This window comes from Nannobrachium achirus, assembly GCF_963921795.1.
Source record: "Nannobrachium achirus genome assembly, chromosome: 7".
NCBI lineage: Eukaryota > Metazoa > Chordata > Actinopteri > Myctophiformes > Myctophidae > Nannobrachium > Nannobrachium achirus.
In genome coordinates this window covers 12,574,238-12,718,416 of record NC_137816.1, presented here as the reverse complement: position 1 = coordinate 12,718,416, position 144,179 = coordinate 12,574,238, and the positions used below count along the sequence as shown (strand labels likewise).

Sequence of the window (144,179 nt, the reverse complement as noted above, 5' to 3'; positions counted from 1 at the left end):
ACCCAACACAAGACCCTGAGAAACAGTTAACAGTTAATACTTAACATAGAATAGATGATATATTCAACCTTTCATACAAAACTCTGCACCTCGGCCAAAACAGAAGCAAGAGCAGAAAGCATCCGTTTTAGCTGTTCTCTATTGGTTGTTCCTATAGCAGCAGATAGCAGATTGACAGACGCCAACCAGGTCTGTTTTTTTGGTCAAAGTTGATGCCATGCCAAAGCCCAAGCGCGCCGCTCGCCCAGCAGTCTGCACTCGCCCCCATGTGTGCGACCTTGCCCTTAGGGCATCTTCCTGGTCTGTAGGCCTGTGTTCATTATTTAATGTTATTAAAGGAGTAGTTCGCCCCCAAAATGACTGTTTTTCTATTAAGAAACATGTGTGTGCCATGTCAACATGAATTTTAATGACATCCCCCATCAAACATTCTAAGATATTTTGATTGTCAGGACATTGTTATAATGATCATTAGATTCAAGCAATAACCTACCTATCTCCCTGACTCCCTCCCCAGTCAAAGTTCAGTGTTTTAATGAATGTAGAAATATGTGCAGGATGACATTTGTGCGAATTAGGTGACTTAATTTGATTGACCACGTTTAAAACACTATTTGATTTTAAAATAAAAATCCTTTCTCTCACACTTCTGCCAGTGTGCCAGTGATCAACCTCCCCTGTGCCAACAAGGTTGCCCACCCCTGCTGTATGGTAACCGTGATGTCATATCCCAAAGTGCTATCCCATCCCTCATATTTATTACATTTTGAGGCCTTACCCTCTTGAGCTTGGACTTATACTATACCTTCCATGTAGCTGCATGGTCACTTTGGCCGTCTTCTTATATTTCATTTGGTCGAATAGAAACAAGCCCAGTACGGCACCCTCTGCTGATGACTGGGCATCACCGCAGCTGTGTCCACCTCAACATGACTCAAGTCCAGGTCCTGAAGCAGCCTGCAGCCCGCTGTAGACACAAACACATGCATGCATGCATGCACGCACGCACGCGCACACACACACACACACACACACACACACACACACACACACACACACACACACACACACACACACACACACACACACACACACACACACACACACACACACACACACACACACACACACACACACACACAGAGTCACTGACAAACACATGCACATACACACACACACAGAGTCACTGACAAGAACATTCTACTGAGGAGCAGAAATTAAGAAGAGCCATCAGCTCTGAACTACCAAGTGAGTTTACATAGTTTACACAGTCATTATTATTGCATTCACTCATGGCTTATCCTCAACTTGATTGAAGGATAACAGTAAACATTAGTTTGTTGAATAATTAGACCACATGAATAACCTTTTAGATAATAAATTACAACCTACTGTTATTAAGAGAAGATGTTCTCTTATTCAGAGCCACAAGTAAAATGACAAATAAACTATAATGTCATAAACCAATGTACTAAAAATGACACAGCTGCTTCTTCTACATTCTGACTCTTGTCTTGCTTGACACTGCAGCTCTGATATTTTCATTGCAGGTGTCCCAGGACTCTGATTCCAGTCTAGGGTTCGAATGCACTGTGGTAAATCCAGTCTGCAATTATGCAGCCGACGTGTCCCGATCTTTTACCACTTTCAATCTGGTGTCCCTATTTTGGGCATGTCATTCAAAATTGCTACTTGTGATATTATAGAGCAGCTATTTTAGAATTTTCAATTTTTGATAATTATTGTATTGTTTTTTGTTTGGTTCTGCAGGTTGAGTGCAGTAGACTCACATTTTTAACACCTCTGACAGTTTTCCGGACACAGTGTTGTCAAAACCTGCTGCAGTCTTTGTCAGATGAGGACTGGAATCTTCTCCCTCCTTCTCATATACACACCCAACACAAGACCCTGAGAAACAGTTAACAGTTAATACTTAACATAGAATAGATGATATATTCAACCTTTCATACAAAACTCTGCACCTCGGCCAAAACAGAAGCAAGAGCAGAAAGCATCCGTTTTAGCTGTTCTCTATTGGTTGTTCCTATAGCAGCAGATAGCAGATTGACAGACGCCAACCAGGTCTGTTTTTTTGGTCAAAGTTGATGCCATGCCAAAGCCCAAGCGCGCCGCTCGCCCAGCAGTCTGCACTCGCCCCCATGTGTGCGACCTTGCCCTTAGGGCATCTTCCTGGTCTGTAGGCCTGTGTTCATTATTTAATGTTATTAAAGGAGTAGTTCGCCCCCAAAATGACTGTTTTTCTATTAATTAATCACGCCATGGAGACTTGAGTTCAATAATATTAGTTTGTATTTGTCGCATTCCTAAAAAAATTGATAATAGTAAATTTGCCCCCATTGATTCTGGATGGGGACCCAAATGCATTTGGGTCACCAAATGTCCCCATCCGGAATCAATAGGGGAACATTTATTGTAATCAAATGATTGTCTTGGCAACAAAAACCCCAAAATATTATTAAATTCAAGTCTCCATGGCGTGAGTAAAAGTAAAAGTCATTTTGGGGTGAACTACTCCTTTAATGCATCACGTGCCAAAGGCAAAACTCCATGTATGAACCTCATACTGGCCAAGAAAGTATTTCAGAATATGCTTCAGCCCTTATTGCCAACATCCAGGGTCATTAATGAACACCTTCCAAGTTCCTGTTTAAGAATCTAAGAATGTAACTATCAGACATTTGGCTGGAAAACTATAAAGTTCATTTCGTAAACTGAAAACATTACAGGGCAGCACAGAAGTAAGGTGAAGGGTAGAATGTTTTTTTGTGCTATGGTTTACCCATTTCCTGCTCCTCTATCCAGGTCTAACCCCTGAAAAGATACACAACTTCTAGAATTATTGAAAAATAACAGATCTACAAGCTCACAGCGCAGCACCGAATTCAGAGTGCATGTGTGTGCTTGCGTGCGTGCGTGCGTGCGTGTGTGTGTGCGTGCGTGTGTGTGCATGTCTTACCAGCAGACACCAAGTAAACAGCCATGAACAGGGTAAAATCATCAGGCTCCAGACCCAGAAAGCCCATGCCGAGCCCCCTCAGTGATGCTAGAAGTCTTCCTGTTGAGGAAGGTCACACTCCTCTCCTTGGCATCGACCAACGTGCAGAACCTCACCACGAGAACCTAGGGACGAGATGTGGATCAGATGTGGTTCAATGTGATCATTGATTTCATTTCCTTAAATCTCTGAAGACACACTGAGGGCTGGGACCCTCTTTTGAATGAATAAAATAACATGATTAAGAGAACATTTTTATAATTATTACATGATTTATCAACATCAATTAAAACAAGTACAATTTCGATTGACCAAGCTTGATATATCCGACTGAAAGCGACCTCGGGGAACAAGAGCTATACTAAAGCGAAGCCTGTAAGGTGTTCCAAGTGTGCGAGACAACACTTGAAAGCACTTGTTTTAGTGCTCCGGTACAGTGGTTCTCAACCCAAGGGGGTCCCCCAATTATTTTGGGGGGTCCCCAGATGATTAGCTTAATGTGAGACATTGTTTTCTCACTCAACAGTAAACAAACCAACATACAGTATAAATGTATGGAGGGTATCTGCACATTTCAAAAGTGATTCATTTAAGGACATTTAAGACCCTTTTAATAACTGCTGGTAAAATTTAAATTATTAAATATAAGAGGCAGAAATTGATGCAATTGTAAAAATAGCTGATCGACATGCTCACAACGCGGTGCGTGTTAAGCAAAATGTAATGTCTCAAGTCTTATAACTCCAAGTGCTCGTCAGGGTGGGGTGGGGGCTCCCAAGTTCAAATAAGATTATTTTGGGGGCTGCGGCCTGAAAAGGTTGAGAAGAGAACCACTGCCCTACTGTATGTTAAGAGAGGTCTCATACAGGATACCGGATGAAGTGACAAAACTGCAACTGGAACACCGGAACACTAGCAAATTGAGGCTCAAACCATTTTGTTGTGGGGTTCACCCTGCTGAGCAGTGCTGACTGAATGAAATTGGTATTCTGAGCTGAAAATGTGTTTCTAATGGTCTAGTCCAGGGTTCCCCAATAGGCGGCCCGCGGGCCATTTGCGGCCCGCTACTGTCTGGCCCCCACCAACCCCAGTAATAATGGTGGTATAAGAGCAGCAACAACACTAGTATATATATCGTCGTTGTTGGGTGGAAACCTTGTATGTCCAAAACCGTTCGTTTTGTATTTATCATTTAAAAAATGTACTAAACTAGTGAAAACAGCCGATCTACAAGCACATGTGCTTGTAGATCTGCTGTTTTCACTAGTTTTGTGCGACGATCTTGTATGATGAAGCAGGGCTTTGCTTTACCAAGAAACGTACACATTTGATACTTGGAGATACAAGGTTTCTGCCCGACAGTGACGATATCTGAACTGTTGCTGGAGTAGCAGAAACGCCACCGTCGCCCCCTGCAATGTTGTGGCCCTCTGCTTGAGGTACCCTAGACATAATTCGGACCTTGGAGAAAACTATTTGGGGAACCCTGGTCTAGTCTATAGCAATGATTACTATACAACAGAGCTTTAACGTTTTCACTTCATTTTCTCTCACAAAAACATAACTTACACCCCTCTAATGACAGGAATGACAGTCAAAGCATCAAATGACTATTGTTATTTCACTACCGTGTTGCCTTGAGTGTGAGGTCTCTGGCAGAGAGCTCCAGCAGAGTCAGGTCCAGGGTGGGAGCTCCACTGATGTAGTGGATTATGTCCAGTGGTCTCACACAGAGTCAGGTCCAGGGTGGGAGCTCCATTGGTGTAGTGGATTATGTCTAGTGGTCTCAGGCTGCCCTCTTCAGAGGCCACAGAACCAGGCTGGATGTCCTTCACAAACAACACTGCATACACACTGTCACCGCCACCGGCTAGCATCAAGCCTGAAGGAAAGGAGGGAGTTTTTTGTTTAGCATTTTTATCCGACAAGGATGTGATGAATTAGAATAACGGGACATTTGTTTTTGTCGCATTCCTAATCCAATAATTTGATGTCCAGCAATGGTTCCCTTTGGAGACAAAAAGAGTCTCATCAAATCATTGGCTTAGGTATGTGACAAAACAAAAATATCCATGAATCCATGTCTCCATTGGGTTAGTAATTGACAGGGAAACAAATAATTTAGTATAGTTCATGCATCATTCAGAGGTTGATGTCCCTTTTTCTTCTGTTTTTTTCTATGGATGTACAATTTGAGTTCTTAGCCAAGTAAAAACAGTTAGGACTAATAAAGACTTTTTAGACAAACTACTTTAAAGACATTCTGGTGAAGAAATATGGCACTACATACTGCATGATAGGGTCAGCTGACCAGCTCATTATAACTACCATAACGTAGTTAATAGTTATAAAGTGTCTAATTACAAAAAGACACTTTTAAACTGACCAAGACATTGCCTTATAGATCCGACCTTTAATTTAAGAGTTACCCAACATATTTACTCAACACTTTATCACTGTTGCAACTTGGAATGGAATAATGTAATACAACTCTGATTAGGCGGAAATATTTGCTGAAAATAAGTCTTATTTGACTGTGAGCTTGTAGATCGGCCATATTCTGCTATTGATTTGAGGTGTGTGGGTAGTTACAGTGCTAACTAAGGTCTGTCTTACTAAGTACAGGGGATCTAAGTTGTTAATGGGTAGCTTTATATTATAGCCTATGTCCTTTTATTGTAACTTGGGGTCCTATGTTGTCTCACCATGCAGAAGTCTGGCTTCAAGACTGTGATGATGTGTGATGATTCAACAGTCAGATCCTGAGAGAAGGTGGATGGCTGCTGGTGATGATAGCAGTGTGCAACCTCAGAAATAATTAGAATTTCAACCAGCACTGGTTAGTGGTACACACAGATAGAAAGTCCACCACTGATTCTAACCCTTTGACAACACTAGACCAGTGGTTCTCAACCTTTTAAGGCCACGACCCCCCAAATAATCATATTTTAACTTTATTGTCATTTTAGAAATGTGCATATACCCTCTATCTAAACACTTAAACTTTAGGTTGGTTTGTTTACTGTTGAGAGAGAAAACAATGTTGCAAATTGAGTTAATCATCCAAAAATAATTTGGGGATCCCCCTGGAGGTCCAGAATATACACAGGTTGAGAACCACTGAACTGTCTAGAACACCATCCACACACCTGTGCAAAGAACAACACCATATCTGCCAGCAATTGTGTAGCAGAAGTAGCAGTTATATCATTAGCATAGCACGTTTAGCATTAGCATCTGTTAGCATTTAACGAAAGTAACAACATAACATTAGCAAGCATTAGCAAAAGTAGCGGTTGACGTTAGATTAGCATTAGCATCTGTTAGCATGTTCGCCCTTCTTCAGCTCGGTGGTGGGCGTGTCACATATTCGCGTTGCTGATGTAACAAAACGGACGACGCCGTCGACGCGCACGCGACTCTGTGCACGGCTGCACGCGCGCCCGCTCATTGGACGCGGACGCGCGTCGTTTGAAGCAGCCAATGTGCGAGGATGGCGTCGGGTATAAATAAACGGCGTTTGCAACAGAGCGTCATTCAGTGCTGGAGCGTTGAGGAGACAAGTCGGACTACTTCACTGAATCATCACTAACTCACAACTAGCATAACAACTTTAATTGATTTCAACGATTCATCATCACTTCGGTGGAGTTGATCGTTATGGACAACATGGCTCCACTTGCAAAGCGTTCCTACATGGCTGCACTTGCAAAGTGTTCCTACATGGCCAACAACAACAAGGCGGCTAACAAGGGAAACAGACCACCACAACAACTGACCGTTGTCCACACCAGAATCCTCCCGGGGGTCAGAGACAGACTGAGGATGAGGCTGGCTGCACATTGCATCAGGACCCCGGCAGAACTGGCGAGGAGCAAACGGCCACAGTGGGAGCGGGAGCCAGCAGACACACCTGGGAGAAGAAAGAGGTTTGCCACCTGCGACGTTGACGCACTACGGTGCGAGACCGGCGATGACAACACCGCAAAGCTCCTGAAAGTGACCGTTGTTGCCCAGTCACAGCCGGACAGAGTGGAGGCCCCTCCTCGAGTCGCTCCCTTCACTGTTCCAGACATTGATGCAGGGGAGCAATGTTCTGAGTATGTGAAAGACATTTATGCACATCTAATGGACCTCGAGGTACAGCAGGCTGTGCGACGCGGGTATTTGAAGGGCAGCGACATCAAGCCCCACATGCGAGCTCTCCTAATCGGCTGGATGATCACGGTTAGTTCCAAATACCAGCTGCTCCAGGAGACGCTGTATCTGGCGGTTGCCATCTTCGACCGTTTCCTGCAAGTTACGCCGGTTCCACGAGAGATGCTCCAGCTTGTTGGTGCCACTGCCATGCTGCTGGCCTTGAAGCACGAGGAGATGGACCCACCACAGGTCCGGGACTTTGCTGACTTCACAGACGACACCTACACAGCCGCTCACATTAAACAGATGGAGCGGATCATGCTGAGATCCCTCAACTTTGACCTGGGACGCCCGCTGCCCGTGCACTTCCTCCGGAGAGCGTCCAAGGCTGCAGGCTCTACCGCGGAGACGTACATGCTGGCCAACTACCTGATGGAGCTGACTCTCTTCGACTACGACCTGGTTCACTACCGGCCGTCTGAGATCGCCGCCGCTTCCCTGTTCCTCTCCCAGCTGCTGCTGGATGGCCAGTCATGGACGCTTGCACAGCTGCACGACACCACCTATGACGAGGATCACCTAAAGCCGATCGTGCAACACCTCGCCAAGAATGTAGTGGCCGTCGACCAGGGGAAAGCAGAGCTGCAGGTGGTGAAGAAAAAGTACTCTCGGAATCCCAGACTGGGATCACGCGGGGTCTCACTCCTTCCTGAGCTGCAATCTCCTGTTGTGTTCAACCTGGCTCTTCCTCTGCTGGGGGACCTACAAATCTGCCCTCCAAGAAAGGCTAGAGTACACCACTGGTTGTAAGGCATTTAAAACGCCTTTTTATAAGAGACGTTTATTTTTAAACCCACCTAAACGTGGGCAGAGTTTATGGTCTGGATCCAAGAAATCTACTTGGTTGAAAGGATTCCCAAATAAACCATTTTCATTTTCACTGTTTCACTGTATACTGTTGTATTGTTTTCCCTGTGCATGCTCTAATTATGTAAATATCTTAATTAAATTATATTCATTGAATAAAACATTTTTTTTGTGTGATTAACAGCGTTAAAAGGTTTCCTCCCAGTCACAGTGCCACCTGCAGGCTATGCTCTTTGGTTGTCCCTTCTCTGATAGCTGTGGTTCACAAACGTTTTATATCATTAACGTTTTTAATAACGTTTTACAATCGACATGACTGAATAATTTTTGACATGCTTTAGGCTATTTGATAATTTTTAACCTTGAAATGGTGTGCTAAGTGCTTTGATAACTTGGCCAAGTCTTCTTCAGACCAAGTGTCACCCAATATAACTTAATTTTAAATATCCTTTATTAAATACACACATTATCTAAACGTAAAATGTGTCTGTAATTTGTATCCTCAAGGTTTAAGGTTTCTTTATTGTGAAGTATTGTGTGCAGTTTGCGGAGTGAACTTATTTTGTTAGACATTGTAGCAGCATTAATAGTTAACAGTTCAACAATGTATTCAGTAAATAGAACAGTTAGTTTGACCATTGCACTAGTGCTTCAGGTGATTAAGAGAAATCTTATCTCTTAGTATATGTCAAACTATTGTTATAAACAGTGTTAAATAAGGCAAGGTACACAAACACACACGTCATGGAGTTCAGGAAGAATTCTCCTTCTGAATTACACTGTGTTGTGGTCCATATTAATAACATAAAACCCACAATGAAACATGGAAATCACTGTGGAATACGTGTCATTCTCATAGCATAAATAAAAACAGACCAGATATCAAAACATGGAGAAATGAGTAAAATAGAAATATATATACATGATGCATGGTATAAGGTAAGTAGTTAAGAACAGTGGGAAGAGGCAGTAAAACAGCAGCAGTAATGTCATGACATAATATGTACATGGGTTAAGGAAAAAGAAATGCAGTTAAATGTAGCAAATGCAGTGGTTCTCAACCTTTTCAGGCCGCAACCCCCAAAGTACATTATTTTAACTGGGGACCCCACCCTGATGAGCATTCCGAGTTGAGGAATTACAATTTGTATAACACGGTTCTATTGTGAAAATAGCTTATCTACATGCTCACAATGCATGTTGCGAGACTGTACAATCTATTTTCACAATTTCTGCCTCTATAATATTTGACAATTTGGCCAATGTTTAATTTATCATTTTAGAGATATTAAAAGGTCATTAAATTGTCACTTTAGAAATGTGCATATACAACCTATAAAAACGTTATGTTGGTTTGTTTACCCTTGAGTGAGAAAACAATGTTTCACATTAATAATTTGGGGACTACCCCTGGGGGTCCCAACCCACAGGTTGAGAACCACTCTGCTATAGAGGAGTTCCACATGCACCCAATTCAACAAGCAATGCTGGAATAGAGTTGTTCCAAAAGCTCCACTGCAAACTCTAGGGCCTCTATGAATGAGGAATGATGCTGAAAAAACATGTTAGGTCTGTCAAAAGATGATATTTTCCCCTGGCCTCCAGATGGCAGCATCGTCCTTTCTTCTCCTTTCTGCTCACTTCCCAGTCCTGTTGCAGTACTGCAGACAGTTAGTAGGCTGGATCAGTCTGACCAAATGCTACAGATTAAAGTGGAGGCAGTCAACCTTCACGCATTGAAGAGAAAATGAGGGTCCACTTCACCTGACACAGCCATCATAGTCTGTGTCCTCTGCTGAGCCCTGCCGGTGACATCACACACGCAGTGAAACTCCCAAATTACTCTTAAGACAGTGGTTCTCAACCTGTGGGCCACATTATTTTGGGGGGTCCCCAGATGAATAACTTAATGTGCAACATTGTTTTCTCACTCAACAGTAAACAAACCAACATAAAGTATAAGTGTATATAGAGGCTATCTTCACATTTCTAAAGTGTCAATTTAAGGACTTTTTAATACCTCTAAATGAAAAATTAAACATTGTCAAATATTAAAGGCAGACAGTTTGAAAATATTTTAGCAATAGAACCGTGTTATACAAAATGTAATGCCCCAACTCTTACAAATCCAATTTCAAATATGATAATTTTGGGGGTCGTGGCCTGAAAAGGTTGAGAGCCACTGTTCTAGTGAACCAGCCCACATTTCCACCAGGTTTAAGCAGAAACATTGTAATGAAGGATATGTCATCAATAGTGAATATGAACTTAGCTTACAAAATGACACATTCAGGTAGGGATGACAAACCACACTTGCTTTTAACAAAGGAACCTGCAAAGAAACTTGAAAGGTGAAACATACACAAGGTAGATATTTCTTGATATCATGTTACAGATAATGATAGTTTGCCCAGTTCAATGAGCACATGTCTGGCTATGAACTGATATCAAATCCAGAGGGGTCCCTCTACCCCACTTTGAGAATAATTGCCGTAGTATTTACTCTCCTCATAACACATCAGAGGTAACATGCTCTTCAGCTCATGTTGTGCTGGCTGTGTGTGACATCCAGTCTCTCAGGCCTGGCTACTCAGTCCAGCAGCAAACTCCACCAGTGTACGAGTTGGCCTGCCTGACCTGCCTTTCCTCAGGTAGGGGATCTCATCTTTGTTGGACATGACCCCCAGCACTGTGACAAACTCTCTCAGGAAGGCAGCTGCTGTCCACGCACCACCAGACCTGATGAGATACAGATTCATATACTTAACACAATATATTGTTTTTATGTATATTTCCCCCCTGCCATCACAACTGCTTATCAGCGTGATATGGGTTAGTGATTTGTACTTCCTTATTTTACTCAAACACTTGAGGGCCTCTGCTACTATCTGACAGTGCTCAGGGTCAGTGTGTGTTGAGCTACAGTACGTACCGGCTGTAGCTGCCGATGTTATTGAGGTCGGCCAGTTGGCTGCGAGTCACCTGCTTGGTGTAGTGTTGGAACAAAGGCATCCGCCTGTCACCACATTGGCCTACACACACACAATGAAAAAGACAATCACAAACTCATACACACACATGACAAACTAGAAGCAGTGATCTTCCGAGCACAGGTCTATGCCAGGTCAGGAAGGTTGTTGTGGCCTCCTGGTGGCGCTATATTAGGCCAATGTTAAAAGGGTGCCATGTTTTCTTCAGCCTTTAACGGCAATTAGACGCTGCATGCATGATTTTATTCCAAAAATGTGGTGTGCAAAAGTCGACCTGCTGGTGGCGCTCTTAACAGACCAATATGAAAAAGGTGGCATTGTTCCATGACCTAGTGGGAATGTGCGTGCAAAGTTTCATCAGGATGGAATATGAAATATATGACAGATCTATCTGACTATACTAGAGACACTGTGTATTGATTTGTGTGATTTTTGGATAAAATCTTTCAAATATTTTTTTAAATTTGATATCAACAACAAAGCTTAGTAGCTGTCCCAGAAAGCTGTCCCACCTTGTTTTGAATCTATAGAGCCCTAACAGGCTCTGTGCATTAATGTAGTCATGGGTTTCTAGAAGATGGTTTCCTGTTGTGGTTCATCAGCTATTGGGAAATGAACCGTAACAGGAAACAGGTGCTGTATGCCACATTCTGGAAACCCAGGAAATACAGTTATGCACAGAGGCTAATATTTCCATGTGTCTCACCTGTTAGCGTAGAGGCGTTGACGATGGCACTGGGGTTGAAGGTGTGAGCATAACACAGAGCATCAGCCATCTAAATAACTTGATAACTTCAATGAAGTTGAAGATCACATAGCAATAATGCTTATTATTTAAGAAGAGCGCAGCTTCAGTCCTTGCCTTATTATGTAGTAGTTTTAGTAGTATGTAAAATGTCCATATGGTTATCCAAATATTCACTGTCTGTTTGTCGTTGATGAGGCACAACAAAAAAAGCAAACAGCAGCGGGTTTGTGCCATCAGTCTCACCGATAATGTTGACTGGCAGCTTGAGGGCTGCTGCCGTGACGATGGAGGCCCACACAGAGGATGGCTTCAGGGAGATTCCACCACTGAAAGGAAGAAGAAATCAATGTGAAAAATGACTGACTGTCAATAATAGAATAGTGTCTACATCTGGAAGAATCTATATTTTACACCCATATCCAAAGCCACATACAGTATGTCAGTCCTGTATGTCCATGTGCTTATCTGTAGGCCTGTGTTAATTGTTTCTTATTTACTGACCCAACCCGAGAATCCAGAGAAGCCATTGTTTCAGGCAGCCAGGCCCGAGAAACCCTAGAATTTATTATGCTTTGATCAATATAATACAATCAAAAGTCGGATCGAAGATCGGCTGTTTCTAAGTACTCCAGAGACAGTGCTTCTGGTTGGGACCGGAAACCGGAGACGGATATGCTTTTTGGGGGAGCGGGACAACAATGCAAAGGAGAGGTCACTCCAATGCATTGTTGCAGGCGAGTGCAGAAATGCTTGCATGGATTATCATGAGGTGTGATGTTTTCGAGAGCTGACCACAGCATACTCGCAGAAAGTAAGGAAATCGTGGCAGGCAACCCCCGATAAACGCTGCTTTTTTTAATGGGGGCATACTATAATCTATGATCCGCGGCTATTCGTGTGGCCAGGGCAGACACCAGTACATAATGCCTATCAAATACGCTACTTTGAAAGGTTCACGAGGGCAGACGCTATTCATATTTTTATGCCAGATGCCGTATACGTGCGTTACAGGTAGACCACAGCACTGACTGCTTATGCCCTATAAAAAAAAGGGGGGGGGGGGGGGCGAGAAAGATTTAGCTATACTACAGTATTTTTGTTATTTTGGGAAAATGTTTGCCTATAATGACAACCAAAATAGGAACGGCCAGGTTGAAAGTTGTTAACAGCGAGAATGAGTTTTCATTCCATTAACGGAATGGAGCAGGAATAGTCTTGAGAGCATGGAGTGGAAATGCTGAAACAAAATAATGTTTGTTTGATACTTCACTGCATCGTTGAAGCACAAAAAAAAAGGTGAGACACATTTTGGCCTGGAAAATAACGTTCCATTACTTTGCTGGTTTTCTCAACCTTATCAATATACTGTAACACTCAAGGAAATAATTAACAATATCCATAACCCAAACCAATTATCCAATGTTTCATGTTGATTAATGCTATATTTTCTTCAACATTTTTAATTTGCATTTCGAAACATAATATTGATGTTCAACTGTTAACACAAGATTAGATCCCTTTTGCCATTTAATGAATTCCTTTAAAACTAGCCATTGGTCATCAGTTAAAAAGAGCTTTAGATGATTTAACTGTAATTATTTTAAGGCAACATAATTATCAGTAATAGGCATAAACAACTAATTTATCACCTGTCCTTTTCACACCAGACAAAACAGAAACTGATCACTTACACATTCATTATATCATTGTTATAGGTAGCGTAACTGGTCGATAGTTGCATAACTTACCTCATGAATTCCTTTAGGAGTCTTCCAACTGCTTTAGGAGTTTCTCTGAGAAATCTAAACACAAAATCATTATTCTGAGGTAAGCTACATGTCAGTGTTTTGCTAACAATGACCGATAAGTGAACATGCAGTATATACAGTACCTTGAGGATCATGAATCAGGTGAATTGCACTGAAATTGAACACTTCTACTTTCTTCTTCTTCTTGTGTTTCTTTAAAAGGAATACATAATCATATGGTAAAATACAAGTATGTTTGTATAGGCAAACACTGAAAACAGAAACTGCCAAAGCTATGTTCAGACTGGCAGCCTACATCAGCTAAATAACACATGGAAACTGAATTCTGCTAATCAGCACGACGGGCAGGATGACAGATCATCTCCATCGGTTGTCTGAAAGGTTTTGTATGTAGGCTGAAGCCTACATACAAAACATTGCAGGGGTTGACACTAAGGTCTCAGAGGCACTTGCCCGTCAGGCAAGTTCATGTTCTACTTGCCCAAAGGCCCACTTACCCGAAAAGTAAATCGACCATTATAAAATGATGGGCAAGATTGTAATGACTGCTCAATTAAACACTTATTTCTTTACTTTCTGGGGCTGTGCAATAAAAAAAAATCATATCTCCAAATCTAAATACCAAATATCTACATAGCTACGATTGAATATGTCTGTGGTTTCAAACGTTATTTTATATGTTTTAAGTGTAGCAACATTAAAAACAGCATTATAGGTAAACAGTGCTCTTATTTTACATTCCACAGACCAGAAGACAGCCCTCTGGCCACGTTCAGGTCTTTAGACAGATATCTCGTGTTGTGTTTATAGACCGTTGCATCCCCTCTCAAATGAGCACTTGCCCGGTCGGGCAACCTGAAAGCACACTTCACCTGCCCGAAAGTTTTATTTACCTGCCGGGGGCAGGTGGGCAAGCCTTAGTGTCAAGGCCTGCATTGTATACTTTGTTGTAAAACAGAGTATAAATCTTGCATTACATAATATGCCTTAATTGTTACATTGTTACCACAGCAACCAATGCAGCTAGGGAAACGATATCTAAATACACAAATCTGATCTGTTCACTAGCAAATAACAGGGAGGACAGTCAGGCATAAAGACAGTCTGAACAAAGCCTAAGATGTGAGTCATGTCTCTGTGCTTTCTGAACATTTGGACACCTCTTGGACACACCTCTGATTGAAACAAATAGCATATATAGTGATATACGAGCCTGTACATGTATCATTTTTTAAGAACTACTGATTTAGAAGGCATTTGTTGAATTTGCCTCAGGTCTTAACTCATTGAGTGCCTATCCCGAATTAGTTCGGGATATATTATCGCATCCCAGAGTGCCTATCCCGAACTAGTTCGGGATATTAAAAAAAAAAAAAAAAAAATTGAAAAAAATTTTTTTGAATTTTTTTTGGACCCCATCAAATCTAGTGAACATGATTTCAATCGCGATTTTGCATGTTCCACCCCCATACAACCCCATCTAACATACAGGGCAGCCATGTTCGTTTACATAACATGTAAAACATAATGGCGATTATCTCAAGAATGCCTGAACGGATTTCCAATCTGATTTTTTTGTTTGAAAGCTGTGAACAAACTGCACAAATCCACTCCAATGCAATCCAGGATTGCATTGGATTTTTTAGAGCTCATTCTTCTCTGTTTTTTTCCCATGCATGAGGTGTGCAAGGTTTAATCATGGCTAAGTTGACGAAAATAAGGCTTCTAAAATGCTTGGTAGCCAATAGCTAACTTCAAGCTAACTTCATCCTCTTCCTGTACATGCACAAAGGAAAGTGTTCAGGCAAGTCATGGCTGCAGGGCTTCTGCATATACCAGCATATCTCTATGGGATTTTCTATGGCCACTGGGCGCCCTCTAGTGGTGACTAGGGTGGCACTAAATGAGTTAATAGAGGGCTAAATCATGACTCACAATACAAGACATACAGCTCACCACCAGTAAGACTCCCTAATCGGGAGATAAGCGACCGTTGGTCGCTTATCTCCTGTCACACTGCTGACATCAGTATGACATCACACCGTACACAAATTACCCTTATATAAGACCGGCATTATCTACCGACAGATTAGTAACAAGATGTCAAAATCATTGAAGGTTTACCCTACTAACCAACTGTTTACCATAGCAACCATGTTTTTTACCTTAGCAACCAACTGTTTACCCTAGCAACCAACTTTTTACCACAGCAACCATGTTTCTTTTACCCTAGCAATCAACTGTTTACCCTAGCAACCAATTGTTTACCATAGCAACCATGTTTTCTTACCCTAGCAACCAACTGTTTACCCTAGCAACCAACTGTTTACCATAGCAACCATGTTTTTTACAGGGCCTGGGATTGATGACATCAGAAATCTCCATATATGGGCATGAAAGGGATTTTGTTTCTGGAAATATGTCTGTGGGGTGCCACATTTGGAATAAAACACTTACATCACACATCTGGATATCCATACAGCCCATCTAGTTTGCCTGTGTCCATTTATGCCCATATATCTGATGACATTGGGACAATGATCTCCATATATGGGCATAAAACTTATGTTAATTAGTAAAGCCTGGGGATCTCCATATATGGGCATGAGGGGTACCCTAAAAGGGCATCATCTGGGAATAGCAAATATAGTTATCCTAGAAAGTGAAAATCTTACATCAAAGGCCATAACTACCTACCTACCACCATACTGCATTCCTCATTAAACTACCTACCAGTAAGATGCCTAAGGGAGAAAAGCAAAGGGCGAGGTTGCACCATTTCTTGGTCTTCTGGCCAGTGATGTATATCGGACCATTTAACCATATATGGAGACATCTGGTACCCAAAGATATTCACAGATATGGGCTTAATATTGATGACATAAGGGATCTCCATATATGGGCGTAAAAGGGATTTGGTTCCCCTGGCATCACAGGGATCTCCATATATGGGCATAAAATGGATTTGGTTACCCTGGCAACACGGGGATCTCCATATCTCCAAATATGGGCATAAAAGGGATTTGGTTCCCCTGGCATCACAGGGATCTCCATATATGGGCATAAAAGGGATTTGGTTCCCCTGACATTACAGTGATGTCAGTGGCTGGTTCTACAGAGGGGATCTCCATTTATGGGCATAAAAGGGAATGTATGTATGATGATGTCAGATATCATAGACGTCATAGGACTTTCACATAACGAATAACTGAGTAAGCATGTAAACCCGTAAAATCTATATTTGGGCATGGCTGATTTATGACCTCATCATGATGACACGAGCAAACACAGCTGAATTGTATAAATGATCAGTGCAGAAACCAACAGAAGTATTTGACCAAGACTCTTCGATTTAAACATCAACAAAGGTGTGATGTTTGTTGATGGTCACAAAACGTGACGTGACGGACGGACGGACGGACGGACGGACGGCCGGTGGAGGTTTTCATAGTAAACTGCTCCCTAACGGTCGCAATCACATCTGCTATAGGGTTACTGTCTCTCAGCATGGTGTACATGAAATTCTGCAAAGTCTGGAACATACGTATAAATATATATCAGTTATAAATGAATGCACACTCAAAGTACATGTAAATGTAATATTTAGAACCAGGGACCATGCACACAAGATCTTCAAGCCAGCCAGTATGATAAATGTATAACTACTGTTGTTAGTTTTAATTGTCAGCTTTCTTATTGTTGTTATTTCTGCTGCAATGTTGAGTGTGTGTGTGTGTGTGTGTGTGTGTGTGTGTGTGTGTGTGTGTGTGTGTGTGTGTGTGTGTGTGTGTTTACTTACCATTTTACTTTGTTGTTGTTGTTTTTTTCGCATTAATGTTTTTGATGTCTGATACAATGTGTGTGGAGGCAAAGAAAATAAATCATTAATGGACAAAAAAGAACATGGGAAACCGCACAATACAGTGGTCATTTTACCATTGGAAATAGCTATGTTTTAGCACATATATACGAGATGCGGGTCGGCAGCCAATAACATATAATTCTAGGGGTCCTTGACATGAAAAAGTTTGAGAACCACTAACAAAGAAACATGCTTGTTCAAAAACCTTAGAAGGATTTAGAAGACATAGACAAAAATATTCAAAGACTTGCACAAATTGTCACAATCTTTCAAAAATAGCAGATCTACAGAATGTAATATTCTTGGCAGAAGGGTTAATAAAAAATACTACTTTTATATCCAGGGTTCAGGGGGTTCTCTCACCTGTCTGAGAAGTTTGTTGTGACAGCGCAGCAGCTCAAAGAAGAGCTCCAGCAGGGCAGTGGGGTTCATCAGGTCCTTGTTCCGAAGGAGAATCAGCGCTTTGCAGAGGGTCTGACAGAGAAAGTGGGATACAGAAACATTAGAAATGGGGTCTGGGCACAGCCTTGTAAAATCTCCCCCCACCCGCACTGACCTGCAGTCATCACAATAAATAGTTGTGCACTTACATACATACAGGCTAGACCGAATGCCAACGCCATGTTACTTAATGGCGTTCACCTGGGCACAATAGTAGTTGAGAATTGGACGAAGAGGGGGTGAGCATGGGAGAGGACAATTTCTGTTCACTGATAGAAACGCGTCTTTAACATCCATATTTAGTTACCGTTATGCTGAGAACTGTTGTAATTAACGTCTGCAAGAATAAATGGTCAAATGCATGGATTGGAGTGGACCTGAATTCTTTGTGCGTGCGTGTCATACAGTGTCTTTTAAATTCCATGTTTAGCTCCTTGCGGCTGTGTAGAACTGCCTTTGTACTGCCGCAGGAATAAGTATAACCTGCATCATTCTCAACAGGACTTTAGAGGTTCCAATGCTGTTTTACACCTGCAATATACTGTACATAAAATTGTGGGTTAAACATGAACTTAAAGTATCATGATTCATGAATGATGGTTTATTTTGTGTTCATCTACAAAGTAAATATTTAGGCTACTCCTTCACATTTCAGTAGTAATTGCAGGGCTCTGTTACTTACATGACTAAGCCCTTTGACAAGAAATTCAAAGTTAATAACAGTGACAATTCTGATGCAAACATTGTAAAGGCTCTAGCTAGGGGCCCTATAGGCTCATGGGCCCCAAGGCCTGGTAGACTCGTGCAGTAATACAACATGGCCCTGAGTAGGGTGAACATTTGCAGAAAATAGTCGATCCACAAGCATTGCAACACGCGAGTTGTATATCGGCATTTTCTGCTAATTGATTTGGTGTAGAGGAGGGAAAAACAGAGCAACAAGTACAGTGCCAAATTAGGGCTGTCTTACTAAATACAGAGGATCTAATTTGTAGGGGGTCCTATGTTGTCTCACCATCCAGAAGTCATGCTCCAAGACTGTGTGATGATTCAACAGCAGTTCAGTCAGATCCTGAGGGAAGGTGGACAGCTGCTGCTGATAGCAGTGTGCAACCTGGGAAATAAAGGTGCATTACAATTTCTAAAACCACTGTAATGGTTGGTGTTACACATAACGGGACAGATAGAAAGTCCACCACACTGATTCACAACAGTTTGTAATTGAATAGAGCAGGGGTCTTCAACGTTTTCAGGCCAAGGACCCCTTTGTTGAGAGATGAAGCAGGGACCCCTACAACCTTATCATAGATTCATAGATAGTTTCATTGTTTGACAGCACAATCATTGGTGTATTTTGGATTCATGTCAATTTGTGTTTTCAGATATTTAACCACTTGAACCGTCAATACTTAATAAACTTGACCTTTCACTCTGTACTTAGTCTGCTTCTTTTCCCCCTCTACCAAACCTCTTGCTGAAAATAGCCAATCTATAACAGCTTGTAGATCTGCTATTTTTGGCTAATGTTCTCAGAATAGGGTTCAAGTGGTTAACACCTTCTAAGCCAAGGGGAGCCCCTTAATGTTAAAACCGTACTATATCGCACATCCCCCCAGGGACTCTCAGCCACGTCGTACATTCCCGGACTTTGTCTTTAAAACCGGAATAAAAGCTTTTGATCCGAAAATCGGCGATCGTCTAACCTTCCCTAGTCACCACTCGTGCACTGATAGCTCATGCAGACCGTGCATGAAGCAGAGGTGACGTCAGCGCCTCTCCTTCTCCAAGGCACCTTCCACCCATCCGTTTACTGTCTACACACTCGAGCTCCTCCTGCAGCCATGCTTGGGGCTATGCTAGCGAAACTTTTCAGTTCTGTTCTTCGGTCACACATGGACTATTTGCGGGGACATTTACGTGAAAGGATCGCGCACGCGAAACGCACGGGGACATCGACGATCGGCCAAAACCCCCATTCTATCCCAACGGAAATCGAGAAAATCATGGTGAGTTACTGGCCTGGGGGAAAAAAAAAAGAAAAAACAGCGGCGCTGTTCAAGATGGAGGGGCTGCGGGGTCATGTTTATAAACATAATATTATGTCTCAGATCACAATACAATAATAGAAATGTCACGGCTAATCTACCAACCACCATTCTATTTCGGACGTCAAGGTGTTAATATAAAAAAGGAGAAAAAAGGTTTCTATCACACACAGATTGGTTGACCCCCTGAAGTAACTCCGAGGAACCCCTAGGGGTCCAGGACCCCCTGTTGAAGAACCTTGGAATAGAGCCCAAAGTTTGACATGCAACACTATACCACTGATACCACTTTGATTCACGTTCTCTCTTGTACCCTAATATACAATGTTTATTTAACATAAGAGTAAACAAAGGGAACCACACACCTGTGCAAGGAACATAATCAGCTCTGACAGGACTTTATGGGCTTGTCTGGCTAGCATTGGACTGGTAATGTCGTAGCCCCTTACGTTTCTGAATTCCTCCATCAGATCATGCTATGGGACACCTCTGCCCTGGCATCTTCAATTGCATGGAATATTCTGACAGTTTGGCCCCTATGGAAGCCAAAACAGAAAGAAAGAAAAAAGTATATGGAAATACAGAGCCGAAGAGGGACAAAACTGAAGTGACCCCCCCCCCCTCTCAGGAAATGGGGGAGGGGTCTGAAAATGTGAACCCTGTCATTTTCTGATAGTTTGGTCCCCATAGAAGCCAAAACAGGCAAAACATATCTATTTTAGCAAAAAGAACCTATAGGAATACATAGCCGAATAGGGACATAACTGAAGTGACCCGCCCCCAGGAAATAAGGGAGGGGTCTGAAAATTTGAACCCCATTATTTTCTGATAGTTTGGTCCCTATAGAAGCCAAAACCGCCAACAAATCAATTTTAGCAAAAAGATCCTATGGGGAAATTGGGAATACATAGCCAAATAGGGCCAAAACTGAAGTGACCGCCCCCAGGAAATGAGGGAGGGGTCTGAATATTTGAACCCTGTTATTTTCTGATAGTTTGGCTCCTATAGAAGCCAAAACAGCAAACGAATCAATATTAGCCAAAAAAACCTATGGAAAATTGGGGATACATAGTCGAATAGGGCCAAAACTGAAGTGAACCGCCCCCAGGAAAGGAGGGAGGGGTCTGAAAATTTGAACCCCGTCATTTTATGATAGTTTGGACCCTATAGAACCAAGATCTGCAAAAAAATCTATTTTAGCACAAAAATCCTACGGGAGCTGTTTTTTGGACATAGCGTACAGTAATGCCAACTCCTACAATTCCAAGTGCTTGACAGAGTGGGGGGTCCCCAGTTGAAATATGATTATTTTGGGGGTCGCGGCCTGAAAAGGTTGAGAACCACTGCTGTAAAAGACAGATTTTCAATTTAAACTCCAAACAACAACAACAACAATAAAAGATCCTACGGTTCATTACTTCCATCCCAGTGATCCAGAAGTGACCCCAGTTTTGTGCTGGACACACTCCATTCATCTCTCCCTGCTCTCTCACTACGACGGGGACAGGTAAGAGAGAGAGAGAGTGTGTGTGCGTGTGTGCGCGTGTGTGTGTGTGTGTGTGTGTGCGTGTGTGTGTTCACATGAATATGTGTATGCTGCGACTGTGCATCCAGACCAGCTGAACTACATTTAGAGAGAGAGAGAGGGAACCAGCCCCCCTCCCCCTTCCTATGTACTTCCATGTGTGAACACGTGTCCACTTCCTTGTTGGACATCTCTCTGTCTGTCTGTCTCTCCATCTCCCCACCGTTACAGGGCCAAGTGGTCAGACCTGGAGAAGCTGCAGTCGCAGTCCGCACACTTGAAGGGTTTCCTGTAGTGTTGTGTCAGCTCGTCGCAGAGGGCAAGCTTCCACGTGCAGCTGTCCCAGGTGCATTTGTGTGGCTTCTCACCTAAGGGACAAATCGGACAACTTCAGATTTTAATCACTTCAACCATTGTTTTATGCTTTAGCTATTGAAAAATAGCAGCTCTACAAGCTCACACCAACCCTAAACCATGCCCCAATATGTGATTCTTGAAACGTGGCGCACACGAAACAGTTCTGAACTGCCTTCACTGAATGTGTGTGCCAATCCATGCTTCATTTTGTAGAAGTATCTTCTGAAGTTGCTATTGTATTCTATTGCTAGTCTAGACAATTAAAATACTCATATCTTGACATTATTACTGTACCTACAGTAACTGTAGGTATATTGACCATATGGCGCATAGCAGCAGTGTGTTAACACAGAGGAAGACACTTGTACACATGTAGCCGTCAGTAGTCATTTGAACCATTATGCACCTTGAATGCAGGGAAGAGGAAAGGTTGCAAGTGAGGAAACAAAGGGAAGCCCATAATATTATGTTATTCTTTTTTTGGCAGATCTGCACTGATCTCAATAATAGCCCCTATGGTATTATTCCCCTCTTGTGGACTGAAACTCAATTAGTGTATGGTAACATTCACCTCTTGTGGACAGTGACTCAGTAAGGACACAGTCACACTGAAGTTCTACCTATGCGGGCGGATTCTGCCATTGCTTTTCTAAGGGAACGGAGCACATTGTTGCCATTGGTGGATTTCTTCAAACAAAACGCTCCATCCCCATTAAAAAGCATTGGCAGAATCCACCCGCATAGGTAGAACTAGAAAGATGTAGTTGCGGTGAAGCGAGTCACTTTCCCCATTCAAGTCAATGGGGAAAATTAATGAACTAATACATTAATGGCCATATATGGAGATCGCTGTGTCAGTCCTTGTACCTTTTAAGCTCATATATGGAGATTGCAATTTTAAGCCCACATCTTCAAGATATGGGGCTCTTAGCAAAATGCACCACGTGTCAAGGAAGCCTGTCGATTACACACTAAATTTCATTGATTATTTTTTTGTCAAAACTATGTTATGGTTGTTGTTTTAATGGAGTTGGTACAACGTATGTTCAGGGGGAAGACTACGCCTTCAAATAAATGAGATGTTATTACATTCTCTCTTCTACTCGTCCCTATTCCCTTCTACCCAGGTGACACAAACTTATCTATCACCACAGTAACGGAGTCGACTCCTCCCTCAAATTATATGCCATGGTAACTGATCATAGCTCCACCCTTGCCATCCACAGTGGCACGGCTGCCATGGTAACTGATTCATGCTCCACTCATTGCCAATAAGGAGGTGTATTTAAACCTGCCAGTCTTTCCTGTCTCTCGTGCTTAGTACTTTGCATTAAGTACGCCACGTTACTTGCTTCAGTCACCCGCGCTCACGTACGATGCCGAGTCACCGACTGATTAAAAGTAATTAAGTAATTAAGTTATTAATTACGTACCGTGGACAGTCTCAGCCTGTTTCCTCCTTCAGTGCAACATCAGACAGAAGCCATAACTCCAGCCACGGCGTTCATTGTACTCCAGCGTCATATCTTGACTTCCAGCGTCGGTCGCGGCAAGTGAAATCAAACGCAACACGGTTCTACCGCATCTTCAGACTCCAACTCAAACCCCCGCTATTACCCGCGGCCGATTCTCGTCAGATATCCCCGGTTCATGCCGTCTCGCGGGCCGCGAGTCACGGCGTCGGATATCCCCGGTTCTGTACAACGCCACCATGGCTCAACCGCTCCACGTCTCGGGTACAGACTCCACACTATGATCAGAGAAGCATTTCTCTCCCTCCCGCTCCTCCATCCAAACCGGCACACAACACAGGACCCTCGCTGCACTTCCATGACGTCTCCCAGATCCAGAGCTGCCCTGCGCCGAGCCAGCGCAAAATACACAACTTCTGATATGACGCCTTTCCCAGGTCCAGAGCCGCCCTGCTCTGAGCCGCACCATCTGACTCCCAATTCCCAAGCAACAACACACAAGCTAAGTTACCTTCAACTTCCTGACTATCAAACTTTCCCCTCCTTCAGTCATAATAACCTACCATCCCATCATACTGCCCTGGTTGCTTGCATGTTACATGCTTACCCGATCATGCCTGATCAATTCTAAAGAGTACAACTGCGTCACCTTAATCGCATAATGTGGTGCTGTAAGGTTGGTGGGAGCAACCAGTAACTTGACATTTCATGCAAGGTTGGTGGGAGCAACCAGCAACCCGAAATTTCATTTCCCCCCAATTAATTTGTTCACCCTCCAGTCATTATTCTACTCAATCGCCCATTAATTTCCCACTTTTAAAGTCCTCCCTACAGTACTTCATTCATTTTCCTTGCCATTGAATTGCTAAACGTTTACCTATCTTGCCTCCTCTTACTGCCTCTTATTCATCTTCACAACCCACACATTTTGCTACAAGAATGTCCATCTAAGTTATGTCTTGACATAGCCATGCATGATACAGCATTATGGCAATATGTATCGCTTCAATAATTGCTCAAGTGCACCTAAATGCCATGAGCTTGTTACTATTAAATGACTGCCCACACCATCTCACTTGCTTCCTGTTGTAGGTCACCTCAGTGCATACTCATGCCCACCGTTTTAAGAACCTTCAGCTTTAATGAAGCTTGATGTTTTTCATTGACAAACTTCCATACATGACTATTTTTGCATGAATACAATAATTGCCAAGCTGATTCTATTTGGTGATAATGAAACAACCGACATAATAATCATTCAATCTTCCATTCCTTCCATTAATCTTTCCATCTGTCCTCCCATTATACATCCCTGTCTATCTCCCCATCATAGACCTATCCCGTCACCCATCTTTCTATCCTTCCTCCCGTTCAGTCCCTCATCTATGCCTACATTAAACCCTACCTATTGGGTGATCAATTCTTCTGTCCTATTTTAATGTGACTAAGATCGACTTCCCACAATTAAGTCTGGTTATTGACATTGTTAATCTGTGACTCGTGAGCCTTTAAAGTGTGCATGAGCAGGAACTTACAGCAGCACAATGTATTCTAAGTAATGTTTTTTGTGACAGACCTTAAAAGGCTACAATCAATAATTGTTAGTCACAAATTGTGACAATCATTACCATAACAATCATTTGGCCACATCATGCAGCCTTCCTATCCTCCCTCCATCTATTGTCTCATGCTAGCATTGATAATGCTACCAGTGTACAACCATGGCCGTGGTTACAGCCACCTTTCACGTTAAGCTACAGCTAACTGCCATCTCCTAACCACCTCGGTCCCAATCAGAGCAGACCAGGCTGTTTTCTAAATTTGAGCTTACCTTCGCCTTTTTGGCTGCTCCCCTCCCCTCCCCCTCCTTCCACCCCACTCTCCCCCTTCTCTCCCACTTCTTACCAAACCTTTACCTAGGTTTCCATCCCTGCTGCAAGCTTCACTGTCATTCCACCACCTGCACATCATCCAACCTCCCTCACACTGCTTTCTGTTTCCCTCCCAGGGACCACTAGTCAGCCAACGACAAAGTTGTCCAGGGACGACTAGCACCTTCTCCACCCGCTATGCAGATGCCTCCCCAACGGCCATGGGCTTGGAGTAACCCGCCACTCTTCTCCTCCCATCCCACCCTTGTGTCTCCAACCCCTTCCTCTCCTCTGCAGCCACAGTATAGGTGCCACCAAACTCTGCCCTTCCAACCCAGCAGCCATAGCAGCCACCATCACATGGCTTAAACCCCTACCCGGCAATGACAAGGCCTTCCACAGCTCCAGGGTTGTCGTGCAGTTAAAACCATCATGGCCGCCCCAAGAGTATCTGCTCCAATCCAGCACAGCTGGCACTGAAACAGCAGTAACAATCCCCATCACATGTCGGTGTCCGCAACTGAAACTTCAGAGGACACGTTGGCCTACACCAAGTTAAAATCCAGCTGGTCCCGTTCAGCCGTTACCCCCCCCCCCCTCCATCCATCATTCACTTCCCCTCCTCCCTCCCTCCCCCTCTCCTGCCCTCCAATGCCTCCCTCCCTCCCTCCTCCCTTCCTCCTTCCATGCCTCCTTCCCTCCCTCCCTCCCTTCCTCCTCCCTCCCTCCCTTCCTCCTTCTGTGCCTCCTTCCCTCCCTCCTTCCTCCTTCCATGCCTCCTTCCCTCCCTCCCTTCCTCCTCCCTCCCTCCCTTCCTCCTTCTGTGCATCCTTCCCTCCCTCCCTTCCTCCTTCCGTCCCTCCCTCCCTCCCTCCCTCCCTCCCTCCTCCCTTCCTCCTTCTGTGCCTCCTTCCCTCCCTCCCTCCTCCCTTCATCCTTCTGTGCCTCCTTCCCTCCCTTCCTCCTCCCTCCCTCAGACAGCACAACATGTCGCCCTCACAATGATATGAGTCTCCCTCATTTCCCTCAACCCAGCGCAGCTGCCTTCGCCCCAGAACTGGACCCATCACCTGAGGTTCCTCAAGCAGGCCTCGCCACACGGTTATCCGGACCTGTTCAAGTATCCGAAGATCAACAACCCAGCGAAGCCATTTGATTGCATGCCAGTTCAAATCTACCAGATCATCATCGCGGCTTCTTTTGGGCTCCTATATTGACCAGCCGCTCCGTTCTCATTCACAAAGATGACCAACCCACAAGATCCCTCCTTCTCAGCCCATCACATTCTTCACAGGACTCGTCCGGATTGTCAATAACAGTTCCATCATCCCTGGTCGTCGCCATGACTCTACCTCATCGACCTACCAACTTCACCAAATCCTCACCTCTACAGTCCAGCACTGCTGTTCCCGATCCCTGCTGATGCACTAACCTGCGCTGCAACTACTTCAACACTGAACAAGAGTGACTCACCACTTAATCTTCCTATTCCCAAGTCAATCTGCTTCCCAAGAGCCCAAATAACAAGTTTCTCTGTCCTCCTTGCCGTAAGCCTAGCACCTCCTTTAATGTGCCTATCTGCAACCTCAATCCCACAGTCAAATCTATATCTATTTATACCATCTTCGTCTACCAGACCCGACCCTATCAATTCCTCCACACTAGTATACTTGCTAAACACTTAAACAGACCAATTCTGCAGAACAATGCAATCCCTCTGTTAACTCCTACCTCAAACCCCTGGTCCATCACCTCCAAACCAGGCGCTCCTCTCACGCCTCTCCCTCTGACCCGTTATGTTCTACCGAAACCAGTTCTGTCTCCCTTCTCGCTTGGTTCATCTACCACCTCCAGAAAGTCCTGACTAGGCAAGATACTCTGCAGGTTACCCATTCAGAATCCGTGCTGTTCTACGGCGTCCAGAAGGCATGTCCAACTCCTTGCGAGCTGATTTGGTCACCACAAGCGTACTATAGTTACATTTAAAACTAATATCCTAAACCTCAGAAACACTCACGAAATCCTTGTCCGTTAATGTTCTAATCATCTTATGATTATGTTTTACTCTTTGGGGTCTCGGAGTGATGGCCAGTCCACGGACGACTGCCGATATGAACGCCATCGCTCTCAGATCCCAAGCCAAATACCCAGGGTCTTCACCCCCCTGGAACCTATGGTCATGCATCCATCGGGCTGCAGCCCACCGGCCTCGTCCCCACTCCTATCATCCCCCATCAGGGCTCCGCCCTACAGGCCTTCGGCCACACCCCTCCCCCATCAGGGCTATGCCCTACAGGCCTTCGGCCACACGCCCCTCACTCATTCGCGCCCCATCCGCACTTCCCTCCCTCGCCAACATCATCACCTCCCTTCCCTCACTCCCTTCAGCTCACATCCTCTTCATCGCCCCTTCATTCTCACTCCCCGTCCTCACTCCCTACATCCTCACCTCCCCCCTTCACTCTCGTCATCCGTGCCCCATATCATCACCCCCATCCTCACTCCCCCTTCCTCATCTTCCTCGTCCTCACATCATGGCCCACTAAACCTCACCTTCATCCCCCACTCCCTATCCTTCCCTTCCCATTCGCTACCCAGCAACATCCTCATTCTCTACCCCCCGCCATTCAGTCCATGCATAACCAATTCTCTTCCTGACAGGTTCTATCTCCTTCTTTTCTAAATAAAGAATGTTTAACAGTGTTTGGTTTGAAGGCGTGGTCTGTACTCGTGAAATACATTTTAAAGCACAGTTATTTGAAACATCTAGAATGAAAATAATAATAATAATCACTCAATCATTCAGGGTAATGAGCCTGTATGGCAGGGGTCAGCAACCTTTTTGAAATGAAGAGCCATGTTTTTATTTTCTAGATAGTCAGTGTGCCATGTCAACATGAATTTTAATGACATCCCCCATCAAACATTCTAAGATATTTTGATTGTCAGGACATTGTTATAATGATCATTAGATTCAAGCAATAACCTACCTATCTCCCTGACTCCCTCCCCAGTCAAAGTTCAGTGTTTTAATGAATGTAGAAATATGTGCAGGATGACATTTGTGCGAATTAGGTGACTTAATTTGATTGACCACGTTTAAAACACTATTTGATTTTAAAATAAAAATCCTTTCTCTCACACTTCTGCCAGTGTGCCAGTGATCAACCTCCCCTGTGCCAACAAGGTTGCCCACCCCTGCTGTATGGTAACCGTGATGTCATATCCCAAAGTGCTATCCCATCCCTCATATTTATTACATTTTGAGGCCTTACACCCTCTTGAGCTTGGACTTATACTATACCTTCCATGTAGCTGCATGGTCACTTTGGTCTTCTTCTTATATTTCATTTGGTCGAATAGAAACAAGCCCAGTACGGCACCCTCTGCTGATGACTGGGCATCACCGCAGCTGTGTCCACCTCAACATGACTCAAGTCCAGGTCCTGAAGCAGCCTGCAGCCCGCTGTAGACACAAACACATGCACATACGCACGCACGCACGCACACACACACACACACACACACACACACACACACACACACACACACACACACACACACACACACACACACACACACACACACACACACACACACACACACACACACACACACACACACACACACACACACACACACACACACAGAGTCACTGACAAACACATGCACATACACACACACAGAGTCACTGACAAGAACATTCTACTAATGAGCAGAAATTAAGAAGAGCCATCAGCTCTGAACTACCAAGTGAGTTTACATAGTTTACACAGTCATTATTATTGCATTCACTCATGGCTTATCCTCAACTTGATTGAAGGATAACAGTAAACATTAGTTTGTTGAATAATTAGACCACATGAATAACCTTTTAGATAATAAATTACAACCTACTGTTATTAAGAGAAGATGTTCTCTTATTCAGAGCCACAAGTAAAATGACAAATAAACTATAATGTCATAAACCAATGTACTAAAAATGACACAGCTGCTTCTTCTACATTCTGACTCTTGTCTTGCTTGACACTGCAGCTCTGATATTTTCATTGCAGGTGTCCCAGGACTCTGATTCCAGTCTAGGGTTCGAATGCACTGTGGTAAATCCAGTCTGCAATTATGCAGCCGACGTGTCCCGATCTTTTACCACTTTCAATCTGGTGTCCCTATTTTGGGCATGTCATTCAAAATTGCTACTTGTGATATTATAGAGCGGCTATTTTAGAATTTTCAATTTTTGATAATTATTGTATTGTTTTTTGTTTGGTTCTGCAGGTTGAGTGCAGTAGACTTCCATTTTTAACACCTCTGACAGTTTTCCGGACACAGTGTTGTCAAAACCTGCTGCAGTCTTTGTCAGATGAGGACTGGAATCTTCTCCCTCCTTCTCATATACACACCCAACACAAGACCCTGAGAAACAGTTAACAGTTAATACTTAACATAGAATAGATGATATATTCAACCTTTCATACAAAACTCTGCACCTCGGCCAAAACAGAAGCAAGAGCAGAAAGCATCCGTTTTAGCTGTTCTCTATTGGTTGTTCCTATAGCAGCAGATAGCAGATTGACAGACGCCAACCAGGTCTGTTTTTTTGGTCAAAGTTGATGCCATGCCAAAGCCCAAGCGCGCCGCTCGCCCAGCAGTCTGCACTCGCCCCCATGTGTGCGACCTTGCCCTTAGGGCATCTTCCTGGTCTGTAGGCCTGTGTTCATTATTTAATGTTATTAAAGGAGTAGTTCACCCCCAAAATGACTGTTTTTCTATTAATTAATCACGCCATGGAGACTTGAGTTCAATAATATTAGTTTGTATTTGTCGCATTCCTAAAAAAATTGATAATAGTAAATTTGCCCCCATTGATTCTGGATGGGGACCCAAATGCATTTGGGTCACCAAATGTCCCCATCCGGAATCAATAGGGGAACATTTATTGTAATCAAATGATTGTCTTGGCAACAAAAACCCCAAAATATTATTAAATTCAAGTCTCCATGGCGTGAGTAAAAGTAAAAGTCATTTTGGGGTGAACTACTCCTTTAATGCATCACGTGCCAAAGGCAAAACTCCATGTATGAACCTCATACTGGCCAAGAAAGTATTTCAGAATATGCTTCAGCCCTTATTGCCAACATCCAGGGTCATTAATGAACACCTTCCAAGTTCCTGTTTAAGAATCTAAGAATGTAACTATCAGACATTTGGCTGGAAAACTATAAAGTTCATTTCGTAAACTGACAACATTACAGGGTCGCACAGAAGTAAGGTGAAGGGTAGAATGTTTTTTTGTGCTATGGTTTACCCATTTCCTGCTCCTCTATCCAGGTCTAACACCTGAAAAGATACACAACTTCTAGAATTATTGAAAAATAACAGATCTACAAGCTCACAGCGCAGCACCGAATTCAGAGTGCATGTGTGTGCTTGCGTGCGTGCGTGCGTGCGTGCGTGCGTGCGTGCGTGTGCATGTCTTACCAGCAGACACCAAGTAAACAGCCATGAACAGGGTAAAATCATCAGGCTCCAGACCCAGAAAGCCCATGCCGAGAGCCCTCAGTGATGCTAGAAGTCTGCCTGTTGAGGAAGGTCACACTCCTCTCCTTGGCCCCTCAGTGATGCTAGAAGTCTTCCTGTTGAGGAAGGTCACACTCCTCTCCTTGGCATCGACCAACGTGCAGAACCTCACCACGAGAACCTAGGGACGAGATGTGGATCAGATGTGGTTCAATGTCATCATTGATTTCATTTCCTTAAATCTCTGAAGACACACTGAGGGCTGGGACCCTCTTTTGAATGAATAAAATAACATGATTAAGAGAACATTTTATAATTATTACATGATTTATCAACATCAATTAAAACAAGTACAATTTCGATTGACCAAGCTTGATATATCCGACTGAAAGCGACCTCGGGGAACAAGAGCTATACTAAAGCGAAGCCTGTAAGGTGTTCCAAGTGTGCGAGACAACACTTGAAAGCACTTGTTTTAGTGCTCCGGTACAGTGGTTCTCAACCCAAGGGGGTCCCCCAATTATTTTGGGGGGTCCCCAGATGATTAGCTTAATGTGAGACATTGTTTTCTCACTCAACAGTAAACAAACCAACATACAGTATAAATGTATGGAGGGTATCTGCACATTTCAAAAGTGATTCATTTAAGGACATTTAAGACCCTTTTAATAACTGCTGGTAAAATTTAAATTATTAAATATAAGAGGCAGAAATTGATGCAATTGTAAAAATAGCTGATCGACATGCTCACAACGCGGTGCGTGTTAAGCAAAATGTAATGTCTCAAGTCTTATAACTCCAAGTGCTCGTCAGGGTGGGGTGGGGGCTCCCAAGTTCAAATAAGATTATTTTGGGGGCTGCGGCCTGAAAAGGTTGAGAAGAGAACCACTGCCCTACTGTATGTTAGGAGAGGTCTCATACAGGATACCGGATGAAGTGACAAAACTGCAACTGGAACACCGGAACACTAGCAAATTGAGGCTCAAACCATTTTGTTGTGGGGTTCACCCTGCTGAGCAGTGCTGACTGAATGAAATTGGTATTCTGAGCTGAAAATGTGTTTCTAATGGTCTAGTCCAGGGTTCCCCAATAGGCGGCCCGCGGGCCATTTGCGGCCCGCTACTGTCTGGCCCCCACCAACCCCAGTAATAATGGTGGTATAAGAGCAGCAACAACACTAGTATATATATCGTCGTTGTTGGGTGGAAACCTTGTATGTCCAAAACCGTTCGTTTTGTATTTATCATTTAAAAAATGTACTAAACTAGTGAAAACAGCCGATCTACAAGCACATGTGCTTGTAGATCTGCTGTTTTCACTAGTTTTGTGCTACGATCTTGTATGATGAAGCAGGGCTTTGCTTTACCAAGAAACGTACACATTTGATACTTGGAGATACAAGGTTTCTGCCCGACAGTGACGATATCTGAACTGTTGCTGGAGTAGCAGAAACGCCACCGTCGCCCCCTGCAATGTTGTGGCCCTCTGCTTGAGGTACCCTAGACATAATTCGGACCTTGGAGAAAACTATTTGGGGAACCCTGGTCTAGTCTATAGCAATGATTACTATACAACAGAGCTTTAACGTTTTCACTTCATTTTCTCTCACAAAAACATAACTTACACCCCTCTAATGACAGGAATGACAGTCAAAGCATCAAATGACTATTGTTATTTCACTACCGTGTTGCCTTGAGTGTGAGGTCTCTGGCAGAGAGCTCCAGCAGAGTCAGGTCCAGGGTGGGAGCTCCACTGATGTAGTGGATTATGTCCAGTGGTCTCACACAGAGTCAGGTCCAGGGTGGGAGCTCCATTGGTGTAGTGGATTATGTCTAGTGGTCTCAGGCTGCCCTCTTCAGAGGCCACAGAACCAGGCTGGATGTCCTTCACAAACAACACTGCATACACACTGTCACCGCCACCGGCTAGCATCAAGCCTGAAGGAAAGGAGGGAGTTTTTTGTTTAGCATTTTTATCCGACAAGGATGTGATGAATTAGAATAACGGGACATTTGTTTTTGTCGCATTCCTAATCCAATAATTTGATGTCCAGCAATGGTTCCCTTTGGAGACAAAAAGAGTCTCATCAAATCATTGGCTTAGGTATGTGACAAAACAAAAATATCCATGAATCCATGTCTCCATTGGGTTAGTAATTGACAGGGAAACAAATAATTTAGTATAGTTCATGCATCATTCAGAGGTTGATGTCCCTTTTTCTTCTGTTTTTTTCTATGGATGTACAATTTGAGTTCTTAGCCAAGTAAAAACAGTTAGGACTAATAAAGACTTTTTAGACAAACTACTTTAAAGACATTCTGGTGAAGAAATATGGCACTACATACTGCATGATAGGGTCAGCTGACCAGCTCATTATAACTACCATAACGTAGTTAATAGTTATCAGGGTTTCCTGCAGCACTTTATTGGCCAGGGGGGCCCCCTGGCCTAAAATCTGTCCCCCCCTGGCCAAGAGACAAGAGTCAACCTCTCCTTTTATGTTGAGGGCAAAAATAAGAATTAGTCTAAAATAAGGGAATTAATTTAGTTGTGTTTTCCGCCATCATGGGCACATTTATGTGTTTTTATAGGGCAAAATTAAGAATTAATATTACAAATTAAGTGAATTAATTACTTGAATTAATTAATTAATTATCAAAAAATGACGGTGCACGCGCTTTGCGTGTGCGCCATGAGATCCCCCCTGGTCAAGACTTTTTCCTGCAGGAAACCCTGGTTATAAAGTGTCTAATTACAAAAAGACACTTTTAAACTGACCAAGACATTGCCTTATAGATCCGACCTTTAATTTAAGAGTTACCCAACATATTTACTCAACACTTTATCACTGTTGCAACTTGGAATGGAATAATGTAATACAACTCTGATTAGGCGGAAATATTTGCTGAAAATAAGTCTTATTTGACTGTGAGCTTGTAGATCGGCCATATTCTGCTATTGATTTGAGGTGTGTGGGTAGTTACAGTGCTAACTAAGGTCTGTCTTACTAAGTACAGGGGATCTAAGTTGTTAATGGGTAGCTTTATATTATAGCCTATGTCCTTTTATTGTAACTTGGGGTCCTATGTTGTCTCACCATGCAGAAGTCTGGCTTCAAGATGGCTTCAAGTGATGATGTGTGATGATTCAACAGCAAGCAGTCCAGTCAGATCCTGAGAGAAGGTGGATGGCTGCTGGTGATGATAGCAGTGTGCAACCTCAGAAATAATTAGAATTTCAACCAGCACTGGTTAGTGGTACACACAGATAGAAAGTCCACCACTGATTCTAACCCTTTGACAACACTAGACCAGTGGTTCTCAACCTTTTAAGGCCACGACCCCCCAAATAATCATATTTTAACTTTATTGTCATTTTAGAAATGTGCATATACCCTCTATCTAAACACTTAAACTTTAGGTTGGTTTGTTTACTGTTGAGAGAGAAAACAATGTTGCAAATTGAGTTAATCATCCAAAAATAATTTGGGGATCCCCCTGGAGGTCCAGAATATACACAGGTTGAGAACCACACCTGTGCAAAGAACAACACCATATCTGCCAGCAATTGTGTAGCAGAAGTAGCAGTTATATCATTAGCATAGCACGTTTAGCATTAGCATCTGTTAGCATTTAACGAAAGTAACAACATAACATTAGCAAGCATTAGCAAAAGTAGCGGTTGACGTTAGGTTAGCATTAGCATCTGTTAGCATGTTCGCCCTTCTTGAGACGGGTATGGCTGCAGGCCTGGAGTCACCATACGCTCTTGCCCTTCTTCAGCTCGGTGGTGGGCGTGTCACATATTCGCGTTGCTGATGTAACAAAACGGACGACGCGCACGCGACTCTGTGCACGGCTGCACGCGCGCCCGCTCATTGGACGCGGACGCGCGTCGTTTGAAGCAGCCAATGTGCGAGGATGGCGTCGGGTATAAATAAACGGCGTTTGCAACAGGGCGTCATTCAGTGTTGGAGCGTTGAGGAGACAAGTCGGACTACTTCACTGAATCATCACTAACTCACAACTAGCATAACAACTTTAATTGATTTCAACGATTCATCATCACTTCGGTGGAGTTGATCGTTATGGACAACATGGCTCCACTTGCAAAGCGTTCCTACATGGCTGCACTTGCAAAGTGTTCCTACATGGCCAACAACAACAAGGCGGCTAACAAGGGAAACAGACCACAACAACTGACCGTTGTCCACACCAGAATCCTCCCGGGGGTCAGAGACAGACTGAGGATGAGGCTGGCTGCACATTGCATCAGGACCCCGGCAGAACTGGCGAGGAGCAAACGGCCACAGTGGGAGCGGGAGCCAGCAGACACACCTGGGAGAAGAAAGAGGTTTGCCACCTGCGACGTTGACGCACTACGGTGCGAGACCGGCGATGACAACACCGCAAAGCTCCTGAAAGTGACCGTTGTTGCCCAGTCACAGCCGGACAGAGTGGAGGCCCCTCCTCGAGTCGCTCCCTTCACTGTTCCAGACATTGATGCAGGGGAGCAATGTTCTGAGTATGTGAAAGACATTTATGCACATCTAATGGACCTCGAGGTACAGCAGGCTGTGCGACGCGGGTATTTGAAGGGCAGCGACATCAAGCCCCCCATGCGAGCTCTCCTAATCGGCTGGATGATCACGGTTAGTTCCAAATACCAGCTGCTCCAGGAGACGCTGTATCTGGCGGTTGCCATCTTCGACCGTTTCCTGCAAGCTACGCCGGTTCCACGAGAGATGCTCCAGCTTGTTGGTGCCACTGCCATGCTGCTGGCCTTGAAGCACGAGGAGATGGACCCACCACAGGTCCGGGACTTTGCTGACTTCACAGACGACACCTACACAGCCGCTCACATTAAACAGATGGAGCGGATCATGCTGAGATCCCTCAACTTTGACCTGGGACGCCCGCTGCCCGTGCACTTCCTCCGGAGAGCGTCCAAGGCTGCAGGCTCTACCGCGGAGACGTACATGCTGGCCAACTACCTGATGGAGCTGACTCTCTTCGACTACGACCTGGTTCACTACCGGCCGTCTGAGATCGCCGCCGCTTCCCTGTTCCTCTCCCAGCTGCTGCTGGATGGCCAGTCATGGACGCTTGCACAGCTGCACGACACCACCTATGACGAGGATCACCTAAAGCCGATCGTGCAACACCTCGCCAAGAATGTAGTGGCCGTCGACCAGGGGAAAGCAGAGCTGCAGGTGGTGAAGAAAAAGTACTCTCGGAATCCCAGACTGGGATCACGCGGGGTCTCACTCCTTCCTGAGCTGCAATCTCCTGTTGTGTTCAACCTGGCTCTTCCTCTGCTGGGGGACCTACAAATCTGCCCTCCAAGAAAGGCTAGAGTACACCACTGGTTGTAAGGCATTTAAAACGCCTTTTTATAAGAGACGTTTATTTTTAAACCCACCTAAACGTGGGCAGAGTTTATGGTCTGGATCCAAGAAATCTACTTGGTTGAAAGGATTCCCAAATAAACCATTTTCATTTTCACTGTTTCACTGTATACTGTTGTATTGTTTTCCCTGTGCATGCTCTAATTATGTAAATATCTTAATTAAATTATATTCATTTAATAAAACATTTTTTTGTGTGATTAACAGCGTTTGTTATTGTATATTCAGGCTTTTAGTTTGACCAAAGGTTTCCTCCCAGTCACAGTGCCACCTGCAGGCTATGCTCTTTGGTTGTCCCTTCTCTGATAGCTGTGGTTCACAAACGTTTTATATCATTAACGTTTTACAATCGACATGACTGAATAATTTTTGACATGCTTTAGGCTATTTGATAATTTTTAACCTTGAAATGGTGTGCTAAGTGCTTTGATAACTTGGCCAAGTCTTCTTCAGACCAAGTGTCACCCAATATAACTTAATTTTAAATATCCTTTATTAAATACACACATTATCTAAACGTAAAATGTGTCTGTAATTTGTATCCTCAAGGTTTAAGGTTTCTTTATTGTGAAGTATTGTGTGCAGTTTGCGGAGTGAACTTATTTTGTTAGACATTGTAGCAGCATTAATAGTTAACAGTTCAACAATGTATTCAGTAAATAGAACAGTTAGTTTGACCATTGCACTAGTGCTTCAGGTGATTAAGAGAAATCTTATCTCTTAGTATATGTCAAACTATTGTTATAAACAGTGTTAAATAAGGCAAGGTACACAAACACACACGTCATGGAGTTCAGGAAGAATTCTCCTTCTGAATTACACTGTGTTGTGGTCCATATTAATAACATAAAACCCACAATGAAACATGGAAATCACTGTGGAATACGTGTCATTCTCATAGCATAAATAAAAACAGACCAGATATCAAAACATGGAGAAATGAGTAAAATAGAAATATATATACATGATGCATGGTATAAGGTAAGTAGTTAAGAACAGTGGGAAGAGGCAGTAAAACAGCAGCAGTAATGTCATGACATAATATGCACATGGGTTAAGGAAAAAGAAATGCAGTTAAATGTAGCAAATGCAGTGGTTCTCAACCTTTTCAGGCCGCAACCCCCAAAGTACATTATTTTAACTGGGGACCCCACCCTGATGAGCATTCCGAGTTGAGGAATTACAATTTGTATAACACGGTTCTATTGTGAAAATAGCTTATCTACATGCTCACAATGCATGTTGCGAGACTGTACAATCTATTTTCACAATTTCTGCCTCTATAATATTTGACAATTTGGCCAATGTTTAATTTATCATTTTAGAGATATTAAAAGGTCATTAAATTGTCACTTTAGAAATGTGCATATACAACCTATAAAAACGTTATGTTGGTTTGTTTACCCTTGAGTGAGAAAACAATGTTTCACATTAATAATTTGGGGACTACCCCTGGGGGTCCCAACCCACAGGTTGAGAACCACTCTGCTATAGAGGAGTTCCACATGCACCCATTTCAACAAGCAATGCTGGAATAGAGTTGTTCCAAAAGCTCCACTGCAAACTCTTAGGGCCTCTATGAATGAGGAATGATGCTGAAAAAACATGTTAGGTCTGTCAAAAGATGATATTTTCCCCTGGCCTCCAGATGGCAGCATCGTCCTTTCTTCTCCTTTCTGCTCACTTCCCAGTCCTGTTGCAGTACTGCAGACAGTTAGTAGGCTGGATCAGTCTGACCAAATGCTACAGATTAAAGTGGAGGCAGTCAACCTTCACGCATTGAAGAGAAAATGAGGGTCCACTTCACCTGACACAGCCATCATAGTCTGTGTCCTCTGCTGAGCCCTGCCGGTGACATCACACACGCAGTGAAACTCCCAAATTACTCTTAAGACAGTGGCTCTCAACCTGTGGGCCACATTATTTTGGGGGGTCCCCAGATGAATAACTTAATGTGCAACATTGTTTTCTCACTCAACAGTAAACAAACCAACATAAAGTATAAGTGTATATAGAGGCTATCTTCACATTTCTAAAGTGTCAATTTAAGGACTTTTTAATACCTCTAAATGAAAAATTAAACATTGTCAAATATTAAAGGCAGACAGTTTGAAAATATTTTAGCAATAGAACCGTGTTATACAAAATGTAATGCCCCAACTCTTACAAATCCAATTTCAAATATGATAATTTTGGGGGTCGTGGCCTGAAAAGGTTGAGAGCCACTGTTCTAGTGAACCAGCCCACATTTCCACCAGGTTTAAGCAGAACCACTGTAATGAAGGATATGTCATCAACAGTGAATATGAACTTAGCTTACAAAATGACACATTCAGGTAGGGATGACAAACCACACTTGCTTTTAACAAAGGAACCTGCGAAGAAACTTGAAAGGTGAAACATACACAAGGTAGATATTTCTTGATATCATGTTACAGATAATGATAGTTTGCCCAGTTCAATGAGCACATGTCTGGCTATGAACTGATATCAAATCCAGAGGGGTCCCTCTACCCCACTTTGAGAATAATTGCCGTAGTATTTACTCTCCTCATAACACATCAGAGGTAACATGCTCTTCAGCTCATGTTGTGCTGGCTGTGTGTGACATCCAGTCTCTCAGGCCTGGCTACTCAGTCCAGCAGCAAACTCCACCAGTGTACGAGTTGGCCTGCCTGACCTGCCTTTCCTCAGGTAGGGGATCTCATCTTTGTTGGACATGACCCCCAGCACTGTGACAAACTCTCTCAGGAAGGCAGCTGCTGTCCACGCACCACCAGACCTGATGAGATACAGATTCATATACTTAACACAATATATTGTTTTTATGTATATTTCCCCCCTGCCATCACAACTGCTTATCAGCGTGATATGGGTTAGTGATTTGTACTTCCTTATTTTACTCAAACACTTGAGGGCCTCTGCTACTATCTGACAGTGCTCAGGGTCAGTGTGTGTTGAGCTACAGTACGTACCGGCTGTAGCTGCCGATGTTATTGAGGTCGGCCAGTTGGCTGCGAGTCACCTGCTTGGTGTAGTGTTGGAACAAAGGCATCCGCCTGTCACCACATTGGCCTACACACACACAATGAAAAAGACAATCACAAACTCATACACACACATGACAAACTAGAAGCAGTGATCTTCCGAGCACAGGTCTATGCCAGGTCAGGAAGGTTGTTGTGGCCTCCTGGTGGCGCTATAATAGGCCAATGTTAAAAGGGTGCCATGTTTTCTTCAGCCTTTAAAGGCAATCAGACGCTGCATGCATGATTTTATTCCAAAAATGTGGTGTGCAAAAGTCGACCTGCTGGTGGCGCTCTTAACAGACCAATATGAAAAAGGTGGCATTGTTCCATGACCTAGTGGGAATGTGCGTGCAAAGTTTCATCAGGATGGAATATGAAATATCTGACAGATCTATCTGACTATACTAGAGACACTGTGTATTGATTTGTGTGATTTTTGGATAAAATCTTTCAAATATTTTTTAAAATTTGATATCAACAACAAAGCTTAGAAGTTAGAAGCTGTCCCAGAAAACAAAGATTGTAATCACCTTGTTTTGAATCTATAGAGCCCTAACAGGCTCTGTGCATTAATGTAGTCATGGGTTTCTAGAAGATGGTTTCCTGTTGTGGTTCATCAGCTATTGGGAAATGAACCGTAACAGGAAACAGGTACTGTATGCCACATTCTGGAAACCCAGGAAATACAGTTATGCACAGAGGCTAATATTTCCATGTGTCTCACCTGTTAGCGTAGAGGCGTTGACGATGGCCCTGGGGTTGAAGGTGTGAGCATAACACAGCATCAGCCATCTAAATAACTTGATAACTTCAATGAAATGAGTTGAAGATCACATAGCAATAATGCTTATTATTTAAGAAGAGCGCAGCTTCAGTCCTTGCCTGATTATGTAGTAGTTTTAGTAGTATGTAAAATGTCCATATGGTTATCGAAATATTCACTGTCTGTTTGTCGTTGATGAGGCACAACAAAAAAAGCAAACAGCAGCGGGTTTGTGCCATCAGTCTCACCGATAATGTTGACTGGCAGCTTGAGGGCTGCTGCCGTGACGATGGAGGCCCACACAGAGGATGGCTTCAGGGAGATTCCACCACTGAAAGGAAGAAGAAATCAATGTGAAAAATGACTGACTGTCAATAATAGAATAGTGTCTACATCTGGAAGAATCTATATTTTACACCCATTTCCAAAGCCACATACAGTATGTCAGTCCTCTATGTCCATGTGCTTATCTGTAGGCCTGTGTTAATTGTTTCTTATTTACTGACCCAACCCGAGAATCCAGAGAAGAAGCCATTGTTTCAGGCCGCCAGGCCTGAGAAACCCTAGAATTTAATATGCTTTAATTAAAGTTTAATCAATATAATACAATCAAAAGTCGGATCGCAGATCGGCCGTTTCTAAGTACTCCAGAGACAGTGCTTCTGGTTGGGACCGGAAACCGGAGACGGATATACTTTTTGGGGGAGCGGGACAACAATGCAAAGGAGAGGTCACTCCAATGCACAGCTTCCTTGTTTACGCTGCTAGCTGGCGAGTGCAGAAATGCTTGCATGGATTATCATGAGGTGTGATGTTTTCGAGAGCTGACCACAGCATACTCGCAGAAAGTAAGGAAATCGTGGCAGGCAACCCCCGATAAACGCTGCTTTTTTAATGGGGGCATACTATAATCTATGATCCGCGGCTATTCGTGTGGCCAGGGCAGACGCCAGTACATAATGCCTATCAAATACGCTACTTTGAAAGGTTCACGAGGGCAGACGCTATTCATATTTTTATGCCAGATGCCGTATACGTGCGTTACAGGTAGACCACAGCACTGACTGCTTATGCCCTATAAAAAAGGGGGGGGGGGAGAGAAAGATTTAGCTATACTACAGTATTTTTGTTATTTTGGGAAAATGTTTGCCTATAATGACAACCAAAATAGGAACGGCCAGGTTGAAAGTTGTTAACAGCGAGAATGAGTTTTCATTCCATTAACGGAATGGAGCAGGAATAGTCTTGAGAGCAGGGAGTGGAAATGCTGAAACAAAATAATGTTTGTTTGATACTTCACTGCATCGTTGAAGCACAAAAAAAAAGGTGAGACACATTTTGGCCTGGAAAATAACGGTCCATTACTTTGCTGGTTTTCTCAACCTTATCAATATACTGTAACACTCAAGGAAATAATTAACAATATCCATAACCCAAACCAATTATCCAATGTTTCATGTTGATTAATGCTATATTTTCTTCAACATTTTTAATTTGCATTTCGAAACATAATATTGATGTTCAACTGTTAACACAAGATTAGATCCCTTTTGCCATTTAATGAATTCCTTTAAAACTAGCCATTGGTCATCAGTTAAAAAGAGCTTTAGATGATTTAACTGTAATTATTTTAAGGCAACATAATGATCAGTAATAGGCATAAACAACTAATTTATCACCTGTCCTTTTCACACCAGACAAAACAGAAACTGATCACTTACACATTCATTATATCATTGTTATAGGAAGCGTAACTGGTCGATAGTTGCATAACTTACCTCATGAATTCCTTTAGGAGTCTTCCAACTGCTTTAGGAGTTTCTCTGAGAAATCTAAACACAAAATCATTATTCTGAGGTAAGCTACATGTCAGTGTTTTGCTAACAATGACCGATAAGTGAACATGCAGTATATACAGTACCTTGTGGATCATGAGTCAGGTGAATTGCACTGAAATTGAACACTTCTACTTTCTTCTTCTTCTTGTGTTTCTTTAAAAGGAATACATAAGCATATGGTAAAATACAAGTATGTTGTATAGGCAAACACTGAAAACAGAAACTGCCAAAGCTATGTTCAGACTGGCAGCCTACATCAGCTAAATAACACATGGAAACTGAATTCTGCTAATCAGCACGACGGGCAGGATGACAGATCATCTCCATCGGTTGTCTGAAAGGGTTTGTATGTAGGCTGAAGCCTACATACAAAACATTGCAGGGGTTGACACTAAGGTCTCAGAGGCACTTGCCCGTCAGGCAAGTTCATGTTCTACTTGCCCAAAGGTCATGCCCACTTACCCGAAAAGTAAATCGACCATTATAAAATGATGGGCAAGATTGTAATGACTGCTCAATTAAACACTTATTTCTTTACTTTCTGGGGCTGTGCAATAAAAAAAAATCATCTCTCCAAATCTAAATACCAAATATCTACATAGCTACGATTGAATATGTCTGTGGTTTCAAACGTTATTTTATATTTTTTAAGTGTAGCAACATTAAAAACAGCATTATAGGTAAACAGTGCTCTTATTTTACATTCCACAGACCAGAAGACAGCCCTCTGGCCACGTTCAGGTCTTTAGACAGATATCTCGTGTTGTGTTTATAAACGGTTGCGTCCCCTCTCAAATGAGCACTTGCCCGGTCGGGCAACCTGAAAGCACACTTCACCTGCCCGAAAGTTTTATTTACCTGCCGGGGGCAGGTGGGCAAGCCTTAGTGTCAAGGCCTGCATTGTATACTTTGTTGTAAAACAGAGTATAAATCTTGCATTACATAATATGCCTTAATTGTTACATTGTTACCACAGCAACCAATGCAGCTAGGGAAACGATATCTAAATACACAAATCTGATCTGTTCACTAGCAAATAACAGGGAGGACAGTCAGGCATAAAGACAGTCTGAACAAAGCCTAAGATGTGAGTCATGTCTCTGTGCCTTCTGAACATTTGGACACCTCTTGGACACACCTCTGATTGAAACAAATAGCATATATAGTGATATACGAGCCTGTACATGTATCATTTTTTAAGAACTACTGATTTAGAAGGCATTTGTTGAATTTGCCTCAGGTCTTAATAGAGGGCTAAATCTTGACTCACAATACAAGACATACAGATCACCATCACATCTGCTATAGGGTTACTGTCTCTCAGCATGGTGTACATGAAATTCTGCAAAGTCTGGAACATACGTATAAATATATATCAGTTATAAATGAATGCACACTCAAAGTACATGTAAATGTAATATTTAGAACCAGGGACCATGCACACAAGATCTTCAAGCCAGCCAGTATGATAAATGTATAACTACTGTTAGTTTTAATTGTCAGCTTTCTTATTGTTGTTATTTCTGCTGCAATGTTGAGTGTGTGTGTGTGTGTGTGTGTGTGTGTGTGTGTGTGTGTGTGTGTGTGTGTGTTTGTTTGTGTGTGTGTGTGTGTGTGTGTGTGTGTGTGTGTGTGTGTGTGTGTGTGTGTGTGTGTGTGTGTGTGTGTTTACTTACCATTTTACTTTGTTGTTGTTGTTTTTTTCGCATTAATGTTTTTGATGTCTGATACAATGTGTGTGTATAATGTCTGTGGAGGCAAAGAAAATAAATCATTAATGGACAAAAAAGAACATGGGAAACCGCACAATACAGTGGTCATTTTACCATTGGAAATAGCTATGTTTTAGCACATATATACGAGATGCGGGTCGGCAGCCAATAACATATAATTCTAGGGGTCCTTGACATGAAAAAGTTTGAGAACCACTAACAAAGAAACATGCTTGTTCAAAAACCTTAGAAGGATTTAGAAGACATAGACAAAAATATTCAAAGACTTGCACAAATTGTCACAATCTTTCAAAAATAGCAGATCTACAGAATGTAATATTCTTGGCAGAAGGGTTAATAAAAATACTACTTTTATATCCAGGGTTCAGGGGGTTCTCTCACCTGTCTGAGAAGTTTGTTGTGACAGCGCAGCAGCTCAAAGAAGAGCTCCAGCAGGGCAGTGGGGTTCATCAGGTCCTTGTTCCGAAGGAGAATCAGCGCTTTGCAGAGGGTCTGACAGAGAAAGTGGGATACAGAAACATTAGAAATGGGGTCTGGGCACAGCCTTGTAAAATCTCCCCCCACCCGCACTGACCTGCAGTCATCACAATAAATAGTTGTGCACTTACATACATACAGGCTAGACCGAATGCCAACGCCATGTTACTTAATGGCGTTCACCTGGGCACAATAGTAGTTGAGAATTGGACGAAGAGGGGGTGAGCATGGGAGAGGACAATTTCTGTTCACTGATAGAAACGCGTCTTTAACATCCATATTTAGTTACCGTTATGCTGAGAACTGTTGTAATTAACGTCTGCAAGAATAAATGGTCAAATGCATGGATTGGAGTGGACCTGAATTCTTTGTGCGTGCGTGTCATACAGTGTCTTTTAAATTCCATGTTTAGCTCCTCGCGGCTGTGTAGAACTGCCTTTGTACTGCCGCAATAATAAGTATAACCTCCATCATTCTCAACAGGACTTTAGAGGTTCCAATGCTGTTTTACACCTGCAATATACTGTACATAAAATTGTGGGTTAAACATGAACTTAAAGTATCATGATTCATGAATGATGGTTTATTTTGTGTTCATCTACAAAGTAAATATTTAGGCTACTCCTTCACATTTCAGTAGTAATTGCAGGGCTCTGTTACTTACATGACTAAGCCCTTTGACAAGAAATTCAAAGTTAATAACAGTGACAATTCTGATGCAAACATTGTAAAGGCTCTAGCTAGGGGCCCTATAGGCTCATGGGCCCCAAGGCCTGGTAGACTCGTGCAGTAATACAACATGGCCCTGATTAGGGTGAACATTTGCAGAAAATAGTCGATCCACAAGCATTGCAACACGTGAGTTGTATATCGGCATTTTCTGCTAATTGATTTGGTGTAGAGGGGGGAAAAACAGAGCAACAAGTACAGTGCCAAATTAGGGCTGTCTTACTAAATACAGAGGATCTAATTTGTAGGGGGTCCTATGTTGTCTCACCATCCAGAAGTCATGCTCCAAGACTGTGTGATGATTCAACAGCAGTTCAGTCAGATCCTGAGGGAAGGTGGACAGCTGCTGCTGATAGCAGTGTGCAACCTGGGAAATAAAGGTGCATTACAATTTCTAAAACCACTGTAATGGTTGGTGTTACACATAACGGGACAGATAGAAAGTCCACCACACTGATTCACAACAGTTTGTAATTGAATAGAGCAGGGGTCTTCAACGTTTTCAGGCCAAGGACCCCTTTGTTGAGAGATGAAGCAGGGACCCCTACAACCTTATCATAGATTCATAGATAGATCCATTGTTTGACAGCACAATCATTGGTGTATTTTGGATTCATGTCAATTTGTGTTTTCAGATATTTAACCACTTGAACCGTCAATACTTAATAAACTTGACCTTTCACTCTGTACTTAGTCTGCTTCTTTTCCCCCTCTACCAAACCTCTTGCTGAAAATAGCCAATCTATAACAGCTTGTAGATCTGCTATTTTTGGCTAATGTTCTCAGAATAGGGTTCAAGTGGTTAATATAAAAAAGGAGAAAAAAGGTTTCTATCACACACAGATTGGATGACCCCCTGAAGTAACTCCGAGGAACCCCTAGGGGTCCAGGACCCCCTGTTGAAGAACCTTGGAATAGAGCCCAATGTTTGACATGCAACACTATACCACTGATACCACTTTGATTCACGTTCTCTCGTACCCTAATATACAATGTTTATTTAACATAAGAGTAAACAAAGGGAACCACACACCTGTGCAAGGAACATAATCAGCTCTGACAGGACTTTATGGGCTTGTCTGGCTGGCATTGGACTGGTAATGTCGTAGCCCCTTACGTTTCTGAATTCCTCCATCAGATCATGCTATGGGACACCTCTGCCCTGGCATCTTCAATTGCATGGAATATTCTGACAGTTTGGCCCCTATGGAAGCCAAAACAGAAAGAAAGAAAAAAGTATATGGAAATACAGAGCCGAAGAGGGACAAAACTGAAGTGACCCCCCCCCCCCCCCCCCCCCTCTCAGGAAATGGGGGAGGGGTCTGAAAATGTGAACCCTGTCATTTTCTGATAGTTTGGTCCCCATAGAAGCCAAAACAGGCAAAAAATATCTATTTTAGCAAAAAGAACCTATAGGAATACATAGCCGAATAGGGACATAACTGAAGTGACCCGCCCCCAGGAAATAAGGGAGGGGTCTGAAAATTTGAACCCCATTATTTTCTGATAGTTTGGTCCCTATAGAAGCCAAAACCGCCAACAAATCAATTTTAGCAAAAAGATCCTATGGGGAAATTGGGAATACATAGCCAAATAGGGCCAAAACTGAAGTGACCACCCCCAGGAAATGAGGGAGGGGTCTGAATATTTGAACCCTGTTATTTTCTGATAGTTTGGCTCCTATAGAAGCCAAAACAGCAAACGAATCAATATTAGCCAAAAAACCTATGGAAAATTGGGGATACATAGTCAAATAGGGCCAAAACTGAAGTGACCCGCCCCCAGGAAAGGAGGGAGGGGTCTGAAAATTTGAACCCCGTCATTGTATGATAGTTTGGACCCTATAGAACCAAGATCTGCAAAAAAATCTATTTTAGCACAAAAATCCTACGGGAGCTGTTTTTTAGACATAGCGTACAGTAATGCCAACTCCTACAATTCCAAGTGCTTGTCAGAGTGGGGGGTCCCCAGTTGAAATATGATTATTTTGGGGGTCGCGGCCTGAAAAGGTTGAGAACCACTGCTGTAAAAGACAGATTTTCAATTTAAACTCCAAACAACAACAACAACAATAAAAGATCCTACGGTTCATTACTTCCATCCCAGTGATCCAGAAGTGACCCCAGTTTTGTGCTGGACACACTCCATTCATCTCTCCCTGCTCTCTCACTACGACGGGGACAGGTAAGAGAGATAGAGAGTGTGTGTGCGTGTGTGCGTGTGTGCGTGTGTGTGTGTGTGCGTGCACGCGTGTGTGTTCACATGAATATGTGTATGCTGCGACTGTGCATCCAGACCAGCTGAACTACATTTAGAGAGAGAGAGAGGGAACCAGACCCCCTCCCCCTTCCTATGTACTTCCATGTGTGAAGACGTGTCCACTTCCTTGTTGGACATCTCTCTGTCTGTCTGTCTCTCCATCTCCCCACCGTTGCAGGGCCAAGTGGTCAGACCTGGAGAAGCTGCAGACGCAGTCCGCACACTTGAAGGGTTTCCTGTAGTGTCGTGTCAGCTCGTCGCAGAGGGCAAGCTTCCACGTGCAGCTGTCCCAGGTGCATTTGTGTGGCTTCTCACCTAAGGGACAAATCGGACAACTTCAGATTTTAACCGCTTCAACCATTGTTTTATGCTTTAGCTATTGAAAAATAGCGGCTCTACAAGCTCACACCAACCCTAAACCATGCCCCAATATGTGATTCTTGAAACGTGGCGCACACGAAACAGTTCTGAACTGCCTTCACTGAATGTGTGTACCAATCCATGCTTCATTTTGTAGAAGTATCTTCTGAAGTTGCTATTGTATTCTATTGCTAGTCTAGCCAATTAAAATACTCATATCTTGACATTATTACTGTACCTACAGTAACTGTAGGTATATTGACCATGAGGTGCATAGCAGCAGTGTGTTAACACAGAGGAAGACACTTGTACACATGTAGCCGTCAGTAGTCATTAGAACCATTATGCACCTTGAATGCAGGGAAGAGGAAAGGTTGCAAGTGAGGAAACAAAGGGAAGCCCATAATATTATGTTATTCTTTTTTTGGCAGATCTGCACTGATCTCAATAATAGCCCCTATGGAATCCTCAAGACTGAAATCAGTCCCCAGGACTGAGAACTTTAACCCCTGTACTTCTTGTAAGTGTATGGTATTATTCACCTCTTGTGGACTGAAACTCAATTAGTGTATGGTAACATTCACCTCTTGTGGACAGTGACTCAGTAAGGACACGGTCACACTGAAGTTCTACCTATGCGGGCGGATTCTGCCATTGCTTTTCAAAGGGAACGGAGCACATTGTTGCCATTGGTGGACAAAACGCTCCATCCCCATTAAAAAGCATTGGCAGAATCCACCCGCATAGGTAGAACTAGAAAGATGCAGTTGCGGTGAAGCGAGTCACTTTCCCCATTCAAGTCAATGGGGGAAATTAATGAACTAATACATTAATGGCCATATATGGAGATCGCTGTGTCAGTCCTTGTACCTTTTAAGCTCATATATGGAGATTGCAATTTTAAGCCCACATCTTCAAGATATGGGGCTCTTAGCAAAATGCACCACGTGTCAAGGAAGCCTGTCGATTACACACTGAATTTCATTGATTATTTTTTGTCAAAACTATGTTATGGTTGTTGTTTTAATACATTTTAAAGCACAGTTATTTGAAACATCTAGAATGAAAATAATAATAATAATCACTCAATCATTCAGGGTAATGAGCCTGTATGGCAGGGGTCAGCAACCTTTTTGAAATGAAGAGCCATGTTTTTGAGCGGTGGTCACAACGCTCCTATACGTGGCGGTGTGTGTGGGTATGTATGTCTGTCTGCGTCCGTGTCTGTAGCCTGCAGTAACCTTTTCTGACCACACATGTTAAGGGAGGGGCGCTGTTGTTCAGACTCACATTCACACACACACACACACACGCACGCACGCACGCACGCACGCACACACACACACACACACACACACACACACACACACACACACACACACACAGCCTCCACCGCTCAGTTCACACGAGTGTGATTTTTATTTTCTAGTTAGTCAGTGTGCCATGTCAGCATGAATTTTAATGACATCCCCCATCAAACATTCTAAGATATTTTGATTGTCAGGACATTGTTATAATGATCATTAGATTCAAGCAATAACCTACCTATCTCCCTGACTCCCTCCCCAGTCAAAGTTCAGTGTGTTAATGAATGTAGAAATATGTGCAGGATGACATTTGTGCGAATTAGGTGACTTAAATTGATTGACCACGTTTAAAACACTATTTGATTTTAAAATAAAAATCCTTTCTCTCACACTTCTGCCAGTGTGCCAGTGATCAACCTCCCCTGTGCCAACAAGTTTGCCCACCCCTGCTGTATGGTAACCGTGATGTCATATCCCAAAGTGCTATCCCATCCCTCATATTTATTACATTTTGAGGCCTTACCCTCTTGAGCTTGGACTTATACTATACCTTCCATGTAGCTGCATGGTCACTTTGGCCGTCTTCTTAGATTTCATTTGGTCGAATAGAAACAAGCCCAGTACGGCACCCTCTGCTGATGACTGGGCATCACCGCAGCTGTGTCCACCTCAACATGACTCAAGTCCAGGTCCTGAAGCAGCCTGCAGCCCGCTGTAGACACAAACACATGCACATACACATGCACACACACACACGCACGCACGCACGCACGCACGCACGCACGCACGCACGCACGCACACACACACACACACACACACACACACACACACACACACACACACACACACACACACACACACACAGTCACTGACAAGAACATTCTACTGATGAGCAGAAATTAAGAAGAGCCATCAGCTCTGAACTACCAAGTGAGTTTACATAGTTTACACAGTCATTATTATTGCATTCACTCATGGCTTATCCTCAACTTGATTGAAGGATAACAGTAAACATTAGTTTGTTGAATAATTAGACCACACGAATAACCTTTTAGATAATAAATTACAACCTACTGTTATTAAGAGAAGATGTTCTCTTATTCAGAGCCACAAGTAAAATGACAAATAAACTATAATGTCATAAACCAATGTAGTAAAAATGACACAGCTGCTTCTTCTACATTCTGACCCTTGTCTTGCTTGACACTGCAGCTCTGATATTTTCATTGCAGGTGTCCCAGGACTCCAGTCTAGGGTTCGAATGCACTGTGGTAAATCCAGTCTGCAATTATGCAGCCGACGTGTCCCGATTTTTTACCACTTTCAATCTGGTGTCCCTATTTTGGGCATGTCATTCAAAATTGCTACTTGTGATATTATAGAGCGGCTATTTTAGAATTTTCAATTTTTGATAATTATTGTATTATTTTTTGTTGTAGACTCACATGTGCAGTAGACAGTTGTCAGTGTTGTCAAAACCTGCTGCAGTCTTCAGTCATAGGGCATTCACAAATAGTGATTTTTTTGTATTCTAATTATTCGACCTCAAAATATTCTAATAGTCGAATATTCAACAGGAAATACCGGTAAGTAACGTGAGAATGGACCCCAATTGAAACAAGCCTAAAAGCTTTTTTGAGGTATCATTTTAATTGACCTTGCACCAGTGAACTGTATTGTCATGAAACTGTACAAACTTTTAATGAAGTCTTCAATCAATCAATCAATCAATCAATCAATCGATCGATCGATCAATGTCATTCCAAAACCTATTTAGTTGGGGAGTGTTCAATTTGGTCCATGGTGAGGGAGACTTTGTGCCATTATGTGCAGCATTTTTCCACCAAAAAATAAGTTTCAAATTGAAGGCAGGCCAATAGCAAGGCCTTGAGGCTTGTGCGGCGCACTCAGATATGCCGCCAGAAGAGCGAATGTCCAGTCCAAGCAGCCAATGGCCAATGGCCTGGACGGAATTAGTTATAATTTGAACCAAAACGAGCGCAGCCTCCACATCAATCACAGCGATAGGGCATGTGCGTAATTGACTTGTGCCATTGTCCCCGTAAAGCCTACATCAAACTATTTCCATCCTGTGCCTGAAAAAAAGAAACCCACATCTGAATTTCCATCTTGGCTCCTCGACGACCCAACTTTTGGAGATACCAGGTTTCTGCATAACGCTGGTGCTTAAAAATATGTTTATTTAATATTAAGTATGTATAATAGCAATTATACCTGATAAAGATTTTATATTTACAAAATATGGGTAACAGGCGGTTACTAACCATTGGTAGAAAGTTAACTGTTATCTAAGCATATCTATCTAGTGTACCTCTGGAAGTGGCACTGACACCACAGCAGGACCAGAACCATTTCCTTGGCTTTGATTGACTGCCGGTCCATTGGTCTCTCCTGTTAGGTTCTGACTAACACTCTCAATTTTTACATCCTCCAACCCAGGAATAGAGGACAGCTGTGGAGAGATTGAGAGGACATTCACTATATACATAGGCATAGCACAATAAAAACACAGACTCTACTCTATATGAATGGCATGTACACATGCACACAATGCCATTAAGAAGTATTTAACTGAGTGGTGAAAACACTGTTTGACATGGAATATAAGATGTGTTGTTCATTTGCTGCTGATGTTGTTGTTGTTGCTGTCCCTTTTTTTAGTTTACTTTTGTTTTGTCTTTGTTTGTGTCTTTGTTGTACGCATTTGTCTACTTAATACAAAGATGATATATAAAAATAAAAATAAATAAGTATTCAAGATAACATGAGATAACATAATGCTGTGGTTTTCAACATGGGGTCTGGGGACCCCAATGGTTCCTTGCGAGGGCTCCAGGGAATGCCCTACTAAATGATTAATTGTCTTACCATGACCAGAGCTTCATTCATTGTTATCTCTATACAGTACATGGACAGTGAAGGATTTCTGGACCAAATGACAGTCCATATTGGACTACATCGTGTCTATAAATATGTTCTTAGATTGGATTTATAGAAAAACATCTCAACAGAGTGGGGACAGACAGACAGACAGACAGACAGACAGACAGACAGACAGACAGACAGACAGACAGACAGACACCTTTATTATCCCGTCTTTAATAGAGACATAATAATCAATGATAAATTAGATACAAACATGTGCATCTGATTGCATGGTTCGGTTTAGACTTTATTCGAGTTTTGAATAGGAAAGGGTACAGGACAGTACAGTTCACTGTAAAAGGATTAACACCCAAGAAAGCCTTTGGCTTGTTTCAATTGGGGTTAATCGGAATGTTGATGTATTGGGTGAACACATCTCGAGTCGTTATAAATGGATATAGGCTACATGTGCACAATTACTAATATTATTACTGAGGATTTAATTGTGTGATGTGCACAAAAAACAGAATGAGAAAAAAGGGAACCCAATTTAAACAAGCCCCCAACTTTTAAACAAGCCCAAACGCTTTCTTGTGGTCTTTATATCCTTTTAAATGACCTTGCATTAGTAAACTGTAGACCTACTACCTTGCACACTTCTGATAAAGTCTTCAATCAATTAATCAAAATCAATCTTATCGTGTAACATTTGAATCTCTACCTCAAAACGTTGGATCTATACAGCGTCACTCTGACCTGAGAACCGCACTGTTTTGAATGTAATGTAAGGATGTAACGTTGTATGTACCGTAATAACTAGCCCTGAATACGTATATGAGAGTCCTGTATTCAGGGCTACGTAATAACACGATGACGATCAGTTCCTCGGCACCAGTGCACTAACCTTTAGTCAGATCAACGCCAGATTGCCAGAACCAACAATCGATAATCCGTCCTCATCCATGTCGGATATTTTGAGATAGGCCACTGACACACTACAAGTTGCGAGAGAGGTCTATACTTTAGTAGAGAGCAAGAGAAGAAAAAAAGATGTGACCAAACTGGGACAGGATCCGTCGTCGTTGAGAAAACTAAAACCAACACTGGACTGGGATCAATTCACTGTGCAGGCAGCAGATCCGGCCTATTGACCGGATACAGTAGGTGGGTGTTACAACGGATTAACGGCTTTCCACCGAGTTGCTGTGGCGTTACGCAGAAAGACCACGGTAAAACGATGGCGCCCGGCTTGAAAAGGAATAAATCAGGGAAGAAAGACAATGTCGTCAATCTCATCACAGATGGCAAGCTCTCAGGCCAGTTTTCTCAAGGCCGTTTCAGAGAACTATATCCTCTTGTAAGTGTCTCTTTGAGTAACATTGCCAGTGGGGAGTTTCCCATAGCAGGACACATTTTCCTGGGTTTTACCAAAACTGGACGACACATTCTATCCTACACTAAAGAAGATGTGGAATATTCTGACACAGAAAGTGTGTACTACAAATACTTTCTGCACTGGTGGGAGTTTAACATGCACAGCCTCAAACTGGTCCAGCGGGTAAAACTGTTTGCATGGGAGAGCGACAGCCTCATAGATGAAAGTCTGTATCTTTCTGTGAGTGAGTGGCCCAATGATGCCTCAAAAATAGTTGTCTCTGGCTTCAGTGCACACAGCACCAGCACAGATCAGCTCATGGTTAACATGGACAACCAGGCCGCCTTCTGCCACTTCGTCAGCATTGCTCCCAACCCTCCCTCCAAACCCTGCGGTCACTGCTGGCCTGTCCCCCCAGCCTCACGCATGGGTGAATGCCTGGAACATGGCTATGTGTTCCACACCGCGCTCACTGAAATCTTCGGCACAGTGTACCAACAACACTTCACCTTCCAGCCAGCCTTACAGATGAAAAAGGACCGGGTCATGTTGCTGAAAGTTCCCGACTACCCCAACAGGTAACAGTAAAACTCGACCTCATTCGCACGACTGTGCGTGCCGTTTTCCAACGGGTCTGTGGCCTTAAATCGACCAAAATCAAATCTTTGCTTCTGGGGGTCCCTGGAACAAAATATTTTGCGATGGGGGTCCGTGGCCAAATACATATCATTCTGGGGGTCCTTGACCGCTTTTCTGTTACGTCTGTTTGAATATTATTGTAATGTTTGTTATGTAGGTCTATGTGATACCTCAAATGTGAAGTAACCTTTTATTTTGCCAGAAAATGGTTGTGCACTTTATTCATTATTTAAAGTCCAGTATGCTTATTATTTTTATTATTCTAATGGTCACAAACCAAGTAATATCAGAGATGGAGAGCCGGAACCGTTGTGTCCAAAGCAGGTGTTGCCCCGAATCTCCTTTAAGGTGTAGGTGCGTCCCCCTCCAGAGTTGTCCCCTCCCCCTCAGATCAGATTTGGGAAACACAACGTGATTGTTCAGTGTCTTCATCTCTGTGCATATTTCCTCTGTTTTTCAGGTTAGTAGTACAACGTGAAAACCACACCAACTTAACTCATAAGATGTAGTGTTTATGTGAAGAGACTGTGATGGGTTTTATTGAAGGTTTTGAGTCTTGAGTGTTTAATATCGAGTTTAAAAGTCAGCGAAATGAACGGCTGCAGGGTTGCTTAATGGCTGCGGCCATGTTGAGAAGCTTTTGAAGGCGCCGCCTGCCACGTTGTGTACTGTACACGTTTAGTCGTTTACATGCTTATTTTATTTTATCCACGACATTTCCAGTGTTGGTTACCTGAACACTTGACAGAGATATGACTGGTGAAGGGTTTTGTAATCTTTAGATGCAGCTATATTCGTTTTATTTCCTTCCCCACTTGGTGCTGAGGTGGTGAACACACTATTGTATTTGACATTCTCTATCTTTCTGTTTAGTATGTTGGTACTTCAACTATCTTTATTGATTAATGGCTTCATGTCAGAAGTGTATTTATAGAGGTTACAGTGTTTGAGTGTATTTGAACATTTTGAATATGCTAATCTCCTTTTCAATTTATTATTCCCTGTGTGATGATGTCAAATAGTTTTGAACAGACAAGAGTCAACTAGTGAAAATAGCTTTATTATTAAAGCTAAATGTGGTGGCTTTACAGATGCAACACTGTTGATCTAATGCCCTAGTAATGGCTATATATAGCTATATGGGACCAGTACTGATACTGAGAGAATGCACTTGCATGTATTTCAATTTGATATGATGACTAAGAGGTTTAAGAGGGTTATTGTATGTGAAAACAGTGTTATTGAGAAAGTGGACATACTGTATGCAAATCTATTTTGAAGGGACAGCAGAACATACACATCAGGCATTTCATATTCACCTGTAAAACACCAACTCCAGGACCAGTACACATATTCCCACATACACAATAGATACCATACCTCCAAGATCCTGGAACACACACACACACACACACACACACACACACACACACACACACACACACACACACACACACACACACTTACCGACCTGTGAAAGAAAGAACAGTACACACACACACACACACACACACACACACACACACACACACACACACACACACACACATTTCATACTTATTTGAACCTGGAACAGGACATTGACACAGAGACATTATTGTGATAGGGAAATGATTTATTGAATTGATTTATTGTGATTTATTATTGTTGATGTTGAATTATTGAACTATTGTAAATAAATGTGAGATCAGATTTGGGAAACACAACGTGATGGTTCAGTGTCTTCTCTGTGCACATTTCCTCTGTTTTTCAGAGACCACGACCATTGAGACATTGAACCCAACATTCAATCTTGTACTGTGGTACCCGGCCTTAGCTTGGGACCCGTTACATATACTATTTTTGTATGTAATCTGTGCTGTGCTCCATACCATGTGATCATGGTCGTGAGCTAAATAAATGATGATGATTATGACAAAGTTTGAGAAACACTGATAGCAAAATAAGTTTTCTGGTATTCCCCCAACAGGTTGGTGGCCCTTGCCGTCTACCTGTGCCCAGCAGGTCAGCAGCAGAGCAGGTCTTCTCAGGTCCTCTACACCGAGAGAGCAGCCCCACTTTCAGGTCAACCCTCTGCAATGTCCACCTCAACCTCTTCCCATCCATCCTCTTCCTCTTCCACACTGCCCCAGGGATCCACAGAAGCCAGGCAGTCACATCCATCCAACGTGTCCCCTGCCGCCTCCTCCTCCAACCTCCTCTCACACTCTCAAGAGGCAGACCTCGACAAGCCCGGCTACCTCGACTACAGACGCTTGCACTACCACCTGCCACAGCCAGGGGCAGGCGAACAGGATGCTGAACCTTCCACTTTCAGTTTTACAGATCTGGAGGGAAGGGAGCGGAAGTTGGTCACCGGTCCGCATGATGGACAAAGCTTGTGCGTGGAGCAGTTGGCACTGGACCTCAAGCATTTTCTCCATGACTTGTTTGTTGCCAAGGCTGTCTTGGGCCCTCAGGAGTTATTCCGCCTGTATAACTATGTCATACTGGAAGTGTGTGCGGAGACCGACATAGTATTGATGGACGTTTGCCTGCTTTTGCTTTTGCCAAATGAGGAGCTCACCGAGCACCAGGCCAAACTGCAGGTCAGCTGGGACCTCAACACAGGGCTGTGCCGTCTCATAGGGGCCGGTGACCTCGCAGAAATCCTCACTGACCTCGGTGGCATTTTAAGGTCTCATAGGGAGTCCTGTGTGAACACGGTGACGATGGAGTGTCCAATTCCCGAGAACAGCTCCCGCCGCGTCAACGTCATGAACGAAGAACGGCCCGAAAGAGTGTTGGCAGACACTGATCGAAGCACCTGTGTTGTACTGTGATTGCAATTGTTGATCAAAACAACTCTTTGGTTTATTATACCTGTTGAATCTTTCAGTTGAACAAACTATTTTAAAGATAAACGAGATATGTTGTGTATGCTGCAATATTGTGAGTGGTTCCCCAAATAATTGTCCAAACACTATGATTTTATTGATAATATAACTTACATTTTGGGGGATTATTTTTCTTTAAAAAAAATTACACGCTATTAATTCTTTAAAAACCTTAAGTGAGTTTTCATTGTGTGATAAACATTGGTTCCATTCATGTTGGTGTAATAAATATGTAGAACTATTTAAAAACATTAAATGCATTAAATGAAAGGGTGTGATTAGATTATACTTTGCATGGTGATATTCAAAAACATTTTTGTTGCCCAAAATAGTTTGGTGGTTGGTTGCTTAGGAGATAATAATTTGCTATGATTGTAGATGAATTGAATTGTAGCTGTATTATCATATATAATATACACAGTATATATTATATATGATTAGAATTATATTGCCATAATATAAAACTTAAAAATATGTTTTTGTTTTTATTTTTATGTAAACCAGGCCATATGCAAAGTGTTGTGAGAATGATAATGAAGTTCTAGCAGTTCTGATAACAAGGCAAAACATCTATCTGCACCTGACACGCGCACCAGGGATCTGATTCCATCATCAACCTGGGATCACTATTTTGCCAACTAACTCATCCACAATCTATCTCATGGGCACTGTGTTTCTAGTTTTGGAGTTGAAGAACAAGCTTCCTCAAATGGTCGCAGATAATGATCTTTACTTCCTCTCTGTCCTCATATCATATCATATACTCATTTCTACAGTAGTGTGGCCTAAGTTTTGCATGCGCTAGGATAGACACGCACGTCAACCAGACTATTGTTCTTGGTGTTTTTACTCATCTGATGTAACCCTTCACCCAATCAGAGACCACGATACCTTGATATCGTGATGTCATCCTTTTTCCCTATCTGATTGGCAACAACACTAGTTTCAATTGAGTCATGCTCTTTGCATTCCCTTGGACTTGTGTGCACGTTATTGCACATGTATCCACGCCCATGTTTAGCCCTAAATGATTAGTAAAATGATCATGAATTAACCTGTTAATTAATACAGGTACCCTGTGCATTTCCACGAATAAGGTACAATGTCAGAGACAATGGCTCTGACAAAAAGAAGTGTAACTTCAGACTGAAAGTGAAATATTAGTTTAGTGACATATCTTATATTAAAATGTCCTAATGGGCCAGTCTGCAGGCTGGCAAAACACCAGACATAATCATATGGGTATAGCTACTAGTAAGACGCCTCAGGGTGACAAGCAACCTCACCCTAAAGGGTGAGGTCCATGTCTTGGCTGTCTGGCCAGTGATGTATATTGGACCAGTTACCCATAATATGGAGACCACTGGTACCCATATATGGCGATCCATGTACTGATTGATTGATTGATTGATTGAAGACTATTAGAAGTTTGCATAGGAAAAGGTACAGTTTCATGACGGTACAGTTCACTGGTACAAGGTCTACTGAAAGGAGATCCATGAAAAGACTAAGCTTATTTCCACTGGAAACCATTAATATGGTTTCTCTGTATATGGAGATATGCTGTGAGACCCAAAACATGCTTACTCAGTTATTCGTTATATGAAAATGACATACCTATAATCCCTTTTATGCCCATACATGGAGATCTGAACCAGCCACACAGATATGGACTGTCTTCCTCCTATGGGCATTCCCATATGAAGTCCTGTTATATATGGGCTTAACCCATTTAGGCCTAACCTATAGTTAGGCCTAAATCAGAATTTTTTACAAATAGGGTTGCAGTCCCATTGACTTTCTATACAGTAAAATAATACAACAAAATAAATCTGCTTTAAGTAGCAAGTCAGGGGTCAAACTAGGGTTTTGTCTTGAGCCCGAATCCAATGCAAGCATTTGTTTTGCACAAAAAACATTCCTTGGGCTAGAAAATTATTAGGAGATATGCAAAAATATAGACATGATCTAGGCTATTCATGATTATGATTGTGGTAAAGCACTTTCATTGTCATCATCATTAAATTACATTTGAAGAACAGCAATGATATACCCCTATTGGTAGCACTTTACAATAATGACCTGTTATAAATCATTTATAAACATTTATAAGCAGTTTGTAGATGAGTAATAAACATGAACAAACTATGAACAAATGTTTACCTAAACATTTATAATTGTTTTAAACATCATTTACATGTTATTAGTAAGGTATTAGTAAGTAGTAAACTGATCATGAATAAACCATTTATATACATTTGTAAATGATTAATAAATCATTTGTAATTGACATTATGCATTATTTATATGCTATTTGTAGATAAGTAACTAATCATTTACAAGCTATCTATATACCTTGTAAAACATTCCTAATATATCTATAAATCATTAGTAGATGTTATCAAGAGCCCTAATGTAAAGTGTAGACTAGGTCGCTGTCTGCCAGTCCCTCCTTCAGTATGTCCGTCACGTCACGTCACGTCACGTCACGTCACACTTTTGGCCCTACTTCTATCTCCGGCACTGTTGCCCCTATCCATGCCAAACTTTGCACACACACTCCTTGGCTGTCTGTTAATGTGGCCTCCTTGTTTGTTCATGGTTAACATATGCTTTGTAAAACATTCCTTAAATATCTATAAATCATCAGTAGATGTTATCAAGAGCCCTAATGTAAAGTGAAGACTATTCATTGATTACGAATGTCTGTTAAATATGAACAAACATGGAGGCCACATTAACAGACAGTTGACTGCCAAACCACAACCTCCACCCCTCATTTCTCACATGGCCCTCTTCTAGAGCCACCATGAGGCCCTAAAATCACACAAAGCGGAACACAGTATGTCTAGAGTCATGTCATCAACATGGATCTGTCCCATTTAGCATCACCATCAGGCCGATTTTTTTCAAACACATTTTTTGACACTGCTCCTACAGATTTGGGCCTAAAATCACACAAAGCTAAAGTCATGTCATCAACATGGATCTGTCCCATTTCCCATATTCCCTCCTGATTGGCTACGACTGCCTTCTAAAGTTTGTGTATGCAATGTGATGGCCGAATAGTCTTCACTTTACATTAGGGCTCTTGATAACATCTACTGATGATTTATAGATATTTAAGGAATGTTTTACAAAGCATAATGTTAACCATGAACAGACGTAACAAACTCTGAGGCCACATTAACAGACTGCCAAGGAGTGTGTGTGCAAAGTTTGGCATGGATAGGGGCAACGGGAGTAGGACCAAAAGTGTGACGTGACGGACAGACTGACGGAAGGACTGACAGACAGCCGGTGGAGGTTTTCATAGTAACTTGCGACCTAGTCTACACTTTACATTAGGGCTCTTGATAACATCTACTAATGATTTATAGATATATTAGGAATGTTTTACAAGGTATATAAATAGCTTTTAAATGATTAGTTACTTATCTACAAATAAATATAAATAATGCATAATCTTTAGTTACAAATGATTTATTAATCATGTATGAATGTTTATAAATGGCTTATTCATGATTAGTTTACTACTTACTAATACCTTACTAATAACGTATAATGTTTAAACAGTTATATGTTTAAACAGTTATAAATGTTTAGGTAAACATTTGTTCATAGTTTGTTCATGTTTATTACTCATCTACAAACTGCTTATAAATGTTTATAAATGATTTATAACAGGTCATTATTGTAAAGTGTTACCCAACTATTTTTAACAAACATCAACATGTACAGTAACACACTGATTTATGTACTGTTACTAGCCTTACATTAAGACGCTCCCTGCCGAGACTTCCGCATTGTAACGTTCTAACTGTGTCTTTTTCCACTAAGATAACTTTGGTTCTACCTCCGGTTCCATTCTGGATTCTTGGAACCTTGGTGCTTTCTAGTGCAGTGGTTCTCAACCTGTGGGTCAGGACCCCAAGGGGGGTCCCCAGATGATGAACTCAACAGTAAACAAACCAACATAAAGCAGGTGTATAGAGGGTATATGCACATTTCTAAAGTGACAATTTGGACTTTTTAATACCTCCAAAATTACAAATTATATATTGGCCAGATTGTCAAATAGTAGAGGCAGAAATTGTGAAAATAGCTGATTTACATGCTCACATGTAGATCAGCTATTTTCACAATAGATAATGCCTCAAAATGTAATGCCTCACTCTTATAGTGCTCGTCAGGGTGGGGGGATCCCCAGTTAAAATATGATTATTTTGTGGGTCGCAGCCTGAAAAGGTTGAGAACCGCTGTTCTAGTGAACCAGCCCACATTTCCACCAGGTTTAAGCAGAACCACTGTAATGAAGGATATGTCATCAACAGTGAAGATGAACTTAGCTTACAAAATCACACATTCAGGTAGGAATGACAAACCACACTTGCTTTTAACAAAGGAACCTGCACTAGAACTTTGAAAGGTGAAACATACACTAGGTAGATATTTCTTGAATTTCTTTCTGATGTTACAGATATTGATAGTTTGCCCAGTTTAATGAGCTCTCACCTCAAGCTCTCATCTCCAGATCCCCAAAACAAAAAGATAGGACAGAAGTCTTCTGAATGCCAAATAGAATGTGCTTTCATTTTCAAATGTACCCATCATTGTTTTAGGATGTTTATTTTTAGATTTATGAGCATATTGTGCCTCTATACTCTATTCATGAACACTCATTTATAAATATTCACATATATCAGTTTTGTACACTGCCTTCTGAGTAGGGAAATTAATACAAACCTTAAACATTTGTAATATAGGGTTATTTGTAACATCTATTTGACATTAATTAAAATAGCTATGAACTGATATCAGAGCCAGAGGTCTTCCACAACATTCTTATGACACAGGCAGTATATATTGAGAGTCATTGAAGCGCTCATTCACACACACACACACACACACACACACACACACACACACACACACACACACACACACACACACACACACACATACATAACTGTATTGCCAAAGACCATCATAAATAAACATTTGTGTTGTTCCCAAGTTAGTCAACTCTTGTCAATATTTTGTAAAACGTTCCAAACGTAGCAGATCAACAAGCTCATAATGTGTCTTATTGTGATGTGTTGTCAGCTTGTTTGTATATGAGCCACTTTCAGATTATGTCCTAAAATGGTTAAAGTGTTCCACATTTTGCTGAAGACCCTCTGGAAACTCTTCAAGGACCCCCGGGGGTCCCTCTACCCCACTTTGAGAATAATTGTGGTAGTATTTACTCTCCTCGTCATAACACATCAGAGCTAATGCTCTTCAGCTCATGTTGTGCTGGCTGTGTGAGACTCCAGTCTCTAAGGTCTGTTGTTCATCTTTGTAGACATAACCCCAGCGATGTCCAGGTGAGCCCAATGACGCGCTGTGACAAATTCTCTCAGGAAGGCAGCTGCTGTGCACGTACCACCAGACCTGATGAGATACAGATTCATATAGTTAACACATTAACGGTATATTGCTTTTATGTATATTTCCCCCCTGCCATCACAACTGTTTATCAAGGTGATATGGGTTAGTGATTTGAACTGCCTTATTTCAAACACTAGAGGGCCCCCTGCTGCAATCTGACAGTGCTCAGAGTCAGTGTGTGTTGAGCTACATACAGGTTGTACTTGCCAATGTTAGAGTCACCTGCTTGGTTAAACTAGAAGCAGTGCTCTTTCAAGCACAGGTTTCCGCCTGTGCTAGGTCAGGAAGGTTATTGTGGCCTCCTGGTGGCGCTATAATAGGCCAATGTTAAAAGGGTGCCATGTCTTCTTCAGCCTTTAACAGCAATCGGACACTGCATGCATGATTTTATTCCAAAAATGTGTTGTGCAAAAGTCAAAAGCTGGAGGCGCTCTTAACAGGCAAATATGAAAAGGGTGGCACTGTTCCATGACCTAGTGGGAATGTGCGTGCAAAGTTTCACGGAAAGCGAAAGCTGCGTTCATGATTTGATTCATTTTGTTCAAAACTGAGCAATCCTGCCAACTTTGGAAGCCCATGTTAGCCAATTACGATGGAATATGAAATATCTGACAGATCTATCTGACTATAGAGACACTATATTGATTTGTGTGATTTTTGGATAAAACCTTTCAAATAGTTTTGAAATATGGTATCAACCAAACTTAGTGACCAAACTTAGGGTGACCATAGCTGAGTGGTTAGGGAGCCTGCCTGGGGAACCAGTTCCCCTGGTTGTCCCTGGTTCGATTCCCGGTCAGGCAGCAATGTGTCAATGTGTCCCTGAGCAAGACCTTAACCCAAAATTGCTCCCCGAGCGCCGAATATGGCTGCTCACTGCTCCTAGTTGTTATAGGATGGGTAAAATGCAGAGATAAATCTCACGTATGTGCAAATGTACGCGACAAAAAACGTCCCGAAGGCGCGGGACCATATTCTTCTAGTAGCTGTCTCACCTGTTAGCGTAGCGGCGTTGACGATGGCCCTGGGGTTGAAGGTGTGAGCATAACACAGAGCATCAGCCAATATCAACCTCCCTTCTGCATCTGTATTATGAACATGCACAGGAGAGACAAAAAAAACTGTTGATCTAAATAACTTACAACATACAAATGAAATGAGTTGAAGATTACATAGCAAGTCTGACAAGAACAGCAAACAGACAGAATGGTGCCACAGATATTCCAAAGAAAGCTTAGATGCACCAGTTGTCTTAGACCATCAGTGGTCACGTCCCACAAGGCTATCAAATGCATTTGGAATCCCATCATTGATCATTTACAGTTACACATTTGTAGTGGCGTTTAACTAGCAGTGAACATCTTAAATGCGCTGTGGCCCACAGCCCACACACACCTGGATGGTTTTACCATTCTAGGCTCTGACTACATCCCCTGGTTTGTTGGCTAGTGGTGGTGGGTTTGGGTTGGATCTACTTGGATCTAACTCATACAAACACATGACAAATAGTCAGCTATAGCACTGTGTGTGTACCTTGTGCAGCTGCCAGTCAGAGTTTGTGAACACTCCAGTTGCTGCAGAGCCCAGAGCGACATCCATGGCCCCTTAGAGAAAGAAGCAGCAGCCATTATTGTCCAACAGTGATTATCCCCAAGTGAGTCGTATTTCAAATATTTTTTTGATGCACCCTCAACAAAACTTAGTAGCTGTCCCAAAAAAACAACAACATTGTAATCATCTCGTTTTGAAACTATAGAGCCCTAACAGGCTCTGTGCATTAATGTAGTCCCGTGTTTCTAGAACAGGGGTTCCCAAACCTTTTGGGCTCAAGGCACCCCTAGAAATGTATCTTTCATCCGAGGCACCCCTACATTACATTCATAATTTTCACTCCCAGCACCTTATGTTCATAGCATATTTTAGTGACTATGTTGCAAGGAAAACATTGAGATAATAGGCATTTTGGCTAGAACTTACTGAAAATAACATTGTATTTCAAGTTTAAAATTATACTAAATATATTTTTTAAGTGTCCAAATAAATTCCAACTATTATCACCCCTGGACTGCTGTCACGGCACCCCAGCGTGCCCCGTCACCCACTTTGAAAACCCCTGTTCTAGAAGGTGGCACCGGTCCGTAACAGGAAACAGGTACTGTATGCCACATTCTGGAAACCCAGGAAATACAGTTGTGCACAGAGGCTAATTTTCCCATGTGTCTCACCTGTTAGCGTAGCGGTGTTGACGATGGCCCTGGGGTTGAAGGTGTGAGCATAACACAGAGCATCAGCCAGGATCAACCTCCCTTCTGCATCTGTATTATCAACCTGCACAGGAGAGACAAATATAAAAAAAACTGTTAATCTAAATAACTTGGACAGACAAATGAAATGAGTTGAAGAACACATAGCATGTCTGACAAGAACAGCAAACAACAGACCTGTAAAAATCCATTACAGCTGGGAATGGTGCCACAGATATTCTGAAGAAAGCTTAGCTTTGCACCAGCCTGTTGTCGTTGACCTGACCATCAGTGGTCACGTCCCACTTGGCTATCAAATGCATTTGGAATCCCATCATTGATCATTCACAAATTAGTAATGGGGTTTAACTAGCGGTGAACATCTTAATTAAACTCATTTACTGCCCCGACCCGAGAATCCTGAGAAAAAGCTGTTGTTTTTCTCTGCCAGGCCCGAGAAAACCGAGAATGTTATATGCTTTAATTGATATAAAACAATCAAAAGTCTGATCTCTGATTTGCGCTGTTTGGTTGCTAAATGCCCCCCAAACAGTGATTCCAATCCCATTTCCAGAAACGGCCATTTCCATTTCCGGTCAGAAAAGGAACGGGGTGCTGTCAAATGGGACATTAGCTTGCTGTGTCAACACAACTAAAGCTAGCTCTGCAAAGTTTGCTTTGATTTGCAAGCGGATCTTTTTGTTTGAAAGCTGTGAACGGCGCGCACACACTGGTGCACGGTCTGTGCACGATCCGTGGCCCACTCACCTGGATGGTTTTACCATTATAGGCTCGGACTACATTCCCTGGTTTGTTGGCTTTTCCACTGGGCATGTTCTCACAGAGGGGAGCTAGACCTGACAGACAGTGAAGACTGAAAAGATAAGCAATCAAGTGAAAAACAATACATAAATAATGCTTGCTATATATAAGGAGGGTGGGCGATTCCTACGACTTCTATGGAGTGGTGGGGACCAAAGTGCAGTGGCGGTGGTCAGCACGGGCGGTGTAGGGTGTCTCAGGTTTTGACACATGAGAGGTGCAGCCTACACTGACTCTATCCAAGGTGCATCATCAGGGTGGACCTACTGGGGTGCATCCAGCCACTCCGACATGTCTCCATTCCGACACTAACCCTATCTCTAACCCTAACCCTAAACTCCTACTGTACTTCTTCTGGTGGGGTACTGAGCCTATAGTGCACTGAGTGCCATGGTCCTAATCTTGATGTCCTAGCCCAGTGTTTCTCAAATGGGGGTACGTGTACCCCTAGGGTTACGCAGAGGTACTACAGGGGGGACTTGAGAGAAAATGGAAACATTTTAGTGTTATGTTTAATGATAAAACACTGACACATCTATGTGAACATGCTGCTCCATAAAGCTTTAAACCAAGAAATTAAGTACAAATATTACTGTTACTGAATATAAAACAGGCTTTTACATAAATTATGTCAACATATTGACATAAAAACTGGACCTTTATGTCAGTATTTTCTAATCAAAATGTTGTCGATTAAAGGGGGTAATTATTGGATTCAGCAATCAGGAAAAGGGGTACTGATTACTGAAGCCCAAACAGTTTGAGAACCACTGTCCTAGCCCATGGGAAATGTACAGTATGCAATAAAAGAAAGAAAGAGTCCGCACACCAAATTTGATGTTCCCAATACTTTAGTTTTTACTCAGGTGACGTTTCGAGCCTGGTGGCTCTTTAACTTCCGAAATGTACAGTATGCAACAATAAGTTCTAAATAAGTGGCCTAGCAACATCAGCATTCAGAATTAATTAAAACTTTTCAGCATGAATTACTGCTTTATTTGCAAGTGAAGCTTATTTTATATTGTTGCACTTGTTATAAGTCACTCTTGATAGGATACCATCAGCTAAATGTATCATCTAGTGTGTCGTTAAAGTGCCAAATGTAACATTACAATAAAACATAATAACACCCAATAATGCAATTCCACGAAACTCATGAAAGACTATGCAACACTAATTAAACTGTTCATGGTCCTATTATATAGGTAGCCTACTTTACCTGGTGTCAGAAGATGAGTTTGCTTGACATCAGGGTAGGCAACCTTAGGCACGGGTCGGGTGCCATCATTGGCATAGGGGAGGGTGATCATTGGCACTGACACTGGCATAAATGGGGGAAGAGATTTATTATTATCATTATTATTAATAAATATTGAAAAATTCACATTCATTCAAACTGCTAATTATGACTGGGGAGGGAGTATGCTGAAAATAAATACATACATAAATAAAACAAGTAGCCTAAAGGTTGTTATATGGACAATCAAAATGGCACACTGACTGTCACTAACAAGAAAATCACTTCATTTCAAAAAGGTTGCAGACCCCTGCGATACATGCCAGTAGGCACATTAACACTTAGCCCTAGAATGTCTGTGATTAAAACGAATAAGTATTCGTTTGAGGGATTTACACAAAGTGTCAATCGACCGAAAATCAGAGACATTCTAGGGCTAATTAACAATAGACTAGATACTTTATTGTAAGTGGACTGATGTTAATGTGTAATGACTGAGCCAACTGAAACATTGTCCAAATGTAACGTTATAGTAATAGTGAATACAACACTGGACAGGACAACATACATACATACATGATACATACATATACATCGAAACACCGCTATTCCGAACGTTGACTTCTAACCCTACCCCTAACCCTAACCCTAACCCTTACCCTAACCCTACCCCTAACCCTAACCCTAAACCTAACCCTAACCCTGCTTCGGAATAGCGGTGTTTCGGAATGGCGGACTGTTGCCGTCCCATTGATGTCTGCAGACTGGACTCACCACTGCACAACTGTGTGCGACTGAGATGCGGGGGTGGGTGGGTCATGTTTTAACTTGCATTTGTTCTATCATAGACTGTTTTATAAAGTATTCAAATTAAAAGGTTGGAAATAGTGTGAACTTCTGTGAAGCTTCATTTATGGCAGTATAGTGACGAAACTACCAGAATGCGCTGCTTAGATCTGCTATTTTCGGCTTGCTGACCCGGAAGAGGAGGAACGTGATACTGGAAGTGCAAGTTATTAGTTGGTGTGTTGTGTTCATTCGGGTTTTGTGTTGTGTCGTCGTCCTTTCTTTTCCAGTCAGAGTAGTAGAGCGTAGTAGGCTATATGGTGTGATTTGGGAACATGTCTCCATTCAGACATATCTCCATTCCGACAGTGATTTCTTACATTGCCTCGTATTCATAACAACTCTGGAACCACGATTGGATCATAAATGGCCTCGGGTTTGTAGCAGGAGTAGCCATTTTAGTCGTGCAGTTCTGCTAGCTTATAGCCTTGTTAGCTTAGCCTCCTCCGGCTCGGAGTGGTGGAGTGGAGCTTTAAAACCGGAGGCTCGCAAACCGGAGGGACATTATTGGGAGAAAGAAACAATCATCGCCTCAGAGGTAATGTTTAAAATACGTCTTGGTGTGCAGAGAGATGGTGGGGTACAGATGTATGAATCTGTTCACCACCACGTTCGTTTTTGAAGTCTTGTCTAATTTGATGCCTGCCTGGTGTGAAAGAAACTTTTGACTGTAGGTCATACTAGGACAGATTATCTCATGTTTTTGATTGTTGCTGATATTGTAAATCAATACATCTGTTGTATGGTCTGGTAAACCCTGAGCTTAAACACAGTAGAACCGTGTTATTAAGTTACCTATAAGCTGACATTGTCCATCTTCATAATGTTGTAGATGTAGAGATTTGATAGTAGTGGTAGTGGCATAGTGTTAAGGAGGGGAACAAGTGGCCTACTTGTTCCTCTGGGGGACCACTGTCAAGCCGGCTATCTTGACTTGGACGTATTGTTACTATATTCTTTCAGACTATCAGTTATTTTCATTACAAGAAAACTGCTGATACAACCAATAATTTAATTGGGTACACGAGTAAATTAGACAACAGCGGTATATTTCACCTTATGGTCCAGCAAAGGTTTACTGGACATATTTGTTATTGTTATTATTACAGTAGCCAGTGGGTTGTATTTAACAGGTTGCCCAACAGCAGTGTTAAGATCACGACTCCCCCTGCTAGTGCACTGCAGTTGTGTGTATTTAGAGAAGGTCGTTTATAGGTTTATTATATGAGGTGCTTTAACAGTGCGCACTCAGCCTCTCACTCTAGTCTACAATGACCCAGACAGGGCTGAGGGCTCTGCGCGGCGGGCGCTCCGTGGCGTCCACGCCGTCAGTCCTGAGTCGCCGCCTACCCGGCCGGCTGAATGCGCTTGTGCAGTTCTACTCTTTTAAAGGAATAATTGGTGGCCCTTAAAAGGGCCGTTTGGTGCCTCACTGCAGTGACAGACTGAGCAGAAGCTTGGTTATGTCATGCAACTGAGTTCTCTGACGGTTGGATCTCTCCCGGCTGCCTCTCCCTCGACGCCTCCTCTTCCTCCTCTGCCTCTGGGAGCTGCAGGAGTCAGGGGAGTTGGAGATGGTGATGGACAGAGAGTTGCAGGTAGGGACGACCCCCCTGCGACCTCCCAATGTCTTCTTCCTCCTCCATCTCCTCTTCCTCATGTTGGAGCTAGAAGGAGCCTCCTTGCCGTCAGCAGAGCGTTCAGGAATCTTAGCCTTAGCCATCTTTGAAAGGATAACTCGGTCTATATTCAGTTAAGAATGAAGCTGTAGCACGGTCAACTGCGATTATTAGTACCTTCCAGTATGCAAATTTAGTGTGCCGTCCCCAGCAGATGATTGGCCGAGAGACCGGGCGGGTTGCAACGTCACGGCTCCGCTGATTGATTGATTGATTGATTGAAGGCTTTATTAGAAGTTTGCATAGGAAAATGTACAGATTCATGACGGTACAGTTCACTGGTACAAGGTCTACTAAAAGGAGATCCATGAAAAGACTAAGCTTATTTCAACAGGAAACCATTAAAGTATCTCATATAACATTGAATGACAGACAAATAGAACACAGTACTATGCAGTAGATATGTAAAGAAAAAAAGAAAACAGTAGGTCTATACAATCAGTAAGTACAGTATATACAATATATACAAGGAAGGGGCAGGTAACAGTAAGTCTAAACAATCAGTATGTACAGTATATACAAGGAAGGGGCAGGGAGGGTAGGGTTGGGCTAGGTTTTTACCAGTTGTGAACGGCTGCTGCCTGTAAGTGGTTTTTTAGGGCAATTTTAAAGGATGCTAGTGATCCACACTCCTTTATGGCCTTCGGTAAGGCATTCCACATTTTTGTGGTGTAGCAGAAGAACGAGTTCGACCCTTTCTTTGAGTTGACTCTGGGTTGAACGTGATCTGTGGCACTGCCTCTGGTGTTGTAATTATGGACATCCTTAACGTTTTTAAAGTATTTTGACAGGTACTTGGGTATCATAGTGGTGTAGTGTATCTTGTACACCAGGCCCATTGCAAGTTGCTGTACTCTGTCATCTACTCTGAGCCACCCCACTCTTAACTGGTGAGTAGCGGTGAGGTGAGTCTGATTGGGAAGGTTAAGCAGGACCCTAATTAGTTTATTTTGGGCTGTTTGGAGTTTAGTTTTTAGGGCTTGTGGGGCGTCACGATACCATACGTGGACTCCATAGTCAAAGAGGGGCTGGATTATTGCACCAGCTATGGTCTTCAGTGTGTTGAAGTTGACCATTGGGGCGATCCTCTGTAGGAAACGAGTTCGTTGGTTGATTTTTTGTATTACTTTTGAAGTCATCTTTTCGCTGGAAAGATTAGCTTCAAGGATACATCCTAAGTAGGAGATTTCGTTTTTTCGTGTTATGACCTTGTCACCCACTTTGATTGTGAAGTTCTCTACCTTTTTGAGGTTATGATTTGATCCAAAGAGGATGGACTCGGTTTTGCCCAGGTGAATTGATAATTTGTTGTCGTTAAGCCATGTGCAGATCTTACTCAGTTCAGAGTTAAGTGTCTTTTCAACCTGCAAGTGGTCCTTGCCCGAGACTAGGAGAGCCGAGTCATCCGCGAACAGGAACAGGTTGCAGTCGCAAGCAGATGCCATGTCGTTCACGTATATTAGGAACAACAGAGGTCCCAGTATGCTACCTTGGGGAACTCCACAGCTTACTGGGAGGGGGGGGGACAGGGTACCGTTAATCTCCACCACCTGTTCCCTCCCCACCAGGTAAGATTGCATCCAGCTCACTGCTGCGCTGTCAAGACCGATGGCTTTTAGTTTCTCAATCAGAATAGCATGATCCACGGTGTCAAATGCCTTCTGGAGGTCCATCATGACCATGCCACTATACTTGCCCTGATCCGCTTCGCGTTTGATTTGGTCAGTCAAATAGAGAAGGCATGTGTCAGTGGAATGGGATTTTCTGAATCCAGATTGGAACTCGTAAATCAGATTATTCTCATCGAGATATCTTGCAATCTGTTCGTAGACTATTTTCTCCATGACTTTGGATATGGAGCTAAGAAATTGATTGGCTTGAACGTTGTGTCGTAGGGCGGAGCCGTGGGACGAGGGGAAAAAATCAACAAAACAAAAAGATCGGCCATTTTCAAAATGGCCGAAATGCATTTAGGCTAAAGTGCTTGTATGTTTTGTAAGTAACTGTAATTGATAAAGTATCAGAAGTTGTAAATACTCAAGTAAACAACAAAAAACAAACAAAAAGTACAGAACTTAAAGCAAATGCAGTTAGTTAGTTAGTAGTTACTACTTAAACATACACACCATGAGGTAGAGTTGGTTTAAACAATGCTAATACTGTATTCTGTGTGTGTAACATGTTTCCTCTCTAGAATATAATTATGTGAAGCCTAGCTACTGCCAACCACGTTAGCTAAGCTAACGTTAGCTGCTACTGCAAGAAGTTAGCATGAACTCAGGCAACAGTTTTTGTTTTAGCCATACTTTGTCCTACGAGTAATAGCAAATAGCCTATACAGATCTATCTAAGGTATCCAGCTTGTCGATAAATTGGGACGCCATGTTCAGGCTTTACTCAATTCATTGTAGTCCTTTATATGTCGTTGGTAATCTGAATTATTGATTGCTGAGCATGACTTTTTATGGATTTGCTTTTACACAGAATTGTAATGGCTCAGGCCACGTCAGTTAGATTTGACACTGTATTCTATATAAAGCTGAAGTTTGTCAAACGTATGCAAGGTCAAAGCTATATTTATTGGCCACTCGACTCAATAACAGCTAGTGAGTGTCTTTGAGGTAACCATGTTACAAAATTGCTAACATTGCATCATGTGTGCACATTCAGAATATATTTGCCACGATGCCATCTTATGTATCTGTAATCGTCTATTAATCCCCTTTGTCAATTCGGCTATGTTTTCTTTTCACCACCAGCCATTGGCAGCCAAATGAGCCAATCATAAGTAGAGATGGACCGATTACAAAATTCTTTGCCAATACTGATACCCTGGTTTTATGAAAGTCTGACCGGCCAAAACCGTTTTTTCCAATACTGATTCTTTTAGCTAACAACTAGAAAATAGGGTTGCTCCAATACCTTTTTTTTTCAGGCCAAGTACAAGACTTACTTCAATTTGATTTGAGTACCAATAAGCTAGCAGAAGAACATTATTGCCAAATCAATCACAATAGCACAATATCCAAAATCACAGACAATATCCAGTCTAATATGATATGGATATAATATTAATGTCAGCTGATCATTCACTGAAAGGCCTAAAGTTAATATATTTTTTAATTGTTGTGCCATTGCTGCTATGTCTGTCACTGTTAGAGCTGCATGATTAAGGCAACACATTTATTTTAAAATGATGGGTACATATTGAGCTAATTAAAAGTTAAAATAAATAACCCCCCGGCTCCACCGGGCACGTCGAGCGTCATGGCAAAGTCGAAATGGGTTCAGCCCCTGGTGGCGTGGACAAAACTCTGCACCTCTGTGAGAGAGAGCATTGCTGTCCATGGTGCTTATCACTACTTATACAATGCAGTGAAGGTGATGATTCAAAGACAGATCTCATGTAATGATACTTTCTGTTTCCCTTTGGTAACTGTTTACTTCTCCAGGGGAATACTGATACAGTAGTAGAAGGCATTGTGAACAGCTTAGATGAGGAGTGTGGTATGGTTGTGTTTGGCCTCTACTCTGAAAATGTAATATGTTTATGGCGTAGATGTAGGAAATTGCTGCTACAGTAGCAATAACTATTGATTTACCTCTCCAGGCAAGAAGCACACACAGGATGTACAGAATCAAGTTGATTGGATTGATGGATTTTAGTTTTGTTAAGAACTTGTTCAAGAATATACAACACAATTATTTCATTGGCTTCAATCCAGTGCAGGAGATATATGCAGTGCATATAGAATGCATATTGTTGCGACCGTCAGGGAGCAGTTTACTATGAAAACCTCCACCGGCCGGCCGTCCGTCTGTCCGTCGGTCACACGTCACACCTTTGCCCTGCTCATATCTCCGCATCAGTATGACATCACACCACATGTGTACACAAACCTTTGTGTACGTTGCTGTGGCAACAGTCTGTTGTTGCTGGTAATATAGATGCTAATAACTTACTAAATAATAAATGTATGTACAGTACTAATAGTGTACAGTACAATCTATTCACCAGTAAGACTCCCTAAATCGGGAGATATGTAACACAAACTTTGGAAGGCAATGGTAGCCAATCAGGAGGGGATATGGGAAATGGGACAGATCTATGTTGAGGACATGACTGTAGAGATTCTGTGTACTAGTTTGCGTGATGTTAGGGTAAAATCTGTAGCAGTGTCTGTCCAAAAATGTGTCTTGCAAGAATCAGCCTCATGGTAGCGCTAGATGAGGGCCATGTGAGAAATGTTTGGCATGGATCGGGGCAACGGTGGCGGAGATATGAGTAGGGGAAAAGTGTGACATGTGACGTGACGGAGGGACGGACTGACAGCCGGTGGAGGTTTTGATAGTAACTGCGACCTGCGAACGAAGAACGAGCAGACACAATTGGACCTAGAACACTATAAGATTGATAATGAAATATCTTGTGGGTCTGAGTTACCTCTGATTATTAAATTTAGGATTATTATAAATTGAATATGCAGTTCAGCATGACACCTCTGTTAGCACAGATTGTGCTTGCAAGACCAGTTAACAACTAGTCATTAAATCATAGTTGGACTGTACAGTTTATCTTCCAGATGACTCATGTTTTAGTAGTGCAGCAACTGACTGGCCCAATTTGGCTTACTTATCGTTTGCAATGTCATTATTGCAAATGTACTGTATATGATGATATATTGTGCAGGGTCTACGAACCTATTCTAAAATGTGTTCTTTCTGCCTTTCTCTCTGCTTCTCCCCTCTTCCAGTTTTCTTTTTCTCTCTCTTCGCCTAGGTTGGAGAGCAAAATGTCCACAAAGATCCGTCTCTGGTGGGCTATGAAGATGGAATAAGGCCATGGAATACTTGTTTGGCTCCACACGACAAAACACAGGTTAGGCTTAATTGGTTGAAAGAGATTTAAAATAATACGTTGTGAACCTGATCGCACTGGAGTTCAAAAGCGCTGGAGAGGAAGGTCACCAGGCTGAGCGAAACGCGTGTGTGTGTGTGTGTGTGTGTGTGTGTGTGTGTGTGTGTGTGTGTGTGTGTGTGTGTGTGTGTGTGTGTGTGTGTGTGTGTGTGTGTGTGTGTGTGTGTGTGTGTGTGTGTGTGTGTGTGTGTTCTGGCTACGCCCCCCTCGGTTGAAATTGGATCCGCCGGTCCCATAGCTGGGAATACGAGCCAATGGACGGCGGTCACCATGGCAACGGGGGGCCAATGATAGAGTTATGGGCGGTTTTATTCCCTACACTCTACCGACATCTGCTCTGATTCCCTACACTCTACCGACATCTGCTCTGGCTATGAGTTGAAGTGGAGGCGAAATGGGCGTGGAAGTGGGATGCGGCTCTAAGAAAAATTTAATAGTAGATGCAGAGGAAGCTGTTACATGTGTTTACATTGCCCTCTAGTGGCCAAATATAGAAATGGTCAAAGTATCTCATGCACAAGAACTATTAGACATAACATTAATACAGTCAGAGCAACATATAATTAACAAGAAAGGCTTGACATGGAATTGACTGACTTTAGACAAGGATTAATATGGCAGACATTAACAAGCACTTAAAGAGAGTTTGTCCATGTTATTTCACCCCACAATGACTACACAAATAGCAACCTTTACCAGTTTAGTAACAGAACACAGACTCAAATGAATATTCAATAAAGACACAGCACTTACTATTCTCTTTTACATACAGTACATCCAATAATAAACCAGACACACTCTGCAGAGTTCAATCGATTTAATAATTTGCACAGATTATTTATTTTATGGGAGGGGTTTAGCAGCAGTATTTTATTTAAGGTTGTGAGTAGACTATTCTTTAAATTCAGCAGAAGTGTGCGATTGTGTGTCTGTTTAAGTATCTCTGTTTGCGTTTTTCCTATTTATGTAATCAGTATGTCGTCGTTGTCGGGTGGAAACCTTGTATCTCCAAGTTTCAAACGTGTATGTTCTTTTGCAAAGTAAAGGCCTGATTCATCATACAAGGCTGTCACACAAAAGTAGTGAAAACAGCAGATCTACAAGCACACAACGCCTCGCAGTGCGAGGCCTTGTGTGCTTATAGAATCGGCTGTTTTCACTAGTTTAAATCATTTTTAAAATGATAAATGCAAAACCAACGGTTTTGGACATACAAGGTTTTCACCGGACAACGACGATATGTATTTAATTGTTGTTTTTCTCTTCCTTATAGGGATGGAAACCACGTGTGTTCACATCTTAGTGCTGCCAGACCATTCCCACGGCCCTCTTGTGGACTCATGTACGGTATTGGTATGGAACCTTTTTTAATTATGGACTAAAAATGTTAAGACACAGTCTCCGCCCCCTACATCAATCCCTTCCCATCGGCTGTAGGTTCAGTCCACAGTGCGTGCGAGCGAGCATACGACAGTACTTGGCTCAGAACATTGTTTAATGTCTTTAAAAAAGAAAACGTGTGACAGAAGATTGTGTACAAACAGATTAGATATGAATCCATTATAGGTGATATAGCCTAAACAACAAAGTGAAAAAGCAAGCAGAAAATAAGCCATGGATATATTGGTATTCCTGGGAGCACTACAGTATTTCTTGTCTGCCAACTAAAGCGACCCCAGACTGGCTGGTATGTGAAATAACATAAGCATGCGTTGATTTTGTTTTTAAAACCTAATGGTTATTACTGTATGCCAATATGATTAAACTAGTGTTGGGTAACCAGAGAGTGGGCACATGAGACCTGTTTTGGAAAAATAGATAAAAAATAAAAATAAAATACACTACAGGACATGGCAAAAGACACCCGAAATGATATTGTGAAAGGAAAAAAAATATTTAATATAGGAAAATACCCGTTTTAGCCAACTTTATAACCGAAAATACACGTTTTTTCAACCCTAGATAAAAGGTCTCTGTCCAACGACAATATATATTTTTCCCATTTCCAATTCTTCTCACCTACCCTCTGTAGTACACTGAAAAAGTCTACACTGACATTCATTTATGTAAATAAATATGAAATATCTAAATGTAAGTTTTCTGTTCAACTGTGTGTGTGTGTGTGTGTGTGTGTGTGTGTGTGTGTGTGTGTGTGTGTGTGTGTGTGTGTGTGTGTGTGTGTGTGTGTGTGTGTGTGTGTGTGTGTGTGTGTGTGTGTGTGTGTGTGTGTGTGTGTGGGGTTCTGCAGGTGAAGGTGTGGAACACCAACAGCGGCCTGTGCTTCGTCACCTTCATGGAGCACGCCAGCAGCGTCACCCAGGTCACCTTCACCTCCTCCGGCATCGTCAGCGCCTCCCTGGACGGCACGGTCCGTGCCTTCGACCTCCACTGGTAAAAAATCTCCACGATGCGATAGGGCATTCACGAATAGTGATTTTTGAAGCGGGGAAAGCCGTTCCAAGGTGTGGCTTTGTCTGTCCCATGTCTGTCCCGTGCATGCAAGCTTGCGTGCAAGCTTCACATGACAATTTGGCCCTCCAGACAAAATCATTAATTCGTTCAGAATTCATGAAAATATAGAACTAAAGCACATAGAAAGTATAGATCTAGAAGATAGAATGTATAGATCTAGAACACAGATTTCATAGCTCTAGAACACATAGAATAAGAATTCGCCGCTTCACTTCGAACCGAGGTTAAATTTTTAGTATTCGAATTATTCAACCTCAAAGTATTCGAATAGTCGAATATTCGACAGGACTGGCCAAATTGTCAAACTGTAAGCAAGAGGCGAACATTGTGAGCTTGTAGATGGCTATTTTTTGGCAAAGACATTTGATAGAGAGTGAAAAAAAGAAGTATATTATAAGAACCTTATACCAATTATAGAGGGTTTAAGTGGAATTGGATATGCAGCTCAGCAAATAATAGGTGAATTGATCCCAGTGCATGATGGAGGACGATATCACGATAAATTAAATCTCCACGATACGATTATCGTGAGTGTTTTTTTATCACGATAACGCTAATATCGTATATCGTCCCATCCCTACACACCTGTATACGTATATTCTGTGTGCGTCTGCACAGGTACCGAAACTTCCGGACGTTCACGTCCCCGCGTCCGGCCCAGTTCACCTGCCTGGCTGTGGGCGTGAGCGGGGAGCTGGTGAGCGCCGGGGCCCAGGACTCCTTCGAGATCTTCATCTGGTCCATGCAGACCGGACGGCTGCTGGAGGTAGGAGAAAAAAAGCAACAATCCCTCCGGGGGCCATTTAGGGGTGGGCGATATGGTGATAATTATCGTTGAGACGATACAATGTCTCCACGATATGCCTTTTCAGAGGTATCGTATATATATCGTGAAACAATTGAGGGAGCCTTGTAAAACATCCTGTTTAATTGTTAATACAGAGATTCATTGCAGAATTCAATTTAAACCTGACATTTTGATCTAAATCAGTAGTTCTCAAACTTTAAAATGTCAAGGTCTCCACTTAACTCTGACAGTATACAAATGTTTGTATACTGTCATTTGTATACTGTCGGAGTTACATACTTGTAAAGTTCAATTTAGACCTCCCAACAGCAACAGGAACCCTGAGAGTCTAGTTTTTGTCAAGTAACTTGAAAAATAACCATAAAAACCAACGTGAAAAAGAAACATAATAAAATTGTGTATCGTGATACAGCTTGGGAAAATATCGTGATATTGTATTTTTCCATATCGCCCACCCCTAGGGCCATTTGGTTGGTTTGGTTTTGTCATGCTGTATTGTCTGGCTCATTCCAGGCATCAAACGAAAAAACTCACTGTGTGTATCTGCTGTTAATCTGATCATAATATTCTGGTGTGTAGTCTACAAAATTGAGAAAAGTACCGTGGTCTATTCGTTCCTCTAATTACAATCTAAAATATTAACCCTTGTTGTGAAAAAAAAACAAGTTGTCCTTTAATTATTATTACAAACATTACATAACTGTACACTTATTTCGGCCATTGGAAAATAGCACTTCTCCTAGCTCAAGCGCATTGTGAACTTGTAGGTCTTCTATTTTGACACGATTTTTATACATTTGAAAACTTGCGAAATGGGACATTCTGCCTCATGAGACCTTTCTACTTTGAGTACGTTTGAGTACATTTTGCTACCAGTCCTTTTACACTTTCACTCAAGTAAATGTAGAACGCAGGACTTTTACTTGTAACGTGTTTCCACATTGAAATATTGATACTATTACCTAAGTCAGTGGTTCTCAACCTTTTCAGGCCGGGACCCCCAAAATAATCACATTTCAACTGGGGACCCCCACCCTGACGAGCACTAATTTGAGGCATTACATTTTGTATAACACGGTTGTGGAAATAGCAGATCTATCAATTTCTGCCTCTAATATTTGACAATTTGTCCAATGTTTAATTTGTCATTTTAGAGGTATTAAAAAGTCCATAAATTGTGACTTTAGAAATGTGCAGATACCCTCTATACACTTAAACTTTGTATTGGTTTGTTTACTGTTGAGTGAGAAAACAATGTTTCATATTAAGTTATTTATCTGGGGACCCCCCAAAATAATTTGGGGACCCTCCTGGGGGTCCCGAGACTCCCGACCCACAGGTGGTGAACCACTGACCTAAGTAAACACGTGTCGTGAGTACTCATCGGGCCACTGTGTGACTGTGCAGGTCCTCGGGGGCCACGAGGGCCCGGTGAGCAGCCTGTGCTTCAGTCCCGTCCAGGCCATGCTGGCCAGCGGCTCCTGGGACAAGACGGTCCGACTGTGGGACATGATGGACAGCTGGCAGACCAAGGAGCTCACTGCAGACTGTAAGCACGGCTGTAGAACAACTTAAGTACATTCACTTAAGTGCTGTACACTTTTGAGTTGTTTTTACTTTACTTGGGTAATTCCAAGCTGCGACATGTTGCGATCTTGTAGATCGGCTATTTTCAGCATGCAGCCGTGTAGAATATGCCACTAGCATCCCAGCAAGGCCTGCCAAAATATTTTTTTCTCTACAAAATCAACTGTAGATTTAGTCGACTAAAATTGAGGAGTAAAAAAAATGTTTTCAGATTATTCAAATATTACTTTTTTCCAAAAGACTATGACTAAAAACTAAGTGGTATTCTCTCCAGGCTTGGCGGTGACGTACCGACCTGACGGTCAGGAGTTGGCCGTGGACGTTCTGAACGGTGAGATCACCTTCTGGAACCCCCAGACCGCCACGCAGACCAGCTCTGTGTCCGGACGCCACGACCTGGAGATGGGACGCAAGGACACGGATAAGATCTCCGCCAAGTAGTCCTCCAAGGGCAAGTGAGTAGTCAAGTACAGTCAGTACAGTAGTGACTGCAATCCTCCAAGGGCAAGTGAGTACAGTCAATTAGGTCGGGAGTGGCACGCGAGAGTCTGTCCCCCGTTACAATGCACTAGACCAGGAGTCTTCAACGTTTTCAGGCCAAGGACCCCTTAGTTGAGAGAGATATGAAGCAGGGACCGCCACAACCCTATCATGGATTCCCTATCATTTCATTGTTTGACAGCACAATCATCAGTGTATTTTGGAATCATGTCAATTTGAGCTTTCAGATATTTAACCACTGAACCGTCAATACTTAAAAAAATAAATAAACTTGACTTTTCACTCTGTAATTAGAGTAACTCTGTCTACACCAAAGCTCTTTGCCAAAAATAATTAAAAAAAAAAAGATCTGTTAGGCGTGAGCTTGTACTGTAGATCTGCTATTTTTGGCTAAAGTTCTCAGAACAAGGACACTAGGGTTCAAGTGGTTAATATAAAAAAAGAACAAAACAAGTTTCTATCACACAAAGATTTGGAGGACCCCTATAGTAACTCCTGAGGACCCCCTAGGGGTCCCGGACCGGATCAAATCCTTCAATTTCAAGTGCTTGTCATGGTCCCCAGTTCAGATGTCCCATCCTTTATTGGATAGGACAGTAGACTGACAGGAAATGGGGGGAGAAATGGGGAGTGACATGTGGCAAAGGTCGTCCGGATTGGGAATCGAACTGGCGACGCCGCCGGGCATCCATGCCTATGTGGCAATGCCTAAGTGGTATAAACATGGACCAATACGCCAGCGTATTGGTCTCTCTCACGCTTTTCCTGTCCATTTTCCACTGTATACTGTATATCTGTATATCAGAAAAGACCCAAAAATATCTAAAATAAATATATATTAACTGTTCATTCGTAATAATTGCTGTGTGTGTGTGTGCGTGTGCGCGTGTGCGTGCGTGTGTGTGTCTTTCCAGGTCTTTCTCAGCATTGTGCTATTCAGCGGACGGTGAGTCCATCTTGGCCGGAGGCCAGTCAAAGTTTGTCTGCATCTACAACATCAGAGAGCAGATGCTGCTGAAGAAGTTTGAGATCTCCTGCAACCTGTCCTTTGATGCCATGGAGGTACAGGAAGGAATAATAACGGCACCTTTTATTTAATGCCCTCCCCTGTAACTAAGGGACTCGCAGCATGCATCGCTCATGTTTCAAATTGAATCGATTGACTGGTGATATAAGAAACACAAGTTTTAGGATCCAAACTTGACAGCAACAGTTGTGACTCTTGAGACCGGGGGACACGCGTTCCTGTATCATCAAGCTTGCAAATGCCCAGCGACGACTTGCAGAAACTTGCGCTGCAGTTTCATTTTTGTTTAGTCTCTCTGGATTAAAAGCATCTGCTAAATGCCTAAATTGTAATTGTAGGAGTTCTTGGACCGGCGGAAAATGACGGAGTTTGGCAGCCTGCTCCTGGTGGACGAGGGGGCTGGAGATGGTGATGGTGTCCACCTGAGCCTGCCAGGGGTCAGGAAAGGTACCGTCCCTCCGCTGTTGAATTTGACGGCATTTAGCTTTAGTCATATTTTAGCCACCTGAAAAGTTTTAGTTTTTAGTCTAGTTTTAGTCGACTAACTGTATAGTCGCAGCACGACACCTTGTGAGCTTGTATGTCTGTGCAACACCCAAAGGAGAAATTTGGCGTTTGCCCTGGGACCCAAACTAGTGAATACAGCAGACTTAAATGCTAACATGCATTGTGAGCTTATAGATCTGCTAGATAACTACTTCTTTCTTTTCTTTGGTTGCATTATTATTTATTCATGAAATTACTTACAAAATACCATGAAAAATGAAATAATATTACAAACCAAAATGTAGGGAACAAAAAATAAAGAGGTACTCAGTCATTCACACGTGACCCATAAATATTGGGGCGCGACCCTCACATGGGTCCCGACCCAGTGTTTGGGAAACGGTGTACTCTGTCAGCATGTGGTAAAGCAGCCTTCTCTCTCACAGGTGATATGAGCTCTCGCCACTTCAAGCCAGAGATCCGAGTCACCTCGCTGCGGTTCTCTCCCACTGGTAGGTATCACATGTTCCCATGTTCTTGCCCTCTAGGGCAGGGGTCTTCAACAGGGGGTCTGGGACCCCTAGGGTGTCCTCAGAGTTACTAAATGGGGTCCTCCAAAATATTTGTGTGATAGGATAATTATTTTAAATGAACAACTTGAACCCCTCGCATCCCCATTCTGAGGAGAACTTTACCCAAAAATAGCAGATCTACAAGCTCTCAACGCCTCGCACTGCGAGGCGTTGAGAGCTTGTAGATCGGCTATTTTTGGCAAATAGGTTTGGTTTAAGGTAAAAAAGAGCAGACCAAGTACAGAGTGAAATGTCAAGTTAACTAAAAACATGAATCCAACATAGACTGATGACAAACAAGTTTATGAATCTATCTCCAAATAGATGAAAATCTGCATCACACTTTTATACAATATGTAGAGGGGGTCCCTGCTTCAGCTCTCTCTCGACTAAGGGGTCCTTGGCCTGAAAACATTGAAGACCCCTGCTCTAGTGCAGTGGTTCTGCAAAACCTTTTGGCTCAGGGCACCCCTGTAAATAAGTGCTTTTCGTGAACTATAATAATAACCTTCCTTCCCTCCCTGTCAGGCCGCAGTTGGGCGGCCACCACCACGGAGGGCCTGCTCGTGTACTCGCTGGACGGAACGCTGGTCTTCGACCCCTACGACCTCGACCTGGACGTGACCCCGGCCAGCGTGCGCACGCAGCTGCGCGCGCACGAGTGGGCGTCGGCCATCGTGCTGGCGTTCCGCCTCAACGAGGGAGCCCTCATCCAGGAGGCGCTGGAGGCGGTGCTGCATCAGCAGAGTGAGTCACGTGACCAGCCGTCTTATGGCCTTATCATAGTGTAGTCTGCGGTGATGGCTTACCGCGGTGTAGTCTTTTAACCAATTTAGGCCTAGGATTATTGAATATTTTAACCAGTGAAAAATTGTGAAAATTAGAATTTTGACCCGATTCTATAAGTGTCTTTTGAATCCTTCCAAGGTTTGAAAAACCTATGTTTCCATGTCAGCAATCTGGTTTTTCTGTTCTTGAGAGACTACTATGTCAGTGGTTCTGTGAAGGACCCCCAAAATGATATGTATCTGTTTTTATCACCCCGTTCACTGATTGGTCGATCTTGACCAGCAATCAGTGTGCCCCCTGGTTTCAGAGGCACAGGGGCGCGGTGATAGGACTTCACCGTAAGTCCGTGAGTATGATGGCCATCACGTTTTTAGGTGATAGCTTATCACCTAAAAGATGAGGTGATAGCTCTTGAGACTCTGATAAAGCCTTAAGTGTCGATTTTGTCGCGGCAGATTTTTGATTTGGTTTACTTTATTTAGATATTGACCATGTTCAAAATCGATCAATCTACAGCACTTTTCGATTCTCTCCCACTGTAATTCCTCCAAGCGTGTTATCATTGCATTTAAAAGCTCTGATTGATTTGAATTCTAGCTGTGTGTGTGTGTGTGTGTGTGTGCGTGTGCGTGCGCGTGCGTTTGCTTCTCCCTGTCCCTTCTTGAACACAATCTTTTTTGAAACTGATGATGTATAGTTTTCTGTACTGTTTTATTATTTGTTCAAGATAAATAAAGATCAAATCAAATGTGTGTGTGTGTGTGTGTGTGTGTGTGTGCGTGTGCGTGTGCGTGTGCGTGCGTCAGTTGGCGTGGTGGGCGGCTCACTCCCTGACGTGTACATTGAGAAGCTGCTGTCCTTCGTGGCGGGCTCCCTGGAGAAGTCCAGCCACCTGCAGTTCTACCTGAGCTGGGCCCAGAGCCTCCTCCTGCTCAGTTCTACCTGAGCTGGGCCCAGAGCCTCCTCCTGCTCAGTTCTACCTGAGCTGGGCCCAGAGCCTCCTCCTGCTCCACGGACAGAAACTCAAGAACAGGTGAGGAAAAGCAACGCTAGTGAGGGCTGTCACAATTATTGCATAATCGTCTAATCACAATTATTTTAACTTAATCGCAATTATTTTTCATAATCGTCATAATCGTGAATGTTGAAAATGTTTTCATATATATTTTTTTTAAAGTAAAAAATAGTGGAAATAGCAGATCTACAAGCTCACAACGTGTCGCATCGCGACGTGTTGTGAGCTTGTCGATCGGCTATTTCCACTATCAATGTTATTTTTTAAGTAGAAAGTTGTCAAATATGTCCATAATTTCTTTGTATATTTAGGTTATTTGTCGTATCTGCCATGGGCAACTTCAAAGCCTAAAAGCCAAACAGAAATGTAATTATCAATGACAAAAACACATCAAATCGTTAATCGCAATTATTTGAGTGACAATTAATCGTCATGTAAAATGTCATATCGTGACAGCCCTAACGCTAGTCCTATCCTGTAGTGTTGGATCACTCAGGTGAAAAAGTTTCGACTACTACCTTCTTTCACTGACGAAAATAAAATAAAAACCAAACAGAAACTAAGCTATGATGACTCAAACTAAGACTAAATGTATTGACAATTGACAAGGGAGGTTGGAGAAGAGATCCAGTCGAATTGAAAGACGAGTCTTGTTATGTTTGGTTGCGCTCGTGTGAAAATAGCCGTTGTTGTTGATCGGCTATTTTCAGCATGCCAATTGTTTTTCCCTTTTTCTTTTTCCTAAAAACTATAAAGATATTTTCAGATATAAATCTAATCTATGCTAATATCGGCCGATAATATAGGATATCCCTATCAAAAAGTGTTCTTTTCACTCTACAGATCCTGAGTGTTGCTGCCAACCATCCAGTCCCTACAGAAGAGCCTCCAGAGTCATTTTGAAAGTCTGTCTAAGCTGTAAGTCTCTAGCTGGACATCCATCCCCATCCCGCATACTGTACAATAACATAACATGGTTGATAATACCGCGATAAACATCACCCCGTATGAAACGATATGAAAGGTCCTCATTTTTGCTATGTTGTTCCTCAATTATTATATAGTGACTGCACACTAACTGACCAGCTCAGTGGCCTTGTAGTCCGAGTGTCCTGCCTGAGACCGGGACGTCAGGGTTCGATCCCCAGCTGGGTCATCAAAGACTCGCTTTGGCACTCGGCCCAAATCTTTGCTGTCAAAATGAACACTGCTCAGCATCAAGGATTGGATCCCTGTGACATACTAGCGTCATGTCCAGGGGGTGTACTTGTACATCAAGCTGCCTCATGCTAAGGAAACAGGAGATAGGCTCCTGCCCTGTGGGCCTCATAGCTCAGCAAGGCTTGCTTACAGTAACTTCAGTGTCTTACAAATCGCACATTTGGACTTGGTCATACAAACATTTTCAGTCATGAGAGTTTATTTAGATTTATTCCATGGACATAGATTGTGGGCATGCCATGTGGTTTTATAATTTATCATAATACCACTTTTAGGGGAATGATTGAAAGAGGTCGGCTGAGGTCCAAAGCCCACTTGTCATTTGAAGCATGTTTTGTCTTGTGTTCCCATATAGATGTGACTGGAACATACACCATGCGCTACACTGTGGCCTTGTCCAAACAGAGGGGGATGAAGAGGACGACGGAGGAGGTAGAGGATGACAAAGAGGACGACGAAGACGAGGAGTTGTCGGACCAGATGAGTGAAGCGTCTTTGGAGGAGATAGATATGGTCATGTAGGCCGCATCACGAAGTCATCCCGTTTCTTTCCTTCCAAGACGACACAGACATGTATCACCTCGAAGATTGCGCCGTAACTCTGGACTGACTGTCAGACATGTTTCTGTGTATTTCAGTGAAAGATTGTGAACTTTAAAAAAAAAAAAAAAAATCTTCGTATTGTTAATTTCATAATTACACAGCATCTGTATTCCTTGGACTATGTTTTCTTTTTTCTTCTTCCAAGGGATATGTTCCATGGTAACCTTGTTACCTGCCATTGTACCCATTGACTCTCTATCCAAACAAAGTTGCTTTGGCAGTGGCTTCAGGAGGTAATGAATCAGGAGGCTGTTTTGGAACTGTAAGTGTAAGGGCAGATCCACACTGTGGTCTCGGGTGTGTACTCGAGGCTACTCGGCAGATGTTTTGATAGTGTGAAGCCTACGTGCTGTCCTCTGAAACGGATCAACGCACCGGCCCCGTAGTCTCGAGTCCGTTTGATGCGTCCACGAGAACGGTGTGCTGCAATGTGAAGCTATCGTTCCATAAACAAGGAAGTGGTGAAGCTTCTGCTAGGATGAAAATAACAAGGATTGGTCGGATTGGTCTGTGATGTCACTATTTAAGATACCAAGGATGCACCAGTGATGTTACTTTTATACGATGATTACAGAAGATGTTACATTGTGATGTTTCAAAGACAGTCAGCACACCCTGCTTTGGTTGTGTATTGTTGTTCCGTTATTATTACAACTCAAGATAACGTCAGGAACACAGTCAAACTTTATTATTCACTCTAAACTCTGACAAGTGAGTCTTCTTCTGTGACATGACATTCTATAGCTGCAAACTGCTCCATTCCCATTGAAAAGCATTGCGATGTGGCCGTGCCCTTACAAGTAAAAGTCTGGAATTAAACTTGAATTTACTTGAATAAAAGTACAAAAGTATTGGCATCAAAATGTACTCAAAGTACTCAAAGTAGAAATTAATCATTGTACAGAATGTCCCATTTCACAAGTTTTCAAATGCATAAAATGTCTACAAATCTTTTGAAAATGGCACTAGTGACACACATTTTCATAACATTCAGCCACTAGATGTCGCACTACACAAATGGATGGCCAGTTTGGACAAGGGCCAGTGTTGCCATGTCCGCTTGTTATAAGTGACCTTGTGCTTCTTTTCTGTATAGTTGGCTAGTTTTTTGGCCTTGTTTGTAAAGTAGAGTACTTGCTTATTTTAGTCTTGCTTGCTTAATTCTTATTTTTAAACCAGTGGTTGTCAAATATTTTCATAAATGTGAATGCTCCTATTTTACATTCGAATGTAAAAAAAGAAGGGGAAAAAAAGGGTTTTGAAATAATAGAAATGTGACGCGAGCTTTTTCAAATGGCCGACGCACATCCATAGTTGCTTCTTTTGGGCTTGTTTTCCTTAAGCTATCTGTAATGGCAATTTCACCAATGATTTTGCACATTACTTCACGGGTTGAAGTGAGGGGTGATCCTACGCAGTATGACACAGAAACAAACAATGTAATGTCCAGTCCAAAGTTTCCAGTTTGAGGTGCATTTATTGACATGAAGGTTTTCAGTTGAGAATGAAACATACCATTGATATTGCAGTTTTGGGTTCTGAAGTGGTTTCCTGTACTGTTTGTTTGTCTGCTGGTCTGCTGGTAAGAAGGGTGTGCTCCCCAACCCGTGTCCTAGTCCTACTGAATCTACTGAATGCTTCACCTGAGGCCCTCAAGTAACCTACCCAGTGCAGAAATCTAGAGCCCACTGTTAACAAAACTGCATCCTAAACAGAAATAATAGGCCTAACATAATGGCTCCTACATACCGGCCCGTAATTGTCTCAAGTCTAATGACAATTACAACATAAAATAAGGAGCCATATTCAAATTCATAATTCATCAATTTCACATTTACATGTTTTTCTCTCTTTTCTTTTTTTTTTCTTTTTTCACAAAAAATACAAAATAAATTCATTCAATGTCCTTTAAACTTAGGTTTCAGTCTCTTGGAGCAGACAAATCTTCGTTATTGGTCTCTCCAAGATGTTGCTTTTAGTCTTTAGTCGAACTGTGCGTACATGACCTTTCGCATCAGGAAGGGTCTCCAATATTCTCCCCAGTAACCAGGAGCCTCGTGGTGCAGTGGAATCAACCACCACAACAATGTCACCAGGGGCAAAACTTCTCTTTGCTGTAGACCATCGTTGACGTTCTTGGATTGAAGGTAAGTATTCTTTTGTCCATCGTTTCCAAAAGAGATCTGCCATGTATTGTACTTGTTTCCATCTACGTTTGATGTACAGATCCTCTTTTACAAAGAGTCCAGACGGCAATACTGGCTGTGTTTTCAGCAAAAGAAGGTGGTTTGGGGTCAGCGCTTCCAGGTCCATCGGATCATCAGAAGACTTAGTAATGGGTCGATCATTTAAAATTGCTTCCACTTCACACATTAAAGTTTGCAATCCTTCATCATCAAGCACTTGTTGATTAAGAACAGAGCGTAGCACACTTCGTATCATGCGGATCAATCGTTCCCAAACACCACCGTGATGGGATCCTGCAGGGGGATTAAAGCTCCACTTTATCCCTTGCTGAAGCATGGCATTCTGGATCTTGTCCTGATTCAAGCCATTTAATGCTTCCCTTAATTCTCTTTCCGCTCCAATAAAGTTTGTGCCATTGTCTGATCTTAAAGACAAAACTTGACCTCGTCGACAGATAAATCTTCTTAATGCATGGATGCAGGAGTCTGTGTCAAGTGTATGAGCAACTTCAAGGTGTACCGCTCTGCTTGCCATGCAGGTGAAGATTACACCATACCTTTTAACAAGACTTCGTCCTCTTTTGATCTCTATAGGACCGAAGTAGTCTACTCCCACATCTGTAAATGGAGGCTTGTCCGGTTGAATCCTCTCCAAAGGTAAGTCTGACATTTTTTGTTCTCCCACTTTACTCCTCTGTCGTTTGCATATAATGCAGTCTGTTAAGATTTTTCTTGCAGCGGAGTTGGCTTTGATGATCCAATATCTTTTGCGGAGGTGAGACAGCATGTAATTTCTTCCTCCATGTCCGAGTTGTTTATGGATATGCCGTAACAATAGTGTGGATATGTGAAAGTCTTTTGAGAGAATAATTGGATGTTTGAGCTCTTCAGGCATCGCCAGCCTATTCAGGCGACCACCTACTCTCAGAAGGCCATCATCCAGCACTGGATCCAATTTGTACAAATGACTGCTTCTTTTGACATTTTTGCCAGTTTCCAGAATAGCCATTTCCTCTTGAAATCTTTGTTGTTGACTGAATGAGATGACTGCAGTTTCTGCTTGGATGAGATCCTCAGGAGCTAAACACTGTCCACTCAGTGTTACTTTAAAGACCTGCATCTCCTCTTCAATCTTCTCCTTTAATTTGACAGGATCTTGTTCAACACTACTCACAGTAGTTTGAATCTCCTTTCTCCTTCTAGTCAGTTGCAAGAGTGGTCTTTACTTTAAGAAGCCAAGCTACAGCAGTCTTCAGTCTCATCCATGATGAGAAGTAGTGGATTAAATAGTCGGTTGGGTTCAGTTGACCTTTAACAATGACATTCACAGTGATGTCAGGCTTGATTTCTGGATCATTGACAGATATTGTAGATTCAAAGTGTAAATTTGGCCACTCCACATCTGATCTACTGAGAAAATCTGGTCCTCTGATCCATTTTTTGCAGCTTAAGAAGCGATCTGCTGTCAGCCCTCTTGATGCTGCATCTGCAGGATTTTCCTTTGTTCTCACATATCTCCATTGTGATACATCAGTAGCATCCCTTACAAAGGAAATCCTATTTGCCACAAATGTTTGAAAACGTTTCGTTTCGCTGTTTATGTATTTGAGCACTGTTGTGCTATCCGTCCAGAAAATGGATTTGTCCAGTGTTAGCTGCAAGTCCTTTCGCAGCATAGTGTCCACTCTGACAGCCAAAACTGCTGCTGCCAGCTCCATTCTGGGGATGGTCATTTGTTTTAATGGTGCCACTCTGGATTTTCCAATTATGAATGCAACATGCACTTCTTTGTTCTTGTTTTCCAGTCTTAGATATGAGACAGTTCCGTAGCCACTCTCACTGGCATCCGAAAAGTGATGCAGCTGTGAGTGTGTGATTTGACCAAAGTTTGTAGGCTTCATGCACCGGTCCACTTCAAAGTTCACCATCTTGTTGAGATCTGCTAGCCATCCTGTCCACTGTTGAGAGAAAACATGGGGTATGGTTTCATCCCATCCAAGTTTTTTCTTGCAGAGCTCCTGCATAATCAGTTTGGCTGGCAGAGTGAATGGTGCTAGAAAACCTAAAGGGTCATATACAGAGCAGACTACGGACAAGATGCCACGTCTGGTGTGGGGTCTTTCTGGTGCAGCTATTGTGAACTTGAACACATCCGTTTCAACACACCAGTGTAATCCTAGGGCTCTTTCCATTGGTAGACTGTCCTTGTCCAAGTCCAACTTCTTGATCTCTTTAGCTCTGTGCTCTTGTGGTATAGATGTTAATACAGCACGGCTGTTGCTGATCCATTTAGACAAAACAAATCCACCCCTCTGGCAGAGAGCAGTCAGATCTTTTACCAATTGTACTGCTTCTCGTTCTGTGGGCATGGATTTTAAACAATCATCTACGTAGAAGTTGTTGTGTACTGTATTTGTCACCTCAGGTGGAAAGTGAGCCAGGTTGTCTTCTGCAGTTTTCCTCAAAGTGAAATTTGCACAACTTGGTGACGATACAGCTCCAAAAAGATGTACTCTCATTCTGTATTCGGCCAGATCTTGCTGCGCGTCACCATCAGGCCACCATAGGAATCGCAGGTAGTCAACATGTTTTTCAGACACCTTAACCTGATGGAACATGGCTTTGATGTCTGCCATTAAGGCAACCTGTTCTTGTCTGAATCTGAGGAGGACTCCAATAAGTGAGTTGGTAAGGTCGGGACCCTGAAGCAGTTGACAGTTAAGTGATGTTCCTTTAAAGATTGCAGCACAGTCAAAGACGACTCTTAATGTGCCTTTCTTTGAGTGATGCACTCCATGATGTGGGATATACCAGAGTTTTCAGCTGCTCCACTGGCACCAATTCAGCATAGCCACTGTCAATCATGTCTGTGAGGAAAGCTGTATATTCATCATGGAACTTTTCATTTCTGTTGAACTTGCGTTTCAGGCTCTGGATGCGTTGTTCTGCGATACAGCGGTTGTTCGGCATGATGGGATCTTCTTCTTTGAAAGGTAAGTTTAAACTGTAATGTCCATCTTTAATCTTTGCTGAGTGGTTTACAATATCAAGGAATTTGACTTCTCTTGACATTTCCTCCGTTTCCTTACTGGCTCTTTCACTGAAGTCCTGATTGTACTGTTTGACAAGTAACTCTTCCAGGTTTAGAATAGATATTCTATTGACAGCAGCAGCAGGGCAACCATTCTCATCCCTGATGGTGCCATCTCCTTTTAGGGGACCATAGATGACCCACCCCAATAGGGTCTTTACAGCGTATGGCCCATCTGCCTGGCTATTGACCACCTCCCAGGGTTCCAGTAACTTTGAGGCGTTTGTGCCAATTAGGAGGTCAATGCCAGAGTCTATTTCAGGTATGGTAATGTGGTTCAGATAAGGCCATTGTGACAAGTCCTGTTGTTTTGGAATATTGTGTTGAGAGACTGGCATGGTTTTGTGAGTGAACACATCAGGCAGTGGTATGAAGTCATTTGAGTCCATCCTGGCTATTTCCAGACCAGTGATATGGTGACTGGTTTCAGGCTTGACCTGATTCATTGTACGGAGAAGAATGTTTGTTCTTTTTCCAGGAATGTTAAGCCTCCTCATTAGGCTGTCTGTGCAGAATGTAGAGGTGCTTCCGTGGTCTAAAAAGGCATAGGTTTGTAACACTGTCTCCCCCTTGTGGCTCTTCACCTGAACTGGCACGATGGAAAAGATGGAGGTTGTTTCATCACCGGCCCCAATATGTCCACATGTGTGAGGTGAGATTACAGCATTATTTCCGAGAGTCTTCTGTTGTGTCTGTTCGTTTTGTTCAATGTGGAGTAAGTTGGGATGTTTTAGTTTGCATGTATCACATATTAAACGTCTTTTGCAATTCCTGCTTAAGTGACCTCTTTTTAAACACCCAAAACAGACCCCCTTTTCCTTTAGGAAGTCTATCTTCTCTCTGTGTGTTTTCTTCTTCATCTGTGGACACTTCTCCAATATGTGATTACTTTCATTACACAACAGACAAGGTGAACTGATGAATGCCTTTTTCTCCTCTCCACTTGACTCCAATGCTGTTACAGTTGTTGCAAAACTGCTTCTTTGACTTGACTTGGGTTTAATGATGGTTGAGGGTTTAGCAGTTGTGGTTTGTTTAGTGTCCTGGATGTTTCCAAACAGTGGGTCGGACAGTACTTTGACTTGTTTTTCAATAAAGTTAACAAGGTCAGAAAACATTGCCCTTTGACCACGCTCCTGTAGTTCACATGCCCTGTTCCTCCATCCTTCTCTGAGCCTGTATGGCAACTTCATTAGAATTGACCTCATATTAGAAACCACATTCATTTCATCCATATAGGCTAGATTGTCCATTGCATTGTGACAGCCTCTGAGGTAGAGAGAAAATGCTTGCAAACCTTTAACATCTTCCTGTTTAATGGGTGCCCAGGCAAAAGCCTTTTCCATGTACGCAGTTGCAATTTTATGCTCATTTCCAAAGTTCTCTTTGAGCAACTGTTTTGCTTTTTGATAGCCTTGAGATGCAGGCAAATGTTGGCAGCTGCGGACCAGGTTCTTTGGGTGCCCTCGTGTATACTGTTCCAAAAAATGCAGACAGTCACCAACATTGTCTGTCTTTTTCTCCACTCCTCCTTCAAATGCCCTCATAAACATGTCATATTGAAGTGGATCTCCAACATAAATTGGAAAGTCTCTCGGGGGTAAAGTAGAGTACATGTTTTGTTTCACCAGTAATGTTGATATGCCATTCTGTTTTTGTAACATATCACAAATGTCACCTGCAGGGGGGTTAGTATGACCATCATGACCATGAACACCATATACATTTTCAGTTTGCACATTTGGAATAGGTACATTGTCAACCTGCACAGTTTGCCTGGGGAGAGAGTATTGCGTTAGAGGACCTTTTGCTGGCTTTCCATATAGTGTTTGTTTTGGCCTCACATCCTGTGGCTGGGAGGGAGGCCTTGTTTTCATCGACACTTTTCCTGTTTGTAGGGTTTGATCAGGTTGATCAGGTAAGTATGCAATTGTGTTTGTATTGAATGTTGTTGTTTTAGCTGCAGCAGCTCCCTTTTGTGATTCTGATACTTTTGAGCTGCCCCTTGATGCCCTTGTCTCCAGAACATGGGCCTTTGCATTAACTGCTGCCAGCATTGTCTCCATTTCCAATCTTTCCATGTCTTTTCTGAGTTGTTCCTGCTGCGCCTCAATTTGATGTTTCTTTGCAAGAGCAGCAACCTGTTCCAGGAGAGCAGCCTTTTCAGCCCGGGCAAGTATGAGAGCAGATGAAGTTGTAGATGCTTTTGATGTTGTTGACTTGTGTGTGGATTTTGTAATGTTTGACACACTGTCCAGGGGACCAATCTCATCATTGAGTCTTTCACTCTCTGTGACATGTATTTGTTGTTCATTTTCAGACTGAGTTTCAACATGGACAGGTGTTTCACAAGTGGTAAGTATTGTTTCAGCAGTGATATGCATCTGTGGCTCATTCTGAATTGTGACTTGTATTTGCTGTTCCTTTTGTGGTTCATTTTCAACAGTAACATGCATTTTCACTTCAGATAGCCACACGTGTACATCATCTATGAAATCCTCCAGTATTTGAATTTTTGGCTGAAACCATTTATTTTGCCTGTCAATTTCCTCCTCAGGTAATGGCAAAACAACCAATGAAGCATGACTTTCTCTTGCTTGACCACACAGATCAATTATTTCATCCAAATCACATTTTACTGCATTTACATTCTCATTTTCCTTCATGAAGCTCCTTCAAAGTCTCTCTGACTTTAGCTGCCTTTTTTACACACAAGCCTCTTGTCTTCTGTGTGTTTTCAATCACCATTTCAAGGCCTTTAGCTGTATGTGTGACCACTCTTTTTTCCTTTTGCAGTTTCCTTTGTAATGTCGCCATCTTCGGGCCGAGCATCACCATTGTCAGACATGATAGTTCTTTCAGTTTCAGCCTCCTCACACTCACCCAGTAGAGCTGCAGGTGTGTCCTATCACCCACATTAGGAGGCAGTTGGCTGAGAAACAATCTGTCCTTTGTGGCTCCTTGTCCTTTGTTCCTTCGATGTCCTTTGTTTCACTCGTAGAGCGGCCTTCTTACTTGAGTGTAATGGCAATTTCACCAATGATTTTGCGCATTACTTCACGGGTTGCAGTGAGGGTGATCCTACGCAGTATGACACAGAAACAAACAATGTAATGTCCAGTCCAAAGTTTCCAGTTTGAGGTGCATTTATTGACATGAAGTTTTCAGTTGAAAATGAAACATACCATTTGATATTGCAGTTTTGTGTTCTGAAGTGTTTTCCTGTATTTCTGTTTGTTTGTCTGCTGGTCTGCTGGTAAGAAGGGTGTGCTCCCCAACCCATGTCCTAGTCCTACTGAATCTCCTGAATGCTTCACCTGTGGCCCTGAAGTAACCTACCCAGTGCAGAAATCTAGAGCCCACCACCTAGTGTCTGTTAACAAAACTGCATCCTAAACAGAAATAATAGGCCTAACATAATGGCTCCTACAATAACAGTAGGTTGTAATTTATTATCTAAAAGGTTATTCGTGTGGTCTAATTATTCAACAAACTAATGTTTACTGTTATCCTTCAATCAAGTTGAGGATAAGCCATGAGTGAATGCAATAATAATGACTGTGTAAACTATGTAAACTCACTTGGTAGTTCAGAGCTGATGGCTCTTCTTAATTTCTGCTCATCAGTAGAATGTTCTTGTCAGTGACTCTGTGTGTGTATGTGCATGTGTTTGTCAGTGACTCTGTGTGTGTGTGTGTGTGTGCGTGCGTGCGTGCGTATGTGCATGTGTTTGTGTCTACAGCGGGCTGCAGGCTGCTTCAGGACCTGGACTTGAGTCATGTTGAGGTGGACACAGCTGCGGTGATGCCCAGTCATCAGCAGAGGGTGCCGTACTGGGCTTGTTTCTATTCGACCAAATGAAATATAAGAAGACGGCCAAAGTGACCATGCAGCTACATGGAAGGTATAGTATAAGTCCAAGCTCAAGAGGGTAAGGCCTCAAAATGTAATAAATATGAGGGATGGGATAGCACTTTGGGATATGACATCACGGTTACCATACAGCAGGGGTGGGCAACCTTGTTGGCACAGGGGAGGTTGATCACTGGCACACTGGCAGAAGTGTGAGAGAAAGGATTTTTATTTTAAAATCAAATAGTGTTTTAAACGTGGTCAATCAAATTAAGTCACCTAATTCGCACAATTGTCATCCTGCACATATTTCTACATTCATTAAAACACTGAACTTTGACTGGGGAGTAGGGTTTAATGCCGGGATCCCGGGATCCGGGCTTCCCGGGCAGAGCGCACGTAATTTCCCTCCCGGGAATTGGCGGCGAGACCCGTCATCCCGGAGGTTATGTTTTTCCTTGTTAGAAAATACAATTTACTAGCAGCGCAGAGGCAATTAGACTGCCTGACACTTTATCCTCGCCAGCCGTGCAAGCATCTCGTCTGTGTCAGCTGTGTGGAAGGATTTTACCAGTCTCCGTGGGCTGTCAAGCAAGCCTGTCATCGAAAATAGCTGATCTACCATCTCACAATGCAGCGCAAAGTGCCCCTTGTAAACTTGCGATTCGGAGAAAACACTGACAGATGATAATGGCGCATTTACATTCTTATTGCTGCATTAATTATGCTTTTAACGTTTTTACATACAGTCTATGTTTTACATGAGAAACTCTCCAGCAAAAAAAGGGAGGGTGGGGGGTGCACGCACGCAATGAAGTGCCGTTCGCGAGAAGCTGCGCTGCGGTGTCGCGCCCTGTGAGCTTGTATTTCTACTATGTTTCTATAAATATGAAACGATAGATTTGCCATAAATTGCCGAGATATATAACAGTAACCACCAAACGCATGCATTATTGCAGCCTCCTATGTGTCCACTCCACTCAGTCAATTGGACTCACACATTGCCACTCTAAACATGAAATAGCCTAATCTGTTCAGTCTGTTGGTTTGCATTTCCACACAATATGTTTTAACCAGAATTAAAACATCTGACAGCACTTTGTGACAGTTTATGAATTGCATTGGCGTAGGCCTACCTTATTAGTGGGATGGTTGCGCTATTGCGTGTGTTTGCTTGAACCGAGAAGCGCTTTTATGGGCACAATTGCTCACTGCAACACGATGATCATCTTCGCTCTACTAAAGTCGTGATATTTTGTTTTTATACAAGTGGGCGCAGAAAACGTCTTTTCAAAGAGATAGGCCTATAGTGTGGAAGGAACATTAATAAGAACATCCATTGCTGCGTTTGACAGTCCCATGAATTGTGCAGCCAATTGTGGCTGCCACAGAGACCGCGCGTGAGTGGTGGATGATGTGAATTTGATCTGTAGCCTAATGATGTCCGATCGAATATAAAGGTCCAAAAGCGAGTCCTGAACTGAAGTTCTGATGACAAACAGCCCCCGCCCCGCAGACCGGTGATCATATCTTTCTACCCAGCCAGAGCAGAGCGCATGTGGGCACTTGTTGTCTCCGCCAGGCCGATAGCCATAGGAAACCGTTTTGCGCTTTTTATTTTTCCTTTTTTTTCTTCTTTTTTTTTTAAATATATAGGCCTATATATTAACGGGACATCCCGGGAAGCCCGGGTTAAGGTCAGAAAATTCCCGGGATTTAAAATGAGCCCAAATCCGGGAAAATATTAAACCCTACTGGGGAGGGAGTCAGGGAGATAGGTAGGTTATTGCTTGAATCTAATGATCATTATAACAATGTCCTGACAATCAAAATATCTTAGAATGTTTGATGGGGGATGTCATTAAAATTCATGTTGACATGGCACACTGACTATCTAGAAAATAAAAACATGGCTCTTCATTTCAAAAAGGTTGCTGACCCCTGCCATACAGGCTCATTACCCTGAATGATTGAGTGATTATTATTATTATTATTATTTTCATTCTAGATGTTTCAAATAACTGTGCTTTAAAATGTATTTCACGAGTACAGACCACGCCTTCAAACCAAACACTGTTAAACATTCTTTATTTAGAAAAGAAGGAGATAGAACCTGTCAGGAAGAGAATTGGTTATGCATGGACTGAATGGCGGGGGGTAGAGAATGAGGATGTTGCTGGGTAGCGAATGGGAAGGGATGGATAGGGAGTGGGGGATGAAGGTGAGGTTTAGTGGGCCATGATGTGAGGACGAGGAAGATGAGGAAGGGGGAGTGAGGATGGGGGTGATGATATGGGGCACGGATGACGAGAGTGAAGGGGGGAGGTGAGGATGTAGGGAGTGAGGACGGGGAGTGAGAATGAAGGGGCGATGAAGAGGATGTGAGCTGAAGGGAGTGAGGGAAGGGAGGTGATGATGTTGGCGAGGGAGGGAAGTGCGGATGGGGCGCGAATGAGTGAGGGGCGTGTGGCCGAAGGCCTGTAGGGCATAGCCCTGATGGGGGAGGGGTGTGGCCTAAGGCCTGTAGGGCGGAGCCCTGATGGGGGATGATAGGAGTGGGGACGAGGCCGGTGGGCTGCAGCCCGATGGATGCATGACCATAGGTTCCAGGGGGGTGAAGACCCTGGGTATTTGGCTTGGGATCTGAGAGCGATGGCGTTCATATCGGCAGTCGTCCGTGGACTGGCCATCACTCCGAGACCCCAAAGAGTAAAACATAATCATAAGATGATTAGAACATTAACGGACAAGGATTTCGTGAGTGTTTCTGAGGTTTAGGATATTAGTTTTAAATGTAACTATAGTACGCTTGTGGTGACCAAATCAGCTCGCAAGGAGTTGGACATGCCTTCTGGACGCCGTAGAACAGCACGGATTCTGAATGGGTAACCTGCAGAGTATCTTGCCTAGTCAGGACTTTCTGGAGGTGGTAGATGAACCAAGCGAGAAGGGAGACAGAACTGGTTTCGGTAGAACATAACGGGTCAGAGGGAGAGGCGTGAGAGGAGCGCCTGGTTTGGAGGTGATGGACCAGGGGTTTGAGGTAGGAGTTAACAGAGGGATTGCATTGTTCTGCAGAATTGGTCTGTTTAAGTGTTTAGCAAGTATACTAGTGTGGAGGAAGTGATAGGGTCGGGTCTGGTAGACGAAGATGGTATAAATAGATATAGATTTGACTGTGGGATTGAGGTTGCAGATAGGCACATTAAAGGAGGTGCTAGGCTTACGGCAAGGAGGACAGAGAAACTTGTTATTTGGGCTCTTGGGAAGCAGATTGACTTGGGAATAGGAAGATTAAGTGGTGAGTCACTCTTGTTCAGTGTTGAAGTAGTTGCAGCGCAGGTTAGTGCATCAGCAGGGATCGGGAACAGCAGTGCTGGACTGTAGAGGTGAGGATTTGGTGAAGTTGGTAGGTCGATGAGGTAGAGTCATGGCGACGACCAGGGATGATGGAACTGTTATTGACAATCCGGGCGAGTCCTGTGAAGAATGTGATGGGCTGAGAAGGAGGGATCTTGTGGGTTGGTCATCTTTGTGAATGAGAACGGAGCGGCTGGTCAATATAGGAGCCCAAAAGAAGCCGCGATGATGATCTGGTAGATTTGAACTGGCATGCAATCAAATGGCTTCGCTGGGTTGTTGATCATCGGATACTTGAACAGGTCCGGATAACCGTGTGGCGAGGCCTGCTTGAGGAACCTCAGGTGATGGGTCCAGTTCTGGGGCGAAGGCAGCTGCGCTGGGTTGAGGGAAATGAGGGAGACTCATATCATTGTGAGGGCGACATGTTGTGCTGTCTGAGGGAGGGAGGAGGAAGGGAGGGAAGGAGGCACAGAAGGATGAAGGGAGGAGGGAGGGAGGGAGGGAGGGAAGGAGGCACAGAAGGAGGAAGGGAGGAGGGAGGGAGGGAGGGACGGAAGGAGGAAGGGAGGGAGGGAAGGATGCACAGAAGGAGGAAGGGAGGGAGGGAGGAGGAAGGGAGGGAGGGAAGGAGGCATGGAAGGAGGGAAGGAGGCACAGAAGGAGGAAGGGAGGGAGGGAGAGGAAGGGAGGGAAGGAGGCATGGAAGGAGGAAGGGAGGAGGGAGGGAGGGAGGCATTGGAGGGCAGGAGAGGGGGAGGGAGGGAGGAGGGGAAGTGAATGATGGATGGAGGGGGGGGGGGGGGGGGGTAACGGCTGAACGGGACCAGCTGGATTTTAACTTGGTGTAGGCCAACGTGTCCTCTGAAGTTTCAGTTGCGGACACCGACATGTGATGGGGATTGTTACTGCTGTTTCAGTGCCAGCTGTGCTGGATTGGAGCAGATACTCTTGGGGCGGCCATGATGGTTTTAACTGCACGACAACCCTGGAGCTGTGGAAGGCCTTGTCATTGCCGGGTAGGGGTTTAAGCCATGTGATGGTGGCTGCTATGGCTGCTGGGTTGGAAGGGCAGAGTTTGGTGGCGCCTATACTGTGGCTGCAGAGGAGAGGAAGGGGTTGGAGACACAAGGGTGGGATGGGAGGAGAAGAGTGGCGGGTTACTCCAAGCCCATGGCCGTTGGGGAGGCATCTGCATAGCGGGTGGAGAAGGTGCTAGTCGTCCCTGGACAACTTTGTCGTTGGCTGACTAGTGGTCCCTGGGAGGGAAACAGAAAGCAGTGTGAGGGAGGTTGGATGATGTGCAGGTGGTGGAATGACAGTGAAGCTTGCAGCAGGGATGGAAACCTAGGTAAAGGTTTGGTAAGAAGTGGGAGAGAAGGGTGAGAGTGGGGTGGAAGGAGGGGGAGGGGAGGGGAGCAGCCAAAAAGGCGAAGGTAAGCTCAAATTTAGAAAACAGCCTGGTCTGCTCTGATTGGGACCGAGGTGGTTAGGAGATGGCAGTTAGCTGTAGCTTAACGTGAAAGGTGGCTGTAACCACGGCCATGGTTGTACACTGGTAGCATTATCAATGCTAGCATGAGACAATAGATGGAGGGAGGATAGGAAGGCTGCATGATGTGGCCAAATGATTGTTATGGTAATGATTGTCACAATTTGTGACTAACAATTATTGATTGTAGCCTTTTAAGGTCTGTCACAAAAAACATTACTTAGAATACATTGTGCTGCTGTAAGTTCCTGCTCATGCACACTTTAAAGGCTCACGAGTCACAGATTAACAATGTCAATAATCAGACTTAATTGTGGGAAGTCGATCTTAGTCACATTAAAATAGGACAGAAGAATTGATCACCCAATAGGTAGGGTTTAATGTAGGCATAGATGAGGGACTGAACGGGAGGAAGGATAGAAAGATGGGTGACGGGATAGGTCTATGATGGGGAGATAGACAGGGATGTATAATGGGAGGACAGATGGAAAGATTAATGGAAGGAATGGAAGATTGAATGATTATTATGTCGGTTGTTTCATTATCACCAAATAGAATCAGCTTGGCAATTATTGTATTCATGCAAAAATAGTCATGTATGGAAGTTTGTCATTGGAAAACATCAAGCTTCATTAAAGCTGAAGGTTCTTAAAACGGTGGGCATGAGTACGCACTGAGGTGGCCTACAACAGGAAGCAAGTGAGATGGTGTGGGCAGTCATTTAATAGTAACAAGCTCATGGCATTTAGGTGCACTTGAGCAATTATTGAAGCGATACATATTGCCATAATGCTGTATCATGCATGGCTATGTCAAGACATAACTTAGATGGACATTCTTGTAGCAAAATGTGTGGGTTGTGAAGATGAATAAGAGGCAGTAAGAGGAGGCAAGATAGGTAAACGTTTAGCAATTCAATGGCAAGGAAAATGAATGAAGTACTGTAGGGAGGACTTTAAAAGTGGGAAATTAATGGGCGATTGAGTAGAATAATGACTGGAGGGTGAACAAATTAATTGGGGGGAAATGAGATTTCGGGTTGCTGGTTGCTCCCACCAACCTTGCATGAAATGTCAAGTTACTGGTTGCTCCCACCAACCTTACAGCACCACATTATGCGATTAAGGTGACGCAGTTGTACTCTTTAGAATTGATCAGGCATGATCGGGTAAGCATGTAACATGCAAGCAACCAGGGCAGTATGATGGGATGGTAGGTTATTATGACTGAAGGAGGGGAAAGTTTGATAGTCAGGAAGTTGAAGGTAACTTAGCTTGTGTGTTGTTGCTTGGGAATTGGGAGTCAGATGGTGCGGCTCAGAGCAGGGCGGCTCTGGACCTGGGAAAGGCGTCATATCAGAAGTTGTGTATTTTGCGCTGGCTCGGCGCAGGGCAGCTCTGGATCTGGGAGACGTCATGGAAGTGCAGCGAGGGTCCTGTGTTGTGTGCCGGTTTGGATGGAGGAGCGGGAGGGAGAGAAATGCTTCTCTGATCATAGTGTGGAGTCTGTACCCGAGACGTGGAGCGGTTGAGCCATGGTGGCGTTGTACAGAACCGGGGATATCCGACGCCGTGACTCGCGGCCCGCGAGACGGCATGAACCGGGGATATCTGACGAGAATCGGCCGCGGGTAATAGCGGGGGTTTGAGTTGGAGTCTGAAGATGCGGTAGAACCGTGTTGCGTTTGATTTCACTTGCCGCGACCGACGCTGGAAGTCAAGATATGACGCTGGAGTACAATGAACGCCGTGGCTGGAGTTATGGCTTCTGTCTGATGTTGCACTGAAGGAGGAAACAGGCTGAGACTGTCCACGGTACGTAATTAATAACTTAATTACTTAATTACTTTTAATCAGTCGGTGACTCGGCATCGTACGTGAGCGCGGGTGACTGAAGCAAGTAACGTGGCGTACTTAATGCAAAGTACTAAGCACGAGAGACAGGAAAGACTGGCAGGTTTAAATACACCTCCTTATACACCAACACGGAGCTTTGTCATCAGCGCGTCATAGCTGGGGGCGGAGTCAAGCGTGGGGGAAATATTTAACAACCCCCATTAGTAGAATGGGGTTTTCCGTGTTTTCAAATCCGATTTTTTAATAGTATAGCGATGTTTTAATTAATTGCAATGTCTTACATTGATTCCTTGGTTGCCAATGGACGAAAAATGATGCATTTAAAATTAAACAGCTTTGGGATTAAATATTGTCTGATATTATTAAGGACAGGTCGCATCATCAAAGACCATGGGTTATCTAGACTATCCGTCTGGTATTAGACACTGTTACATTTTTTTTTTATGATAAATTAAACTTATCGTATCAAAAAACGAAAAGCATTAATTAATCAATGATGGTTATAGAGCACATTAAATGAATTCCAGTTGTCTACAGCCATTAACAGCTTGTTATCATGCAAGGATTTACACACTGACACAACGCAACACAACACAATCCTATCCTAAATAGTTTCAAACCTGCAGAAAATACTTTTAAACTGGCGTCGATCCTGCCATATATTCAAAGATCAGGTCTCTATCCTACTTGAACTCACTACGATGTGTTCTATAAACAACATTGACGACTTAACGACTGTTGTTTTTTGATATTAGAGTAAGTTTAATTGATCATATATTGTAATTGTGTCTCTACCAGGTGATTAAAGACATAATGTAAACAGGTTTTGTAGCATAGAGGGAAGAGGGGGACCACGGGTGCTTATATTGTGCAACTCTGACACATGCACGGGGATAATCTGAGTCTGATTATAAACCACTTAATTACATTGATTCCTTACTGCAAATGCCTGGACAAAAAACTATCTGCAATAGCATCGGGATTAATTGTTGTCCTTATAGGACTGGTCGGATCAATGCCATGGTTATCTGACTGATTTAATCACCTGGTAAGAGACACACTTTCACATTTTCATGAACATGATCAATTACACTAATCACAATATCAAAAAACAAAGGCCATTAATTCAGCAATGATGTTCATGGAACACGTACGGGAAGGACACAGGAGGAGGATGCCATTGTAAGTGTATTAGGCAATGGGAATGGATTTAGACCATATTCACGTTTCAAATCTATTGACGACTAATGGGCCTGGCTGTTGGATTTAGGTCTATATTGTGGCACGTTTAATTGATCATATCTCATATTAATATTAGTGTCTCTACCAGGATTGAAATGAACACTGCATGTGCAAACATGTTTTTTTTGTAACACAGGGAGTAGAGTAGATGGAGAGAAAAACAGATCTCCGATCTCATCTCATGGTTGTGTAACTTGGATAGCCTACAGAAACGACAGATCTCCATCTCAGTCAGTGCTTGTGTAATTTGCGGGGAATATATTAATCGGACTCTGATTACAAACCACTTGAACTCCGACTTCTATATCCTATATGCCAGGGAGAAGATAACACTGGGTCCAACCTATGTGCGAGCTTGTTGATTTTTGGCACGGCATAGATTGGCAAAAATAGATTTGGTGTAGTAGACTGAATATGTGGTCAACGTATAAAGAGTAAAATTGGGTCCCGTTTTATTCCAGAGGTTTTGATGAGGCAGGAGTAGTAGTTTAGACGAGGTACAGTAGCTCCGTGCTGCACAGCGGTGCGTTCAATCAATCAATCAGTCATCCATAATAGGCTTGTTATCTTAACTCATACCCTGCCAAGCCCGAGGAACCCGAGAATTTCCCGATGTCCCACCCTGCCACGCCCGAGGAACCCGAGAATGGCCGCCATTTTGAAAAAAAAAAATTTTTGGACCCCAAAAACGTTAGTAGGCATGATCGCGAAATCGCATGTTTAACCCCCATAGCAACCCCATCTTTCAAGCATGGCAGCCATTTTTGTTTACATTATAGGAAAACATAGTGGCTGTTAACTCATGAATGCCTGAACGGATTTCCATTCTGATTTTTTTGTTTGAAAGCTGTGAGCAATGTGGACACACGTGGTGCATGATCTAGGCATGGGTGTGCATTATCCGTGCACTACTGATTACATGGAAGTCTATGGAGACTCATGGCAGGATTGGAGTACGAAGGTATTGTTAAATGGCAGCAGATGAGTTAATAATAAGTGAACTTTACGACGGCGAGTGAACGATTGCGTTCCAGAAGTCCTTCTGATGGATTTTTCTTGGCTGTCGAGTGTTTTATCGTCCAAAAAAATCGCTCTGAACGTGATTAAAACGATAGTGTACTGTTTACGCTGTATTAACTCAATGGGGAAAGGCGGTTTGTTTTCCCCCACGCTCAAAGCGGATGTGACGTTTATGGGCGTTCCTTTCTAGCTCCGTGTTGGTGTATTGGCAATGGGTGGAGAATGAATCAGTTACCATGGCAGCCGTGCCACTGTGGATGGCAAGGGTGGAGCTATGATCAGTTACCATGGCATATAATTTGAGGGAGGAGTCGACTCCGTTACTGTGGTGATAGATAAGTTTGTGTCACCTGGGTAGAAGGGAATAGGGACGAGTAGAAGAGAGAATGTAATAACATCTCATTTATTTGAAGGCGTAGTCTTCCCCCTGAACATACGTTGTACCAACTCCATTAAAACAACAACCATAACATAGTTTTGACAAAAAAATAATCAATGAAATTTAGTGTGTAATCGACAGGCTTCCTTGACACGTGGTGTATTTTGCTAAGAGCCCCATATCTTGAAGATGTGGGCTTAAAATTGCAATCTCCATATATGAGCTTAAAAGGTACAAGGACTGACACAGCGATCTCCATATATGGCCATTAATGTATTAGTTCATTAATTTTCCCCATTGACTTGAATGGGGAAAGTGACTCGCTTCACCGCAACTACATCTTTCTAGTTCTACCTATGCGGGTGGATTCTGCCAATGCTTTTTAATGGGGATGGAGCGTTTTGTTTGAAGAAATCCACCAATGGCAACAATGTGCTCCGTTCCCTTAGAAAAGCAATGGCAGAATCCGCCCGCATAGGTAGAACTTCAGTGTGACCGTGTCCTTACTGAGTCACTGTCCACAAGAGGTGAATGTTACCATACACTAATTGAGTTTCAGTCCACAAGAGGGGAATAATACCATACACTTACAAGAAGTACAGGGGTTAAAGTTCTCAGTCCTGGGGACTGATTTCAGTCTTGAGGATTCCATAGGGGCTATTATTGAGATCAGTGCAGATCTGCCAAAAAAAAGAATAACATAATATTATGGGCTTCCCTTTGTTTCCTCACTTGCAACCTTTCCTCTTCCCTGCATTCAAGGTGCATAATGGTTCAAATGACTACTGACGGCTACATACTGTACAAGTGTCTTCCTCTGTGTTAACACACTGCTGCTATGCGCCATATGGTCAATATACCTACAGTTACTGTAGGTACAGTAATAATGTCAAGATATGAGTATTTTAATTGTCTAGACTAGCAATAGAATACAATAGCAACTTCAGAAGATACTTCTACAAAATGAAGCATGGATTGGCACACACATTCAGTGAAGGCAGTTCAGAACTGTTTCGTGTGCGCCACGTTTCAAGAATCACATATTGGGGCATGGTTTAGGGTTGGTGTGAGCTTGTAGAGCTGCTATTTTTCAATAGCTAAAGCATAAAACAATGGTTGAAGTGGTTAAAATCTGAAGTTGTCCGATTTGTCCCTTAGGTGAGAAGCCACACAAATGCACCTGGGACAGCTGCACGTGGAAGCTTGCCCTCTGCGACGAGCTGACACGACACTACAGGAAACCCTTCAAGTGTGCGGACTGCGTCTGCAGCTTCTCCAGGTCTGACCACTTTGCCCTGCAACGGTGGGGAGATGGAGAGACAGACAGACAGAGAGATGTCCAACAAGGAAGTGGACACGTCTTCACACATGGAAGTACATAGGAAGGGGGAGGGGGTCTGGTTCCCTCTCTCTCTCTCTAAATGTAGTTCAGCTGGTCTGGATGCACAGTCGCAGCATACACATATTCATGTGAACACACACGCGCGCGCACACACACACACACACACACACACACGCACACACGCACACACGCACACACACACACACACACACACACACACTCTCTCTCTCTTACCTGTCCCCGTCGTAGTGAGAGAGCAGGGAGAGATGAATGGAGTGTGTCCAGCACAAAACTGGGGTCACTTCTGGATCACTGGGATGGAAGTAATGAACCGTAGGATGTTTTATTGTTGTTGTTGTTGTTTGGAGTTTAAATTGAAAATCTGTCTTTTACAGCAGTGGTTCTCAACCTTTTCAGGCCGCGACCCCCAAAATAATCATATTTCAACTGGGGACCCCCCACTCTGTCAAGCACTTGGAATTGTAGGAGTTGGCATTACTGTACGCTATGTCCAAAAAACAGCTCCCGTAGGATTTTTGTGCTAAAATAGATTTTTTTGCAGATCTTGGTTCTATAGGGTCCAAACTATCATAAAATGACGGGGTTCAAATTTTCAGACCCCTCCCTCCTTTCCTGGGGGTGGGTCACTTCAGTTTTGGCCCTATTCGACTATGTATCCCCAATTTTCCATAGGCTTTTTGGCTAATATTGATTCGTTTGCTGTTTTGGCTTCTATAGGAGCCAAACTATCAGAAAATAACAGGGTTCAAATATTCAGACCCCTCCCTCATTTCCTGGGGGCGGTCACTTCAGTTTTGGCCCTATTTGGCTATGTATTCCCAATTTCCCCATAGGATCTTTTTGCTAAAATTGATTTGTTGGCGGTTTTGGCTTCTATAGGGACCAAACTATCAGAAAATGACAGGGTTCACATTTTCAGACCCCTCCCCCATTTCCTGAGGGGGGGGGTCACTTCAGTTTTGTCCCTCTTCGGCTCTGTATTTCCATATACTTTTTTCTTTCTTTCTGTTTTGGCTTCCATAGGGGCCAAACTGTCAGAATCTTCCATGCAATTGAAGATGCCAGGGCAGAGGTGTCCCATAGCATGATCTGATGGAGGAATTCAGAAACGTAAGGGGCTACGACATTACCAGTCCAATGCCAGCCAGACAAGCCCATAAAGTACTGTCAGAGCTGATTATGTTCCTTGCACAGGTGTGTGGTTCCCTTGGTTTACTCTTATGTTAAATAAACATTGTATATTAGGGTACAAGAGAGAACGTGAATCAAAGTGGTATCAGTGGTATAGTGTTGCATGTCAAACTTTGGGCTCTATTCCAAGGTTCTTCAACAGGGGGTCCTGGACCCCTAGGGGTTCCTCGGAGTTACTTCAGGGGTTCATCCAATCTGTGTGTGATAGAAACCTTTTTTCTCCTTTTTTATATTAACCACTTGAACCCTATTCTGAGAACATTAGCCAAAAATAGCAGATCTACAAGCTGTTATAGATTGGCTATTTTCAGCAAGAGGTTTGGTAGAGGGGGAAAAGAAGCAGACTAAGTACAGAGTGAAAGGTCAAGTTTATTAAGTATTGACGGTTCAAGTGGTTAAATATCTGAAAACACAAATTGACATGAATCCAAAATAATAATGATTGTGCTGTCAAACAATGAAACTATCTATGAATCTATGATAAGGTTGTAGGGGTCCCTGCTTCATCTCTCAACAAAGGGGTCCTTGGCCTGAAAACGTTGAAGACCCCTGCTCTATTCAATTACAAACTGTTGTGAATCAGTGTGGTGGACTTTCTATCTGTCCCGTTATGTGTAACACCAACCATTACAGTGGTTTTAGAAATTGTAATGCACCTTTATTTCCCAGGTTGCACACTGCTATCAGCAGCAGCTGTCCACCTTCCCTCAGGATCTGACTGGACTGCTGTTGAATCATCACACAGTCTTGGAGCATGACTTCTGGATGGTGAGACAACATAGGACCCCCTACAAATTAGATCCTCTGTATTTAGTAAGACAGCCCTAATTTGGCACTGTACTTGTTGCTCTGTTTTTCCCCCCCCCTCTACACCAAATCAATTAGCAGAAAATGCCGATATACAACTCACGTGTTGCAATGCTTGTGGATCGACTATTTTCTGCAAATGTTCACCCTAATCAGGGCCATGTTGTATTACTGCACGAGTCTACCAGGCCTTGGGGCCCATGAGCCTATAGGGCCCCTAGCTAGAGCCTTTACAATGTTTGCATCAGAATTGTCACTGTTTATTAACTTTGAATTTCTTGTCAAAGGGCTTAGTCATGTAAGTAACAGAGCCCTGCAATTACTACTGAAATGTGAAGGAGTAGCCCAAATATTTACTTTGTAGATGAACACAAAATAAACCATCATTCATGAATCATGATACTTTAAGTTCATGTTTAACCCACAATTTTATGTACAGTATATTGCAGGTGTAAAACAGCATTGGAACCTCTAAAGTCCTGTTGAGAATGATGGAGGTTATACTTATTATTGCGGCAGTACAAAGGCAGTTCTACACAGCCGCACGGAGCTAAACATGGAATTTAAAAGACACTGTATGACACGCACGCACAAAGAATTCAGGTCCACTCCAATCCATGCATTTGACCATTTATTCTTGCAGACGTTAATTACAACAGTTCTCAGCATAACGGTAACTAAATATGGATGTTAAAGACGCGTTTCTATCAGTGAACAGAAATTGTCCTCTCCCATGCTCACCCCCTCTTCGTCCAATTCTCAACTACTATTGTGCCCAGGTGAACGCCATTAAGTAACATGGCGTTGGCATTCGGTCTAGCCTGTATGTATGTAAGTGCACAACTATTTATTGTGATGACTGCAGGTCAGTGCGGGTGGGGGGAGATTTTACAAGGCTGTGCCCAGACCCCATTTCTAATGTTTCTGTATCCCACTTTCTCTGTCAGACCCTCTGCAAAGCGCTGATTCTCCTTCGGAACAAGGACCTGATGAACCCCACTGCCCTGCTGGAGCTCTTCTTTGAGCTGCTGCGCTGTCACAACAAACTTCTCAGACAGGTGAGAGAACCCCCTGAACCCTGGATATAAAAGTAGTATTTTTATTAACCCTTCTGCCAAGAATATTACATTCTGTAGATCTGCTATTTTTGAAAGATTGTGACAATTTGTGCAAGTCTTTGAATATTTTTGTCTATGTCTTCTAAATCCTTCTAAGGTTTTTGAACAAGCATGTTTCTTTGTTAGTGGTTCTCAAACTTTTTCATGTCAAGGACCCCTAGAATTATATGTTATTGGCTGCCGACCCGCATCTCGTATATATGTGCTAAAACATAGCTATTTCCAATGGTAAAATGACCACTGTATTGTGCGGTTTCCCATGTTCTTTTTTGTCCATTAATGATTTATTTTCTTTGCCTCCACAGACATTATACACACACATTGTATCAAAAACATTAATGCGAAAAAAAACAACAACAACAAAGTAAAATGGTAAGTAAACACACACACACACACACACACACACACACACACACACACACACACACACACACACACACACACACACACACTCAACATTGCAGCAGAAATAACAACAATAAGAAAGCTGACAATTAAAACTAACAACAGTAGTTATACATTTATCATACTGGCTGGCTTGAAGATCTTGTGTGCATGGTCCCTGGTTCTAAATATTACATTTACATGTACTTTGAGTGTGCATTCATTTATAACTGATATATATTTATACGTATGTTCCAGACTTTGCAGAATTTCATGTACACCATGCTGAGAGACAGTAACCCTATAGCAGATGTGATGGTGAGCTGTATGTCTTGTATTGTGAGTCAAGATTTAGCCCTCTATTAAGACCTGAGGCAAATTCAACAAATGCCTTCTAAATCAGTAGTTCTTAAAAAATGATACATGTACAGGCTCGTATATCACTATATATGCTATTTGTTTCAATCAGAGGTGTGTCCAAGAGGTGTCCAAATGTTCAGAAAGCACAGAGACATGACTCACATCTTAGGCTTTGTTCAGACTGTCTTTATGCCTGACTGTCCTCCCTGTTATTTGCTAGTGAACAGATCAGATTTGTGTATTTAGATATCGTTTCCCTAGCTGCATTGGTTGCTGTGGTAACAATGTAACAATTAAGGCATATTATGTAATGCAAGATGTATACTCTGTTTTACAACAAAGTATACAATGTGAAGTGTGCTTTCAGGTTGCCCGACCGGGCAAGTGCTCATTTGAGAGGGGACGCAACCGTTTATAAACACAACACGAGATATCTGTCTAAAGACCTGAACGTGGCCAGAGGGCTGTCTTCTGGTCTGTGGAATGTAAAATAAGAGCACTGTTTACCTATAATGCTGTTTTTAATGTTGCTACACTTAAAACATATAAAATAACGTTTGAAACCACAGACATATTCAATCGTAGCTATGTAGATATTTGGTATTTAGATTTGGAGAGATGATTTTTTTTTTATTGCACAGCCCCAGAAAGTAAAGAAATAAGTGTTTAATTGAGCAGTCATTACAATCTTGCCCATCATTTTATAATGGTCGATTTACTTTTGGGGTAAGTGGGCCTTTGGGCAAGTAGAACATGAACTTGCCTGACGGGCAAGTGCCTCTGAGACCTTAGTGTCAACCCCTGCAATGTTTTGTATGTAGGCTTCAGCCTACATACAAAACCTTTCAGACAACCGATGGAGATGATCTGTCATCCTGCCCGTCGTGCTGATTAGCAGAATTCAGTTTCCATGTGTTATTTAGCTGATGTAGGCTGCCAGTCTGAACATAGCTTTGGCAGTTTCTGTTTTCAGTGTTTGCCTATACAAACATACTTGTATTTTACCATATGCTTATGTATTCCTTTTAAAGAAACACAAGAAGAAGAAGAAAGTAGAAGTGTTCAATTTCAGTGCAATTCACCTGATTCATGATCCTCAAGGTACTGTATACTGCATGTTCACTTATCGGTCATTGTTAGCAAAACACTGACATGTAGCTTACCTCAGAATAATGATTTTGTGTTTAGATTTCTCAGAGAAACTCCTAAAGCAGTTGGAAGACTCCTAAAGGAATTCATGAGGTAAGTTATGCAACTATCGACCAGTTACGCTACCTATAACAATGATATAATGAATGTGTAAGTGATCAGTTTCTGTTTTGTCTGGTGTGAAAAGGACAGGTGATAAATTAGTTGTTTATGCCTATTACTGATAATTATGTTGCCTTAAAATAATTACAGTTAAATCATCTAAAGCTCTTTTTAACTGATGACCAATGGCTAGTTTTAAAGGAATTCATTAAATGGCAAAAGGGATCTAATCTTGTGTTAACAGTTGAACATCAATATTATGTTTCGAAATGCAAATTAAAAATGTTGAAGAAAATATAGCATTAATCAACATGAAACATTGGATAATTGGTTTGGGTTATGGATATTGTTAATTATTTCCTTGAGTGTTACAGTATATTGATAAGGTTGAGAAAACCAGCAAAGTAATGGAACGTTATTTTCCAGGCCAAAATGTGTCTCACCTTTTTTTTTGTGCTTCAACGATGCAGTGAAGTATCAAACAAACATTATTTTGTTTCAGCATTTCCACTCCATGCTCTCAAGACTATTCCTGCTCCATTCCGTTAATGGAATGAAAACTCATTCTCGCTGTTAACAACTTTCAACCTGGCCGTTCCTATTTTGGTTGTCATTATAGGCAAACATTTTCCCAAAATAACAAAAATACTGTAGTATAGCTAAATCTTTCTCGCCCCCCCCCCCCTTTTTTTTATAGGGCATAAGCAGTCAGTGCTGTGGTCTACCTGTAACGCACGTATACGGCATCTGGCATAAAAATATGAATAGCGTCTGCCCTCGTGAACCTTTCAAAGTAGCGTATTTGATAGGCATTATGTACTGGCGTCTGCCCTGGCCACACGAATAGCCGCGGATCATAGATTATAGTATGCCCCCATTAAAAAAAGCAGCGTTTATCGGGGGTTGCCTGCCACGATTTCCTTACTTTCTGCGAGTATGCTGTGGTCAGCTCTCGAAAACATCACATCTCATGATAATCCATGCAAGCATTTCTGCACTCGCCTGCAACAATGCATTGGAGTGACCTCTCCTTTGCATTGTTGTCCCGCTCCCCCAAAAAGCATATCCGTCTCCGGTTTCCGGTCCCAACCAGAAGCACTGTCTCTGGAGTACTTAGAAACAGCCGATCTGCGATCCGACTTTTGATTGTATTATATTGATCAAAGCATAATAAATTCTAGGGTTTCTCGGGCCTGGCTGCCTGAAACAATGGCTTCTTCTCTGGATTCTCGGGTTGGGGTCAGTAAATAAGAAACAATTAACACAGGCCTACAGATAAGCACATGGACATACAGGACTGACATACTGTATGTGGCTTTGGATATGGGTGTAAAATATAGATTCTTCCAGATGTAGACACTATTCTATTATTGACAGTCAGTCATTTTTCACATTGATTTCTTCTTCCTTTCAGTGGTGGAATCTCCCTGAAGCCATCCTCTGTGTGGGCCTCCATCGTCACGGCAGCAGCCCTCAAGCTGCCAGTCAACATTATCGGTGAGACTGATGGCACAAACCCGCTGCTGTTTGCTTTTTTTGTTGTGCCTCATCAACGACAAACAGACAGTGAATATTTGGATAACCATATGGACATTTTACATACTACTAAAACTACTACATAATAAGGCAAGGACTGAAGCTGCGCTCTTCTTAAATAATAAGCATTATTGCTATGTGATCTTCAACTTCATTGAAGTTATCAAGTTATTTAGATGGCTGATGCTCTGTGTTATGCTCACACCTTCAACCCCAGTGCCATCGTCAACGCCTCTACGCTAACAGGTGAGACACATGGAAATATTAGCCTCTGTGCATAACTGTATTTCCTGGGTTTCCAGAATGTGGCATACAGCACCTGTTTCCTGTTACGGTTCATTTCCCAATAGCTGATGAACCACAACAGGAAACCATCTTCTAGAAACCCATGACTACATTAATGCACAGAGCCATCTATAGAGCCCTAAGCTCTATAGATTCAAAACAAGGTGGGACAGCTTTCTGGGACAGCTACTAAGCTTTGTTGTTGATATCAAATTTTAAAAAATATTTGAAAGATTTTATCCAAAAATCACACAAATCAATACACAGTGTCTCTAGTATAGTCAGATAGATCTGTCATATATTTCATATTCCATCCTGATGAAACTTTGCACGCACATTCCCACTAGGTCATGGAACAATGCCACCTTTTTCATATTGGTCTGTTAAGAGCGCCACCAGCAGGTCGACTTTTGCACACCACATTTTTGGAATAAAATCATGCATGCAGCGTCTAATTGCCGTTAAAGGCTGAAGAAAACATGGCACCCTTTTAACATTGGCCTAATATAGCGCCACCAGGAGGCCACAATAACCTTCCTGACCTAGCACAGGCGGAAACCTGTGCTTGAAAGAGCACTGCTTCTAGTTTAACCAAGCAGGTGACTCTAACATTGGCAAGTACAACCGGTATGTAGCTCAACACACACTGACTCTGAGCACTGTCAGATAGCAGCAGGGGGCCCTCTAGTGTTTGAGTAAAATAAGGCAGTACAAATCACTAACCCATATCACCTTGATAAACAGATGTGATGGCAGGGGGGAAATATACATAAAAGCAATATACTGTTAATGTGTTAACTATATGAATCTGTATCTCATCAGGTCTGGTGGTACGTGCACAGCAGCTGCCTTACTGAGAGAGTTTGTCACAGCGCGTCATTGGGCTCACCTGGACATCGCTGGGGTTATGTCTAACAAAGATGAACAACAGACCTTAGAGACTGGAGTCTCACACAGCCAGCACAACATGAGCTGAAGAGCATTAGCTCTGATGTGTTATGAGGAGAGTAAATACTACCACAATTATTCTCAAAGTGGGGTAGAGGCACCCCCAGGGGTCCTTGAAGAGGTTCCCAGAGGGTCTTCAGCAAAATGTGGAACACTTTAACCATTTTAGGACATAATCTGAAAGTGGCTTATATACAAACAAGCTGACAACGCATCACAATAAGACACATTATTATACACAGCTATCTGAATTAATGTCAAATGGATGTTACAAATAAAGCCTATATTAGAGATGTTTAAGGTTTGTATTAATGTCCCTACTCACAAGGCAGTGTACAAAACTGATATATGTGAATATTTATATATGAGTGTTCATGAATAGAGTATAGAGGCACAATATGCTCATAAATCTAAAAATAAACATCCTAAAACAATGATGGGTACATTTGAAAATGAAAGCACATTCTATTTGGCAACAGGCATTCAGAAGACTTCTGTCCTATCTTTTTGTTCTGGGGATCTGGAGATGAGAGCTTGAGGTGAGAGCTCATTAAACTGGTCAAACTATCAATATCTGTAACATCAGAAAGACATTCAAGAAATATCTACCTAGTGTATGTTTCACCTTTCAAAGTTCTAGTGCAGGTTCCTTTGTTAAAAGCAATTGTGGTTTGTCATTCCTACCTGAATGTGTGGGATTTTGTAAGCTAAATTCATATTCACTGTTGATGACATATCCTTCATTACAGTGGTTCTGCTTAAACCTGGTGGAAATGTGGGCTGGTTCACTAGAACAGCGGTTCTCAACCTTTTCAGGCCGCGACCCACAAAATACCGGTAATCATATTTTAACTGGGGACCCCGGACCCCCCACCCTGACGAGCACTATTAAGACTGAGGCATTGCATTTTGTATAACACAGTTCTATTGTGAAAATAGCAGATCTATATGTAAATCTGCTATTTCCCCAATTTCTGCCTGTAATATTTGACAATCTGGCCAATATATAATTTGTCATTTTAGAGGTATTAAAAGGTCCTTAAATTGTCACTTAAGAAATGTGCATATACCCTCTATACATTTAGACTTTATGTTAGTTTGTTTACTGTTGGGTAAAAAAAAGAAAAAGAAACAATGTTGCACATTAAGTTCATCATCTGGGGTCCTGACCCACAGGTTGAGAACCACTGCACTAGAAAGCACCAAGGTTCCAAGAATCCAGAATGGAACCGGTGCTACAGTAGAACCAAAGTTATCTTGGTGGAAAAAGCGTATAATTTACTACAATAACTATTGTAACAGTACAGAAATCAGTGTACTGTACATGTTGATGTTAGTTAAAAGCTTAATAGTTGTATATCCTTGCTGTTCTTCAAATGTAATTTAATTATGACAATGAAAGTGCTTGACCACAATCATAATCATGAGTAGCCTAGATCATGTCTATATTTTTGCATATCTCCTAAATAACGTTCTTCCACCAGGTAGAAATTATCAGTTTTGACCCTTGCTTTGCACTGCCAAAGTTTGAACTGACAAGGACTACTAATAACTAATTAGTTTCATTAATTGCAGAATCCAGAATCCACCTGCATTTTGGTCTAAATCAGTGGTTCTCAAACTTTAAAATGTCAAGGTCTCCCCTTAAAGGGATATTACACTTTCAAACAAACTTTTAGGTCTAATCAGGCTTGTATGAACACCCTGAACAGTTTTTAATTTGCTTCATTCAGTATTTAGATATTTGATGTAAATGTTACCAGCTCCAACACGCCCAGGCCCTCTCCACATACACACCCATTGTAACTTCAAACTCCATTTTAACCATGATAGATTCATTAAAAACACACATTATTTTTTCTGGTGACTCATAATACCCTCCTGATACGTGAGCAGACCGTGTTTTTTCAATAACTTTTTTCATTTATTTTCAATAAAATATTATTGTATTTAATGTTTTCCATTTTCCCAAAGAATTATTAAAAATAAAAGAAAAAGGTTATTGAAAAAACACGGTCTGCTCACGTATTAGGAGGGTATTATGAGTCACCAGAAAAAATAATGGGTGTTTTTAATGAATCTATCATGGTTAAAATGGAGTTTGAAGTTACAATGGGTGTGTGTGGAGAGGGCCTGGGCGTGTTGGAGCTGGTAACATTTACATCAAATATCTAAATACTGAATGAAGCAAATTAAAAACTGTTCAGGGTGTTCATACAAGCCTGATTAGACCTAAAAGTTTGTTTGAAAGTGTAATATCCCTTTAACTCTGACACTATACAAATGAAACCAACCGGACCCGTAAGGGTCTATTCTATTTGGTTTTATTTGTATACTGTCAGAGTTACATACTCAAATCCCAGGACCCCACATTGAGGACCACTGGTCTAAAATGTCTGTTATTCCCTTTTCTTTTAGGTTTTGTTACCTTGTAGGTGGTTGTACTGTTAAGTAACTTGAGAATTAACCATAAAAACCAACATGAAAAATAATTGAGATAAGATTTGTGATACAGCTTGGAAAAATATTGTGATATTGTATTTTTCCATATCATCCACCCCTACCTGAAGGACTTCTTAGTTGTGATGATTATAGACTTTCCTTCCCTCTCAGGCTATTTGCTAAATTTGTGTTTAGGCCTCAATGTGTCAAATATATACTGTATGAGAACCAAAATTGTGTCGAACACCTGAGCTGTTTTATTAGAAGTTTTACATACTCTGAAACAATGAGAACTGTGAATGAATTGAACAGGACACAACTGATAGGATATCTACAGGATAAATGTATTTACACAAAAACCTTACCTTATACCAAACATATATATATATAACAGAAACAACAATAATACAATATAAAATAGTAATACAATGTGATGAATGATAGACTATATATACAAAAATGTTTATTTACAGAAACAGCAATAATAATACAATAATACAATGGTAATAAAAGTCGAAAATGTACTATTTACAATTATGGTGGACTACAGTATGTGGTATTTAAGTGTGTGTGTGTGTGTGTGTGTGTGTGTGTGTGTGTGTGTGTGTGTGTTTGCGTGCGTGCGTGCGTGTGACCAAGCAGGTCCAAGTCCACCAAACCCATCACCACTTACATTCCTTTGTCCACACTGCCCCAGAAAAGGACAGTCATCGCCGACTGAGAGTGACCGCCGATGATGATGGTGTGTGCAGCTGTTTGGCCAAATACAGCACGTTTAAAGTGTCTTTGCAGTTGAATGACTGCAGGTATTCACAGACTGCGGTGGTGGGGATCTTAGTTGGCTCTGGCTGGGGTCCTCTGGGTTTCTGCAGGGAGCCATAACCTTCATCCTCATCCCAGTCCCACTCGTCGTCCTCTTCGAGGTCTTGGACGGGGGAGCAATGCACCTGCTGCTGCTGGAGCTCGACGACGTCGACGGGAACGGTGCAAACCGGCCTGAACGTACCGTTCTGGAACTCCACCTGGATGAACGGTAGCAGGTGAGGTGATGTGCTGGCGGTGGTCCTGTGGCTGCTGGACCGACGGGCTCTGCTCCCACACTGACCCATGATGATGGAAACTGGCGGTTAACGTTCAAACTGCTGCCCAAAGTCTCTGGAACTGGAACGTTGTTTGGAAGAACAGGTGCAGTGAAGTCGATGTGATGATGATGGATGAGGATGAGGAGGAGGATGATGATGATGATGATGATGATGATGAATGGCAGTTGAAGGTTAGGGTTGATGATGATCGAAAGAAAAACAACTGATCCGTGGTAGTGGAACAGGAGTGGAGTGTCGCGCTGAAGGTTCAGTGAACACTGAAGAGTTTCAAAGTCGCGCTCTACTTATTATTGACCAGCCGCACAGCGGTTGACCAATCAACGAGGCCGACAGGTTTGGGTTGGCCAATCAGAGAAACGTGCGTTCAACAGACCCGAAATCGCGTGAGATCCCGTTACGTTTTTTAATTCGCCCGAGATTTATTTTCAGTGGGCAGTTGTTTTCTCGTTTTTTCGTTTTTATGGAAATCTGTATTGCAAATGTGTGTGTGTGTGTGTGTGTGTGTGTGTGTGTGTGTGTGTGTGTGTGTGTGTGCGTGCGTGCGTGCGTGCGTGCGTGCGTGCGTGCGTGCGTGCGTGCGTGCGTGTGTGTGTGTGTGTGTGTGTGTGATGTCAATACGGTCAGTTAATGCAATGCCAGATGGTGCCACAAGGTGGTGCTGGTGCATCCTTTTGTTTAGTTTTTGGTCAGAGTGTTGATGTTACGTCACTTCTCCTGGCTGGCTGGCATGTGTTATTGTTGTTGTTGTTGTTATTCTTTTTACATGCCTGTTCCTCGAACCACCAACCAACTAGTCCCCTTTGCTTTTCCAGCAGAGTGCTGCATGATAAAAGCTGCAGTGTAAGTGCAACTGTATTTATCAAACCTACTGGGATAAGATAGTTTACGTTTATTAAAGGCCTATTAAATTAGGTAGATAATTAAATTACGATGTAGGTCTATATGTATGTATCATGTATGTATGTATGTATGTTGTCCTGTCCAGTCACTCCAGTGTTGTATTCACTATTACTATAACGTTACATTTGGACAATGTTTCATTTGGCTCAGTCATTACACATTAACATCAGTCCACTTACAATAAAGTATCTTCTAGTCTAGTGTTAATTAGCCCTAGAATGTCTCTGATTTTCGGTCGATTGACACTTTGTGTAATCCCTCAAACGAATACTCGTTTTAATCACAGACATTCTAGGGCTAAGTGTTAATGTGCCTACTGGCATGATGTATCGCAGGGGTCTGCAACCTTTTTGAAATGAAGTGCCACGTTTTCATTTTCTTGTTAGTGACAGTCAGTGTGCCATATCATACCATTTTGATTGTCCATATAACAACCTTTAGGCTACTTGTTTTATTTATGTATGTATTTATTTTCAGCATACTCCCTCCCCAGTCATAATTAGCAGTTTGAATGAATGTGAATTTTTCAATATTTATTAATAATAATTATAATAATAAATCTCTTCCCCCATTTATGCCAGTGTCAGTGCCAATGATCACCCTCCCCTATGCCAATGATGGCACCCGACCCGTGCCTAAGGTTGCCTACCCTGATGTCAAGCAAACTCATCTTCTGACACCAGGTAAAGTAGGCTACCTATATAATAGGACCATGAACAGTTTAATTAGTGTTGCATAGTCTTTCATGAGTTTCGTGGAATTGCATTATTGGGTGTTATTATGTTTTATTGCAATGTTACATTTGCTAGATGATACATTTAGCTCATGGTATCCTATCAAGAGTGACTTATAACAAGTGCAACAATATAAAATAAGCTTCACTTGCAAATAAAGCAGTAATTCATGCAGAAAAGTTTTAATTAATTCTGAATATCTCAGAGACAAATAAATAGAATGCTGATGTTGCTAGGCCACTTATTTAGAACTTACTGTTGCATACTGTACATTTCCCATGGGCTAGGACAGTGGTTCTCAAACTGTTTGGGCTTCAGTAATCAGTACCCCTTTTCCTGATTGCTGAATCCAATAATTACCCCCTTTAATCGACAACATTTTGATTAGAAAATACTGACATAAAGGTCCAGTTTTTATGTCAATATGTTGACATAATTTATGTAAAAGCCTGTTTTATATTCAGTAACAGTAATATTTGTACTTAATTTCTTGGTTTAAAGCTTTATGGAGCAGCATGTTCACATAGATGTGTCAGTGTTTTATCATTAAACATAACACTAAAATGTTTCCATTTTCTCTCAAGTCCCCCCTGTAGTACCTCTGCGTAACCCTAGGGGTACACGTACCCCCATTTGAGAAACACTGGGCTAGGACATCAAGATCAGGACCATGGCACTCAGTGCACTATAGGCTCAGTACCCCACCAGAAGAAGTACAGTAGGAGTTTAGGGTTAGGGTTAGAGATAGGGTTAGTGTCGGAATGGAGACATGTCGGAAAGGAGACATGTCGGAGTGGCTGGATGCACCCCAGTAGGTCCACCCTGATGATGCACCTTGGATAGAGTCAGTGTAGGCTGCACCTCTCATGTGTCAAAACCTGAGACACCCTACACCGCCCGTGCTGACCACCGCCACTGCACTTTGGTCCCCACCACTCCATAGAAGTCGTAGGAATCGCCCACCCTCCTTATATATAGCAAGCATTATTTATGTATTGTTTTTCACTTGATTGCTTATCTTTTCAGTCTTCACTGTCTGTCAGGTCTAGCTCCCCTCTGTGAGAACATGCCCAGTGGAAAAGCCAACAAACCAGGGAATGTAGTCCGAGTCTATAATGGTAAAACCATCCAGGTGAGTGGGCCACGGATCGTGCACAGACCGTGCACCAGTGTGTGCGCGCCGTTCACAGCTTTCAAACAAAAAGATCCGCTTGCAAATCAAAGCAAACATTGCCGAGCTAGCTTTAGTTGTGTTGACACAGCAAGCTAATGTCCCATTTGACAGCACCCCGTTCCTTTTCTGACCGGAAATGGAAATGGCCGTTTCTGGAAATGGGATTGGAATCACTGTTTGGGGGGCATTTAGCAACCAAACAGCGCAAATCAGAGATCAGACTTTTGATTGTTTTATATCAATTAAAGCATATAACATTCTCGGTTTTCTCGGGCCTGGCAGAGAAAAACAACAGCTTTTTCTCAGGATTCTCGGGTCGGGGCAGTAAATGAGTTTAATTAAGATGTTCACCGCTAGTTAAACCCCATTACTAATTTGTGAATGATCAATGATGGGATTCCAAATGCATTTGATAGCCAAGTGGGACGTGACCACTGATGGTCAGGTCAACGACAACAGGCTGGTGCAAATCTAAGCTTTCTTCAGAATATCTGTGGCACCATTCCCAGCTGTAATGGATTTTTACAGGTCTGTTGTTTGCTGTTCTTGTCAGACATGCTATGTGTTCTTCAACTCATTTCATTTGTCTGTCCAAGTTATTTAGATTAACTGTTTTTTTTATATTTGTCTCTCCTGTGCAGGTTGATAATACAGATGCAGAAGGGAGGTTGATCCTGGCTGATGCTCTGTGTTATGCTCACACCTTCAACCCCAGGGCCATCGTCAACACCGCTACGCTAACAGGTGAGACACATGGGAAAATTAGCCTCTGTGCACAACTGTATTTCCTGGGTTTCCAGAATGTGGCATACAGTACCTGTTTCCTGTTACGGACCGGTGCCACCTTCTAGAACAGGGGTTTTCAAAGTGGGTGACGGGGCACGCTGGGGTGCCGTGACAGCAGTCCAGGGGTGATAATAGTTGGAATTTATTTGGACACTTAAAAAATATATTTTGTATAATTTTAAACTTGAAATACAATGTTATTTTCAGTAAGTTCTAGCCAAAATGCCTATTATCTCAATGTTTTCCTTGCAACATAGTCACTAAAATATGCTATGAACATAAGGTGCTGGGAGTGAAAATTATGAATGTAATGTAGGGGTGCCTCGGATGAAAGATACATTTCTAGGGGTGCCTTGAGCCCAAAAGGTTTGGGAACCCCTGTTCTAGAAACACGGGACTACATTAATGCACAGAGCCTGTTAGGGCTCTATAGTTTCAAAACGAGATGATTACAATGTTGTTGTTTTTTTGGGACAGCTACTAAGTTTTGTTGAGGGTGCATCAAAAAAATATTTGAAATACGACTCACTTGGGGATAATCACTGTTGGACAATAATGGCTGCTGCTTCTTTCTCTAAGGGGCCATGGATGTCGCTCTGGGCTCTGCAGCAACTGGAGTGTTCACAAACTCTGACTGGCAGCTGCACAAGGTACACACACAGTGCTATAGCTGACTATTTGTCATGTGTTTGTATGAGTTAGATCCAAGTAGATCCAACCCAAACCCACCAACACTAGCCAACAAACCAGGGGATGTAGTCAGAGCCTAGAATGGTAAAACCATCCAGGTGTGTGTGGGCTGTGGGCCACAGCGCATTTAAGATGTTCACTGCTAGTTAAACGCCACTACAAATGTGTAAATGATCAATGATGGGATTCCAAATGCATTTGATAGCCTTGTGGGACGTGACCACTGATGGTCTAAGACAACTGGTGCATCTAAGCTTTCTTTGGAATATCTGTGGCACCATTCTGTCTGTTTGCTGTTCTTGTCAGACTTGCTATGTAATCTTCAACTCATTTCATTTGTATGTTGTAAGTTATTTAGATCAACAGTTTTTTTTGTCTCTCCTGTGCATGTTCATAATACAGATGCAGAAGGGAGGTTGATCTTGGCTGATGCTCTGTGTTATGCTCACACCTTCAACCCCAGGGCCATCGTCAACGCCGCTACGCTAACAGGTGAGACAGCTACTAAGTTTGGTTGATATCATATTTCAAAACTATTTGAAAGGTTTTATCCAAACATCACACAAATCAATATAGTGTCTCTATAGTCAGATAGATCTGTCAGATATTTCATATTCCATCCTAATTGGCTAACATTGGCTTCCAAAGTTAGCAGGATTGCTCCGTTTTGAACAAAATGAATCAAATCATGAACGCAGCTTTCGCTTTCCGTGAAACTTTGCACGCACATTCCCACTAGGTCATGGAACAGTGCCACCCTTTTCATATTTGCCTGTTAAGAGCGCCTCCAGCATTTTTGGAATAAAATCGTGCATACAGTGTCCGATTGCTGTTAAAGGCTGAAGAAGACATGGCACCCTTTTAACATTGGCCTAATATAGCGCCACCAGGAGGCCACAATAACCTTCCTGACCTAGCACAGGCGGAAACCTGTGCTTGAAAGAGCACTGCTTCTAGTTTAACCAAGCAGGTGACTCTAACATTGGCAAGTACAACTGGTATGTAGCTCAACACACACTGACTCTGATCACTGTCAGATAGCAGCAGGGGGCCCTCTAGTGTTAGAGTAAAATAAGGCAGTACAAATCACTAACCCATATCACCTTGATAAACAGATGTGATGGCAGGGGGGAAATATACATAAAAGCAATATACCGTTAATGTGTTAACTATATGAATCTGTATCTCATCAGGTCTGGTGGTACGTGCACAGCAGCTGCCTTACTGAGAGAGTTTGTCACAGCGCGTCATTGGGCTCACCTGGACATCGCTGGGGTTATGTCTAACAAAGATGAACAACAGACCTTAGAGACTGGAGTCTCACACAGCCAGCACAACATGAGCTGAAGAGCATTAGCTCTGATGTGTTATGAGGAGAGTAAATACTACCACAATTATTCTCAAAGTGGGGTAGAGGCACCCCCAGGGGTCCTTGAAGAGGTTCCCAGAGGGTCTTCAGCAAAATGTGGAACACTTTAACCATTTTAGGACATAATCTGAAAGTGGCTTATATACAAACAAGCTGACAACGCATCACAATAAGACACATTATTATACACAGCTATCTGAATTAATGTCAAATGGATGTTACAAATAAAGCCTATATTAGAGATGTTTAAGGTTTGTATTAATGTCCCTACTCACAAGGCAGTGTACAAAACTGATATATGTGAATATTTATATATGAGTGTTCATGAATAGAGTATAGAGGCACAATATGCTCATAAATCTAAAAATAAACATCCTAAAACAATGATGGGTACATTTGAAAATGAAAGCACATTCTATTTGGCAACAGGCATTCAGAAGACTTCTTTCCTATCTTTTTGTTCTGGGGATCTGGAGATGAGAGCTTGAGGTGAGAGCTCATTAAACTGGTCAAACTATCAATATCTGTAACATCAGAAAGACATTCAAGAAATATCTACCTAGTGTATGTTACACCTTTCAAAGTTCTAGTGCAGGTTCCTTTGTTAAAAGCAAGTGTGGTTTGTCATTCCTACCTGAATGTGTGGGATTTTGTAAGCTAAGTTCATCTTCACTGTTGATGACATATCCTTCATTACAGTGGTTCTGCTTAAACCTGGTGGAAATGTGGGCTGGTTCACTAGAACAGCGGTTCTCAACCTTTTCAGGCCGCGACCCACAAAATACCGGTAATCATATTTTAACTGGGGACCCCGGACCCCCCACCCTGACGAGCACTATTAAGACTGAGGCATTGCATTTTGTATAACACAGTTCTATTGTGAAAATAGCAGATCTATATGTAAATCTGCTATTTCCCCAATTTCTGCCTGTAATATTTGACAATCTGGCCAATATATAATTTGTCATTTTAGAGGTATTAAAAGGTCCTTAAATTGTCACTTAAGAAATGTGCATATACCCTCTATACATTTAGACTTTCTGTTAGTTTGTTTACTGTTGGGTAAAAAAAAGAAAAAGAAACAATGTTGCACATTAAGTTCATCATCTGGGGTCCTGACCCACAGGTTGAGAACCACTGCACTAGAAAGCACCAAGGTTCCAAGAATCCAGAATGGAACCGGTGCTACAGTAGAACCAAAGTTATCTTGGTGGAAAAAGCGTATAATTTACTACAATAACTATTGTAACAGTACAGAAATCAGTGTACTGTACATGTTGATGTTAGTTAAAAGCTTAATAGTTGTATATCCTTGCTGTTCTTCAAATGTAATTTAATTATGACAATGAAAGTGCTTGACCACAATCATAATCATGAGTAGCCTAGATCATGTCTATATTTTTGCATATCTCCTAAATAACGTTCTTCCACCAGGTAGAATCAGTTTTGACCCTTGCTTTGCACTGCCAAAGTTTGAACTGACAAGGACTACTAATAACTAATTAGTTTCATTAATTGCAGAATCCAGAATCCACCTGCATTTTGGTCTAAATCAGTGGTTCTCAAACTTTAAAATGTCAAGGTCTCCCCTTAACTCTGACACTATACAAATGAAACCAACAGGACCCGTAAGGGTCTATTCTATTTGGTTTTATTTGTATACTGTCAGAGTTACATACTTGTAAGGGTCAAATCCCAGGACCCCAATTGAGGACCACTGGTCTAAAATGTCTGTTATTCCCTTTTCTTTTAGGTTTTGTTACCTTGTAGGTGGTTGTACTGTTAAGTAACTTGAGAATTAACCATAAAAACCAACATGAAAAATAATTGAGATAAGATTTGTGATACAGCTTGGAAAAATATTGTGATATTGTATTTTTCCATATCATCCACCCCTACCTGAAGGACTTCTTAGTTGTGATGATTATAGACTTTCCTTCCCTCTCAGGCTATTTGCTAAATTTGTGTTTAGGCCTCAATGTGTCAAATATATACTGTATGAGAACCAAAATTGTGTCGAACACCTGAGCTGTTTTATTAGAAGTTTTACATACTCTGAAACAATGAGAACTGTGAATGAATTGAACAGGACACAACTGATAGGATATCTACAGGATAAATTTATTTACACAAAAACCTTACCTTATACCAAACATATATATATATAACAGAAACAACAATAATACAATATAAAATAGTAATACAATGTGATGAATGATAGACTATATATACAAAAATGTTTATTTACAGTAACAGCAATAATAATACAATAATACAATGGTAATAAAAGTCGAAAATGTACTATTTACAATTATGGTGGACTACAGTATGTGGTATTTAAGTGTGTGTGTGTGTGTGTGTGTGTGTGTGTGTGTGTGTGTGTGTGTGTGTGTGTGTTTGCGTGCGTGCGTGTGACCAAGCAGGTCCAAGTCCACCAAACCCATCACCACTTACATTCCTTTGTCCACACTGCCCCAGAAAAGGACAGTCATCGCCGACTGAGAGTGACCGCCGATGATGATGGTGTGTGCAGCTGTTTGGCCAAATACAGCACGTTTAAAGTGTCTTTGCAGTTGAATGACTGCAGGTATTCACAGACTGCAGGGGTGGGGATCTTAGTTGGCTCTGGCTGGGGTCCTCTGGGTTTCTGCAGGGAGCCATAACCTTCATCCTCATCCCAGTCCCACTCGTCGTCCTCTTCGAGGTCTTGGACGGGGGAGCAATGCACCTGCTGCTGCTGGAGCTCGACGACGTCGACGGGAACGGTGCAAACCGGCCTGAACGTACCGTTCTGGAACTCCACCTGGATGAACGGTAGCAGGTGAGGTGATGTGCTGGCGGTGGTCCTGTGGCTGCTGGACCGACGGGCTCTGCTCCCACACTGACCCATGATGATGGAAACTGGCGGTTAACGTTCAAACTGCTGCCCAAAGTCTCTGGAACTGGAACGTTGTTTGGAAGAACAGGTGCAGTGAAGTCGATGTGATGATGATGGATGAGGAGGAGGAGGATGATGATGATGATGATGAATGGCAGTTGAAGGTTAGGGTTGATGATGATCGAAAGAAAAACAACTGATCCGTGGTAGTGGAACAGGAGTGGAGTGTCGCGCTGAAGGTTCAGTGAACACTGAAGAGTTTCAAAGTCGCGCTCTACTTATTATTGACCAGCCGCACAGCGGTTGACCAATCAACGAGGCCGACAGGTTTGGGTTGGCCAATCAGAGAAACGTGCGTTCAACAGACCCGAAATCGCGTGAGATCCCGTTACGTTTTTTAATTCGCCCGAGATTTATTTTCAGTGGGCAGTTGTTTTCTCGTTTTTATGGAAATCTGTATGGCAAATGTGTGTGTGTGTGTGTGTGTGTGTGTGTGTGTGTGTGTGTGTGTGTGTGTGTGTGTGTGTGTGTGTGTGTGTGTGTGTGTGTGTGTGTGTGTGTGTGTGTGTGTGTGTTGTCAATACGGTCAGTTAATGCAATGCCAGATGGTGCCACAAGGTGGTGCTGGTGCATCCTTTTGTTTAGTTTTTGGTCAGAGTGTTCATGTTACGTCACTTCTCCTGGCTGGCTGGCATGTGTTATTGTTGTTGTTGTTGTTATTCTTTTTACATGCCTGTTCCTCGAACCACCAACCAACTAGTCCCCTTTGCTTTTCCAGCAGAGTGCTGCATGATAAAAGCTGCAGTGTAAGTGCAACTGTATTTATCAAACCTACTGGGATAAGATAGTTTACGTTTATTAAACGGCGTTTCCCCAGTAGGCCTATTAAATTAGGTAGATAATTAAATTACGATGTAGGTCTATATGTATGTATCATGTATGTATGTATGTATGTTGTCCTGTCCAGTCACTCCAGTGTTGTATTCACTATTACTATAACGTTACATTTGGACAATGTTTCAGTTGGCTCAGTCATTACACATTAACATCAGTCCACTTACAATAAAGTATCTAGTCTAGTGTTAATTAGCCCTAGAATGTCTCTGATTTTCGGTCGATTGACACTTTGTGTAATCCCTCAAACGAATACTCGTTTTAATCACAGACATTCTAGGGCTAAGTGTTAATGTGCCTACTGGCATGATGTATCGCAGGGGTCTGCAACCTTTTTGAAATGAAGTGCCACGTTTTCATTTTCTTGTTAGTGACAGTCAGTGTGCCATATCATACCATTTTGATTGTCCATATAACAACCTTTAGGCTACTTGTTTTATTTATGTATGTATTTATTTTCAGCATACTCCCTCCCCAGTCATAATTAGCAGTTTGAATGAATGTGAATTTTTCAATATTTATTAATAATAATGATAATAATAAATCTCTTCCCCCATTTATGCCAGTGTCAGTGCCAATGATCACCCTCCCCTATGCCAATGATGGCACCCGACCCGTGCCTAAGGTTGCCTACCCTGATGTCAAGCAAACTCATCTTCTGACACCAGGTAAAGTAGGCTACCTATATAATAGGACCATGAACAGTTTAATTAGTGTTGCATAGTCTTTCATGAGTTTCGTGGAATTGCATTATTGGGTGTTATTATGTTTTATTGTAATGTTACATTTGGCACTTTAACGACACACTAGATGATACATTTAGCTGATGGTATCCTATCAAGAGTGACTTATAACAAGTGCAACAATATAAAATAAGCTTCACTTGCAAATAAAGCAGTAATTCATGCTGACAAGTTTTAATTAATTTTGAATATCTCAGAGACAAATAAATAGAATGCTGATGTTGCTAGGCCACTTATTTAGAACTTATTGTTGCATACTGTACATTTCGGAAGTTAAAGAGCCACCAGGCTCGAAACGTCACCTGAGTAAAAACTAAAGTATTGGGAACATCAAATTTGGTGTGCGGACTCTTTCTTTCTTTTATTGCATACTGTACATTTCCCATGGGCTAGGACAGTGGTTCTTAAACTGTTTGGGCTTCAGTAATCAGTACCCCTTTTCCTGATTGCTGAATCCAATAATTACCCCCTTTAATCGACAACATTTTGATTAGAAAATACTGACATAAAGGTCCAGTTTTTATGTCAATATGTTGACATAATTTATGTAAAAGCCTGTTTTATATTCAGTAACAGTAATATTTGTACTTAATTTCTTGGTTTAAAGCTTTATGGAGCAGCATGTTCACATAGATGTGTCAGTGTTTTATCATTAAACATAACACTAAAATGTTTCCATTTTCTCTCAAGTCCCCCCTGTAGTACCTCTGCGTAACCCTAGGGGTACACGTACCCCCATTTGAGAAACACTGGGCTAGGACATCAAGATCAGGACCATGGCACTCAGTGCACTATAGGCTCAGTACCCCACCAGAAGAAGTACAGTAGGAGTTTAGGGTTAGGGTTAGAGATAGGGTTAGTGTCGGAATGGAGACATGTCGGAAAGGAGACATGTCGGAGTGGCTGGATGCACCCCAGTAGGTCCACCCTGATGATGCACCTTGGATAGAGTCAGTGTAGGCTGCACCTCTCATGTGTCAAAACCTGAGACACCCTACACCGCCCGTGCTGACCACCGCCACTGCACTTTGGTCCCCACCACTCCATAGAAGTCGTAGGAATCGCCCACCCTCCTTATATATAGCAAGCATTATTTATGTATTGTTTTTCACTTGATTGCTTATCTTTTCAGTCTTCACTGTCTGTCAGGTCTAGCTCCCCTCTGTGAGAACATGCCCAGTGGAAAAGCCAACAAACCAGGGAATGTAGTCCGAGCCTATAATGGTAAAACCATCCAGGTGAGTGGGCCACGGATCGTGCACAGACCGTGCACCAGTGTGTGCGCGCCGTTCACAGCTTTCAAACAAAAAGATCCGCTTGCAAATCAAAGCAAACTTTGCAGAGCTAGCTTTAGTTGTGTTGACACAGCAAGCTAATGTCCCATTTGACAGCACCCCGTTCCTTTTCTGACTGGAAATGGAAATGGCCGTTTCTGGAAATGGGATTGGAATCACTGTTTGGGGGGCATTTAGCAACCAAACAGCGCAAATCAGAGATCAGACTTTTGATTGTTTTATATCAATTAAAGCATATAACATTCTCGGTTTTCTCGGGCCTGGCAGAGAAAAACAACAGCTTTTTCTCAGGATTCTCGGGTCGGGGCAGTAAATGAGTTTAATTAAGATGTTCACCGCTAGTTAAACCCCATTACTAATTTGTGAATGATCAATGATGGGATTCCAAATGCATTGATAGCCAAGTGGGACGTGACCACTGATGGTCAGGTCAACGACAACAGGCTGGTGCAAAGCTAAGCTTTCTTCAGAATATCTGTGGCACCATTCCCAGCTGTAATGGATTTTTACAGGTCTGTTGTTTGCTGTTCTTGTCAGACATGCTATGTGTTCTTCAACTCATTTCATTTGTCTGTCCAAGTTATTTAGATTAACTGTTTTTTTTATATGTGTCTCTCCTGTGCAGGTTGATAATACAGATGCAGAAGGGAGGTTGATCCTGGCTGATGCTCTGTGTTATGCTCACACCTTCAACCCCAGGGCCATCGTCAACACCGCTACGCTAACAGGTGAGACACATGGGAAAATTAGCCTCTGTGCACAACTGTATTTCCTGGGTTTCCAGAATGTGGCATACAGTACCTGTTTCCTGTTACGGACCGGTGCCACCTTCTAGAACAGGGGTTTTCAAAGTGGGTGACGGGGCACGCTGGGGTGCCGTGACAGCAGTCCAGGGGTGATAATAGTTGGAATTTATTTGGACACTTAAAAAATATATTTAGTATAATTTTAAACTTGAAATACAATGTTATTTTCAGTAAGTTCTAGCCAAAATGCCTATTATCTCAATGTTTTCCTTGCAACATAGTCACTAAAATATGCTATGAACATAAGGTGCTGGGAGTGAAAATTATGAATGTAATGTAGGGGTGCCTCGGATGAAAGATACATTTCTAGGGGTGCCTTGAGCCCAAAAGGTTTGGGAACCCCTGTTCTAGAAACACGGGACTACATTAATGCACAGAGCCTGTTAGGGCTCTATAGTTTCAAAACGAGATGATTACAATGTTGTTGTTTTTTTGGGACAGCTACTAAGTTTTGTTGAGGGTGCATCAAAAAAATATTTGAAATACGACTCACTTGGGGATAATCACTGTTGGACAATAATGGCTGCTGCTTCTTTCTCTAAGGGGCCATGGATGTCGCTCTGGGCTCTGCAGCAACTGGAGTGTTCACAAACTCTGACTGGCAGCTGCACAAGGTACACACACAGTGCTATAGCTGACTATTTGTCATGTGTTTGTATGAGTTAGATCCAAGTAGATCCAACCCAAACCCACCACCACTAGCCAACAAACCAGGGGATGTAGTCAGAGCCTAGAATGGTAAAACCATCCAGGTGTGTGTGGGCTGTGGGCCACAGCGCATTTAAGATGTTCACTGCTAGTTAAACGCCACTACAAATGTGTAAATGATCAATGATGGGATTCCAAATGCATTTGATAGCCTTGTGGGACGTGACCACTGATGGTCTAAGACAACTGGTGCATCTAAGCTTTCTTTGGAATATCTGTGGCACCATTCTGTCTGTTTGCTGTTCTTGTCAGACTTGCTATGTAATCTTCAACTCATTTCATTTGTATGTTGTAAGTTATTTAGATCAACATTTTTTTTTGTCTCTCCTGTGCATGTTCATAATACAGATGCAGAAGGGAGGTTGATCTTGGCTGATGCTCTGTGTTATGCTCACACCTTCAACCCCAGGGCCATCGTCAACGCCGCTACGCTAACAGGTGAGACAGCTACTAAGTTTGGTTGATACCATATTTCAAAACTATTTGAAAGGTTTTATCCAAAAATCACACAAATCAATATAGTGTCTCTATAGTCAGATAGATCTGTCAGATATTTCATATTCCATCGTAATTGGCTAACATGGGCTTCCAAAGTTGGCAGGATTGCTCAGTTTTGAACAAAATGAATCAAATCATGAACGCAGCTTTCGCTTTCCGTGAAACTTTGCACGCACATTCCCACTAGGTCATGGAACAGTGCCACCCTTTTCATATTTGCCTGTTAAGAGCGCCTCCAGCTTTTGACTTTTGCACAACACATTTTTGGAATAAAATCATGCATGCAGTGTCCGATTGCTGTTAAAGGCTGAAGAAGACATGGCACCCTTTTAACATTGGCCTATTATAGCGCCACCAGGAGGCCACAACAACCTTCCTGACCTGGCATAGACCTGTGCTCGGAAGATCACTGCTTCTAGTTTGTCATGTGTGTGTATGAGTTTGTGATTGTCTTTTTCATTGTGTGTGTGTGTAGGCCAATGTGGTGACAGGCGGATGCCTTTGTTCCAACACTACACCAAGCAGGTGACTCGCAGCCAACTGGCCGACCTCAATAACATCGGCAGCTACAGCCGGTACGTACTGTAGCTCAACACACACTGACCCTGAGCACTGTCAGATAGTAGCAGAGGCCCTCAAGTGTTTGAGTAAAATAAGGAAGTACAAATCACTAACCCATATCACGCTGATAAGCAGTTGTGATGGCAGGGGGGAAATATACATAAAAACAATATATTGTGTTAAGTATATGAATCTGTATCTCATCAGGTCTGGTGGTGCGTGGACAGCAGCTGCCTTCCTGAGAGAGTTTGTCACAGCGCTGGGGGTCATGTCCAACAAAGATGAGATCCCCTACCTGAGGAAAGGCAGGTCAGGCAGGCCAACTCGTACACTGGTGGAGTTTGCTGCTGGACTGAGTAGCCAGGCCTGAGAGACTGGATGTCACACACAGCCAGCACAACATGAGCTGAAGAGCATGTTACCTCTGATGTGTTATGAGGAGAGTAAATACTACGGCAATTATTCTCAAAGTGGGGTAGAGGGACCCCTCTGGATTTGATATCAGTTCATAGCCAGACATGTGCTGATTGAACTGGCAAACTATCATTATCTGTAACATGATATCAAGAAATATCTACCTCGTGTATGTTTCACCTTTCAAGTTTCTTTGCAGGTTCCTTTGTTAAAAGCAAGTGTGTTTTGTCATCCCTACCTGAATGTGTCATTTTGTAAGCTAAGTTCATATTCACTGTTGATGACATATCCTTCATTACAATGTTTCTGCTTAAACCTGGTGGAAATGTGGTCTGGTTCACTAGAACAGTGGCTCTCAACCTTTTCAGGCCACGACCCCCAAAATTATCATATTTGAAATTGGATTTGTAAGAGTTGGGGCATTACATTTTGTATAACACGGTTCTATTGCTAAAATATTTTCAAACTGTCTGCCTTTAATATTTGACAATGTTTAATTTTTCATTTAGAGGTATTAAAAAGTCCTTAAATTGACACTTTAGAAATGTGAAGATAGCCTCTATATATACTTATACTTTATGTTGGTTTGTTTACTGTTGAGTGAGAAAACAATGTTGCACATTAAGTTATTCATCTGGGGACCCCCCAAAATAATGTGGCCCACAGGTTGAGAACCACTGTCTTAAGAGTAATTTGGGAGTTTCACTGCGTGTGTGATGTCACCGGCAGGGCTCAGCAGAGGACACAGACTATGATGGCTGTGTCAGGTGAAGTGGACCCTCATTTTCTCTTCAATGCGTGAAGGTTGACTGCCTCCACTTTAATCTGTAGCATTTGGTCAGACTGATCCAGCCTACTAACTGTCTGCAGTACTGCAACAGGACTGGGAAGTGAGCAGAAAGGAGAAGAAAGGACGATGCTGCCATCTGGAGGCCGGGGGAAAATATCATCTTTTGACAGACCTAACATGTTTTTTCAGCATCATTCCTCATTCATAGAGGCCCTAAGAGTTTGCAGTGGAGCTTTTGGAACAACTCTATTCCAGCATTGCTTGTTGAAATGGGTGCATGTGGAACTCCTCTATAGCAGAGTGGTTCTCAACCTGTGGGTTGGGACCCCCAGGGGTAGTCCCCAAATTATTAATGTGAAACATTGTTTTCTCACTCAAGGGTAAACAAACCAACATAACGTTTTTATAGGTTGTATATGCACATTTCTAAAGTGACAATTTATTGACCTTTTAATATCTCTAAAATGATAAATTAAACATTGGCCAAATTGTCAAATATTATAGAGGCAGAAATTGTGAAAATAGATTGTACAGTCTCGCAACATGCATTGTGAGCATGTAGATAAGCTATTTTCACAATAGAACCGTGTTATACAAATTGTAATTCCTCAACTCGGAATGCTCATCAGGGTGGGGTCCCCAGTTAAAATAATGTACTTTGGGGGTTGCGGCCTGAAAAGGTTGAGAACCACTGCATTTGCTACATTTAACTGCATTTCTTTTTCCTTAACCAATGTACATATTATGTCATGACATTACTGCTGCTGTTTTACTGCCTCTTCCCACTGTTCTTAACTACTTACCTTATACCATGCATCATGTATATATATTTCTATTTTACTCATTTCTCCATGTTTTGATATCTGGTCTGTTTTTATTTATACTATGAGAATGACACGTATTCCACAGTGATTTCCATGTTTCATTGTGGGTTTTATGTTATTAATATGGACCACAACACAGTGTAATTCAGAAGGAGAATTCTTCCTGAACTCCATGACGTGTGTGTTTGTGTACCTTGCCTTATTTAACACTGTTTATAACAATAGTTTGACATATACTAAGAGATAAGATTTCTCTTAATCACCTGAAGCACTAGTGCAATGGTCAAACTAACTGTTCTATTTACTGAATACATTGTTGAACTGTTAACTATTAATGCTGCTACAATGTCTAACAAAATAAGTTCACTCCGCAAACTGCACACAATACTTCACAATAAAGAAACCTTAAACCTTGAGGATACAAATTACAGACACATTTTACGTTTAGATAATTTGTGTATTTAATAAAGGATATTTAAAATTAAGTTATATTGGGTGACACTTGGTCTGAAGAAGACTTGGCCAAGTTATCAAAGCACTTAGCACACCATTTCAAGGTTAAAAATTATCAAATAGCCTAAAGCATGTCAAAAATTATTCAGTCATGTCGATTGTAAAACGTTAATGATATAAAACGTTTGTGAACCACAGCTATCAGAGAAGGGACAACCAAAGAGCATAGCCTGCAGGTGGCACTGTGACTGGGAGGAAACCTTTGGTCAAACTTAAAGCCTGAATATACAATAACAAACGCTGTTAATCACACAAAAAAATGTTTTATTAAATGAATATAATTTAATTAAGATATTTACATAATTAGAGCATGCACAGGGAAAACAATACAACAGTATACAGTGAAACAGTGAAAATGAAAATGGTTTATTTGGGAATCCTTTCAACCAAGTAGATTTCTTGGATCCAGACCATAAACTCTGCCCACGTTAAAAAGGCGTTTTAAATGCCTTACAACCAGTGGTGTACTCTAGCCTTTCTTGGAGGGCAGATTTGTAGGTCCCCCAGCAGAGGAAGAGCCAGGTTGAACACAACAGGAGATTGCAGCTCAGGAAGGAGTGAGACCCCGCGTGATCCCAGTCTGGGATTCCGAGAGTACTTTTTCTTCACCACCTGCAGCTCTGCTTTCCCCTGGTCGACGGCCACTACATTCTTGGCGAGGTGTTGCACGATCGGCTTTAGGTGATCCTCGTCATAGGTGGTGTCGTGCAGCTGTGCAAGCGTCCATGACTGGCCATCCAGCAGCAGCTGGGAGAGGAACAGGGAAGCGGCGGCGATCTCAGACGGCCGGTAGTGAACCAGGTCGTAGTCGAAGAGAGTCAGCTCCATCAGGTAGTTGGCCAGCATGTACGTCTCCGCGGTAGAGCCTGCAGCCTTGGACGCTCTCCGGAGGAAGTGCACGGGCAGCGGGCGTCCCAGGTCAAAGTTGAGGGATCTCAGCATGATCCGCTCCATCTGTTTAATGTGAGCGGCTGTGTAGGTGTCGTCTGTGAAGTCAGCAAAGTCCCGGACCTGTGGTGGGTCCATCTCCTCGTGCTTCAAGGCCAGCAGCATGGCAGTGGCACCAACAAGCTGGAGCATCTCTCGTGGAACCGGCGTAACTTGCAGGAAACGGTCGAAGATGGCAACCGCCAGATACAGCGTCTCCTGGAGCAGCTGGTATTTGGAACTAACCGTGATCATCCAGCCGATTAGGAGAGCTCGCATGTGGGGCTTGATGTCGCTGCCCTTCAAATACCCGCGTCGCACAGCCTGCTGTACCTCGAGGTCCATTAGATGTGCATAAATGTCTTTCACATACTCAGAACATTGCTCCCCTGCATCAATGTCTGGAACAGTGAAGGGAGCGACTCGAGGAGGGGCCTCCACTCTGTCCGGCTGTGACTGGGCAACAACGGTCACTTTCAGGAGCTTTGCGGTGTTGTCATCGCCGGTCTCGCACCGTAGTGCGTCAACGTCGCAGGTGGCAAACCTCTTTCTTCTCCCAGGTGTGTCTGCTGGCTCCCGCTCCCACTGTGGCCGTTTGCTCCTCGCCAGTTCTGCCGGGGTCCTGATGCAATGTGCAGCCAGCCTCATCCTCAGTCTGTCTCTGACCCCCGGGAGGATTCTGGTGTGGACAACGGTCAGTTGTTGTGGTCTGTTTCCCTTGTTAGCCGCCTTGTTGTTGTTGGCCATGTAGGAACACTTTGCAAGTGCAGCCATGTAGGAACGCTTTGCAAGTGGAGCCATGTTGTCCATAACGATCAACTCCACCGAAGTGATGATGAATCGTTGAAATCAATTAAAGTTGCTAGTTGTGAGTTAGTGATGATCCAGTGAAGTAGTAGTCCGACTTGTCTCCTCAACGCTCCAGCACTGAATGACGCCCTGTTGCAAACGCCGTTTATTTATACCCGACGCCATCCTCGCACATTGGCTGCTTCAAACGACGCGCGTCCGCGTCCAATGAGCGGGCGCGCGTGCAGCCGTGCACAGAGTCGCGTGCGCGTCGTCCGTTTTGTTACATCAGCAACGCGAATATGTGACACGCCCACCACCGAGCTGAAGAAGGGCGAACATGCTAACAGATGCTAATGCTAACCTAACGTCAACCGCTACTTTTGCTAATGCTTGCTAATGTTATGTTGTTACTTTCGTTAAATGCTAACAGATGCTAATGCTAAACGTGCTATGCTAATGATATAACTGCTACTTCTGCTACACAATTGCTGGCAGATATGGTGTTGTTCTTTGCACAGGTGTGGTTCTCAACCTGTGTATATTCTGGACCTCCAGGGGGATCCCCAAATTATTTTTGGATGATTAACTCAATTTGCAACATTGTTTTCTCTCTCAACAGTAAACAAACCAACCTAAAGTTTAAGTGTTTAGATAGAGGGTATATGCACATTTCTAAAATGACAATAAAGTTAAAATATGATTATTTGGGGGGTCGTGGCCTTAAAAGGTTGAGAACCACTGGTCTAGTGTTGTCAAAGGGTTAGAATCAGTGGTGGACTTTCTATCTGTGTGTACCACTAACCAGTGCTGGTTGAAATTCTAATTATTTCTGAGGTTGCACACTGCTATCATCACCAGCAGCCATCCACCTTCTCTCAGGATCTGACTGGACTGCTTGCTGTTGAATCATCACACATCATCACAGTCTTGAAGCCAGACTTCTGCATGGTGAGACAACATAGGACCCCAAGTTACAATAAAAGGACATAGGCTATAATATAAAGCTACCCATTAACAACTTAGATCCCCTGTACTTAGTAAGACAGACCTTAGTTAGCACTGTAACTACCCACACACCTCAAATCAATAGCAGAATATGGCCGATCTACAAGCTCACAGTCAAATAAGACTTATTTTCAGCAAATATTTCCGCCTAATCAGAGTTGTATTACATTATTCCATTCCAAGTTGCAACAGTGATAAAGTGTTGAGTAAATATGTTGGGTAACTCTTAAATTAAAGGTCGGATCTATAAGGCAATGTCTTGGTCAGTTTAAAAGTGTCTTTTTGTAATTAGACACTTTATAACTATTAACTACGTTATGGTAGTTATAATGAGCTGGTCAGCTGACCCTATCATGCAGTATGTAGTGCCATATTTCTTCACCAGAATGTCTTTAAAGTAGTTTGTCTAAAAAGTCTTTATTAGTCCTAACTGTTTTTACTTGGCTAAGAACTCAAATTGTACATCCATAGAAAAAAACAGAAGAAAAAGGGACATCAACCTCTGAATGATGCATGAACTATACTAAATTATTTGTTTCCCTGTCAATTACTAACCCAATGGAGACATGGATTCATGGATATTTTTGTTTTGTCACATACCTAAGCCAATGATTTGATGAGACTCTTTTTGTCTCCAAAGGGAACCATTGCTGGACATCAAATTATTGGATTAGGAATGCGACAAAAACAAATGTCCCGTATTTCTAATTCATCACATCCTTGTCGGATAAAATTGCTAAACAAAAAACTCCCTCCTTTCCTTCAGGCTTGATGCTAGCCGGTGGCGGTGACAGTGTGTATGCAGTGTTGTTTGTGAAGGACATCCAGCCTGGTTCTGTGGCCTCTGAAGAGGGCAGCCTGAGACCACTAGACATAATCCACTACACCAATGGAGCTCCCACCCTGGACCTGACTCTGTGTGAGACCACTGGACATAATCCACTACATCAGTGGAGCTCCCACCCTGGACCTGACTCTGCTGGAGCTCTCTGCCAGAGACCTCACACTCAAGGCAACACGGTAGTGAAATAACAATAGTCATTTGGCGCTTTGACTGTCATTCCTGTCATTAGAGGGGTGTAAGTTATGTTTTTGTGAGAGAAAATGAAGTGAAAACGTTAAAGCTCTGTTGTATAGTAATCATTGCTATAGACTAGACCAGGGTTCCCCAAATAGTTTTCTCCAAGGTCCGAATTATGTCTAGGGTACCTCAAGCAGAGGGCCACAACATTGCAGGGGGCGACGGTGGCGTTTCTGCTACTCCAGCAACAGTTCAGATATCGTCACTGTCGGGCAGAAACCTTGTATCTCCAAGTATCAAATGTGTACGTTTCTTGGTAAAGCAAAGCCCTGCTTCATCATACAAGATCGTCGCACAAAACTAGTGAAAACAGCAGATCTACAAGCACATGTGCTTGTAGATCGGCTGTTTTCACTAGTTTAGTACATTTTTTAAATGATAAATACAAAACGAACGGTTTTGGACATACAAGGTTTCCACCCAACAACGACGATATATATACTAGTGTTGTTGCTGCTCTTATACCACCATTATTACTGGGGTTGGTGGGGGCCAGACAGTAGCGGGCCGCAAATGGCCCGCGGGCCGCCTATTGGGGAACCCTGGACTAGACCATTAGAAACACATTTTCAGCTCAGAATACCAATTTCATTCAGTCAGCACTGCTCAGCAGGGTGAACCCCACAACAAAATGGTTTGAGCCTCAATTTGCTAGTGTTCCGGTGTTCCAGTTGCAGTTTTGTCACTTCATCCGGTATCCTGTATGAGACCTCTCTTAACATACAGTAGGGCAGTGGTTCTCTTCTCAACCTTTTCAGGCCGCAGCCCCCAAAATAATCTTATTTGAACTTGGGAGCCCCCACCCCACCCTGACGAGCACTTGGAGTTATAAGACTTGAGACATTACATTTTGCTTAACACGCACCGCGTTGTGAGCATGTCGATCAGCTATTTTTACAATTGCATCAATTTCTGCCTCTTATATTTAATAATTTAAATTTTACCAGCAGTTATTAAAAGGGTCTTAAATGTCCTTAAATGAATCACTTTTGAAATGTGCAGATACCCTCCATACATTTATACTGTATGTTGGTTTGTTTACTGTTGAGTGAGAAAACAATGTCTCACATTAAGCTAATCATCTGGGGACCCCCCAAAATAATTGGGGGACCCCCTTGGGTTGAGAACCACTGTACCGGAGCACTAAAACAAGTGCTTTCAAGTGTTGTCTCGCACACTTGGAACACCTTACAGGCTTCGCTTTAGTATAGCTCTTGTTCCCCGAGGTCGCTTTCAGTCGGATATATCAAGCTTGGTCAATCGAAATTGTACTTGTTTTAATTGATGTTGATAAATCATGTAATAATTATAAAAATGTTCTCTTAATCATGTTATTTTATTCATTCAAAAGAGGGTCCCAGCCCTCAGTGTGTCTTCAGAGATTTAAGGAAATGAAATCAATGATGACAGTGAACCACATCTGATCCACATCTCGTCCCTAGGTTCTCGTGGTGAGGTTCTGCACGTTGGTCGATGCCAAGGAGAGGAGTGTGACCTTCCTCAACAGGCAGACTTCTAGCATCACTGAGGGGGCTCGGCAAGGGCTTGGTGGGCCTGGAGCCTGATGATTTGGCCCTGTTCATGGCTGTTTTCTTGGTGTCTGCCGGTAAGACATGCACACACACGCACGCACACGCACAAACACACACACACACACACACACACACACACACACACACACACAGACACACACACAGACACACACACACACACACACACACACACACACACGCAAGCAAGCACACACATGCACTCTGAATTCGGTGCTGCGTTGTGAGCTTGTAGATCTGTTATTTTTCAATAATTCTAGAAGTTGTGTATCTTTTCAGGGGTTAGACCTGGACAGAGGAGCAGGAAATGGGTAAACCATAGCACAAAAAAACATTCTACCCTTCACCTTACTTCTGTGCTGCCCTGTAATGTTTTCAGTTTACGAAATGAACTTTATAGTTTTCCAGCCAAATGTCTGATAGTTACATTCTTAGATTCTTAAACAGGAACTTGGAAGGTGTTCATTAATGACCCTGGATGTTGGCAATAAGGGCTGAAGCATATTCTGAAATACTTTCTTGGCCAGTATGAGGTTCATACATGGAGTTTTGCCTTTGGCACGTGATGCATTAACACATTCCCCGCCATTTAACAATACCTTCGTACTCTATGGTGCCTCTGGTCTCCATAGACTTCCATGTAATTCATAGTACACGGATCATGCACACCCATGCCTAGATAATGCACCACGTGTGTCCACATTGCTCACAGCTTTCAAACAAAAAAATCCGAATGGAAATCCGTTCAGGCATTCATGAGATACAAGCCATTATGTTTTCCTATAATGTAAACAAAGATGGCTGCCATGTTTGATAGATGGGGTTGCTATGGGGGTTAAATATGCAATTTCGCGATTTCTATCATGCCTACTACATTTTTTGGGGTCCAAAAAAAAATTTGAAAAAAAATTTTTTTTTTCAAAATGCCGGAAATTCTCGGGACTATCGGGCCTGGCAGGGAAAGACATTGAAATAATCTCGGGACTATCGGGCCTGGCATGCAATGAGTTAAAGGAGTAGTTCACCCCAAAATGACTTGACTTTTATAATATTTTTGGGGTTTTGTTGCCAAGACAATCATTTGATTACAATAAATGTTCCCCTATTGATTCCGGATGGGGAAATTTGGTGACCCAAATGCATTTGGGTCCCCATCCAGAATCAATGGGGGCAAAATTACTATTATCAATTTTTTTAGGAATGCGACAAATACAAACTAATATTATTGAACTCAAGTCTCCATGGCGTGATTAATTAATAGAAAAACAGTCATTTTGGGGGTGAACTACTCCTTTAATAACATTAAATAATGAACACAGGCCTACAGACCAGGAAGATGCCCTAAGGGCAAGGTCGCACACATGGGGGCGAGTGCAGACTGCTGGGCGAGCGGCGCGCTTGGGCTTTGGCATGGCATCAACTTTGACCAAAGAAACAGACCTGGTTGGCGTCTGTCAATCTGCTATCTGCTGCTATAGGAACAACCAATAGAGAACAGCTAAAACTGGTGCTTTCTCCTCTTGCTTCTGTTTTGGCTGAGGTGCAGAGTTTTGGATGAAAGGTTGAATATATCATCTATTCTATGTTAAGTATTAACTGTTAACTGTTTCTCAGGGTCTTGTGTTGGGTGTGTATATGAGAAGGAGGGAGAAGATTCCAGTCCTCATCTGACAAAGACTGCAGCAGGTTTTGACAACACTGTGTCCGGAAAACTGTCAGAGGTGTTAAAAATGTGAGTCTACTGCACTCAACCTGCAGAACCAAACAAAAGACAATACAATAATTATCAAAAATTTAAAATTCTAAAATAGCCGCTCTATAATATCACAAGTAGCGATTTTGAATGACATGCCCAAAATAGGGACACCAGATTGAAAGTGGTAAAACATCGGGACACGTCGGCTGCATAATTGCAGACTGGATTTACCACAGTGCATTCGAACCCTAGACTGGAATCAGAGTCCTGGGACACCTGCAATGAAAATATCAGAGCTGCAGTGTCAAGCAAGACAAGAGTCAGAATGTAGAAGAAGCAGCTGTCATTTTGAGTACATTGGTTTATGACATTATAGTTTATTTGTCATTTTACTTGTGGCTCTGAATAAGAGAACATCTTCTCTTAATAACAGTAGGTTGTAATTTATTATCTAAAAGGTTATTTGTGTGGTCTAATGATTCAACAAACTAATGTTTACTGTTATCCTTCAATCAAGTTGAGGATAAGCCATGAGTGAATGCAATAATGACTGTGTAAACTATGTAAACTCACTTGGTAGTTCAGAGCTGATGGCTCTTCTTAATTTCTGCTCATCAGTAGAATGTTCTTGTCAGTGACTCTGTGTGTGTGTGTGTGTGTGTGTGTGTGTGTGTGTGTGTGTGTGTGTGTGTGTGTGTGTGTGTGTGTGTGTGTGTGTGTGTGTGTGTGTGTGTGTGTGTGTGTGTGTGTGTGTGTGTGTGTGTGTGCATGTGTTTGTGTCTACAGCTACCTTTTTTCTCCTTTTTTATATTAACCACTTGAACCCTATTCTGAGAACATTAGCCAAAAATAGCAGATCTACAAGCTGTTATAGATTGGCTATTTTCAGCAAGAGGTTTGGTAGAGGGGGAAAAGAAGCAGACTAAGTACAGAGTGAAAGGTCAAGTTTATTAAGTATTGACGGTTCAAGTGGTTAAATATCTGAAAACACAAATTGACATGAATCCAAAATACACCAATGATTGTGCTGTCAAACAATGAAACTATCTATGAATCTATGATAAGGTTGTAGGGGTCCCTGCTTCATCTCTCAACAAAGGGGTCCTTGGCCTGAAAACGTTGAAGACCCCTGCTCTATTCAATTACAAACTGTTGTGAATCAGTGTGGTGGACTTTCTATCTGTCCCGTTATGTGTAACACCAACCATTACAGTGGTTTTAGAAATTGTAATGCACCTTTATTTCCCAGGTTGCACACTGCTATCAGCAGCAGCTGTCCACCTTCCCTCAGGATCTGACTGGACTGCTGTTGAATCATCACACAGTCTTGGAGCATGACTTCTGGATGGTGAGACAACATAGGACCCCCTACAAATTAGATCCTCTGTATTTAGTAAGACAGCCCTAATTTGGCACTGTACTTGTTGCTCTGTTTCCCCCCCCCCCCCTCTACACCAAATCAATTAGCAGAAAATGCCGATATACAACTCACGTGTTGCAATGCTTGTGGATCGACTATTTTCTGCAAATGTTCACCCTAATCAGGGCCATGTTGTATTACTGCACGAGTCTACCAGGCCTTGGGGCCCATGAGCCTATAGGGCCCCTAGCTAGAGCCTTTACAATGTTTGCATCAGAATTGTCACTGTTATTAACTTTGAATTTCTTGTCAAAGGGCTTAGTCATGTAAGTAACAGAGCCCTGCAATTACTACTGAAATGTGAAGGAGTAGCCCAAATATTTACTTTGTAGATGAACACAAAATAAACCATCATTCATGAATCATGATACTTTAAGTTCATGTTTAACCCACAATTTTATGTACAGTATATTGCAGGTGTAAAACAGCATTGGAACCTCTAAAGTCCTGTTGAGAATGATGCAGGTTATACTTATTCCTGCGGCAGTACAAAGGCAGTTCTACATAGCCGCAAGGAGCTAAACATGGAATTTAAAAGACACTGTATGACACGCACGCACAAAGAATTCAGGTCCACTCCAATCCATGCATTTGACCATTTATTCTTGCAGACGTTAATTACAACAGTTCTCAGCATAACGGTAACTAAATATGGATGTTAAAGACGCGTTTCTATCAGTGAACAGAAATTGTCCTCTCCCATGCTCACCCCCTCTTCGTCCAATTCTCAACTACTATTGTGCCCAGGTGAACGCCATTAAGTAACATGGTGTTGGCATTCGGTCTAGCCTGTATGTATGTAAGTGCACAACTATTTATTGTGATGACTGCAGGTCAGTGCGGGTGGGGGGAGATTTTACAAGGCTGTGCCCAGACCCCATTTCTAATGTTTCTGTATCCCACTTTCTCTGTCAGACCCTCTGCAAAGCGCTGATTCTCCTTCGGAACAAGGACCTGATGAACCCCACTGCCCTGCTGGAGCTCTTCTTTGAGCTGCTGCGCTGTCACAACAAACTTGTCAGACAGGTGAGAGAACCCCCTGAACCCTGGATATAAAAGTAGTATTTTTATTAACCCTTCTGCCAAGAATATTACATTCTGTAGATCTGCTATTTTTGAAAGATTGTGACAATTTGTGCAAGTCTTTGAATATTTTTGTCTATGTCTTCTAAATCCTTCTAAGGTTTTTGAACAAGCATGTTTCTTTGTTAGTGGTTCTCAAACTTTTTCATGTCAAGGACCCCTAGAATTATATGTTATTGGCTGCCGACCCGCATCTCGTATATTTGTGCTAAAACATAGCTATTTCCAATGGTAAAATGACCACTGTATTGTGCGGTTTCCCATGTTCTTTTTTGTCCATTAATGATTTATTTTCTTTGCCTCCACAGACATTATACACACACATTGTATCAGACATCAAAAACATTAATGCGAAAAAAAAAAAAACAACAAAGTAAAATGGTAAGTAAACACACACACACACACACACACACACACACACACACACACACACACACTCAACATTGCAGCAGAAATAACAACAATAAGAAAGCTGACGATTAAAACTAACAACAGTAGTTATACATTTATCATACTGGCTGGCTTGAAGATCTTGTGTGCATGGTCCCTGGTTCTAAATATTACATTTACATGTACATTGTGTGTGCATTCATTTATAACTGATATATATTTATGCGTATGTTCCAGACTTTGCAGAATTTCATGTACACCATGCTGAGAGACAGTAACCCTATAGCAGATGTGATGGTGAGCTGTATGTCTTGTATTGTGAGTCAAGATTTAGCCCTCTATTAAGACCTGAGGCAAATTCAACAAATGCCTTCTAAATCAGTAGTTCTTAAAAAATGATACATGTACAGGCTCGTATATCACTATATATGCTATTTGTTTCAATCAGAGGTGTGTCAAAGAGGTGTCCAAATGTTCAGAAAGCACAGAGACATGACTCACATCTTAGGCTTTGTTCAGACTGTCTTTATGCCTGACTGTCCTCCCTGTTATTTGCTAGTGAACAGATCAGATTTGTGTATTTAGATATCGTTTCCCTAGCTGCATTGGTTGCTGTGGTAACAATGTAACAATTAAGGCATATTATGTAATGCAAGATGTATACTCTGTTTTACAACAAAGTATACAATGCAGGCCTTGACACTAAGGCTTGCCCACCTGCCCCCGGCAGGTAAATAAAACTTTCGGGCAGGTGAAGTGTGCTTTCAGGTTGCCCGACCGGGCAAGTGCTCATTTGAGAGGGGACGCAACCGTTTATAAACACAACACGAGATATCTGTCTAAAGACCTGAACGTGGCCAGAGGGCTGTCTTCTGGTCTGTGGAATGTAAAATAAGAGCACTGTTTACCTATAATGCTGTTTTTAATGTTGCTACACTTAAAACATATAAAATAACGTTTGAAACCACAGACATATTCAATCGTAGCTATGTAGATATTTGGTATTTAGATTTGGAGAGATGATTATTTTTTATTGCACAGCCCCAGAAAGTAAAGAAATAAGTGTTTAATTGAGCAGTCATTACAATCTTGCCCATCATTTTATAATGGTCGATTTACTTTTCGGGTAAGTGGGCCTTTGGGCAAGTAGAACATGAACTTGCCTGACGGGCAAGTGCCTCTGAGACCTTAGTGTCAACCCCTGCAATGTTTTGTATGTAGGCTTCAGCCTACATACAAAACCTTTCAGACAACCGATGGAGATGATCTGTCATCCTGCCCGTCGTGCTGATTAGCAGAATTCAGTTTCCATGTGTTATTTAGCTGATGTAGGCTGCCAGTCTGAACATAGCTTTGGCAGTTTCTGTTTTCAGTGTTTGCCTATACAAACATACTTGTATTTTACCATATGCTTATGTATTCCTTTTAAAGAAACACAAGAAGAAGAAGAAAGTAGAAGTGTTCAATTTCAGTGCAATTCACCTGATTCATGATCCTCACGGTACTGTATATACTGCATGTTCACTTATCGGTCATTGTTAGCAAAACACTGACATGTAGCTTACCTCAGAATAATGATTTTGTGTTTAGATTTCTCAGAGAAACTCCTAAAGCAGTTGGAAGACTCCTAAAGGAATTCATGAGGTAAGTTATGCAACTATCGACCAGTTACGCTACCTATAACAATGATATAATGAATGTGTAAGTGATCAGTTTCTGTTTTGTCTGGTGTGAAAAGGACAGGTGATAAATTAGTTGTTTATGCCTATTACTGATAATTATGTTGCCTTAAAATAATTACAGTTAAATCATCTAAAGCTCTTTTTAACTGATG

The 144,179-nt window shown here is 42.4% G+C and overlaps 3 protein-coding genes and 2 pseudogenes across 5 annotated transcripts; 4 read left to right on the top strand and 1 right to left on the bottom strand.

The window, feature by feature from the left end:
• Nucleotides 1-6,685: 6,685 nt before the first annotated feature.
• Nucleotides 6,686-7,966, top strand: LOC308288003 (G2/mitotic-specific cyclin-B2-like; the record flags this gene model as incomplete). The annotated part of the gene is made up of 1 exon (XM_080729349.1): nt 6,686-7,966. The coding sequence occupies one exon, from the start codon at nt 6,686-6,688 to the stop codon at nt 7,964-7,966; it is 1,281 nt and encodes a 426-aa protein (XP_080585475.1).
• Nucleotides 7,967-34,716: 26,750 nt separating this feature from the next.
• Nucleotides 34,717-35,994, top strand: LOC308288002 (G2/mitotic-specific cyclin-B2-like; the record flags this gene model as incomplete). Its single annotated transcript, XM_080729348.1, has 1 exon — nt 34,717-35,994. The coding sequence occupies one exon, from the start codon at nt 34,717-34,719 to the stop codon at nt 35,992-35,994; it is 1,278 nt and encodes a 425-aa protein (XP_080585474.1).
• A 35,832-nt stretch (nt 35,995-71,826) lies between these two features.
• Nucleotides 71,827-89,008, top strand: LOC308288001 (periodic tryptophan protein 2 homolog; annotated as a pseudogene). Its single transcript has 16 exons — nt 71,827-71,883; nt 73,340-73,438; nt 75,726-75,868; nt 76,568-76,715; nt 78,165-78,306; nt 78,619-78,799; nt 79,760-79,907; nt 80,211-80,319; nt 80,805-80,870; nt 81,459-81,677; nt 82,526-82,617; nt 82,694-82,752; nt 83,578-83,652; nt 84,311-84,473; nt 87,339-87,401; nt 89,002-89,008. The product of its transcript is annotated as a periodic tryptophan protein 2 homolog (transcript).
• A 707-nt stretch (nt 89,009-89,715) lies between these two features.
• Nucleotides 89,716-130,230, top strand: LOC308288000 (cytosol aminopeptidase-like; annotated as a pseudogene). Its single transcript has 14 exons — nt 89,716-89,737; nt 93,578-93,739; nt 99,846-99,976; nt 104,195-104,298; nt 106,260-106,358; nt 107,345-107,455; nt 109,596-109,600; nt 110,925-111,007; nt 127,142-127,230; nt 127,913-128,015; nt 128,637-128,707; nt 129,211-129,239; nt 129,791-129,874; nt 130,068-130,230. The product of its transcript is annotated as a cytosol aminopeptidase-like (transcript).
• Nucleotides 130,231-132,851: 2,621 nt separating this feature from the next.
• On the bottom strand, nt 132,852-134,129 carry LOC308287999 (G2/mitotic-specific cyclin-B2-like; the record flags this gene model as incomplete). The annotated part of the gene is made up of 1 exon (XM_080729347.1): nt 132,852-134,129. One exon carries the CDS (start codon nt 134,127-134,129, stop codon nt 132,852-132,854), a length of 1,278 nt encoding a protein of 425 aa, XP_080585473.1.
• Nucleotides 134,130-144,179: the final 10,050 nt, after the last annotated feature.